Raw genomic sequence first — 144,179 nt, 5'->3', positions numbered from 1 at the left:
CCATAAGTGATATGGCGACAAGACCATGCACACAGCCCCTCCCCAGGGTCATGCGCCAACTGATTCGGGGAGGGGAGTACTAACTGGCAGTCCTTGCCATTCACAGTCAACTCCTCCACATATTGGAGTTGGGTCTCGCTGAGACTGCTAGAAGGGGCCACAAAGGGGGTCTGCTTGGTTTTGTAGCGGGAAGTGCGAACTTCCTTAATCACTTTAGGGGCGAATTCACTGATTTTGAGAGTGGCTGGTTGGGAACCCTTGGTTGTTTCTTTCTCTTTGGCGGCTTTGTAAAGGGTATTCTTGGCTTCCTCTTCCACCCATTTCTCAAACTCTTTGACTATCTCCTCCATGGCTCCATCGGCAGAATTCGTCTCAACATCGTCAGATACTCTCCGTTTAGTAATGACCTCTGCCATATGGGAACTGTCAGAAGAGCTAACCCGACTCTTCTTTTTAGGGCGAGCCATAGCGTTCAACATGGTAGGTAGTTTTGCGGTGGTTATAGCAGTCTCGGCCAAGGGAAACCCCCCTGACAGGCCGATGGGCACCCCTACTGGAATATTGACCTCACCAAAGGGAAGAGTGTATGTCCACTCTCGGGGCAGATAAGATCGTATCCATTTTTCAAGCTCCCAAATATGCCTGTTGTATGCTTCACCACCTATTCTCTCTCGGTAGAGGTGGTCGGGCGTCTCTGACACACTACTAAGCCCCTCGTCCCCAGACGAGTTGTGTGGGGGCGACGCTGGACAATCTTCAAACAAAAGTTGAAGAAGGTCCTCGTCTACTCGGTGTTCACCCCCCAATAATCGCTATAACGCATCTGCAAAAAGGAAAAAGCGAGGAGGTGAATACAGCGAGTAATGCTAGTAAGCTATCCATGATGGACTCACCTACTAGTACAAAAATAAAAGGACACGAGAAGATATGCACAATAAAAATTTACAGCGAGATAATCATCTAAGCAACTAAATGAAAGGACCAATAATGGTCATTACAACACTTAGTATTCTTACTAAGTGTAAAAAGTAAAAATAACGATTGGCTCCAAATCGCAAAATTACACCACGGTCGTCCCAAGGCATCACCCCCTATAAATGGTCTCGGGGTATATTACCCCAACCCCCGCCTATAGCAGGGTGTCATCCCGGCCTTCAAGGGGTAATTAAGGGGTAACACTCCGGCTTCGGGGTGTAAGGGGGGGACCCCCCCCTTCGACTCACAAAGGGGCGTAAGGGAGGGACCCCCCGGCTTCGGGGTGTAAGGGGGGGACCCCCCCCCCCTTCGACTCACAAAGGGACGTAAGGGGGGGACCCCACGGCTTCGGGGTGTAAGGGCCCCCCCCTTCGACTCACAAAGGGGCGTAAGGGGGGGACCCCCCGGCTTCGGGGTGTAAGGGGGGACCCCCCCCCCCCCTTTCAGATCATATTACGAGGAGTTTACTACTACTACACTTAATTTGTATATCAAGGTGTTGAGATTATTTGAAACGCATTTTTTGTTTTATATTAGTGCAAGTGGGAGTTTGTTGGGTTTTATGCCCTAAATAAAACTCATTTCAATATAATCAGATTTACTTATTAATATAGATCAGAAATAACATTTAATGTTGCATGGTTCACATGATTTATTTCATGATTATATGTACATAATGTATAAATTCATCTGAAACCCTTTTCACATACTTGATCCTGTTTATTGTGCCGTCAACACATTGGAAAGTAAACATGACTATGTGAATAAAGTTTCCTAGATTTATCAGACATAGGGTTTTACTGATATGATAATCTACAACAGAGTTTACTTGCATTTGGAGAAGTGCTATGTTCTTTCTAGAGCATTGGTTAAAGTAAAGCTCAGGTTGGATGCATGGAGTATGCATCGGAAGGGACCGATATTGAACTTTGACTTAGATTTAATTAAACTTACCGTAAAATCTATTCAAGTCAATATCGCCTAGTTGATCCTAGATCAAATGATCTTAATCCTGTTATGATTAGGCTCAATCTTGAAAGGCTATTCGTGTTCCTTGAATTGTTAGTTAAGCCTACTTTTAGGTCAGGGTCATACGTACTTTTTGGGAACACGGTAGTGCAATTGAGTGGGAGCGCTATCTTAAACATGGAATCTATAGCTTCTATCTGGCGAATAGTAAGCAAAGGATGATCTCCTTCGAGCTTGACCAAACGAACATAAATGGTGGAGTACTCATTTCACATAAGCTGAAATATCATTTATACGGGGTCAAGTGTTTTAAGGAATAAATACATTGTAGGGTGTAACGGTAATTTAATCCCTTTACAGTGTAGATCATTCATATAGAGGATCATTGATCAAATTAGGATTATAACACTGGATAACTAATGATGTGTCTATATGGTGGAACATATAGAGCATTCTATATACTGAGAGTGCAATTCTAAGTTCTATGCGTGGATTCAACGAAGAATTAATAAGTCAGTGAATTTTAGTGCTAAATTCTTGATCTACTTATTGGAAGCTCGGTTATATAGACCCATGGTCCCCCTACTAGTTGAGATAATATTGCTTGTAAGACTCATGTAATTGGTTTTGATTAATCAATTATAATTCTCAAATTAGACTATGTCTATTTGTGAATTTTTCACTAAGTAAGGGCGAAATTGTAAAGAAAGAGTTTATAGGGGCATATTTGTTAATTATGATACTTTGTATGGTTCAATTAATAAATATGATAAATGACAATATTATTTAATAATTATTTATAATTATTAAATAGTTAGAATTGGCATTTAAATGGTTGAATTAGGAAATTGGCATTTTTGAGAAAATAAGATACAAAAGGTGTTAAAATTGCAAAATTGCAAAACCCAAAGCCCAATCCACTAAGTGTATGGCCGGCCACCTATGTAGCTATTTTAAGTTGATTTTTTCATTATTTTAATGCCATATAATTCAAATCTAACCCTAGTGGAATGCTATAAATAGATAGTGAAGGCTTCAGAAAAATAAGACTTTTCTTCTGACTTCTTCTGATTCAGAAAAACTGAGCCTTCTCTCTCCCTATCTTTAGCTGACCACTCTCTCTCTTCTTCTTCAATATTTCGAAATCCTTAGTGATTAGAGTAGTGCCCACACACATCAAGTGATACCTCAATCATAGTGAGGAAGATCGTGAAGAAAGATCATCAGCAAAGGAGCTTCAGCATCAAAGATTCAGAGAAAGAGATCCAGGTTCAGATATTGATAATGCTCTGCTACAGAAAGGATTCAAGGGCTAGATATCTGAACGGAAGGAGTCATTATATTCCGCTGCACACAATGTAAGGTTTCTTAAACTTTATATGTGTTTAATTTATCGTTTTAGAAAGTTCTTATTTAGGATGTTAATAAACATACTTGTGAGTAGATCTAAGATCCTGGTAAAATAATTTCCAACAACGATTGGCTCCAAATCGCAAAATTACACCACGGTCGTCCCAAGGCATCACCCCCTATAAATGGTCTCGTGGTATATTACCCCAACCCCCGCCTATAGCAGGGTGTCATCCCGGCCTTCAAAGGGTAATTAAGGGGTAACACTCCGGCTTCAGGGTGTAAGGGGGGGACCCCCCCCCTTCGACTCACAAAGGGGCGTAAGGGAGGGACCCCCCGGCTTCGGGGTGTAAGGGGGGGACCCCCCCCCCCTTCGACTCACAAAGGGACGTAAGGGGGGGACCCCCCGGCTTCGGGGTGTAAGGGCCCCCCCCTTCGACTCACAAAGGGGTGTAAGGGGGGGACCCCCCGGCTTCGGGGTGTAAGGGGGGACCCCCCCCCCCCCTTCGACTCACAAAGGGGCGTAAGGGGGGACCCCCCGGCTTCGGGGTGTAAGGGGGGACCCCCCCCCCCCTTCGACTCACAAAGGGGCGTAAGGGGGGGACCCCCCGGCTTCGGGGTGTAAGGGGGGACCCCCCCCCTTTCGACTCACAAAGGGGTGACTCCGGATATATGTGCGTTTTAAAAAAAAATAATAAATAAAAAATGAGAAAGGGGTTTATTAGGGGTACCCCGATCCTCTAGCCGCGGGGTGAACTATAACCTCTACATATTTGAAGCAAACACATCCAAGGAAGCCCCTACCTCGGCAATGGCATCTAGTCTCGGGATGTCACCCCGACATCCAAGGAAGCCAAATCTATTAGACGCCCTACCTTTAAGAAGGGTGGCTCGGGGTACCCCCCAACCCCCCAAAGGGGTATCTTGGGGGGGGCGGCCAAAAAAAAAAAAAAAAAAAAAGGGTCCAAGATTAATGTTCACCACCACAAACACATTTTTATCAATTTGATGAAAATCAAGGATGAAAAAATGGAGGGAAATTGAAACTTTTCATGTTCATAGTGTTCTTCAATATTCAAGAACACCACCAACCTAAAAGTTTCAAATTTCCTTATTTTTTCATCAAATTGAACCAAATCAAAGCCAAAAACACATTGCCCATCACCTATACTACAAAACCCAAGCCTCAAACAATCACATTATATCAAGAAATCCAAGAATCCCAATCAAGCATGTCAAATTCGGCCATAGCAAGAAAACCAAGAAAAAGTTTCAAAAATTCCACCAAAAACATGATTTCAATGTGAAAAATGACTATGGAGGAGTTAGAAACTTACCCATAGTGAAGAAATGTTCCACCAAGTGTCCAAGAATCACTTCAAAACTTCAAAATCTCCTCCAATGGTGAGAAGATGCCCAACCCTAAGAATGAAGAGCAAAAAATGAAAAAGATGGTTTTTTTTTTTTTTGAAATGTGAAGGTTTGTCATCTTTTTTCTCTTACATAGGGAATTTTATTTTTGCAAAAAGAGGGCCTTTTAACCCAAAATTGCTATTATAACCCTCCACTACCATTGAGGGCTAATGAGCAATTTTTATATTTTTGTTAGTCATTTCTTTGTAAATGGTTATATTTCTTTGAAATTTATTTATTCTCTTGTAATTTATTTTTCTTGGGAAATTATTATTGGGCTATATTGTAAAATGTGAAAAGTGGTGAGTGGGAATTATTTATTTGATTTTTTTTCCTAAAAAAAAAAAGGAAAAAAAATATTTTAGTATAGGCATAGTATTTTTGGTGCCGCTGTGCCAAGCCGTCAACAACAGAAGTAAGACCCGAACAACAAAGAAAGTTTCTACCGTATGGTCATACCGCTCGAAACTTGGGGGGGCAAATGTTTACCCAAATTTTGACGACGATGACGTGTCAAGAATAATACCACGTGGCACAAAAATACTGGGACTAAATTAATGAAGAAGGAGCCAAGTCATGACTGTTGAGATGCCCCCTTAATATGGGTGTTTGTTCTTCTCCCCCCCAAAAGAAAACTTGGGTTTAAGGGGGGGACCCCCCCCCCCCAACTTGAGTTTAAGGGGGGGAACCCCCCCCAACATGGGTTTAAGGGGGGGACCCCCCCCCCCAACTTGGGTTTAAGGGGGGGGACCCCCCCTCTCTCTCTCAAGTTGGATCATGGGGGAGTCACCTAACTACGATAGTGGTCATCTCCCCTCAGCGAGAGTCTCGAGGGTGTTACCCCCAAGTATGGGCTTAATCCTCAAAGGTGGTTGACGACCATGTCATACCCATAAGGGACCCTTGTCATCAGTGACTCCTTCAAATGTTCAAATCCCGCGAAAGGCTCAAAGACAGTTGTCAACCCACGAAAATAGCGGGATATTTTCCTAAATATCAGACTCCAACCGCCTCCGAAAATCATGGAGACGGTTGAGATGGCTCCGCGTTGGTCGCGTCTCCTGAAGCGAGAAGCATCGACCCCCCTCCCCTATATAAGGGGTCACCCATGACCTGGGAAGGGGATCCGCAATCTGAAACACTTAGAAAATTAAAGATTTCTCATTCTTTGCAATCAAGAGCCTGTTCTTGACTATTGCAACTCAGATCAATAAAACTCAAGGGGAGTAGGCTATTACCGACATCCGGGGCCGAACCTCTTTAAATTCCGGTGTCTTTTATTTACATTTATTACGAATTTCGGCGTTATTAATTGCATTTATTATTGTGATTTTGGTTAAAATCTCATTTATTACGACTCCGCGTCAGTTGGCTAAAAATCCAGTCAACATCCCCGATGGCCAAGTAAAAAGCTTAAAGACACAAATGTCTCGAAAGTAAAGTTACGGGATTAAAGACTGCCCGGACAGTCATGAATCTCTGAAGAGTACTAGTGGGCATAAAATCTGTAAAAGTAAAAATACATCAATAGGAACCATCAAGTAAGTCATTGAGGGGACAGTCATCTGTTGCCTCAACCCCAAAGTTGAGGTATATATCGGCCTGAATGCAAGCTGTCTGCGCCTTCTCCCTACTTTCTGCCTCCTCACGATTGCGACAATAAGATAGCATACTTTCCATGTTCTTACCCAGATAATTAAAGTCAGCTTTCTTGTTGTTTAGCCAGAATTTGAAGAAAACATCGGTGGAGAGGTCTCCGATCTGTTTCACCTCCGCAGCTAACTTCTCACACTCCTTGGCATTAATGTTGTTTTCCTCGACAACCTTCGCATGAGCCTCCTTCTCACTTTCAAGCTCACCCCTGAAACGCTCCTTCTCAGCAGTAACCCTTTCAACAGAAGTTTCTAGATCGCGAATCTTCTGGGAGTATTCCTGGCGGAGGGCATCAAGTTCAAGTTGGAGTGTGGCTGCTCCTTGCTTGTTGTTCTCCTCTTGTAGGGCGAGAACCCTAGATTGACAATAAGAAGTAATGGTCGCAGCCTGTTACACATCATTACATAAAAGTTAGATAATGGTAAAAGGAAAGAATTTTCACAAGTAGGAGAAACTTACCCTAATCATCTCGCGGCACCCAAGAGCAACGATCTGGAAAGGGGGCAAACAATCAAGCCTAGACATGGTCTTGTCCATGATGTCCATAAGGCCCTCAATATGGCCATGTGCCCCCTTCAAACCCGTAGATAAAGCCTGACAACGACTCTCTAAGGGCAGCGCAGCAAGTGACTCGACCCCTGTGGACGTCGAACCAATGAGGATTGTATCATTGGCGGACCCGGATGCGGAGTCAGGAGGAGGAGGCCGAGATGAGGCAGGCGATCCAGCAGTAGGGGTGTGCATATCAATAGCCAGGCGAGGGTTAGTCTTCCTAACCTTACCAGGAGGAGCCATGGGAGAGGCGGTAGAAGGCGAACCCTCTTTCTCCTGGTAGGTTGTTTGTCGCAACAAGCCTGCCATATCTGCAAAACACACAAAAATGATTAGTAACAGGCAAAATAATGAAAAAATGTAATAAGTAAGACAAATAGCGATCATCACCAAGAGAGTCACACTCCCTAATTCGCCTTTTCTTAGCAGACTTGGGCATAGTGCTTTTCGCTATAGCTGTCTGTGCCACTGGCGGAGGTCCTAAGGGTCGCGGGATTTCCCGCACTCCACTAGAAGGAGTAACGACAAAGTTGAACCCAAAATCATCTAACGCCCGGGGGGATGTTAGAATGTTTAGATCCTTCTTATAGTCAGGCAATTGGGCTAACGCAAGAGCTCTCTCGTACATGGCAATGGTGGGGGAAGGCTTCTCGAATTGGTCCACCATTTGGAATTTGGTGTGTTTAGTCCCAATGTCCTTCACAAAAAAATAGAGAGTTTTGAAATCATGTTCCTTCGACGACTTCTCCATACCATGAAGGAATTTAACATTCCTGTGTGCATGCTGAAATGCGTAATATCCCGACCGATACTCGCTGTTAATCGGTCTCAGATCGAAGAGATAGTGTACCTCATGGCCTGTTGGCCACTTCCATCTCATTAGCTTATATAAAACAAATATGTCAGTCAGGACTCGTATGGCAAAGGGAGAAAACTGCCCCGAACTAAGGCCAAAATAATCCGCCACGTCTTTGAAAAAATTATGAAGGGGGAGTGCCCCCCATAAGTGATATGGCGACGGGACCATGCACACAGCCCCTCCCCAGGGTCATGCGCCAACTGATTCGGGGAGGGGAGTACTAACTGGCAGTCCTTGCCATTCACAGTCAACTCCTCCACATATTGGAGTTGGGTCTCGGTGAGACTGCTAGGAGGGGCCACAAAGGGGGTCTGCTTGGTTTTGCAGCGGGAAGTGCGAACTTCCTTAATCACTTTAGGATTCACCGATTTTGAGAGTGGCTGGTTGGGAACCCTTGGTTGTTTCTTTCTCTTTGGCGGCCTTGTAAAGGGTATTCTTGGCTTCCTCTTCCACCCATTTCTCAAACTCTTTGACTATCTCCTCCATGGCTCCATCGGCAGAATCAGTCTCAACATCGTCAGATACCCTCCGTTTAGTAATGACCTCCGCCATATGGGAACTGTCAGAAGAGCTAACCCGACTCTTCTTTTTAGTGCGAGCCATAGCGTTCAACATGGTAGGTAGTTTTGCGGTGGTTATAGCAGTCTTGGCCAATGGAAACCCCCCTGATAGGTCGATGGCCACCCCTACTAGAATATTGACATCACCAAAGGGAAGAGTGTATGTCCACTCTCGGGGCAAATAAGATCGTATCCCTTTTTCAAGCTCCCAAATATGCCTGTTGTATGCTTCACCACCTATTCTCTCTCGGTAGAGGTGGTCGGGCGTCTCTGACACACTACTAAGCCCCTCGTCCCCCGACGAGTTGTGTGGGGGCGACGCTGGACAATCTTCAAACAAAAGTTGAAGAAGGTCCTCGTCTACTCAGTGTTCACCCCCCCAATAATCGCTATAACGCATCTGCAAAAAGGAAAAAGCGAGGAGGTGAATACAGCGAGTAATGCTAGTAAGCTATCCATGATGGACTCACCTACTAGTACAAAAATAAAAGGAGAAGAGAAGATATGCACAATAAAAATTTACAGCGAGATAATCATCTAAGCAACTAAATGAAAGGAGCAATAATGGTCATTACAACGCTAAGTATTCTTACTAAGTGTAAAAAGTAAAAATAACGATTGGCTCCAAATCGCAAAATTACACCACGGTCGTCCCAAGGCATCACCCCCTATAAATGGTCTCGGGGTATATTACCCCAACCCCCGCCTATAACAGGGTGTCATCCCGGCCTTCAAGGGGTAATTAAGGGGTAACACTCTGGCTTCGGGGTGTAAGGGGGGGACCCCCCCCTTCGACTCACAAAGGGGCGTAAGGGAGGGACCCCCCGGTTTCGGGGTGTAAGGGGGGGACCCCCCCTCCTTCAACTCACAAGGGGACGTAAGGGGGGACCCCCCGGCTTCGGGGTGTAAGGGGGGACCCCCCCCCCCCCTTCGACTCACAAAGGGGCGTAAGGGGGGGACCCCCCGACTTCGGGGTGTAAGGGGGGGACCCCCCCTCCTTCGACTCACAAAGGGGCGTAAGGGGGGGACCCCCCGGCTTCGGGGTGTAAGGGGGGGACCCCCCCCCCCTTCGACTCACAAGGGGACGTAAGGGGGGGACCCCCCCTTCGACTCACAAGGGGACGTAAGGGGGGACCCCCCGGCTTCGGGGTGTAAGGGGGGGACCCCCCCCTTCGACTCACAAAGGGGTGACTCGGGATATATGTGCGTTTTAAAAAAAAATAATAAATAAAAAATGAGAAAGGGGTTTATTAGGGGTACCCCGATCCTCTAGCCGCGGGGTGAACTATAACCTCTACATATTTGAAGCAAACACATCTAAGGAAGCCCCTACCTCGGCAGTGGCATCTAGTCTTGGGATGTCACCCTGACATCCAAGGAAGCCAAATCTATTAGCCGCCCTTACCTCTAAGAAGGGTGGCTCGGGGTACCCCCCAACCCCCCAAAGGGGTATCTTGGGGGGGGGGGGGCGGCCAAGAAAAAAAAAAAAGGTCCAAGATCAATGTTCACCACCACAAACACATTTTTATCAATTTGATGAAAATCAAAGATGAAAAAATGGAGGGAAATTGAAACTTTTCATGTTCATAGTGTTCTTCAATATTCAAGAACACCACCAACCTAAAAGTTTCAAATTTCCTTATTTTTTCATCAAATTGAACCAAATCAAAGCCAAAAACACATTGCCCATCACCTATACTACAAAACCCAAGCCTCAAACAATCACATTATATCAAGAAATCCAAGAATCCCAATCAAGCATGTCAAATTCGGCCATAGCAAGAAAACCAAGAAAAAGTTTCAAAAATTCCACCAAAAACATGATTTCAATGTGAAAAATGACTATGGAGGAGTTAGAAACTTACCCATAGTGAAGAAATGTTCCACCAAGTGTCCAAGAATCACTTCAAAACTTCAAAATCTCCTCCAATGGTGAGAAGATGCCCAACCCCAAGAATGAAGAGCAAAAAATAAAAAAGATGGTTTTTTTTTTGAAATGTGAAGGTTTGTCATCTTTTTTCTCTTACATAGGGAATGTTATTTTTGCAAAAAGAGGGCCTTTTAACCCAAAATTGCTATTATAACCCTCCACTACCATTGAGGGCTAATGAGAAATTTTTATATTTTTGTTAGTCATTTCTTTGTAAATGGTTATATTTCTTTGAAATTTATTTATTCTCTTGTAATTTATTTTTCTTGGGAAATTATTATTGGGCTATATTGTAAAATGTGAAAAGTGGTGAGTGGGAATTATTTATTTGATTTTTTTTCCTAAAAAAAAAAGGAAAAAAAATATTTTAGTATAGGCATAGTATTTTTGGTGCCGCTGTGCCAAGCCGTCAACAACAGAAGTAAGACCCGAACAACAAAGAAAGTTTCTACCGTATGGTCATACTGCTCGAAACTTGGGGGGCAAATGTTTACCCAAATTTTGACGACAATGACGTGTCAAGAATAATACCACGTGGCACAAAAATACTGGGACTAAATTAATGAAGAAGGAGCCAAGTCATGACTGTTGAGATGCCCCCTTAATATGGGTGTTTGTTCTTCTCCCCCCCAAAAGAAAACTTGGGTTTAAGGGGGGGACCCCCCCCAACTTGGGTTTAAGGGGGGGACCCCCCCCCCCCCAACTTGGGTTTAAGGGGGGGACCCCCCCCAACTTGGGTTTAAGGTGGGGGACCCCCCCTCTCTCTCTCAAGTTGGATCATGGGGGAGTCACCTAACTATGATAGTGGTCATCCCCCCTCAGCGAGAGTCTCGAGGGTGTTACCCCCAAGTATGGGCTTAATCCTCAAAGGTGGTTGACGACCATGTCACACCCATAAGGGACCCTTGTCATCAGTGACTCCTTTAAATGTTCAAATCCCGCGAAAGGCTCAAAGACAGTTGTCAACCCCCGAAAATAGCGGGATATTTTCCTAAATATCAGACTCCAACCGCCTCCGAAAATCATGGAGACGGTTGAGATGGCTCCGCGTTGGTCGCGTCTCCTGAAGCGAGAAGCACCGACCCCCCTCCCCTATATAAGGGGTCACCCATGACCTGGGAAGGGGATCCACAATCTGAAACACTTAGAAAATTAAAGATTTCTCATTCTTTGCAATCAAGAGCCTGTTCTTGACTATTGCAACTCAGATCAATAAAACTCAAGGGGAGTAGGCTATTACCGACATCTGGGGCCGAACCTCTTTAAATTCCGGTGTCTTTTATTTACATTTATTACGAATTCCGGCATTATTAATTGCATTTATTATTGTGATTTTGGTTAAAATCTCATTTATTACGACTCCGCGTCGGTTGGCTAAAAATCCAGTCAACACTTATATACATTCAGTTCATTCACGTTCATATATATATATATGTATTATATACATATGTATATTTATTCATGCGTTTATATATATACGTATATGATTGGGTTTTCGATTATATATAGTTTTATATATATTGTTTATATATATATACATATATATTTTCATACATTTGTTTAGATTCATATTCATCATTTTATATTATAGTTTACATAAATGCTAAATACATATATATACATATATATTTCAATTATATATATATTATATACGGTTTAATATAGTATATATATGTATATATGTTTATATATGCATTGTATATGTATTAATACATTCATATATTAATATAGATTGTACTAAGCATGAAAATCCACTTTAAAAAAAATAAAGAAATCTCAAAATTATTTTTCAGAAAATTTTGGTGATTTTTAAAGTCTTTGTTTTATGTATTTTCGATGCATAAAATCTATATGAATGTCTTAATTTTTGCATTTAGATTCATTTGGAATTTATTTGGGCCTTTTTGGTCGTCGGAATTGTCTTTTCCGATCGGGTTTGGGTCGGGTCCAACGTGCAGAAAAACGGGTCAAAATGACCCGGTTGGCAGAAGAAGACAACCCCAAACGACGTGTCGTTTTTCACAGTGTGGAAAAAGACATGTCGTTTTTCATATATTGCATCTGTCGTTTGTTGCAAACGACATGTCGTTTTTCACAGTGTGGAAAACGACATGTCGTTTTTAGTCTTGTGAGGCAGCCCTTTAGGAGAGAAACGACGTGTCGTTTTTGCATACATAATTCAGCCCCTTCGGAATTGATAAAACGACGTGTCGTTTTGCGTTTTGCAAAAAACGACATGTCGTTTATAGGCAGTGCATTTTTCAAAAAAAAAAAAAGAGGGAAAAATTCCGACTTTTTTATAAATTTTTTATTTATTTGGAATATTAATTATTTTCCTATTTTGTGTTAATTTAGTCCATAAATTGCATTTAGTCAATTTTCTATTTTTGTTTAATACATATATCTAGTATAAATTGAAAATAAAAATTTGTTTTAATTTGGTAATTAATTACATGATTTATTTAGGCATGTAATAATTGTGCAATTTGTATAATTGTGCATCTAATTATTTATTACCAAATTTATGTAATTTATTGTTTAAATTAATAAAATTTGAAAAATCTGCCATTAAGTATAGTCTTTAATTTTGCATTTAATTCATTCCATATAATTAATTGTACTAATTTGTATATTTACCTTATTTATACAAAATAATTATTAGTATAAATATTTAAGATATTATATGGTCATAAATGCATAATTAATTATATATTATGGAATTAAGCATTTAATTTATTATCATACAATAATTGTATTAATTTGTATTTATTTGGCAAACTTATTTTTAATACAATTAATTTTGATTTGTATGATTTAAATGCTATACATAAATTCCTTTTATAGTGCTAGATATATTTAGAAATATTCAAACATTAAGATAGGTTGAATATTTTATATAGCACATTAAGTTTCATAAAACTTCATAAAATTATTCATAAAATATTCATAAAACTTCCTAAAATGAATAAAATATGAATAAAATGTAAGTAATTTTGTGGTTTGACATAAGAAAACATGAACTTGGGACAAATGCTCATATCTAGAACGGTTTTTAATGATCTTCGGACGACCACACTAGGAGCACTAATCTCAGTGATTGTCTATTATGTTAATAACGAAATTACTTTTAGGTAGAGCCCAATACCTAATGTCAAAGTGAAAATATAATTTTATATAATTAGGGAGTAGCCACAGCATCCTTATTTGTATAAAATTATATATTAATTAAAATTCACCTTAATGGACATAACTTGTAATTAATTATATAGGTATAATAATTTTACCCCACAGGGATTTTATTATATTTGTATAATTAATTAGGATAATATGTTAAATTAAATTCTCTTAATTTACCCCACAGGGAGTTATGGGGATTTAATTTAATAGTGTTATCACAAATTTAATTAAAGATAGATAATAAACCTTCATTTTCTAAAACTAATTGTTTAATTAAATCTATCATAAAGTTCATCCAATTTTATTAAATTTAAAATTTAGCCCACAGGCAATTTTGGATTTAGTAAAATTTTAATCTTCAGTTTATACTTTGGTGTCTAGTGAACCACATAATTTTAAATAATTAGGGAGTAGCCACAACATCCTTAATTATATAAAATTATATATATTAAGTGGATTAAGATAACATAATGGACATGAATTATGTGAACATAATAATCTTACCCTACAGGAATTTTATTATATTTACATGATTAATATGTTAAATTAAATTTTCTTAATTTATCCCACAGAGAATTATGTAGATTTAATTTAATAATTTTATCAAAAACTATAAAATTTTGAAACATTTATAAATAATTAAGTGTTTCATACCTTTCATTGAGATAGAAATATTAAACTTTAAGTTTTTTCATAAATTGTGTAAATCTATCATAATCTACATCTAAATCTAATCTTATTAAATTAAAAATTTAGCCCACAGGCAATTTTTGTTTAATAAGATTTCATATTTAAGCATGTTTATTCATTGGTAAAAACATGATTTATTTAAACCTCAAAACTATAAATGTAATTTTATTACATCACTATTCATAAATTTCTTCTATACGAGTAGAAATTTCTAAAATTTATTCTGATAACTTCATCTAAAATGTACAATTGTTACTGTATAATTAAGAAAAATAAATCACACTTTATTATCACCAATAAATTTTAATTTATTGTGTATGAATTTATTCTAATATAGTTAATGTGATTATTAACACATAGTGGATTATTTTAGAGTGTTATTCCACATTCATAATTTCTTGCAAGGTTTACAAATAAACTTAAGAAAGTCAGTAACTGTGAGCAAATCTTATCCACATACAAGATAAGTTCTCACATTTAAAAGTTTAAGGAACAAGCAATATAGTAGTGACTTTGTTTTAAAATTGGCAAAGACCTTTATGTTTCAATATTATATTGAAACTTGATTTAGACACATTTAGAGGTTTTTACTACAAAATGATGTCACTCATAAAGATATGCAAGTTCAATCTGACAATAAGAACTGTGTTATCAATAAGAATTCTTCTACATTATAGCACCAAAGATTATGGAACATATCTCCATAAATAGAATAAATAAAGTTAGTAAATGGTGGGGATATTCATTACACTTGATTTTACTAACTTTATTTAGAACTTGTGTGAAATTCATTAAGAATTTGTATTCCAACAAGACAAAATCGGTGCATATTAGAATTCTATCATATTAGAAATCATACAAGTCAATTAATTTTGAAGACATGGACTCAAATTTCGCATCTCATTTTTAACGATTACTCACATAAATTATTTTTCTACAAAAGTATAGATTTATATGTTTCAAAGACATTTAAATCTTAAGTAGAGAAATGGTGCATTTTGCATATTAAGATAGTGAGATCAAATATAAAATGGAGAATACTACATTAAAATTTGTGAGTATGGATAAACTCCTAGTCTATTTGCAAAGTTTCTTTAAAAGTATGGGTTCATTGCCCGATACATATGCTCGGTACACCCAAATTATAGTGTGTGACAGATTTAAGAAACTAAGCATTTTTTAGACATGGGGTGGAGCCTACATAGAAAACTCCAAACCTTCCTAAATCTTTGTCTATTGATACTCTTCAATGGGGTGTACATATCGAATCGTGTTCTAACCAAAGTTGTTCCTCAAATATATTTTGAGTTGTGATAAGGTTGAAAACCGACTGGATGACATGTACACATTTTATAAATACCCATATATAGTTAGAGTACAATTGTCAAAGAAAAGATCTGGGCCCAAAACCATAAATGAGCATATTTCATTTGAAAAGCTATAAGGTTTAAGGGTTACATATTTTATTATCCATCTCACAACACTAGAACTGTGGAATTAAGAATTGACTTGATCAGTGGGAGTGATCTATCTAGGAACCTAGTTTTTGAGAAAGATCATTCATATTTTCTCAAACTTCCACCTCAAGTGTTAGATTAATTATGATTCACAACAACCCTTAAGGTTAATGGTTATTGAGAATTCATAACTAATCATTAATAATCTACAAGTCATTGATAAAATTCTAATAAGTTATGTTATTTAGTACTTGCTTATAATTTCTAAAATAACATGCATATTGAACCATTTGCTCTTTTAAGAGTTTGTTGGTCCATCCTTAAGATGACTTATTAGAACAATAAGATCAATATTTTCTAGTGATTACATTTTGTACAATAAGAGTTCAACTACAATATTAATTTGAGACACAAATTAAATTATAGGATGATAAAGAATTGAAGTTGTAGTACAACATGTCATGAATGAAGAAATGAATATCTTAAAGAGCAATAAAGTTTATCTTTAGTAAAGTTGCCTAATGGGGTGGAGAACATTAATTAAGCATAAGTTTTTTCACCAATAATATTCATTAGGCAACATTGAGAAACATAAAGATATAAAAGAATATTCATTGCTAAGAAGTTCATTTTGAAATAAGAATCAATAACAAAGGAGATTTACATTCTCACTTGTTTTTATAAATGATTCTATTATAGACCTTGGCATTTGTTGCTCGTTTCAATTTATTAATCAATTCCAAACAGTGAACTAGAGGAGAAGGTATACAGACTGCCATAAAAATTTTCCTCTAATAAGTGGTGAACATATGCAAGCTTAAAGTGTCTACCTATAGATTAAAACAAACATCTCACAAATTGGTATTATATCATCTTTTCCTTTAGGTTTGAAAAGAGAATTATGGAAATAATTATATACCAGAAGGTTAGTGGGAGTAATATTTATTTAATACGTAGACAATATGTTACTTGCAAATGATGATAAAAGTTTTCTATATAAGTTAAAATAATTCATATCTCAAATTATTATTTTGAGATAAGGAATATAAATAATTATATATAATTTTAATTAATTAGAGAGTAGCCACAGCATCTCTGATTAAATAAAATTATGTATTATTCATCTAATATAACTTTTATCTTTAAGTGTGATAAATTCAACTCAAACCAACATCTGAAAAAATGATTTGGAATGAGAATAAATTAAGAACATTCATTTGCTTCTATTTTAGAAGCCTAATGTATGCCTAAGAGTTTGAATAAGACTTTGCATTACATTTGTTTCAGGATCGTTAAGTAGTATCAGAATAACTAAAGTTAAGACCACTTTATTCTTCATACAAAGTGATGAGGTGTCTTTAAGATACTAAAAATTATATTCATACATATTTTGTTAAGATGAATTGACTATCTGGAAATATAGTTAACCAATTAGATTCTAACGTACTTCACTGGTTGTATTGGTTCACGTAAATCAATATTTTATTACGTCCTTAAGATTACCAGTAAGTTATATTGTAGAGAATCTTGATTGTTATTTCCACTATAGAAGTCAGATTCATTTATTGTTTTGAGGATACATCTCGTATGATGTATTATAGAGTTTCATAGTAGGCCTAGAGTTCAGAATTACAGTTTCATTAGGCCATTAAGAAAATTTTGTGATAAATTCAGCTACAATATTTAAGACTAAATAACTATAAGAGTATTGGTCGAAGCTAGCATATCGACATTAAGAATTTAGTCATAAAAAGGCGTGATAAGTGGTCATTAATCACGCAAACTGAATTAAGTGATCGCATATATACTCGAGGATCATAAAGTAAATATGGGATTCAGTTAACCCATATGCAGTTATTTATTTGTACAACCAAAAATTGTTCAATGAAACTCTAATTTTGATATTTTCTCATATTTATGTGCACCTTAATTTCGTCTGAGAAAATTATCGTAAGAGGACCAGAATAAACATAAGGCTTAGGGTTTATTCGCTTAAGAATATTGCCACATAAAGTACATTGTTATATAATAAATGTACTGTAATACATGGAAGATAATACTCGACTCATAATGAGGACATGTCGCTATGATTCGTATGTTTATTATATAATGAGGAACGTTGAGTTTGAATGTTTTAGTTTAAATACTGACCAAGTGGGAGAATATAAGAATATTTCTATATTGGGAAATATATTTCTATTTAAGGAAATAAATTTCTATTTAAGGAAATAAATAAATAATTGATTTTGTGATAAATGAATATTTTATATTCATTGAATCTGGACAAAATCAATTATGTAATATTCTATATATGGTCAGATTTCTATATTCATTACCTGATTTGATTTCCTGAATTAATTGTCAAAATATTCTAACAATTAATGTGGCGCAGATACTGATGGAGTATCTCACCTATAAATATAGGGTCTCGGTCCCCGAGCTTCTCACTCATTCTGTTCATAACAGCAAATTCCATCTAAAGAGAGTTGAGAGAGCGAGGAAGCCCGATTACCCACATCAATCGGTTTCTTTTGCAGATCATGCTTATGTGGGACTAAAGCTCAAAGATTCAATGGCTGGAGGTATTTTGATCCTTAAATTATAGTGCATATATGATTTATTAATTCCGCACTTTATTCATAATCATGTATGTTTTAGTCTATACAAATAAATGTCTAACATTACCGCCTTCCGGGTTCTTCCCCAAAGGAAGTTACTCCTGGAGGCCATTGACTCTCGTTGTTTCCAGGTCCGGGAGCCATTCTTTTTCTTGGTTCCTTTGAATAATTCGGGTTGTGACCATACTCTTTCTCCTGATTGTGCCACGTGTTTGATTAATGAAAACTTGGATAATAATATATTTTTCTACTTATTTAAATATTAGAAAAAATATAAATTAGCTACTAAAAATAACTATCTAGAATATATTTCATTAAACTAAGTGTATTTTTTTAAATTAATTTTAAAGTAATCTAATAAAAAATTAATTATGTTGGTAATTATTTTTTAATTAGGTTAAACTAATATAATTAGCCTAATACAATTATTTAAATAAGGTAAATGGACATTTACAATTGGGGTGGTTCATATAAGGGAGGACTGATACGTCGTATCACTACCATGGTCTCCTAACTCTCACAGAAGACTCAAAAGAGAAAAATTTAACCTTTAATTAAATAATTGATATTAATTGAATAAGCACAATACCAATGACAATGAGCCTAAATAAACTATCAAGGTGATATTTTATTGGAGTTTTTACACCACATACTGTTTTTTTTAATTTATTTCTTTTATACTGTCGTATGGCAGAATTTACTTTTTTACTGTATTTTTTATGTATTGTATACTGTGTACATTACCATTATATGTTATTTTGTCGCCATTATTTTATTTTCTTTATTTTTTTTATTATTTTTTTAAAATGTTAATTAAAGTTGATGTAGACCTCTAATACACATTATTATTTATGTTTTTCATTTTTTTAAAAAAAATTTGAGCAATAGCCCATTACATGATCTCCTCCTTCCCAAGAAAATTGTGGCAGTTTTTTTTTAAAAAAAATGATGATTAAAGTTGATGTTGACCTCTCATACACATTTTTATGTGTTTTTTATTTTTATTTTTTAATTTGAGCAACAACGCACCACGTGATGTTTTCCTTCCCAAAATAATATATACGTGTTTATATATATATATTCTTCTTGAGCAAATCACTAAACACACACATTATTTATTTTTCAATGTATTTAAGTTCTTTCTCCCATGTTCATCATCTTTTTCATTTTTCTTTTTTTGCCAAGTCTACAACATTACCCAAATAAAAGCTAACCATCTCCTTTTGTAGTAGGTAACTAAAAAAAAGAATATGTGAAGAAGGAAGAAGAAGAAGAATAGGGAAAGATAAGAGTGTGATTGTGTGTGTAAGAGAGATGGAGAGCTTGCTCTGTGATGAACTTCTTGTAGAAATCTTTCAAAAACTCCCACTAAATTCATGTTCTTCAGTCTCTTTGGTCTCAAAGCATTGGCTGTTGGAATTTATTTTACCAGGATCTTAGATCTACTCACAAGTATGTTTATTAACATCCTAAATATGAACTTTCTAAAACGATGAAATAAACACATATAAAGTTTAAGAAACCTTACATTGGGTGCAGCGGAATATAATGACTCCTTCCGTTCAGATATCTAGCCCTTGATTCCTTTACGTAGTGAGCATTATCAATATACGAACCTGGATCTCTTTCTCACCGAATCTTTGATGCCGAAACTCCTTTGCTGATGATCTTTCTTCACGATCTTCCTCACTATGATTGAGGTATCACTTGATGTGTGGGCACTACGCAATCACTAAGGATTTCGAAATTCTCAAGAGGGAAGAGAAGAAGTGACGGCTAAAGATAGGGAGAGAGAAGGCTCGGAGTTTTTCTGCGAAGGAAAAATAGAAAATTTAAGTGTAAATTTCCTGAAGCCTTCACTATCTATTTATAGCATTCCACTAGGGTTAGGTTTGAATTATTTGGCATTAAAATAATGAAAAAATCAGTTTAAATTTCCTACAAAAGTGGCTGGCCCTACACTTAGTGGATTGGGCCTTGCTTTTTGCAATTTTGCAATTTTAACACCTTTTGTATCTGATTTTCTCAAAAATACCAATTTCCTAATTCAACCATTTAAATGCCAATTCTAACTATTTAATAACTATAAATAATTATTAAATAATATTGTCATTTATCATATTTATTAATTGAACCATACAAAGTATCATAATTAACAAATATGTCCATAAAACTCTTTCTTTACAATTTCACCCTTACTTAGTGAAAATTTCACAAATAGACATAGTCTAATTTTGTGAATTATAATTGATATTAATCAAAACCAATTACATGAGTCTTACAAACAATATTATGTCAACTAGTGCTGGGACCATGGGTCTATATAACCGAGCTTCCAATAAGTAGATCAAGAATTTAGCACTAAAATTCACTAACTTATTAATTCTTCGTTGAATCCACGCATAGAACTCAGAATTGCACTCTCAGTATATAGAATGCTCTATATGTTCCACCATATAGACACATCATTAGTTATCCATTGTTATAATCCTAATGTGATCAATGATCCTCTATATGAATGATCTACACTGTAAAGGGATTAAATTACCGTTACACCCTACAATGTATTTATTCCTTAAAACACTTGACCTAGTATAAATGATATTTCGGCTAATGTGAAATGAGTACTCCACCATTTATGTTCGTTTGGTCAAGCTCGAAGGAGATCATCCTTTGCTTACTATTCGCCAGATAGAAGCTATAGATTCCATGTTTATGCTAGCGCTCCCACTCAATTGCACTACCGTGTTCCCAAAATGTACGTATCACCCTGACCTAAAAGTAGGCTTAACTAACAAATCAAAGAACACGAATAGCCTTTCAAGATTGAGCCTAATCATATCAGGATTAAGATCATTTGATCTAGGATCAACTTAGGCGATATTGACTTGAATAGATATTACGGTAAGTTTAATAAATCTAAGTCAAAGTTCAATATCGGTCCCTTCCGATGCATACTCCATGCATCCAACACAGCTTTACTTTAACCAATGTTCGGAAAGAACATAGTATTTCTCCAAATACAAGTAAACTCTGTTGTAGATTATCATATCAGTAAAACCCTGTGTCTGATAAATCTAGGAAACTTTATTCACATAGTCATGTTTACTTTCCAATGTGTTGACGGCACAATAAACAGGATCAAGTATGTGAAAAGGGTTTCAGATGAATTTATACATTATGTACATATAATCATGAAATAAATCATGTGAACCATGCAACATTAAATGTTATTTCTGATCTATATTAATAAGTAAATCTGATTATATTGAAATGAGTTTTATTTAGGGCATAAAACCCAACAAACTCCCACTTGCACTAATATAAAACAAAAAGTGCGTTTCAAATAATCTCAACACCTTGATATACAAATCAAGTGTAGTAGTAGTAAACTCCTCGTAATAGGATCTGAAAGGTTGAATTAACCACGAACCTTTTCTCCACCATTACTCTTCCTTTAATCCATGAAAATCATTGATAATGTGAAATTCCTCTCTACATATGTTTACTCTCTTGGGATGTTTGGATTCTATACCTTTGGCAACTACTTTTGGTTAATCGGAAATTAACACTAGTAGTTTAAGGCAATTTGGAATGGTGCCAAAGATGTATAGAACTTTCCTTAGAGCGAATAAGTACCTTTCTGCTGACCTTTAACATTCAGTCTCTCTCTGGTAGACCTAGAGACTTCAGATAGGTTTTTAAACTTCTCCAAAATCACTATTCCACCCCCAGAGTAACCACCATCTTATCAGAAAGATTTTCTAGCACTAAGGCAAATTTCGAAATCTGATATGGTGTAGTCTAAGAGTTTTTAAACACACTCTTATAGACTAACATATAGTTCCTCTTCTTTATCTTAAGATTTACTTGATTGTCTTCCAATGTTCTTCTCCTGGATTAATCTGATACCTACTCATTACTCCCACTCAACATGGAGTGTACGGGTCTAAGGCATACAAAAGCATATCTAAGACCTCTCACTTGTTGATGTAAGAAATTCTTTCATGGCTTTATCTTTTACGGAATAGTCAAGACTTTTCCTTAGATAAATAAAATCTATACCTAAGAAGTTGTGAAGCTTCTATAGATTGCCATTAGAAAGAAAATGTGACATCTTACTAAAGTAAGTTGCTTGCATTAGAGTAAGTAATTACCAGTTATACCACAAGCCATAGGTTTAGATAAACTCAAACCTATAATACTAGGAACAAGAAGTTTTGTTAAGTCCATTGAATGGACTTATAAACAAAATTTCCTTTTATGTCCTTGTAATAGAAAACTTTAGGTTACTCCATGTGAATGGATTAAACCATAGTTCTATTGGCTTTCTTCTTAGTTTCTTATCTTGACAATCCATTACTTGTTTAAACTCACAATGGATTTTAATCACTAGTGTCTCCCAAGTCATAAGAAGGTGAGTTCCTAGAAACTCTCCCACTACGACAAGGTACCGTGAATTATGTCTAAGAAAACTAAATGGTATTGATCTCTTCGGTTGTGACAAGACAACAGAGGCAGTGGGATCATCATATGTCATATAAGATGATAGAACACTTTTGGAATCAAGAATTAAATATCTCCTTTATTTGCTACTTGTTTTCAGACTTAGTCATTTTCTTAGAAAAGTAGTATTTGTTTGAACAAACACTTTCTTATCTATTGACAATGGGATGGTCCACCCCTAATCACTTAGAATAGCTAAGAAACCATGGTTAACAGTTCTAGCTTTTCTTAAGATTTTGATTAGGTCATCCATGAATCTAGTAATGATTTACATTAAGTATACAACCATTACATCATTCTGAAATTGTATTACCATAGAAGGATTTAGGCAACGACTAGTAACTAATCATCAACATGCAACTCGAAATTTCTGGGGAGGTAAGTTTGGATATAATTCAAAAATCAATTTAATGATCTTTGAATTTGCATATCTACTAACTATTTCTCCACCCCTATCGATTCGCAAGATCTTTAACCACTTACCTTAATGGTTTTAACTATTGCTAGAAATTAATGAAATTTTTCAAACATTTCAAATTTCTTTGCATAAGGTATAATCTAGAGTTATCGTTTTAAGAATACAACGAAAACTCATATCCACCCCTGAATGTACATCCATCTGCGAATGAGATGAACTACTTTCAGTGGATATAGGCATATTAACTCTTTGCGAGAGATTGATCTTGTCAAATCCATTATGAACAAGATACAAATGCCATAGATTAAAAAAATGTGGTAGTGTGTCTATTGATGATATAGGTTTAGTTACATCGAAAGAGTTCTTAGAATAGTGCAAGTGGATCCCGGTCACGAGAATACCTAACTCATATTCCATACGAGTTTTTAATCCATTAATAGAAGATGGATATTAAACACTTGAGAAAGTGTAAGCTGTATTGTATACGGAATTAGAAATATAAGAAAATTTCTATTTGGAATCTAAAATTAAAGTCAAAGACTTAAATTCAACCAAATATAATGAGTAATTCTTTCTTGGACCACCACTACTAATACAAACTCTAAGTCAGATTTGCCCATACAAGTAGGAGATTTCTAAGATTGAGGATTTATATCAATTGGGAATAGAATTTCGGGATTATAATCATATGCGTCATATAAAATGACATGAAATGATTTATAGACCATTCATCCAATGATATATATGAAAGCTAATTCGAAATGAATAAGCTAAGAGGAATTAGGATAATTTCGTTTAAAATAAGAATCCAACGATGCTTCGATTAGCGAAAGTCAAAGTAATCTTATTTATATAATCTTCTTGTTTCATATCGTAAAAATACTAGTCTAAGGTGTCATCAATTGATGAACAGCTAGATGTCGCATATACAATATTTATCTTTCGAGATCTAACACTATTATGTATGTCTAATGGTGAAAATCCACTAGGGATTTATCTCATTAGATAAACAAGCCAAGTTAGACCAACAATGAAGATTCGAAATTAAACTACAACTTAATAACAGAAAATAACATGGTTCAATATAAATCATACACAATTCAGAAATTATAAACATATAGTAAGTAGGAATGACAAGTGAAAATACTAAAACTTACAATCCTAAATAATTTCCAAGGTTTTCAACAAGCGATATCGGTGTCCGTTTGGCGAGAGTCAAAGCTACCATTCATTGAATAGAGTTGTCGGCTCGTCTAAAATGTTAAACATTCTAGCAACCTTTTATTCGATCAAGGTGGAATTCGGCGTTGTCCGTTTAGGCGAGAGTCAAGGCAATTCTATCTTATGAGCTTCCACCATTGTTTCATAATTTGCAAGTCAAGTATGGTCGCCACCATTAGGGTGATCCATACCATACAAAACACTTACAAACTACTTATCATGCGAGGTTAAACGGTGCGAAATTGCTAATGAACGTTCCTCCATTAGGGAGGATTACTCACTAAAACAAACGCGGTGTAAAACCCACAATGGAGATCGAATGTCTACATAATAAAGCTCATTATTTGAAAAGAGTTGTATTTTCTTTTATTCTCTTTATTTATTCTATTTATTTTAAATATATATTTATTTAATTAAAATTTCCAATTTAGAATGAAAAATTCTAAATATAAATTTTAATTTAATATTTATAAATTTTACTTAGATGGATATGAAAATAATATGAATTATTTCCATCTTAGTAATAATTTCCAATAAATATTTAGAAAAAATATTTAAGTTGTTACAAAATTAATTAATTTACAACTCGAATTTAATTTTACATAAATATATATTGCATTTCGAAAAATTAAAGTATATAAGAATACAATTTTCGAAAAATGCATATTAAAATAAAAAATAAATCCTGGAAAAATTATTCTAATTTAATGTTGGCCCAAAATTAATTAATAAAATTAATTTACAACAAAAAAATATAATTTTCCTATTTAATTAAATATATAAGAAAAATTTCAAATATTTAAGTAGATGATGAAAATCAACTTAAATATTAATTTTCTATTTAATTAAATACACTAGAAAAATACTTCAAGCAAAAATATCATCTATCTAGATTTTCCTTCGACTAATTAATTCAATTTCTAATAATATACTTTAATTCAATTTATTTTAAATTAATCAATAAATGAAAAAATCATTGATTTAAGTTGATCCAAGAATTAATTAAAATAATTAATTTACAACTTAATCTATTTTTCAAGATAAAATTCGAAATTCTAGCATTTAAGAAATGCAATTTCGAAAATTGATTAATAAAATAAAGAAAAATATATTTTGAAAATTATTTAAATTTAGTTGAAAAATTAAATTTCAACTAAAAATAATTTTCTATTTAATTAAATGTCATGAAAAAGAAATATTTAAGTATGATGATAAAATCAACTTAGATATTTAATTTTCAAATTAATTAAATGTATTAAATTCAAGAAATAAATAATTAAGTGTAGAGAAGACTTAATTATTAATCTCTAGTTTAATACTAGGAAAAATATACTTAAAATAAATTGTACCAAAATTAATTATTTAAATAATTAATTTCACAATTTATAATATTTTCCTATTTAATATTAGAAATAATAAGTAGTCTAGAAATAACTATCTAGAAAATATCTTATTTGACTAAGTATCTTTTCCACAAAATTTGAAAAAATATCTAATTTAAGTTGTACTAGAAAAATCTAGAACTTAAATATTTTCAAATTTAAATTTAATTAAATATCAAAAATTAAGTTGTAACCACTTAATTTGAAAATATTCCATTTTAAGTTAATATTTGAAAAGATATTAACTTAAAAAAAAATATCTAAAGAATCTTAATAACCAATGCCTAAAATTCCTCAACTTAATTTTGAAATTTTGAATTCAAAAGATATTGATTTAAGTTGGTTAGTTGAAGATAACTAAATATCAACTTAAATAGGAATATTTAATGAAAAATTTAAATTAAGTTCGAGAAAGAATCTATATGGTTATAATTCTATATTTAATTAAATACAAGAAAATACATATAGTTTAGCTTAGAATATAAAATTCCTTAAACTATATTTTTCTTAAATTAATTTCAAAATAAATGAAATTAATTATGTTGCTGCTAATCAATTTTATTAGGTTAAACTAGTTTAATTAACCTAGTACGATCATTCAAATCGGGCAAATGGGCCTTCACAATTGGTGGGTGGTTTGTGTGAGGGGTGTTGGGTTCGGTATGTCGTACCCATACATGGCTCCCAACTCTCACCTGAGAGCCCAAAAGAGAGGAATTTAACGCTTAATAAGAACAGCTTGTTATTAATTGAATAAGCCCGAAAACTAAATGGGCCTAAATAAAATCTATCAATGACTATGACATTTTATTTAGTAACATTAACCTATATGCATCTATAATAAAATTAAACACATAGGCTCACACGGGCACACTTTGGATGGGTCACATCGTATTCTTCAGGTCATACACGGATGAAAGAAGATTGTAAATATACATTACAAATTATTATCTTGACCAAGGGAGCCATCGGATCATTAGATCCGCAAAAAGTAACCATGGCTATTTGCGATCAAGTAATAATAGGTTTTTAAAAAACTTACACATAAGCTAAAACACATACTCTCATGAGTTAGGCTGGATAGTTGGATGTAGGATTTATTTAATTTTAAATTAAATAATTAATTTCGAAATAATTAATTAAATAATAAAAAAATTTCGAAAAATTAAAAAAAATTTGAAAAAAAAAAAATTCGATTTTTTTTTTTTTTTAAAAAAAATTTAAATTTAAAATTAAACCTACAATTTTTGAAAAAATTAGGTTTCAACCAACCTAAATATCATTTCAAAAATTTGCTAGCTACTTTTAAATTTTAAATGTTATTTTATAAATAAAAATTAAATAAAAAATTAGAAAAGATATAAATATCTTTTTCAAATTTTAAATGTAATTTAAATAAATAAAATAACAAAATTTAAAAAATTAGCAAAATATCTTATATCATTTAAAAATTACATGATTATAAATATCTTATTTTTAAAATTTAAAATAAGATAAGATATAATCAAATTTTAAAATAAGATAGATTTTTTAAGCAAAAAGATAAATACTAATTCTATTCAAATTCAAATTACACTAATATCTTGAATTAAATTAAAAAAAATTTAAATTAATTCAAAATGATAATTAGAATTGAATTAGGAATAGTAATAGTATATATACAAAACCATACAAAAAATTGGAAGTTAATTCCATGAAAAAGTATGAAAAATTGAAGAAAATTGAAAAAATTCGAAACTGTACGGACAGTTCTGCGATCGCGAAAACTATCAAAGACAAATGACCGATTTTGTCAAATCTTCAAAAAATCATAACTAATTCAAATAAAATCCAAATTGAGTTCTGTAAAAGGCTAACTTGCTTAATTTTTTCCATACTATCCAATAAAAATAATGCCAGAACCGAAATAACAATTATTTTCACGAAAATTTCACAATCATCAATCAATCATCAAATAACACTCAATACAACATGATACCATCCAAAGAACATACAAACAATCGTTTTAAAGTCCAAATTACATGTAAGTAAATCAATTACCATGGCTCTGATACCAGTTGTTGGAATTTATTTTACCAGGATCTTAGATCTACTCACAAGATATGTTTATTAACATCCTAAATATGAACTTTCTAAAACGATGAAATAAACACATATAAAGTTTAAGAAACCTTACATTGGGTGCAGCGGAATATAATGACTCCTTCCGTTCAGATATCTAGCCCTTGATTCCTTTACGTAGCGAGCATTATCAATATCTGAACCTGGATCTCTTTCTGCCGAATCTTTGATGCGAAACTCCTTTCTTTGATGATCTTTCTTCACGATCTTCCTCACTATGATTGAGGTATCACTTGATGTGTGTGGGCACTACTTGTAATCACTAAGGATTTCGAAATTCTCAAGAGGAAGAGAAGAAGTGACAGCTAAAGATAGGGAGAGAGAAGGCTCGGGTTTTCTCTCGAAGGAAAAATAGAAAATTTAAGTGTAAATTTCCCGAAGCCTTCACTATCATTTATAGCATTCCACTAGGGTTAGGTTTGAATTATTTGGCATTAAAATAATGAAAAACCAGTTTAAATTTCCTACAAAAGTGGCTGGCCCTACACTTAGTGGATTGGGCCTTGCTTTTTGCAATTTTGCAATTTTAACACCTTTTGTATCTGATTTTCTCAAAAATACCAATTTCCTAATTCAACCATTTAAATGCCAATTCTAACTATTTAATAACTATAAATAATTATTAAATAATATTGTCATTTATCATATTTATTAATTGAACCATACAAAGTATCATAATTAACAAATATGCCCCCATAAACTCTTTCTTTACAATTTCGCCCTTACTTAGTGAAAATTTCACAAATAGACATAGTCTAATTTGTGAATTATAATTGATTAATCAAAACCAATTACATGAGTCTTACAAGCAATATTATCTCAACTAGTGGGGGGACCATGGGTCTATATAAGAGCTTCCAATAAGTAGATCAAGAATTTAGCACTAAAATTCACTAACTTATTAATTCTTCGTTGAATCCACGCATAGAACTCAGAATTGCACTCTCAGTATATAGAATGCTCTATATGTTCCACCATATAGACACATCATTAGTTATCCATTGTTATAATCCTAATGTGATCAATGATCCTCTATATGAATGATCTACACTGTAAAGGGATTAAATTACCGTTACACCCTACAATGTATTTATTCCTTAAAACACTTGACCCCGTATAAATGATATTTCAGCTAATGTGAAATGAGTACTCCACCATTTATGTTCGTTTGGTCAAGCTCGAAGGAGATCATCCTTTGCTTACTATTCGCCAGATAGAAGCTATAGATTCCATGTTTATGCTAGCGCTCCCACTCGGTGCACTACCGTGTTCCCAAAATGTACGTATCACCCTGACCTAAAAGTAGGCTTAACTAACAAATCAAAGAACACGAATAGCCTTTCAAGATTGAGCCTAATCATATCAGGATTAAGATCATTTGATCTAGGATCAACTTAGGCGATATTGACTTGAATAGATATTACGGTAAGTTTAATAAATCTAAGTCAAAGTTCAATATCGGTCCCTTCCGATGCATACTCCATGCATCCAACCTGAGCTTTACTTTAACCAATGTTCTGGAAAGAACATAGTATTTCTCCAAATACAAGTAAACTCTATTGTAGATTATCATATCAGTAAAACCCTGTGTCTGATAAATCTAGGAAACTTTATTCACATAGTCATGTTTACTTTCCAATGTGTTGACGGCACAATAAACAGGATCAAGTATGTGAAAAGGGTTTCAGATGAATTTATACATTATGTACATATAATCATGAAATAAATCATGTGAACCATGCAACATTAAATGTTATTTCTGATCTATATTAATAAGTAAATCTGATTATATTGAAATGAGTTTTATTTAGGGCATAAAACCCAACATTGGCTCCATCTCTACCGTACTTCTAAGTCCACCCTCTTTCTCTAACTTACCCTTTTCTATTACTGATTTATTTTGTTATTATTTTATTATTGTTTTAAGGTTGTTTTACTGTTGTTTTCTTTCATTTTTTTTTATCACAGTTTGTCAATTATAATTGTACTGATTTATTTTTAATAGTAATAGGAAAATAATGAAATTTGTATGTAAGTTATTTTCTTCAGTATCATATGCTTCAATATATGTTCAGTTTTTCTCCATTGTTCCACTGTTATTTTTTAATTGTTCTGCTTCTTTTCATTTTTGATGTCTTCTCCTGGATATTCTCTTGTTATGTTCCAGCTCCCCACATTTACTATATTTGTTATGTTGTTTCTTTTCCCAACCAGCTTACATCCTTTTTTTTTTGTCTTCCAGATTTTACCATTTAATGGGAGGTAAGGCTATTACTGTCTATGATTTTTTCATTCTGATTACCTCAAACAAATATTCAGTGGTTGGTTTAATCTGTGTAATTTGAAACCAATATTTGTTAAATATACAAAACTGTTGGAAATTATTTTACCAGGATCTTAGATCTACTCACAAGTATGTTGATTAACACCCTAAATATGAACTTTCTAAAACGATGAAATAAACACATATAAAGTTAAAGAAACCTTACATTGGGTGCAGCGGAATTAAATGACTCCTTCCGTTCAGATATCTAGCCCTTGATTCCTTTCTGTAGCAGAGCATTATCAATATCTGAATCTGGATCTCTTTATCTGAATCTTTGATGTTGAAACTCCTTTTGCTGAATGTCTTTCTTCACGATCTTCCTCACTATGATTGAGGTATCACTTGCTGTGTGTGGGCACTACTCATACACTAAGAATTTCGAAATTCAAGAGGGAAGAGAAAGAAGAAGTGGCAGCTAAAGATAGGGAGAGAGAAAGGCTCAGGTTTTTCTCTAAAGGAAAAATAGAAAATTTAAGTGTAAATTTCCTGAAGCCTTCACTATCTATTTATAGCATTTCACTAGGGTTAGGTTTGAATTATTTGGCATTAAAATAATGAACAAAATCAGTTTAAATTTCCTACAAAAGTGGCTGGCCCTATACAAGTGGATTTGGGCCTCACTTTTTGCAATTTTGCAGTTTTACCTTTTCTGCATCTGATTTTCTCAAAAACGCCAATTTTCTAATTCAACCATTTAAATGCCAATTCTAACTATTTAATAACTATAAATAATTATTAAATAATATTGTCATTTATCATATTTATTAATTGAACCATACAAAGTATCATAATTAACAAACATGCCCCTGAAACTCTTTCTTTACAATTTCGCCCTTACTTAGTGAAAAATTCACAAATAGACATAGTCTAATTTGAGAATTATAATTGATTAATCAAAACCAATTACATGAGTCTTACAAGCAATATTATCTCAACTAGTGCGGGGACCATGGGTCTATATAACCGAGCTTCCAATAAGTAGATCAAGAATTTAACACTAAAATTCACTAACTTATTAATTCTTCGTTGAATCCACTCATAGAACTTAGAATTGCACTCTCAGTATATAGAATGCTCTATATGTTCCACCATATAGACACATCATTAGTTATCCATTGTTATAATCCTAATTTGATCAATGATCCTCTATATGAATGATACTACCTTTGTAAAGGGATTAAATTACCGTTACACCCTACAATGTATTTATTCCTTAAAACACTTGACCCCGTATAAATGATATTTCAGCTTATGTGAAATGAGTACTCCACCATTTATGTTCGTTTGGTCAAGCTCGAAGGAGATCATCCTTTGCTTACTATTCGCCAGATATAAGCTATAGATTCCATATTTATGATAGCGCTCCCACTCAATTGCACTACCGTGTTCCCAAAATGTACGTGTCACCCTGACCTAAAAGTAGGCTTAACTAACAAATCAAAGAACACGAATAGCCTTTCAAGATTGAGCCTAATCATATCAGGATTAAGATCATTTGATCTAGGATCAACTAGGCGATATTGACTTGAATAGATATTACGGTAAGTTTAATAAATCTAAGTCAAAGTTCAATATCGGTCCCTTCCGATGCATACTCCATGCATCCAACCTGAGCTTTACTTTAACCAATGTTCTGGAAAGAACATAGTATTTCTCCAAATACAAGTAAACTCTGTTGTAGATTATCATATCAGTAAAACCCTGTGTCTGATAAATCTAGGAAACTTTATTCATATAGTCATGTTTACTTTCTAATGTGTTGACGACACAATAAACAGGATCAAGTATGTGAAAAGGATTTCAGATGAATTTATACATTATGTACATATAATCATGAAATAAATCATGTGAACCATGCAACATTAAATGTTATTTCTGATCTATATTAATAAGTAAATCTGATTATATTGAAATGAGTTTTATTTAGGGCATAAAACCCAACAAACTCCCACTTGCACTAATATAAAACAAAAAGTGCGTTTCAAATAATCTCAACACCTTGATATACAAATCAAGTGTAGTAGTAGTAAACTCCTCGTAATAGGATCTGAAAGGTTGAATTAAACACAACCTTTCCTCCACCATTACTCTTCCTTTAATCACAAAATCATTGATAATCTGAAATTCCTCTCTATATGTCTACTCTCTTGGGATACTGGATTCTATATCTTTGGCAACTACTTTTGGTTAATCAGGAAATCAACACTAGTAGTTAAGGCAATTTGGAATGATGCCAAAAATGTATAGAACTTTCCTTAGACTGAATAAGTACCTTTCCTGCAACTTTAACATTCAGTCCCTCTCTGGTAGACCTAGAGACTTCAGATAGGTTTTTACACTTCTCCAAAATCACTATTCCACCCCAGAGTAACCACCATCTTATCAGAAAGATTTACTAGCACAAAGGCAAATTTCGAAATCTGATATGGTGTAGTCTAAGAGTTTTAAACACACCCTTATAGACTAACATATAGTTCCTCTTCTTTATCTTAAGATTTACTTGATTGTCTTCCAATGTTCTTCTCCTGGATTAATCTGATACCTACTCATTACTCCCACTCAACAGCAGGTGTCTGGTCTAAGGCATGCAAAAGCATATCTAAGACCTCTCACTGTTGATATAAGAAATTCTTTCATGGCTTTATCTTTTCTGGAATAGTTGAGACTTTTCCTTAGATAAATAAAATCTATGCCTAAGAAGTTGTGAAGCTTCTACAGATTGCCATTAGAAAGAAAATTTTTCTGCATCTTACTAAAGTAAGCTGATTGCATTAGAGTAAGTAATTACCAGGTATACCATAAGCCATAGGTTTAGATAAACTCAAACCTATAATACTAGGAACAGGAAGTTTTGTTAAGTCTATTGAATGGACTTATAAACGAAAATTTCCTTTTATGTCCTTGTAATAGAAAACTTTAGGTTATTCCATGTGAATGGATTAAACCATAGTTCTTTTGGCTTTCTTCTTAGTTTCTTATCTTGACAATCCATTACTTGTTTAAACTCACAATGGATTTTAATCACTAGTGTCTCCCAAGTCATAAGAAGGTGAGTTCCTAGAAACTCTCCCACTACGACAAGGTACCGTGAATTATGTCTAAGAAAACTAAATGGTATTGATCTCTTCGGTTGTGACAAGACAACAGAGGCAGTGGGATCATCATATATCAAATAAGATGATAGAACACTTTTGGAATCAAGAATTAAATATCTCCTTTATTTGCTACTTGTTTTCAGACTTAGTCATTATCTTAGAAAAGTAGTATTTGTTTGAACAAACACTTTCTTATCTATTGACAATGGGATGGTCCACCCCTAATCACTTAGAATAGCTAACAAACCATGGTTAACAGTTCTAGCTTTTCTTAAGATTTTGATTAGGTCATCCATGAATCTAGTAATGATTTACATTAAGTATACAGCCATTACATCATTCTGAAATTGTATTACCATAGAAGGAATTAGGCAACGACTTGTAACTAATCATCAACATGCAACTCGAAATTTCTGGGGAGGTAAGTTTGGATATAATTCAAAAATCAAATTAATGATCTTTGAACTGCATATCTACTAACTATTTCTCCACCCCTATCAGTTCGCAAGATCTTTAACCACTTACCTTAATACTTTAACCATTGCTAGAAATTAATGAAATTTTTCAAACATTTCAAATTTCTTGCTAAAAGGTATAATCTAGAGTTATCGTTTTAAGAATACAACGAAAAACTCATATCCACCCCTGAATGTACATCCATCTGCGAATTAGATGAACTACTTTCAGTGGATATAGGCATATTAACTCTTTGCAGAGATTGATCTTGTCAAATCCACTATGAACAAGATACAAATGCCATAGATTAAAAAAAATGGTAGTGTCTTTTGATGACATAAGTTTAGTTACATCAACGAGTTCTTAGAATACTGCAAGTGGATCCTGGTCACAGAATACCTAACTCATATTTCATACAGTTTTAATCCATTAATAGAAGATGGATATTAAACACTTGAGAAAGTGTAACTGTATTGTATTCTGGAATTAGAAATATAAGAAAATTTCTATTTGGAATCTAAAATTAAAGTCAAAGACTTAAATTTATACCAAATATAATGAGTAATTCTATCTTGGACCAGCACTACTAATACAAACTCTAAGTCAGATTTGCCCATACAAGTAGGAGATTTCTAAGATTGAGGATTTATATCAATTGGGATTAGAATTTCGGGATTATAATCATATGCGTCATTTAATTTCTTAAGAGAAAATATAATGACATGAAATGATTTATAGACCATTCATCCAATGATATATTATTGAGCTAATTCGAAATGAATAAGCTAAGAGGAATTAGGATAATTTCGTTTATAAATAAGAATCCAACGATGCTTCGATTAGCGAAAGACAAAGTAATCTTATTTATGTAATCTTCTTGTTTCATATTGTAAAAATACTAGTCTAAGGTGTCATCAATTGATGAACAGCTAGATGTTGCATATACAATATTTATCTTTCGAGATCTTACACTATTATGTATGTCTAATGGTGAAAATCCATTAGGGATTTATCTCATTAGAAAAACAAACATGTTAGACCAACAATGAAGATTCGAAATTAAACTACAACTTAATAACAGAAAATAACATGGTTCAATATAAATTCATACACAATTTAGAAATTATAAACATATAGCAAGTAGGAATGACTAGTGAAAATACTAAAACATACAATCCTAAATAATTTCCAAGGTTTTCAACAAACTGATACAGTGTCCCGGTAGGCGAGAGTCAAAGTATCATTTATTGAATAGAGTTGTCAGCTCATCTAAAATAGAAACCATTCTAGCAACCTTTTATTCGATCAAAATAAGAATCCAACGTTGTCCCGGTAGGCGAGAGTCAAGGTTATTCTTATTTTATGAGCTTCCACCATTGTTTCATGTTTTATGAGTTTATCTCTAAGTAGTCACCGTAGGGGAGAGTCTAAATAGAGACGAAAACTCACAAAACACTTATCAAATGAAATCTTACGGTGTTAAATGCGTTCAACGAATAACCATCCATAGGGGGACGAAGTCTAGCGTCTCGAGGTTATATTGAAAACATTTAACTTTTGTAAGACCAACAATGGAGATCGAATATCTTAATAATAATCAAGCTCATTATTTAAAGTGAGTTGTATTTTCTTTGATTCTCTTTATTTAATTTATTTATTTTAATTATATATTTATTTAAAATTTCCAATTTAGAATGAAAAATTCTAAATATAAATTTTAATTTAATATTTATAAATTTTACTTAGATGGATATGAAAATAACATGAATTATTTCCATCTTAGTAATAATTTCCAATAAATATTTAGAAAAATATTCAATTTAAGTTGTTACAAAATTAATTTAAATTAATTTACAACTCAAATTTAATTTTCTATAAATATATATTGCATTTCGAAAAATTAAAGTATTTAAGAATACAATTTTCGAAAAATGCATGTTAAAATAAAAAATAAATCGTGGAAAAATTATTCTAATTTAATGTTGGCGCAAAATTAATTAATAAAATTAATTTACAACAAAAAATATAATTTTCCTATTTAATTAAATATATAAGAAAAATTTTAAATATTTAAGTATGATGATAAAAATCAACTTAAATATTAATTTTCTATTTAATTAAATACACTAGAAAAATACTTCAAGCAAAAATATCACCTATCTAGATTTTCCTTTGACTAATTAATTCAATTTCTAATAATATATTTTAATTCATTTATTTAAAAATTAATCAATTAATGAAAAAATCATTGATTTAAGTTGGTCCAAAATTAAAATAAATAATTTACAACTTTAATCTATTTTTCAAATAAAATTCAAAATTCCAGCATTTAAGAAATGCAATTTCGAAATTTGATTAATAAAATAAAGAGAAAAAAAAATATTTTGAAAATTATTTAAATTTAATTGAAAAATTAAATTTCAACTAAAATAATTTTCTATTTAATTAAGTGTCATGAAAAAAATATTTAAGTATCATGATGAAAATGAACTTAGATATTTAATTTTCAAATTAATTAAATGTATTAAATTCAAGAAATAAATTATTAAGTTTAGAGAAGGCTTAATTATTAATCTCTAGTTTAATACTAGGAAAAAATATACTTAAAATAAATTGTGCCAAAATTAATTATATAAATAATTAATTTCACAATGTATAATATTTTCCTATTTAATATTAGAAATAATAAGTAGTCTTGAAATAACTATCTAGAAAATATCTTATTTGACTAAGTATCTTTTCCACAAAATTTGAAAAAATATCTCATTTAGGTTGTATTAGAAAATATCTAGAACCTAAATATTTTTTCAAATTTAAATTTAATTAAATATCAAAAATTAAGTTTTAACCACTTAATTTGAAAATATTCCATTTTAAGTTAATATTCGAAAAGATATTAACTTAAAAAATATCTAAAATATTCCATTTTAAGTTAATATTCGAAAAGATATAACTTAAAAAATATCTAAAGAATTTTAATAACCAATGCCTAAAATTCCTCAACTTAATTTTGAAATTTTAAATCCAAAAGATATTCAGATTTAAGTTGGTTAGTTGAAGATAACTAAATATCAACTTAAATAGGAATATTTAATGAAAAATTTAAATTAAGCTCCAGAAAGAATCTAGATGATTATAATTCTATATTTAATTAAATACAAGAAAATACATATAGTTTAGCTTAGAATAAAAAATTCTTTAAACTATAATTTTCTTAAATTAATTTCAAAATAAATGAAATTAATTATGTTGCTAATCAATTTTATTAGGTTAAACTAGTTTAATTAACCTAGTACAGTTATTCAAATCAGGCAAATGGGCCTTCACAATTGGGGTAGTTCATGTGAGGGGGTGTTGGGTTCAGTATGTCGTACCCACTACTATGGCTCCCAACTCTCACACAAGGCCCAAAAGAGAGGAATTTAACCTTAATAAGAACAGCTGTTATTAATTGAATAGGCCCAAAAACTAAATGGGCCTAAATAAATTCTATCAAGAACTATGATAATTTATTTTAGCAACAGCAACCTATATGCATCTATAATAAAATTAAACACATAGGCTCACACAGGTACACTTTGGATGGGTCCTATCATGTTGCTAGGTCATACACAGATGAAAGAAGATTGTAAATATACATGTTACAAATTATTAACTTGACCAAGGGAGCCATCAGATCATTAGATCTGGCAAAAAGTAACCATGGCTATTTGCAATCAAGTAATAATAGGTTTTAAAAACTTACAAACAAGCTAAAACACATACTTCTGCAACAAGGTTAGCTGGATAGTTGGATGTAGGATTTATTTAATTTTAAATTAAATAATTAATTTCGAAATAATTAATTAAATAAATAAAATATTTATTTTCGAAAAATTTAAAATAAAATTTGAAATATTCGAAATTTTAAAAAAAAATTAAATTTAAAATTAAACCTACAATTTTGAAAAATTAGGTTTCAACCAACCTAAATATCATTTCAAAATTTGCTAACTACTTTTAAAATTTAAATGTTATTTTATAAATAAAAATTAAATAAAAAATTAGAAAAGATAAATGAATATCTTTTTCAGATTTTAAATGTAATTTAAATAAATAAAATAACAAAATTTAAAAGTTAGCAAAATATCTTATATCTATTTAAAATTACATGATTATAGTTATCTTATTTTAAATTTAAATAAGGTCAAAATATCTAAAAAAGATTTAATTTAAAAATATATATAAAATCTGACCTTAAATTTAAAAATAAGATAAGATATAATCAAATTTAAAAATAAGATAGATTTTTAAGCAAGAAGATAGATACTAATTCTATTCAAATTCAAATTACACTAATATCTTAAATTAAATTTAAAAAATATTAAATTAATTCAAAATGATAATTAGAATTGAATTAGGAATATTAATAGTATATAAACAAAACTATACAAAAAATCGGAAGTTAATTCCATGAAAAAGCATGAAAAATCGAAGAAAAACGAAAAAATTGTGAGCTGTACGGACAGTTTTCGCGATCGCAGGAAAATTTCAGCACAGCTCTCATTTTTTTTCGAATCTTCAAAAAATCATAACTAATTCAAATAAAATCGAAATTGAGTTCTGTAAAAGGCTAACTTGCTTAATTTTTTCCATACTATCCAATAAAAATAATTCCAGAAACAGAATCGCAATTATTTTTCACGAAAATTTACAAACATCAATCAATCATCAAATAACACTCAATACAACATGATACCATCCAAAAAACATACAAACAATCGTTTTAAAGTCCAAATTTCTTGCAAGTAAATCAATTACCATGGCTCTGAGGCCAGTTGTTGGAAATTATTTTACCAGGATCTTAGATCTACTCACAATTATGTTGATTAACACCCTAAATATGAACTTTCTAAAACGATGAAATAAACACATATAAAGTTAAAGAAACCTTACATTGGGTGCAGCGGAATTAAATGACTCCTTCCGTTCAGATATCTAGCCCTTGATTCCTTTCTGTAGCAGAGCATTATCAATATCTGAACCTGGATCTCTTTATCTGAATCTTTGATGCTGAAACTCCTTTTGCTGAATGTCTTTCTTCACGATCTTCCTCACTATGATTGAGGTATCACTTGCTGTGTGTGGGCACTACTCATACACTAAGAATTTCGAAATTCAAGAGGGAAGAGAAAGAAGAAATGGCAGCTAAAGATAGGGAGAGAGAAAGGCTCAGGTTTTTCTCTAAAGGAAAAATAGAAAATTTAAGTGTAAATTTCCTGAAGCTTTCACTATCTATTTATAGCATTCCACTAGGGTTAGGTTTGAATTATTTGGCATTAAAATAATGAAAAAATCAGTTTAAATTTCCTACAAAAGTGGCTGGCCCTATACAAGTGGATTTGGGCCTCACTTTTTGCAATTTTGCAGTTTTACCTTTTCTGCATCTGATTTTCTCAAAAACGCCAATTTTCTAATTCAACCATTTAAATGCCAATTCTAACTATTTAATAACTATAAATAATTATTAAATAATATTGTCATTTATCATATTTATTAATTGAACCATACAAAGTATCATAATTAACAAACATGCCCCTAAAACTCTTTCTTTACAATTTCGCCCTTACTTAGTGAAAAATTCACAAATAGACATAGTCTAATTTGGGAATTATAATTGATTAATCAAAACCAATTACATGAGTCTTACAAGCAATATTATCTCAACTAGTGCGGGGACCATTGGTCTGTATAACCGAGCTTCCAATAAGTAGATCAAGAATTTAACACTAAAATTCACTAACTTATTAATTCTTCGTTGAATCCACTCATAGAACTTAGAATTGCACTCTCAGTATATAGAATGCTCTATATGTTCCACCATATAGACACATCATTAGTTATCCATTGTTATAATCCTAATTTGATCAATGATCCTCTATATGAATGATGTACACTGTAAAGGGATTAAATTACCGTTACACCCTACAATGTATTTATTCCTTAAAACACTTGACCCCGTATAAATGATATTTCAGCTTATGTGAAATGAGTACTCCACCATTTATGTTCGTTTGGTCAAGCTCGAAGGAGATCATCCTTTGCTTACTATTCGCCAGATAGAAGCTATAGATTCCATATTTATGATAGCGCTCCCACTCAATTGCACTACCGTGTTCCCAAAATGTACGTGTCACCCTGACCTAAAAGTAGACTTAACTAACAAATCAAAGAACACGAATAGCCTTTCAAGATTGAGCCTAATCATATCAGGATTAAGATCATTTGATCTAGGATCAACTAGGTGATGTTGACTTGAATAGATATTACGGTAAGTTTAATAAATCTAAGTCAAAGTTCAATATCGGTCCCTTCCGATGCATACTCCATGCATCCAACCTGAGCTTTACTTTAACCAATGTTCTGGAAAGAACATAGTATTTCTCCAAATACAAGTAAACTCTGTTGTAGATTATCATATCAGTAAAACCCTGTGTCTGATAAATCTAGGAAACTTTATTCACATAGTCATGTTTACTTTCCAATGTGTTGACGACACAATAAACAGGATCAAGTATGTGAAAAGGGTTTCATATGAATTTATACATTATGTACATATAATCATGAAATAAATCATGTGAACCATGCAACATTAAATGTTATTTCTGATCTATATTAATAAGTAAATCTGATTATATTGAAATGAGTTTTATTTAGGGCATAAAACCCAACAAAAACAGCTATGGAACAACCCGAAAAACAATATTAGAAAAATCATGACAGCCCAATATTAATGGTTTTAATGTTTCTGCTTGATCTCGCTGGATTTAATGGTTCTTTTCTGGTTGTACCTTCTGGTGTTGCAGTGGTGGTTCTATTCTATCCGTGGGTGTGGAAGATGGAGACTTCGTTTTTTATTTTCGGTGTTTACAATATAAAAGAAAAAAATGCCAAGGTAGTAAAAATCTAATTTTTGTCGTGTGGCAGTATAAATGTAAACATTCGCCTAAAATCTATTATTTTTGTAAAAACTCATATTTTATTTTAGCAACCTAGTCCATTTAAATATTAAAATTATTTAGGCTTCCTATATTCATCTAAGCCTGATTGCAAACATATAGGCTCATACAAGACAAATAATTTAAATGGGCTCTATCATGTTACTAGGTTTATCACATATGAAAAAAATTACAAAATTTACATGTTACAAATTATTTATTTGATTTATTGACAATTGGACTATGATTAAAATTAGATCATTGGATCTATCAACAAGTTAATCATAGTAATTTAAATCAAATAAATAATAGGTTGAATTAAATATTTAAACAAACAAACAAACAAACAAACAATGTAACAATAACTGGAAAGTTAATTAAGATAATTCTATTTTAAAATAAAATATTTAAAAAATATTTTAACTTGAATTCAAATTAGGTTGTTAGAAAATATTTAAAAAAATTATTAAAATCTAACAAACTCCTAAAATATCTTAAAATCAAATTTAAAATTCAAATATCTAACTAATTTTTAAATATCTAGTTTATTTAAATTTAATTTAAATTAATTAAATAACTAATAAGATAATATAACATAATATCTTAATTTAAAAATTGAGATATTTTAAATATTATATTTCAAATCTTATAATTTAACAAAATAAACAAATTTGAAAAATAGGATGTTTTTATGGTTAAGATATTATAAATATTATTTAATAATAAATAAAATAAAATGTCCTAAATTTAAAAAATTTAATGGTTAGAAAACTCTAAAATATCTATTCAAACAAAATTAACCAACTTTTCAAAAATTTCATGTTATTTTAATAAAAATATATAAATTTTAATTAAAACAAATATTTGATAGAATGTCAAAAAACTAACATTTATCTAATCTTATAATTCAAATTAATAAAATATATTTTAAAAGTAACAAATTTTGAAAATCTAATATTTATGGTTAGCAATTTGAAACTTATCTAGATTATTTTTAAGTTTTATTAATATTTTAATGTCAAAATAAGATCATTTCAAATTTTATTAATAAAACATGTAAATATTTGATCTTATAATTAAAATTAATAAACCAAAATAAAATAATCAACTTTCAAAAATAACAAGTTTGTTGATAAATTAATTTTTTAAATTTAAAGCCTACTAATACCTAAAACTAATATAGATTAATAAAAATTAATTTTAATCTGATAATTAAATTTTTTATTTGAAAATTAAGATTCTACACAAAATTCTACCGAAATTTAAATTTTATTTCATGTAAAAACAATTTTTAAAAGCTAAAAAATGGCCAAAATAGTGAAAACTAGGGACACAGCTTTCATGTCCATTTTTTGGGTTTAGGGGTGCTCAAGTATTTCTTAGGTGATGACGTTACTCGGAGTAAACAAGATATTTTTCTATCTTAAAGGAAGTATGTACTTGATTTGTTAACTAAGACAGGAAAATTTAGAGCAAAACCTTGTAATGCTCCAATGAATTCGGTTATGCATCTTACACATGATGGAAAACCATTTGAAGATCTTGAGAAATATCGCAAATTGGTTGGAAAGTTGAATTATTTAACTGTGACTCGTCTAGATATTGCATTCCCAGTTAGTGTCATTAGACAATTTATGTCTTCTCTAACAATTCATCATTGGGCAGCATTAGAACAAATTTTATATTACTTGAAAGGGGCACCAAACGAGGTAGAGTTTACAAGAATCATGGACATGCCCAGATTGAGTGATTCTCTTATGTAGATTAGGCAAGTTCCAAGGTAGATAGACGGTCCACTTCAAGATATTGTGTATTTGTTAGGGGCAATCTGATTTCTTGAAAGAGTAAGAAACAAAATGTTGTGTCTAGGTCCAGTGCTGAATCAATTTATAGAGTTATGGTACCGTCTGTGCGTGAGGTAATATGAATTTATCAGCTTTTGATTAAAATCGGGTTTAAGACTTCTATTTCAGTAAAACTGTGGTGTGATAATCAAGATGCTCTTCATATTGTCTCAAATCTCGTATTCTACGAGCGAACTAAACACATTGAGATTGATTGTTATTTATTCGTGAGAAAACTCAACAAAGTCTGATCTCCACAAAATATGTGAAGATCGGGGAATAATTAGGAGATATTTTTACAATAACTTTGAATAAGGTGTACGTTAATTATCTTTGTAATAAGTTGGACATGATTAACATCTATGCTCTCTTTTAAGAGAAAGTGTTAGAATATTAATTGTAAAAATTAAAATAAATTATATTTAGGGAAAAAACAGAAAAATACAAAAAAAGAAAAAAATTTACAAAAATACTATGGGCCGGCCCATTAAACATTTATACAGTCCACATACAAATATTTACAAAAATACCACATGCACTAAGCCTTCAGCTGTACAGAGCGAACGTTGAAGATGAACATACCTCGATCGTTTCAAAACCGCAAAACAACCAAAATGAAACCAAAACGAGAAAAATACAACCATTAATTCTGGCGAAATTAACTGGAAAAGAAGACCTGCAATGATCTAAACAGAAAATGACGAAAAAAAATTAGAAAAACTGTGAAGAAACTGAAATTACACATTTGTTTTCTGTTTTATTCGATCAAAACAACTCCCCCTAATATCAAAATCCAGATTCATGAAATGTAGATCTGTAACAAACAGATCTGGAGCTCCCACCAAATCCAAAACAATGTATGATGTGAAACATTTTAAAAAAACCTCATGAATAATACATCTACGTTATATACAGTTGCATTTTGATTGATTACTGGTTTCCAATATAAATATATTTTTTAAAAAACACAATAAGAAGAGTAAAATCGAATTAAGGTACAACCAGTTACGTATAAGTCTGTTTATTTTTTGTTTTGGTTGCTTTATAGTTGCATTATCGTTTTATGATAGTTTATATTTTATGCAGGAATTTAATTTGACGGGGACTAAGAAATAGTAGTTATACATAGTAAGTTTTGTGCAAATAGTTGCATATTAGTTTTATAATGAAATAACATATGCAAGTAGCAAAACTATAATAAAACTACAAAACAACTGCATACAAACTAAAATACAGGAAAAACTCTTTGAACATCAACATCCATGATAAATCTCATTGTTACCCATTGATGATATAAAAATGGACAGGAAACAACTAGATAAAAAAACATATTAAAAAAAAATACATACAGAAGGTGTTTACACTATTAAAAAACTATGAAAAAACTATTACAAAATGAGAAATCAATAAACACAAAACCTACAAAAGTTGAATATGAAAAAATTTCAAAAATGGGAGAAAATCAAAAAGAAACCGAAAACAAACCCCGGTTCGAACATCAGCGCCAACATTAGCTTTTTTTTCCCAAAAACGTCTTCAGCCATTTTTTTTTTGCACACCGAGCTTTGTTTCTTCTTAGGATGAGGTCTCCCACGCTTCGTTAATGGAGGAGCAAAATCATAATCTTTGTTAAATAGAGATTGAAAACAAAAGGAAAGAGGGAAAACAGTTATGGGATTGGTTTAGTGGGAGTTGAAAAAATTTTGAAGAACAAAAATGAGAGGGAAAAAATTGTTGAGGAATCGTGAGGTGTTATGGTTCAACAATGGAGGTTATTTGATCTAATTAAAAAAAATGAATAGAAATAAAAAATCAAATGAAAAAAAAAAAAAGAAAGTGATAGAGAGTTGATTGATGGTTGATAGGTGCATAGATTTTACTTGATTTGATTCAAAAAAAAAAATATATAGAAATAAAAAATCAAATGAAAATAAAAGAAAAAAAAAGAAAGGGAAATGATTGAGAGTTGATTGATGTTGATAGGTGCATGGATTTAATGTGCAAGTGGTATATGTGTAATAAAATTAAGAGAAAAAGTAAAAATGTTGATGTGACAGTGTTGTTGTATATATATACAGTAGAACCTCTATTTAAGAATACTCTATTCAAGAATAACCTCTAATTTGTTATAAAAAAATCAAGTCCCAATTTGGGCCAGTTATAAATAAGAATAACCTCTAAATTGTAATTAGTTATATATTTTTTAAGTCCCGTATTACCAAAGTATACCTCTATATAAGAATAATTACATCTTAATAAAATATATATATATGTATTTTGTAAATTTATTTATGTAAAATTAATAATTTTATTTTAAATTATAATACATGTATGAATATTATATTTACTCTAAAATATTTCTATTATGGTATAGTATTAATGATTATTTATTGTTATTATTGTTACGTTGATATTTTTTGGTTTTTTAATTTTTTTTTCTAGTATAACTCTATTTAGTTATAACCTCTCAATTAGAATATAATTTACTTAGTCCCAAGTGTATTCTTGGATAGAGGTTCTACTGTAATAAAATTGGTATTTTGTATTTTTGGTGTAAAAATTTCTTATATTTAAGTAGTTGCTTATTATGCAAAAATCCATAAAAAAAATACTATAACTCCCCTATCATATCCTAAAAGAAAAATCTCCAAAAATAATATCCAAATTTGGTATTGTCTTTGTTAAAGGTAAAAGACAATAAAGGTGCGTTATGGGTATTGATGGCAGAAATGGAAGAGAAGAGAAGAACTTGGTGATTAAGCAAGTAAGGGAAAGAAACGACACGCGTAAGAGACACGCATCACTTAAACTAGGTAGGTCCCACCTCGGATACCCCAAAGCCAAAACATTATAACCCCAATTTCCTATTCAATTCCATTTCTAAACAATAAAACCGAATGAATTTGATTCTCCCATTCACAACAATCACCTTCTTCCTCCTCCTCTCACACCTCTTCCAATCATCAATGGCAACTCTCGGTGGAGTACGCGAATCCCAATCATGTCAGAACAGCAATGACCTCCAAGATCTGGGTCGTTTTGCTGTAGAAGAACACAACAAGAAAGAGGTCTCCAATTTTCTTTTCTTTTTTTTTTAATTATTATTGTTAAATTTATATAAATTTATTTTAAATTTTTGGTTTTTTTATATAGAATGCGATGATCGAGTTCGCGAGGGTGGTGAAATCGGAAGAGCAGGTGGTGGCTGGTACGTTGCACCATCTGACTCTTGAAGCGATTGAGGCTGGTCAGAAGAAGATTTACAAAGCCAAGGTTTGGGTTAAGCCATGGCTTAATTTTAAGGAACTCCAGGAGTTTACTCATGCTGGTGATGCCACTCCTTCTTTTACTTCTTCCGATCTCGGTGTTAAGAAAGGTTTCTTTTTTCTTTTCTAGTTCTCAATTTGGACTATTTTCCATTTCAAGTTATCATTTTGAATGGAAATGAATAATAAATGTGAAAAGGAATCTGTTTTGGTGTGATTAGATGGACATGGAGCAGGGTGGCAAGCAGTGCCAGTGCATGATCCAGCTGTTCAGGATGCTGCAAACCATGCTATCACCACTCTTCAAAAGAGATCCAACTCCTTGTTCCCTTATGAACTTCAGGAGGTTGTTCATGCCAAGGCTGAGGTACATAATATATCTTGATAGATTAGATAGATAGAGAAAGAGACACAAATACCCCTTTTATTCAAACAATTCTAACACATGTTTACACTAGGTGATTGATGATTTTGCTAAATTTGACCTGCTCCTTAAAGTCAAGAGAGGAAGCAAAGAAGAGAATTACAAGGCTGAGGTGCATAAGAACAATGAAGGTACTTTCCATCTTAACCAGATGGAAGCGGACTCCTCTTGATTGATTCCAACACACTAGTGTTTTATATAGCATGGACATCTTGTGCAACAATCCCCCAATCAAACATGGCCTTTTTTGCCGTTTTACTAGAATATTTACATGGTGGTGAAGTCTATTAATTACGATGTGGTTATGGCTTTTCTAAACCTGTATAAAATAATGCTAAAGTGATGTAACATGCTAACAACTGTTGTGGGCTTATAATCCTACTGTTACTTTTCAGTGTAAACCTTATTATGTATGTGTGTTATAGTAGGCGCACTTGAGAATTAATAAGTGAGAGTATAGTTTAAAGCGTAAAAAAGTTATATACATATAGTTGTTTGATTAACAAGCAATGGAAAATGATGCCAAATTCAAAATTTCTTCTTACCGTTTGTTCTTTGGTGGTATAAACTCAAGAATCAGAGATACGATTAAGTTCTAAAATCTTCAGAAAAAACATAATAATTTCATAAATCACAAGGGTATTTCAGAAGGGGCCATCATCACCACCATTACTGATCTTACCATGCTTAGTCTACTCTTCTAAAAGATAATTCTGAGTGCTGAGGCTAAAGACCTCTACAACTGTCAGTAAAAGCTATCATACCAAATTTGTTCTTATGGATTAAAGGTTGAGTAAGAGAGTGAGAAAGAGAGGAAAGATACAAGGCTAGAGGGCACATTTTCCATACAATGATTTCTTTTGTACGCACGCATATGTAATTTTATTGGTGCGTTCTCTTGAGTTTCCTATTAATTTCGATCCCCACAACTACTTCTTAAGCATCTACTAAGTACTTCGTCACACTACCCTTCTTCATCATAATCTTCGTCTTCCTGATCTAACCTTGTGCTAAGATGCGCAAGTTGAATAGGGTCAATTGCCATATGATCCATCTCAGGAAGAGACCAACCAGGGTATTCTTCATGTTTGGTTTCAGAAGTTCCTGCCAATGGGGCTTGGGCAGTTCCTGCTGCTGCTACTGCTGCCGTTGCCCCAGCTGTAACCGCTGTTGCTGTCACCGCTGCAGCTGCGGCAGCTGCAGCTGCCTTCTTTTCATCGTTTGCTGAATCAATTACATCAGCGTTCAGGTCAAAGTTCCGAGAAGTTGGGTCAATCGGGATGGTTTCATCACCAGTACTGGTATTTTCCTTCAACGGGTCCTTGACATCAGTAGCATTGTCCACAGGTGCTCCAAGGATTGTACTTGGTTTGGTACCATACTGAGGAGATGAGCAGGGTTCAGATTCTGGATCAAGGTGAGAAGTCTCCCTTTCTAAGGTGCGACCTCGCCCGCGTCCTCGGCCTCTACCCCTACCTCTTCCTCTGCCACTACTACTGCCATGGGTCATCTCAAGCTACAAATACAAAAGAAAATATATGAAGAAGAATAATGACCAGAAGTTTAAAACAAAAACAGCTTCCTGGATTAAATGCTCTATCGACCTCTGCTTAACCAATAGTCACCCCACATTTTGTTTTCATGTTTTCATCCAGATGACTAGTTATATATACATAATATAATATTAGTGCATTCAACTTCAATGCGATCACTGTTATGTATGAAGACATTATTCTTAAATGTTGCATATTTTAGGCCTGGAAGATTAATATAATTCAGCCATGTAGGTGCAGTTACCGACGGGCTCACTACTAAACACTATATAACTGCACACACATTTCAGACAGGATTAGCAAAAACAGGAAAAGTAGATGATTCGAGATACTATAATCATACCATCTTGCTCCTCTTCAGCTCTTCATCACTGTCATTGCATTCATCACCAGCAGCTTTCCTAACAGAATAAATAGACACTGAGTACATCTGATCACCTTTTTTTTTTCTGTTAAAACAGAACTATAACTGAAAAATAAAGATCAACAGGATAACACTTGTGTACCCATGTTAACCAGCACTCGCAAGTATATCTAGGACCTTACTGTGACCATTCCTATGTGGTCAGTTCTCAAGTCATCTATGTGCTATTATAAACTGGGTGAGCTATCTTGTGAGCATAAAGTAATATAGATCAAAGAAAAAGAACAACAGTCATCTTGCAAACCTTCTCTTTGTGTAGGCTCGATCCTCACCAGCAGCATCAGAATGACCGTGACCATAGTCCGGAACCCTGCTGACGATATCCCTCAAAAAATCAAACACATTGTAGCTCTGTACACAATGTTTTCTGCATTTAAGGGAATTATAAGAATTAGAATCTTATACACAAAAGCATTTATTTAAAGGAGGCAAGAGTACCACATACTAACATATAATAATTTTAATCAAAAGAGACATTTTCTCTTTATTTCTTTAAGATATCAACACAAAACAAGATAATGTGAACTTATAATTTTTCTGATCAGTTGTGATTAACTTCCCAGCAATCCCAAACACACAAGATAGCCCTGGCAGTACCCAAAAGTTACGTAACTGCACAAACCTAAACAAACTAAACCATTGATGATCATATGAACACCTGCCCAGTACTAGGAAAATCAGCAAAATTGACCTACTTTAATTTGATAATTTTTCCTTGGAGCTGCATATATCTTTGCTATGAGAACCAGTGTTTGACAAAAATAGACTATTGTACTTTACACTACGTAGAAATTCTTTCAGCTAAAATGAAGGAAATTGAGCATAAAAGTATAGAAACTTTTGTTAGTTAGAACCTTGACGGCATTAAGTTATTTAATATAGTCGATCTATAGTTGTATAAATCTGAACAACTTTAACGTGATCCTATTTCTTCAATTTGTCGGGGTTGGTTGGAAATTTAATTTTTATATGCTGTTTGTCAGAAACTTCTCCCTTCAAATCTGTTCTTTGATCTCTATCCCATTTAATCCCCCAAAAAAGCACCTTCCTTTTCAATTCGAATAACAATGAACAACATCTAAACTTGTGTTTTTCTTTTCCTTATGCTATTGGTGTTAACTGACATAAAGTGCCAAGATTCTCACTAAAAATGGCAAATCATAGCTGTGGTTTTCTTCATCACAAAACTTGAAAAACAAATCGATTACATTAACGAAAAACTAAATATACTTACAAATGCAACGAATTCATGGTCTTTGCTCCTCTTTGAAGAGTTATCTCATATGTACGATCACAAAGGTCTTGTAGAAATAACTCCAATGCCTTCGCTGCATTAATATTAAGAAAACTGTAAGCAAGAGAGAATAAATAATAAACTGAGATGTACTACAAAAGAAAGTGAGAGCTACGCACAGACTAAAACAGGAACTGCCAATGCAATCTTCCCAACATCCTCATCAGCCTGCATTATCTTTTTGATGCGAGCCTATCAAAATGAATTTTTCATCAGGTTAGATCCAAATACTGAAAAAACAAATAGCGAACTTATTTTTCCAGTCATAGTTTGTCATGCTATCACATAATACCTCAAAATGTAAGAAAATGTTTTTCATAGACCTAGACACAGACAGCGATAAAGGAAAACATGACACTCCCATAGTATTAGATGCAGAAAGCATTATCTGATATTGTGGTGCAAATACTTGTCAAAGAACAACATCCATCTATTGTGAATTGGATATTTATAAGAAATCTGCTGAAACCTTTTCAGACTTCAACCCCCACTCCAGAACACAAGCAACTTAAATAATTACTGACATATGAAATACACAAACACAAGCGACTAAAATAATAACTGACATACGAGGGGTTTCTAACCCCAAACAAATAATTGAGAACTGTAGCTCTGTTGATATGCATCTCTTTATTGATAACAGTAATGACACTCAATAGCAACAGCAAAATGACCTTGACTAACTCAAACACATTCACTCCCATCGAAATAAACCGAATCACTCAAGAAATTTGGTACTGATGAGAAGAAAAAATAATGAATACATCAACAAAAAAAAAAATCCAAATCTAAAGTATGGCAGCCTGGAGGGGCCTACGCCATCTCAATTAACAAAAAGAAAGAAAAAGCTGCAAGAAAGAAGAACTGTAGGCTATGCAACAAACACTGCCACACATATGCTCTATAGCTAATTACCATCATCACATCAGAGCATTAGTTTCCTATCACATTATTGCGTCCAACACAACAATCATGTTCTTCAATACTCTAAAAAATACTACCTTAACGTTAATATCATCCATCATTGTGTATAATCATTACATCTATCATATTGGTATATTTGCTAATTATATCATCAATATACACCAGCTTCTAACCAAGCACAAGAAAAGAAACTAGAGAAGCAGTAATTAGTAAGCATCTGATCTACTGAACACGAGATCAACAAATTTATCTTAAGACCTCCGGATAAAGGGTGAAGAAAACCTGACTATTGGTGTCTGCATTATGTTTTCATAGCTCATTATGAAACGAGTTAACCTATAGAAAACAACTAAAAAAAGAAACTAATTAACCTGGGCATCGACCTTAATCCACATATAGTCAATGATTCAATAAACCAAAATAGTATTCTAAATCCCTGTAAGGAGCCTACAAAGCAGTGTTCAAACAAATTATCAAATTCGAGCAAAATCACAAATTCCCCCCAAAAAAAAGGTGGACTGCCCCGAAAAGCTTACTCCTTAAAATTTCAGTGCTAAAACATATTAAGCATATATTCCCCTCATCAACAAGTCTCATAAAACAAACCCATTTAAGATTTTGATTTTTTAGTACAAGTATACAAATCAATTCAATACCCATGACCCCAAGCATATTTCAAAAAAACCACAGACGATCTCAATCAAACCCCATAAGAATTCAAATCGAAACCCTAAATTAAAGATACTAAATGGGTATGCAAATAAAATCACAATATTTCCTAAGATTTCAGGAGAAAATCTTAATCCAAAAACTCCATTTCTGAAGCCAATTGATACAAGAAGCATCAACTAATTAAGAGAAGAGAAAAGACAGAAATGAAACATAGGAACTTACTGCTGGAAAACGGGTATCGAGCTTCTTCCTCATGGTGTCAGAATTGGACAATAAACTAAGCTTAAAATAACGAAAAATAAAACTTTTTTTTTTTTTAAATAAAGAAAAGAACAAAAAAAAAACAAAAACAAAGATGGAAAAGAAAAATCAAAGCTTGAGAAGAGGAGAATGATTAGTATGATAATTGTAAGGTAAAATCTACGAGACCCATCTCAGATCCGAAACTATCTACTACGCTCTTCCATTTAAGACTAGTTTAGTTCCAACGGAATATCCGTCGAGATTGACGAAGCCTGAAAAAATAAATTAAAAAAAAAAGGCTGAAGATAGCGTTACAGGTCTGTCACATAAATTTCACGAATAATCTAATTGGCGACAATAGAATGCGCCAGCTGGACAATTTCGTGCCCTTTCTCGCCACGTGTCAAATTTTGGTTGGGACCTTCACGTAATTTCATACCAGTGTTATTAGTTTTCTCTTTTTCGTTTTTTCTTTTGCTAACTTTTATTATCTTTTGTTCTTTCTTTTTTTTATTTCTGTTATTAGATGAATTTTTTCATCCAAACATAGCGAGTAGTGCAACAAGTGTATCCCATTTCTCATAAAGAAGGATGGCGTGCCATGGGTACCAAGATCCTATGGACACATCTCATGTAGAAAGTAGAAACAATGAATTTTTTTTACACTTTAAAGTATTTTTTTTTTTTTTGTATTTTTACGAAAATCAACATAGCAATCAACGAAATAACTTAAATTGTAATTAAAATTCATATAACAACCCACATAAAAATCATCAAAACAACTGATAACTCTAAGATTTAGAGTTATTTTCATATCTTTAAGCTTGAATTTAATGTGAATTGTGGAGCAATTAATGTCTATATTGTGTAATTGTGTTTAGTTTGTTGTGTCTTTGTAATAAATGGATGTGTGTGTGTTAGTAAGTGTTAAATAGACTTATGTTATTGTTTTTATGTGTTTTAAGCAGAAAAAATACAAGAATAGGTATTTGAAAATGTTTGGGACAAGGAGAAAAAGGAGCAGAAAAATGATTATTGCTGACTGGCATTGCTGTAGCAATCATCGCGTAGCAATTTGTCAGCCCAGTAAGTTTATTTTGGCAGATAGTCCAGCTGGCTTTAATGAAAAGAAAAACGAGCTGAGGTGGCGGAATTTGGCTAGTGACTCAACAAACATGTGGAAAATGAAGGACAAGTGGGTGATGACTTGGATTTCCAATTAGGGTAAACTTTGGTACCCTAATTGGGGAACAAAAAGGAAAGAGGAGGTCATGATTAGAGGAGAGGTGGCTGCACTTGAATACCAGTACGAAAAAATACAGCAGCAAAGGTTTTCTAAGTACAAAGAAAGAAGAGAGTACAAAGAAGAAGAAGATTGAGAAGAAGGAGAAGAAGGCAACAACCAAAGGAAGGATTTGAGCTCATCACTCATTCCCCTTGCTCTCTACTTCGTTTGTATCATTTCCTTCTCTTCAAGTTCTCTTTAACTCCATGAACAATATATTTTCTAGTTTTGAGTTTTTAATTTCAGCTATGAACTAAACTTTTTGAGATTTGGGTGGTTATGAACCCTTGTATGGACTAGTGATTTGATTTTGCAATGATGAAGTAATCTTGGCTTAGTTCAATTAGTTGTGATGAAATGTTGAATGAATGTTAATTTTTGGCCATTTTTAACATTTAGCAAGCTAGATCTTACTTGGAAAAGTAAGACCTAGTTGAACCCTTCTAATTGATGCATGATTTTTACCTTTACTTTTAGGTATTAATTAGTAGTGAAATAGGAATATTTTGCTACCATGTATAACTAAGGATTTGATGCTCTATTGGGCTATTTGTGATCTAAACTGATGTAGGAATGCATTGTGAGATTATGAATGGTTTATTGCAAGTTTTGGAAAAAGCTTGCTGGTTTTTTTGAAATCTGTTAACTTTCCCAGGATTGCTGAATCATTGCTGGGTCATTGCTGTATCAACTGGGACATACAAGTGGAAATTAATCACCCAAGTCTATTTTCTAAATCTGAAATTACCATCACTCTAATCACTTTTAGCTTCTCATTTTTAGTTTATTTAGCTTAAAAAGTTAGTTCTCAAGTTTAGAATCAAGGCTATAAATTTTTCTCGTGCATTAATGTGTGACTTTATTTTAGTTTTATTTGAAATTCTTGGAATTACTTTTAGTTGATTTAACATTATTTAGTAAAAAGTCCCTGTGGAGACGAACTTTGATTTACTTATCATTGTATTACTTGTTTGTGATTGTGTACACTTGTGCAATTATAAAGCAATAGAATTTTCACAACAAGTTTTTGGCGCCGTTGCCGGGGGCTTTAAGTTCTAAATTTTGTTTTATCAACTAATTGACATTCTAAGAATTTTTGTGCTTTTAATCTTGTTGGTTTGTCTTTGAAATCTCAGGTATCTATAGTGTATGAACCAACAAGAGGACTTTGAACTTGCTCCTATTGATCCCGAGATTGAACGCACATTCCGAAGAAGGAGAAGGGTTCAAAAGTCTAAGGGCCGAGACATCATGGCTGAGAATTTTGATGATGAGGGGATTGCTCAACAAATTGTTAATCCCATCATATTGGCAGATGATCGAGCAAGGGCTATAAGGGAGTATGCAGCCCCCATGTTTAATGAGCTCAATCCAGGCATTGTGAGGCCTGAAATACAAGCACCGCAATTTGAGCTCAAGCCAGTGATGTTTCAAATGCTCCAAACCGTGGGGCAATTCAGCGGGATGCCAACTGAAGATCCTCACCTCCATCTCCGTTCATTCTTGGAGGTGAGTGATTCTTTCAAGATCCAAGGAGTAAGTGAAGAGGTGTTAAGGTTGAAGCTATTCCCATTCTCACTACGGGACCGAGCTAGATCATGGCTCAACACTTTGCCGCCTGATTCTGTGACCAATTGGAATGACCTTGCTGAGAAGTTTTTGAGGAAATACTTTCCTCCTACTAGAAATGCAAAATTCAGAAGTGAGATCATGTCTTTTCAGCAACTTGAAGATGAGTCTACAAGTGATGCATGGGAGAGGTTTAAGGAACTTTTGCGAAAGTGTCCACATCATGGCATTCCACATTGCATTCAGATGGAGACTTTTTATAATGGCTTGAATGCAGCTTCTCGAATGGTGTTAGATGCATCGGCCAATGGTGCTATTTTGTCAAAGTCTTACAATGAAGCATTTGAGATTTTGGAGACCATTGCAAGTAACAACTACCAATGGTCCAACACTAGAGCCCCAACAAGTAGAAAAGTGGCGGGAGTCCTTGAGGTAGATGCAATAACGGCTTTGACAGCTCAAATGGCTTCCATGACGAATGTTTTGAAGAATTTGAGTATTGGGAACGCTAAAAATATTCAACCAGCTGCTGCCATTCAAAGTGATGATGTCTCATGTGTGTTTTGTGGAGAAGGGCATGCGTTTGAGAAGTGTCCATCTAATCCGGAGTCCGTTTGTTACATGGGAAATCAGAATTTTAACAGAAACAACGGGGCATTCTCAAACTCTTACAATCAAGCCTGGAAGAATCATCCTAATTTGTCTTGGGGGGGTCAAGGAGCAAGCTCAAGCACCGCACCAGCCCAAGGAAGACAAGCATATCCACCAGGTTTTTCACAACAACCCCGACATTCACAACATGCTCAAAATTCCCAACCAAGCTCTTTGGAGAGTCTAATGCGGGATTATATGGCCAAAAATGATGCGGTGATACAAAGTCAAGCTGCCTCTCTTCGAAACTTAGAGTTGCAACTTGGACATTTGGCCAATGAATTAAAAGCTAGGTCGCAAGGTTCTTTGCCTAGTGACACGGAAAATCCAAGGAGGGATGGGAAGGAGCAATGCAATGCCATTCAGCTAAGGAGTGGCAAGAATCTGAAAAATTTTGAGGAGGAAATAAAGGGTAGTGGGGAGCCCACTTCAATCCAAATCGACAAAAAATTGAGTAACAAAACTGCCCAGGAATTTGCTGATACCAGTCCAGTTGATACAGCAAAGGGTCAGCAACCTGACAGTCAGCAATCCGCACCAGTATGTTCTAGTCCTAAACCACCCCTTCCATTTCCTCAAAGATTTCGGAAACAGCAGCAAGATGGACAATTTAGGAAGTTTTTGGATGTGTTGAAACAGCTCCATATCAATATTCCCTTGGTAGAAGCGCTAGAGCAAATGCCAAATTATGTCAAGTTTTTAAAAGATATTTTGACAAAGAAAAGGAGGCTTGGCGAGTTTGAAACGGTCACTTTGACCGAGGGCTGTAGCGCTATGTTGAAGAATAAAATTCCACCTAAATTGAAAGATCCGGGCAGCTTTACAATTCCAATTTCTATTGGGGGACGGGATGTTGGAAGAGCTCTTTGTGATTTGGGAGCTAGTATTAATCTCATGCCCATGTCTATTTTCAAGAAGTTGGGAATTGGAGAAGCAAGGCCAACCACCGTCACTTTGCAACTAGCGGATCGTTCCATGGCTCATCCGGATGGAAAAATTGAAGATGTTTTGGTACAAGTAGATAAGTTCATCTTTCCGGCGGACTTCATTATTCTTGACTATGAGGAAGATAGGGAAGTTCCAATCATTTTAGGGAGGCCATTTCTTGCCACGGGAAGGACTTTGATAGATGTTGAAAAAGGAGAGCTCACCATGAGAGCTCAAGATGAGCAAGCCACATTCAAGGTTTTCCATCCCATACGTGGCCCGGATGCAATAGGAGAATGCTTAGCAATTGGAGATATGGATCCTAACATGGTTGAGGAGTCCAAATTCAAAGTTAGTAAGAAGGTGAGAAAGAAGATTCTCCTTAAAGAAATTGCTAAGGATCGTGAGGCACAAGAAAGCAAAGACAAAGCATCATTGGACTCTAAAAAACCCCCCAAAAAGAAGAGAAAGAAAAAGAAGCTTGGTAGAAAATTTCGGTCTCAAATGTTTGAAGTTGGGCAACAAGTAATTTTTTCCAACTCTTTAACGAAGGCTACTCATGGACGACTAGATTCAAGGTGTGATGGATCTTTCTTGGTGGTAAGAGTATATCCCGATGGGGTGGTGGAACTTCGTGATGCACTTTCAAGAAGAAAATTCTTAGTGAAAGGCCAAGGAGTGAAGTTTGGGGGTGGAGAGGTCAACCGAGAAAAGACCTCTATCTCTTTGAAGGATGTTTGAGACTTGTAATTTGGGGGTGCCAAAAGAAAAAGAAAAAAAAAAGAAAGATTGAATTGAAAAAAAAAAATGAAAAATGAAAAGAAAAAAAAAATCAATGAAGGCACCCCTTGAAGAAAAAAAAGAAAGAAAGAAAGAAAAGCAAAAGAAAAAAAAATATAGAAAAAAAAAAAAGAAATTATATATATTATAATTAGCTATAAATAATTGTCATGATGAAATTGAGATTGTGTTCTTTTCTTTGTGCAGAGAATTAAGTGAAAAAGGCTGTGGAAGTGAAGAAATTTTGAATTGGGCAAAAGCATTAAGTTTGGGGTGACAGGATGCTGTTCAGTTGCTATAGCAAAGGCTTAGCAAGAGGAGTTTTGGTTTTGGGCTGATCAAAGGATTGGGGTTTTGAAAAAAAAAAGGAAAAAAAAACAAGTACTCGGTCTGGTCAAGAGGAACAAGTGAAAAATGTGTTAATGATGCAATCATTTATGTCAGTCCAATCATTTGGGCTGATGTACTTGGGTTGACCATCTTTTACCGAAAAAATGCCAATCTGTTATGAACAAAGAAAATAAATACAAGGGAGTTAGTGTTTATGGGGCTTTAATTGGTAGTCAACTGGGCCCCATGATGTTGTTGACTAGCCCATTTCCTCAATGACCAGCCCATTAGATCCTAGCCCTACCACATTCATCATCATCATCAATTTCAATTCCCATTCAACACTCAGCTGTTTCCTCCATTCGTCCAGCACAAGACCCACCCACGATTTCACCTGACCTCGCCACAGCATCTCGACTGAGCTTCAAACTTTCGATCCCACCAAGAACCCAACTCCACCGCCTTCATCATTTCACAGTTCAACCATCACTCATCTCTCCACCAGCCATTCTTCCACCTCCGTTCAACCACGTCGGACCCAGCAGCTTACCACGGAGCCAACCCAACCTTCGAACCACCAACCCAACCAACACTCGCACCATTCCAGCGATAATCACCACCATTCATTCACACCACCATCTTCATCACTGCACCTTCCTCACGATTCAGCAATCAGCAGCACCAATGATTCATCCTCACCATCTCAGTTCGCCCATAACCACGAACATCCATTCAGCAGCCACTTATCACAGTCAAGAGCAGCGATCCAGTCGAGTAAAGCACCATCATCAATGGCTCATTCGAATCTCCCTGAATGGAGTGGTGGTGTTGGACAAGTTTTAAAAAGAGAAAAGAAGAGGGGAATTTCTTTTGTGGCTATGTAGTCTTCAACCAAAGAAAAATGCCTAACATTCAAGGGGGTGACGCCACGATTTGAGCCCAAGTTCCCGCCATTTCCTCAGCAAGCTCTCGACCCGTGGACTGGGCCATCAACATCGAATCCGGAGGAGCCCCACGAGGACTCCGAGTAGAGGGAGTTTCTTAATACCTAAACTATTATATATATATATATTTTGTTTTGTTATGTGTCGTTTTTAGTTTGTATTGTGCTAATTGTGTGTTGTCTTTTGTGCTTGGAACTTTTATTTTATGTCGCTTATGTGTTTGTTAGTTTGGCATTGAGAGTTTTTTTTTTTTAAGTTTTTCTGTGGCCTAGTGTTCTGCTCGATGATGATACTTTCCGCCCATTCCATTATTGTTGCCGCCTAATTTTACTTGTTGCCTTATCATGCTGCATTGTTGGATATTATGGATGTTTCCCTTAGTCTCTCCTCACTAGTTTATACTTTTATTTTTCCACCATGCTTTGCATTTCTCATACGATTATTTCACATGTAATTTTAGCATCTAGAATTGGTTAGTGCATCTCCTTGAAGCGAAATCCTAGTAAGACTTGTCCCTTAGAAATGATTTAGGCCATCCTTGGACGTTTGAGCCTTTCTAACCTTCCCTATAAAATGAATTTTTCCCTAGTCACCCAAGTTTGAGCCGTTTAGCCTATTCTTGTTGTGCAACCCGATCATACATATCCCGTCAATCCTAATTTGCATTTCCACATATGTCCTAACTTAATTGCTCACTTGTCAAGAGCCAAGTTTCACATTAAGTTTGGGGTGAGTGCGGTGAGTGTAATTTGTGGCGAGCTAATTCAAGATTATACTTTTAGCCACATTGGGGACAATGTTGGGTTGTAAGTTTGGGGTGGGGGAATTAGCTCACAAGGTATATTAGTATGCATTTTTAATTAAATTTCTCTTGCTATATATAAGTATATTATAGTACTAAATTCTTTTCTAACATATAAAAAAAAAAAAAAAATCAGCAAAGAAAAAAAATACATATATTTATATACTTGCAACTAAGTTTGGGGTGTTCCACCCATTTTAGTTTAAAAAAAAAAAGAGAATAAACATAGCAAGAGAAGTGAATTTTAATATCAAGTACTTGTGAGTATTGAATAGGGGTGTTCATCCGATCCAATCCGCACTTTTTTTGTCAAACAACATCCAATCCGCACTAAGTGCGGATTTCATATTTTGGATCCAATCCGATCCGCATAATAGTTTAAATCCGATCCAATCCAATCCGCAATAGTGCGGATTGGATCGGTTATTTTGGATCGGTTATTTTTTTAATAATAAATTATTTAATATTTCATAAAAAAAAATTAAAATAAGACTATTGTTTCTTAATCTCCAATAATAATCTATTTCCATCTCCATTTATATATAAATCAAACCCATATACATATATGTCAATATATAATTTACACTAAAATATATATGTATTTATTACTAAAATAAATAAGTTAGTATATATATATATTTAAATTTGTGTGTATGTGTCTATGTGAATAGAATAATTTTTCTAGTGTTTTTTATTATAAAACAAATAAAATACACTAACTCAATATATTCCTAAAAAAGATTAATAAATTAGAAGTATGTGTTTTTTTTTTAATATTACTAGAAAATTAATATATATTATATATTATAATTTTTTAAAAATATATATAATTAAGTGCGGATTGGATTGGATCGGTTACTTTTTGAGGTCAAACAACATCCAATCCGCACAAGTGCGGATTTTAAATTTTTCAATCCAATCCAATCCGCGCAAGTGCGGATATCCGCATTTTGCGGATTGGATTGGATTGGATCGTGCGGATTGGATTGGATCGGATACTTAGTGAACACCCCTAGTATTGAATTAGGGAAGTGAGTCAAGAAAACAATCATTAGGAAGAGGCTCGGTTTTTGACAAGTGAAGTGGTTAGGTGTTGAGCTAGCTTAAATACATTCTTTACCATACCCTAACCCAAGCCTAACATTACAAGCCTAGTAAAGTCCTATTGATCAATGGGATAAGTTTAGACTACATTAGTGGAGAGGAGTGCACTAATCCAACTTATGGAGCTTAAATGAATGAAAAAAAAAAAAGTTTAAGGTAATTGCAGAAAGTTCAAAGTTTAGATGGGATATACTTGTATAAGTTGTTGATTAGGTGACTTTTGGGAAATATTAATGTTATCCAATGACAAAAATGTTAAAGGGGCAGCATATAAAGTTACGGCAAGCAATTTCATATTCCATTTAATTCCATTTAATTTCAATTTCATATTAATGTTATTAGTTTTCTCTTTTTCGTTTTTCTTTTGCTAACTTTTATTATCTTTTGTTCTTTCTTTTTTTTTATTTCTGTTATTAGATGAATTTTTTCATCCAAACATAGCGAGTAGTGCAACAAGTGTATCCCATTTCTCATAAAGAAGGATGGCGTGCCATGGGTACCAAGATCCTATGGACACCTCTCATGTAGAAAGTAGAAACAATGAATTTTTTTTACACTTTAAAGTATTTTTTTTTTTTTTGTATTTTTACGAAAATCAACATAGCAATCAACGAAATAACTTAAATTGCAATTAAAATTCATATAACAACCCACATAAAAATCATCAAAACAACTATCGGAAAAACTCAAACTGTAAATTTAAAAACAAAAGTTAAAAAATAGCATATAAAGTAATTCGACTAAAAACAAACGAGAAGATGCAACTGGGACAGACTCAAGTCGTGTGCTACTATGCATTGCATAATGTGAGCATAAAAGCAGGACGTAGAGAGAAGTGAGCATCAGTTGTGACATATATTGATTATATGCAATGACCCGATATTTCTCCCTCGCACCTAATTGAAAGTCGCACTTTTACTAGAATGGTCTCAAAACTAAATATACGCGGTGACTCGTATGAACTCGCGAGTTCATATGTCACCAAGTACCTCTTGCAACCGAGGTAGTTGTGCCCGTTTGATAATTAAATAAGGAATGGTCAAAATTGTTCCATTATTTATTTTATAAATGTTTTTTCTTTTAATTAAATATAATTAATGTTTTAATTGACGTGTTTGATCAAATCTAAATAAGACTAATCACAATTTATTTTTCAAAAGTAGACTAAGCTCTGACTGAATTACTATAATTCATTTGTCTTTTACATATTTGTTGTTTATATTCTATTAGTCGTTGTTTTATATTGAGTATTCAATAATCTAGGTGAATACTCACAGTTTTGCCTATGAGTGTTCTTGTGTAGTTTGAATACTTGCAGTTTTTGGTGTTGTTTATTTTCCTTCGACAACATTTGGCGCTAGAAGGAGAATGTTTCAACAATATTTTTTTAGATTTTGGAGGAAGATCACAATGAATACGAACCAAAACTAAAATGTCAATAACAACACCAACAACGCACCTGATTAGTGGTTAAAAATACACTTTTATTTATTTTAAATGATAAAATAAATTGAGTTTTAATTAATATTTTCATGAAATTATTGTAATATATTTTATAAATGAAAATATTTGATTTTGATTCAATTTATGTCTTTCTTGTAGGAATTAAAGTGTATTTTTGTTGAAACAAAGAGGAATGAGCAAAGTTGAAAAGAAATGAAGAAAAAAATGGCATTTTTGTTGAAGTCCAAAGCAACCCAACCCAAAAAGGTTAAGCCTAGCCCATGAAGCTCATCATCAATTTTGTCTCTTCCAAAGCATGTGATGCAATGATGATAAGTCTAGGTCATCATCAACCCTATTTTCCTCTTCCACACTCAACCTTCATCCAAATAGTAGAAGTCAAAATCACAATGATAACAAAAATAATATTAATTTTATTTTTGATTTGAAATGTCAAATTTAATCTTAATATTTATTTTATAATCCCAAATTTTTATTTATTTATTTTTAGTCCTTTTATGGCTCTATAAATAGGAGCTCATTTTAGTAATTTTTAGAGTGTAATTTTTAGTGTAGAAAAACTATAGCAAAATTCTCTCAACTTTTCTTCTCATCTTTTCTCTTTAGAAATTTTATGAGAATGATTAGCATAATGGTCTAATCTTCCTTGGAAGGTTAGGGATGATTCCACATGCAAAGTGAGGTTATTTTGTATCTTTGATTCACTTTTTGTTGTAATATTTATTTGAGTAATGCAAGTTCATATTCCACTTTTATTTTTATGTTCTTCTTCCATCTATACTATCTATGCTATTATATACCAAATATATATAGATTTAGTCATGCTCTTTCTATATATTTTTATTTAGTGATTATAGTAATGGTAGTATTGCTCATTTCTATCTTTTATGTTCACTTTTATTTACTTTTTGTTAAATGGTATATAGGTTTAGTCATGCTTTCCCTATGTGTCTAAAAATTAATAAAAGTAATATTAATGTTCATTTCCTTCACTATCACCTCCATCGTCATCTCTATCTCTTTGTCATTATTTTTACTAAAGATATATAAGATTAGTCATGCTCTTTTTATGTGTTATTATTTAGTAAAAATAATATTGATGTTTAGTTTTATATTTAATCTTTTATTGCATTATTGCTTGATGTATAGTGTCATTTCTAGGTTCTACATAAGATTAAATTATTTCTTTTATTTTTAAGAACTTGTATACTCAAAATATAATGAACTGTAATGTTACATCATTTGTGTCAACTTAGTGAATCAAAGGTACAAAATAGCTAAAAAAGCATATGGATGATTCTTGAAGCCTTTCTCTCTTTTATTATTGATTACACATTTATTTGCTTTCCTTTAATATTTATTACCAAAACAAAAATCACAAAATCATTTGTTACTATTATCACTTATTATTAACCTTTTGTTTTTTTTATTTTTCTCCTAACGCTTTTGTCTATAATCACCTCCCTGTGGAATCGACCGTCCGATCTATACTACAACCACCGCTAGTGGAAGTCACATTTTGGGCGTTAAACAAATTTTAGCGCCGTTGCCGAGGAGGTAATTTTTTAAAAAAGCTTAGTGAAATCTACAATCAAGAGGTTAGTAATTTTTTTTTTGTTACATTTTATTTTCATGTGAATATTAGCGTATGATGTGTAAATATTTGTAAAGAAAAGAAAAAAAATTATCAAGTAATTCAAAGTATGCTCTAAGGTTGCGGTTTTATCCGATCTTCCTTATCATAAATGATTTCTTGATTAAAAAAACACACATATATATTTATATAATTTTTTTTTTATTTGCTTTTCCTAAAAAAAAATTATTATTTAATTTTATAATAGCTATTGTTTAGTATTTTTTTTTTTTTACTTTAGTACTTGTTATAGTGTGATAGTTTATATTATTTTTTGCTTTTTTGTTTATTATTATTATTTTTTTTAATTTAAAATTTCTTTTTCTTTATTTTTGATCTAGATTTTAGCAACTCTAAAAAAAATCATAAAATACAAAAAATATATAAAAATCATAAAACGCTTAGTATTTCTTACAACAATGTAATAATATATATGACACAAATCGAGTTTGTTCTGTCTAAGAAAGATTGGTTTTTAAATAAAGTTTGCGTTAGTGTACCCTCCACCTTACCTGGGAACTTCGATTCTGTCTAGGAAAGGTCGGGACGAAGCGGTACCTTGGCAACCTTTCCAATCGGCCTAGGAGCATTCTTGTGTTAGTCTTTGTAATATTGCATTTTTGTACCTTATACTAAAAAAAAAATTTTTTAAAAAAAAAACTATGAATAAAATAAAAGAGAAATGAATGAAGAAGAGAAGCAACATTTTGAGTTTTATTTTCCAACATACTATGCTTCATGTAGAAACTTTGCAAATTATAGTATTACTGATGGTACCAGTAATTTTAATGGTGCATTTCAACTTAGCGAAAGAGAAAAACTTCAAGCTCAAGTAAATTTATTAACTAAAAAATTAGATGTTTTGAAAGCTAAGTATGATGATACATATGAAGTTTATGATGAACCTTATTTTGACTACGAAGTAGTTGATAATAAGAATGATACTCATAACTGGAAAAATCTTATTGACTGTAGTTGGAAGTCTGAGTACAACTACAATGCACCCATTGATTTAGATTTTGTCGAGAAAGCTTATACGTTTTGTCATTCATCTCAATTTACCAATAGCAAATCTCTAAAGGAAAATAGTTCAACATTCTTTTCTAGTCTAGAGAATGAAAGAAAGATGAATGAAAACCAAAGTGCTTTGCTCACTCAATTAGTAGAGAAAAATATGGAATTCAATGAACAAATTTCAAACAATGTTCTTCCTCCACAAATTGAGATAATACCATCGCCCTCTATCCCAATCTCTTGCAAACTCGATGGGGATGATGCTATTATTATTTGGAGTGACAATATTTCTCATCCTGAAATTCTTCCAACCCTTCCAAATGTCATTCCAAATGAAAACAAGTATTATCATACTGATGTGATAGACACAGTTGTGGAGGAAATTTGTAAAATTTTCTCAAGCAACCAAGCATACCATTTCCTCCATGATTTTGAGAACAAATACTTTCTTTATCCTGAAAATGTCACCAATACATCAATTCTTGAGACGAAGGATAACAGAAAGTTTATTTTTGATACTGGATAGTACAAACATATAGTTGGTAGACTTACCTGAGGAGATCACTTCTGTCTACCAATGACTAATCAGGTTTTATCTTTATGTTTTTAGTAAGTTTATTTAAGTTATTTTATCTTTTTTTATTTTCTATGTTTGTTTTGGATTACTGTTATCAGGTTATCTCCACTCTCACTCCGTGCATATTGTCGTCAATCAGGTGTGCACTTTTCCCTATCTTTTTTCATTTCATATTTTTTGTGACATTGAGGACACTGTCTAATTTTGAGTTGGGGGTGGTGAGCTCTGGTGAGCGTTCATTTGAAAAATTATAATTGTCTTGTTGAATTTTTTAAGTCAAATTTTTTTCAAAATTATCCAAGCATGATTGTAAAATTACAGTTTGAGTCAATATTTGCTATATTTTGTTACCAAGTTGTGATTTTCAGAGTTCTTTTGTGCACTTTCCAAACATGTGGTAAAATGGTTGTAAACACATATAGTTAAGAAAAATTTTGAGAGTAAAGTTTTTCATTTTTGGTGAGTTGTGAGAGCTGAGAAAACAACTTTTTGAACTTTCATTGATCATTTGAGTTGGTAAAGTCAAACTTTTGGAATTTCAAACATGACATTTACTAGAGGGATTAATTTTATGTCAAAAGAGCCTTTGTATTTATTTCTTTATAACTTTATTGTATTTCTTTATATCGTTATTTTTATATGTTGTCTCTTGTCAAAAAAAAAAAAAAGGGAAAAGAAGAAAAAAAAAGTAAAAAAAAAAGATCATCAAATCAAAAAAAAAAAAAAAAAAAATCATCAAAAAAATATATATAATGAAAAAAAAAAGAACAAGAGCAACATAATTTTATTTTGAGTTTCAAGTAGTCTCCATCTTTTTTTTTTTTGAGAAAAAAATAAAAAAAAAAAGCAAAAGTAATATCATTTTATTTCTATTTTCCTCCATTCTTTCCATATCTAAAAAAAAAAAAAAGAGAAGCATCACATGTCTCTCTAAAGAAAAAAATTGTTATTATATTTCTTTATTTATTAGTTAGTTAGTTGGCTCTTTATTTTGTGAGTTTTTCATGTAAATCCCAAAGGTTGTTTGTCATTTGAATTCTATTGGTTTGATATGTCTATCTTGTAATCAATATTTGTTCAAATTGCTTGTCCTAAAAAGTTTATCCTCTCTCATTTGTGCGTTAATTGTTACATTTCCAACTCCAAAGAGTGTCACCCTTCCAATATAAACACTTTTAATACCCGTGAAAAAAATTAGAGTTGAGACCTTTACACTTTTGAGACTTTTCGATACTATTTGTGTTAAGACTTGAAATAAAATAAATACAGTTTGGTGCGCACACACACAACTCTATTGTTACAACTGAAATAACACTGATAGCAATCTTTAACTCTCTACTAATATTTTGAAAATGCTTGGATATTTTTGCGTGATTTGACTTGTTTATTCAACTCGATTATTCTTTTTCTCCGCTTGAATTGCTAGGGACTAGCAATAAGCTAGTTGGGGGTTGTGATTAGTGGTTAAAAATACACTTTTATTTATTTTAAATGATAAAATAAATTGAGTTTTAATTAATATTTTCATGAAATTATTGTAATATATTTTATAAATGAAAATATTTGATTTTGATTCAATTTATGTCTTTCTTGTAGGAATTAAAGTGTATTTTTGTTGAAAGAAAGAGGAAGGAGCAAAGTTGAAAAGAAATGAAGAAAAAAATGGCATTTTTGTTGAAGTCCAAAGCAACCCAACCCAAAAAGGTTAAGCCTAGCCTATGAAGCTCATCATCAATTTTGTCTCTTCCAAAGCATGTGATGCAATGATGATAAGTCTAGGTCATCATCAACCCTATTTTCCTCTTCCACACTCAACCTTCATCCAAATAGTAGAATTCAAAATCACAATGATAACAAAAATAATATTAATTTTATTTTTGATTTGAAATGTCAAATTTAATCTTAATATTTATTTTATAATACCAAATTTTTATTTATTTATTTTTAGTCTTTTTATGGCTCTATAAATAGGAGCTCATTTTAGTAATTTTTAGAGTGTAATTTTTAGTGTAGAAAAACTATAGCAAAATTCTCTCAACTTTTCTTCTCATCTTTTCTCTTTAGAAATTTTATGAGAATGATTAGCATAATGGTCTAATCTTTCTTGGAAGGTTAGGGATGATTCCACATCAAAGTGAGGTTATTTTGTATCTTTGATTCACTTTTTGTTGTAATATTTATTTGAGTAATGCAAGTTCATATTCCACTTTTATTTTTATGTTCTTCTTCCATCTATACTATCTATGCTATTATATACCAAATATATATATAGACTTAGTCATGCTCTTTCTATATATTTTTATTTAGTGATTATAGTAATGGTAGTATTGCTCATTTCTATCTTTTATGTTCATTTTTATTTACTTTTTGTTAAATGATATATAGGTTTAGTCATGCTCTCCCTATGTGTCTAAAAATTAATAAAAGTAATATTAATGTTCATTTCCTTCACTATCACCTCCATCTCCATCTCTATCTCTTTGTCATTATTTTTACTAAAGATATATAGGATTAGTCATGCTCTTTCTATGTGTTACTATTTAGTAAAAATAATATTGATGTTTAGTTTTATATTTAATCTTTTATTGCATTATTGCTTGATGTATAATGTCATTTCTAGATTCTACATAAGATTAAATTATTTCTTTTATTTTTAAGAACTTGTATACTCAAAATATAATGAACTGTAATGTTACATCATTTGTGTCAACTTAGTGAATTAAAGGTACAAAATAGCTAAAAAAGCATATGGATGATTCTTGAAGCCTTTCTCTCTTTTATTATTGATTACACCTTTATTTGCTTTCCTTTAATATTTATTACCAAAACAAAAATCACAAAATCATTTGTTACTATTATCACTTATTATTAACCTTTTGTTTTTTTTATTTTTCTCCTAACGCTTTTGTCTATAATCACCTCTCTGCGGAATCGACCGCCCGATCTATACTACAACCACCGCTAGTGGAAGTCACATTTTGGGCGTTAAACAGCACCCACTGTTAACAATGGAACTATTTCTGCTCCACCCAATAATGGCAGCACTGTGAGTCTAAACTCAACCGTTGACGCGACATTTGGGGGATTTGGTTGGACTAACATTGTCCCGCCGAACTTGGTCCCTTAGTTCATAAAATTCATTACAGAAACATCAACTCCCAGAGCAACTACTGGACATTTCCCATTGATAACGCCTACCCATACCGCCGATGGGTTGGTAGAATTATTAGTCGCATAGTATACTGTTCTACAGGAACAAATGCAGGCTCTACAAGTTGAAATTGTCGGCATGCCACCAAATTGTATCGCACCTCCACCACATGCACCTGCAAATAATGAGGTAAGTAATATTAACTGACATCCTTCTGAATGGGTTATTGTCAATTGAGGACACATGTATTACGTCAGGTGTTATCCATGTTTTCGGACAAACGACACGTGTGTGCTCATTGTCCCCAGTTCAATTTGCAGGCCTATTCTTATGTCCTAAATAGATAGCGAACCAGCCCAATAACAGATAGTCTGAGTTCAGTTAAGACCTGACTGAGGGTAAACCGAGACTGATGAACCTAGAGAGCTTACTTGTATGAATTACCAAGCATCCAAAAAAGACACAAGCGGATACCCCAAGGCTATCCCAAAAGGGTAATCTGAAGGGTGTCGCAAAACCCCACTTCATAGGGCTGTCGCCGAAACCAACTTTTTAGGATTTGTATGATGTGGTCCATCTTTGGCATAAAATTCATGAGTTGAGCCTCAATCCATGGGCCCTAGGTCAGTGTATTATATGTATTTACCCATGGTATATCCATACCTAAACCTTAGCCTTTAAATACTACATGATCCCTTCAAGCAAAGGGTTATAAATTGGTTACTCAAATAATATAGCAAAGAGCTAGAGTTCTTAAGCTTGTCAATGGTGGATTTACCTCGGGCGGCAGAGGCTCATTACTGGGATCAACTGGGTTGCCAGTGTCGACCCAACTAGTTGTGTTGGTCAATTTTGTTGTGTCTACTGGGTTGGCAGGGTTGGCCACATCCGTTAGATTCGTGGAGATTCTAGTGGTGGCTGGAACACGAACGTCAAGATCAACAGTCATATGGTATTGAGGAAGACCTAATGAGGCAGAAGCTGTAGCCGAAGTTCTCCTTGTGTTAACCATGGTGATAGATCAGATCAATTAAGAACACTCTCAATGAAAGCACCAAGTTTTTAACCTCAGATTTGGCTAACCAATAGCAGAGTCATATTTATGACTAATATCACCATGTGTACACAATAAGAACAAGAAAATCAAAGAGACACAATATTTTTATAAAAGTTCGACCCCCTTAGCTAGCGGGTAAGGACATACTCCTCTTTTGGTTGTATTGATACTCAAGATATACTCGGATCACAAGTGTTGTGGATTCTGAAGTGGCTCTCTTAAGATTATAATAGTGAGAATCAGTAGGCAAATCTCAAGTAAGAGAGAGAGAGAGAGAGAGAGAGAGAGAGAGAGAGAGAGAGAGAGAGAGAGAGAGAGAGAGAGAGAGAGAGAGAGAGAGAGAGAGAGAGAGAGAGGGTTTTAGACTTAGAGTTTTAGAGGTTCAAGACTTAGAAAGTTCTGAGCTTTTGGTGCTTGAGACTTTAAACTTAAGGCTTAGAGAAATTAGGTTTAGTCTAATGTTCTTTATATAAGAGAGCTTACAAGAGAATAGATTAATATCCCTTTTAAATATGAAATATATCCTATTTGTTACATAATAAAATAATAGACAATTAATATGTTAATTAATCTCCGAAAATAGGTAAATAACTGATCATTATCCCCTATTTTTGTGGTTTGTTAAAACCCAATTCATAGCTTATAGTATTGTCCAGGATGTAAGTTGCACAACAAGTGCCTGCCAGGGTCAAGGCTGTACAATAAGTGCATGTTAGGATGCAGGAGGGCCAACCTATGCCTTGTTGGAGGATGGCTAGCCTGCTGGCCATAAGGTCGGCGAGACCCCTTAAGGTGGTCAGTTTGTTGTCTCTTTGTCCCACTTAAGTATTTAGACTCCTCATCAAGTGATATGTTGTGTACGATGATTTGGCCTTCTTCCTGACAAGTTGTACTCCAAACCTTGCCCACGTGGACATGTCACGTCATGTGTGCAAAAATTAGTATAATAGAGTCAACAATAACTCTGATGCCCATTTTCTAAAAATAGGACCCACAACATATATAATCATAAAATAAAAGTAATTAAAGCTAATTGTCCTTCTAATCCATATTTTAATCATACGGTCATTACATTCTTCTTCTTCTTTCTTCTTCTTCTGTGACTAGAACAGAGAAGAATATCAATAGCAAAAACCTCAGAAACTCTGTTCTAAATCAATTAAGCTAACACATTTATGAACAACCCTATGAGCTTGACAAGCTAAAATCCCTTTGAAATTCAAAAAATAATGAACATAACTTATACAAGCTAGGTCTCTCTCTCTCTTTAATAGTTATAAGATCGTATTGAACGGATTTGATGATTTCTCGATCCTATGTGATTATTGCTCAATTTCATCGAGAGATGATTAGCAGGAGCACTTCCCAAAGAGTTTTGAGACAAAATAAAGCTCGAATAAAAGCTTGTTACAATGAGTTCTTCTTCAATGTCAGTACGAGCCTCGTTTTGCATTTTCAGCCACATATCGATCTTATCATCATCTAGGTCTTCTCCATAATCGACCATCTTGCGAGATTCAGAGGAGGTGGTGGCGACCGTACGGGTCAGACAAATCGTGGCAGCTGATGAGACTATGGTGTCGGAGGAAAAACTTCTCTAGCAAAAAGTTACGAACTTTAAGAGCTTGTTTGACTGTGTTTTCAGTTTTTAAAATTGTGTTTTTAAAAGTGAGAATAGAAAACAGTTTTTTGTTATTTTAAAAATTTAATGGTGTTTGGCACAAATTTTTAAAAAATGTTTTTAGATTTTTTTTTACGAAAAAAAATTATTATTTTAGCACCATACCATGACATTAACCCATCCGGGTCTAGGTTCGGGTATGGTTTCGGGTCTAGGATCCGACTATGTGAGTAAAATATAAAATATAAGATGGTAGACAAAAAAAATTGTTTTTGAATTTACTGCCAATATCTTTTTTTTGGTGGCAAAATCCCATTAAGTTTACTTTTGTAAATTTGATACGTCAATTAAATATCACCGTTAAATACTGATGGACGACTACTGTGTACACCTGTGTATATGTGAAAACAAAACTTCGAAGCCAATTTAACAATAAAATCTAGGGAAATTTTATTTACACCCTAAAATTTTCTAAAGGCACTCTATTTTAATAATTTTAATTTAATATAAAATTTATATCTTTAGTTATACTAAATTTTTTCAACTTTTTTCTTCCAATTCATATACTTAAAAAATATACCTATCAAATAATATTAAATTATATATTAAATATTATGAAAAAAAATTTAAATAAAATTTTTTATTAAATTTTCTTAGTAAAAAATAAAAAAAATATATATACATGAGTTAGAAAAGATTATGAAAATAAAATCAAAATAAGTATTAAAATTAACATAAAATAATGTGAGAAATTTTTTTAAAAAAAATATCAAGAGCAATTTTTAAAAATTATTTAAGTTTATATATTTTTTAATAATAGGGTGTATTTATAATTTAGTAGGATGCAAATAAAAGTCCCAAAATCTAACTGACACTCTAAATTTACAAAAAAAAAAAAATAAACAAAAATGATTTTTTCGTAAAAAAAAAACAAAAAGAAATTAAGTGTATAAAATCAAAAAATCAAACTATTAAGTACAAATAACAGAAAGAAATATTGCAAAACTTTAGGTAAAATGGTGGCAGGTGTAAAAGGATAGCGGTGGAATTTAAGAGAAGATTTGAAAATTTTGTTTTTATTTGTGAACAAAATATTTGAAATAGATTCACTCAGACAATACTGAGAGAGGAACCCGGCCGCCAATTCAAACTTAAATTAAATCTCCACAAAACATTTCTTACTTACCAAACACTCACCTAGAAAATTATCATTAATCGATGATCTTCCCTTTTCCTTCTCACCTGACAAGACCATCTCCGACACTGTCCTTGGCCGTCTGGCTCTTCTAACTCCGGATCTTCTCACTGGTCTTTGTTACTATCGGTCATGAGGTATAACTACTGAGTTTTTAGTTTGAAGTTTGAATCTTTTGTCGGCTTAAGGATTAATGAACACTAATAAACTCTTTTCAGCTACACATGAGAGGTTCTGATCAATTTAGCTTGATATATTATTTTGATGAAATCCGACCCTTGCAATTTTGTGTTCCAAGACTCAGTAATGGGTAGTGATATGTAAATATTTTGGTTCTTTTATTTGTTTTTTCTTCGTTCTATAAATATTTCTTCGTAATATGTGTCTATGTTTCAAGATCAGAAATACCCATATTTTATTTTTGTTTCTTTAGATAAAAAATAATCAAAATCCTCAGTTGTTTAGAACCTGAAAAAAAAAAGAATTATGAGAAATAACCAAGGTGCATTGGTAAAAGATTCTTGGGTCTTTCTCCTTTGAACATAAGGAGAATTCTCTTTTCTTAGCCAATTTGTTGATTTTGTAATTTTCTTTTCTTTATTGAAAAAGGGACATCTCAAATTTTCTGTGCTGTTAAGATATAAGAAAATGCCGTTTTAGCACAAACTTCTGACACTTTTGCATTTGAGAATGTTAGACATTGCATTTGAGTAGGTTAAATAGATTAGTATTGTTTGTTTGAAAATTTGCAGAAGACAAATCATTTATTTATTTGTTTTTGCAACTCAAGGTGGTCAACAATGGGTAGAAATCTATATCCATTACTACAGGAAGAGTTGAAAAATCTTGACAAAGATGCTGATAGTCGCAAAGCTGCAATGAGAGCACTCAAATCTTTTGTGAAAGATTTGGATTTTAAGGAGATCCCTCTCTTCATTGCTGAAGTTTCTCAGAAGATAGAAGCCGGATCTTTGTCTGGCGAATGCACGATTTCACTCTATGAAGTCCTTGCCCGTGTACATGGCGCCAAAATAGTGCCACTGATAGACACCATAATGAAAACCATAATCAACACCTTGGTTTCAAGTGCAGGGTGTTTCCCTCTTCAACAGGCTTGCTCAAAGGTTGTTATGGCTATTGCAAGATATGGTATTGACCCAAGCTTTAATGAAGAGAAGAAGAGACATGTAATTCATTCACTCTGCAATCCTCTTTCAGATTCTCTCTTGGGATCTCAAGAGTGCCTTACTTCAGGTGCTGCCCTTTGCTTGAAAGCTCTTGTGGAAAACGACAGTTGGCGTTTCTCTTCGTATGAAATGGTTAACAAGGTTTGTCAAAATGTTGCTGGGGCTTTGGTGGAGAATTCTACTCAGACCAATGCACATATGGGGCTTGTTTCGGCTTTAGCAAAACGTAATGCTGTAGCTGTTGAACCATATGCAAGGTTGTTGATACAATCTGGACTGAAGATAGTAAATGCTGGCATAGAACAAGGGAATTCTCAGAAGAGGCTGTCAGCTATTCAAATGGTTAATATTTTGATGAAATGTTTAGATTCCTGGAGCATATGCTCAGAGCTTCAATGGATAATTCTAGAGATGGAGAAGTGTCAATCTGATCGGATGGCATTTGTAAAGGGGGCTGCTTCGGAAGCTTTGCAAACAGCAAGGAGAATAGCTGCAGGAAAAGGGTTGAATTTTGATAAAGGACCTGATTTAGTCACTGGACCAAATTTTAGAGTGGGAAACAATGACAAGAAGAAGTTTATGTTGAATGCTGGAGACCAAGCTACTGTATCACCTGGACCACAGATTTTCTATTCCTTTCCTGAATATGACTCCTTGATTGATTCTCCTATTTTATCAACTGAGGATATTCAATACTTGGATAGCGATAGTAGTGGTGCGGATAAAATGCTTTGGAATTACGATAATGGAGGTGTTGATGTGTCTCTGAAGGATGGATTTTTCTCTGGGATTGCTAAAGCAAGTGGGATCTCTAACACAAAATCTGATGAGCAACCTAGTGCAAATAAGTTTGCTGATAACAAAGAAAATTTTGACAAAGAATTTTTAGGATTCTCACAGAGCATTCCCAGTAATAGAATCTCTAGTGGAGCTACAAGCAGTCCTTTGGTAAGTTACACTTACACATGCATTTTTTAGTGTAAATCTTATACTTTGCTACATTTTAATGTTTTGTTTATTTGTTGTAAGAGCTAATACATGTGAAACCTTTTGAATCAGACTCCACACACTCCAATCAATGTTGACAACAACAATATCTTCAAAACTCCAAAGAAGCTTGTTCACTCTTTTCAGGATCCAATTAAAGTGAACTCAGTTTGTTCTGAAAATCAAGCGAGAAGTTCTAGAAATAATTCCCTGGATGATTTTGAATGGAGCTCAGATTGTAGATGTGATCATAATTATATATCACATGATGATTATGATTATAGAGATGATGAGAAGTTGTATGCTGATGTTGACCAATTTTTAGAAGGTTCTGAATCTGTGTCATCTACTGAAGATTTTCCTACTGATGCTGATTTACAAGTATCTCTGAAAGTAGTTGCTGAAAACAAAACTGGTCATCCGAAGTTGGTGCTAAAATTAGTTTGTGGCCTATCTTTTGCAGCAATGGCTATCTTTACTCCACTCATTTGGTTAAATAATCAAGACGAGGTTGGATATCTTGTTCCAACTTAATTTAGTTTTGAATTACTTGTTTCAGGTGTATGCAATCTTTTAATGGTTAGATTACAAATTAAAACTAATGTGTTCTTTTTTGGGTGTTATAGAAAACAGTAAATTTGTATTTTGTTTGTAAGAAGCTTTGTATAGTGTAGTAGTATATCTTAGAACTTTTACAATATGAGATGGGGTCGAACTATAGTATTGTGTGAGGTTTTAATTGTAAGGAAGGATAATTTTTATTTCATTCTTGATTGTTTGGCTGGTTTGCTCAACCAAATATTACATCTACATTACATTGATACATGTATGTATGTAAAATGATGTTGGAGGCATGGCTTAGAGATTTGGATTATGCAAATCCTGTCCAAGCCTTAACACTGTTTCAGCTTCCACAACTATTGGCTTAAGCATGGCTGATTGGCCTACACATATATAAGAATACTTGCCATACAATTCATGAGTAGAGCCTGGACTTAACATGTATAGTTCTTCAAATCCTTTTCTTCCAACTACCACTGAATTTCTTCTACCCTGTTAAATTGGAATGAGAATTAAACAACAATTAAGCAGATTGTTATGAGAATATGGAGTTAATATAAGTACCCGATCGATAATTGTCATGTTCCGTGGTGCACTAGTGTAGATTTGACTCATCTCTTCTCTTAAATGTTTGTAATTATCAGTTTCTTCACCCTCCAATTCTTGTCCCGAATCACCTCGGTCGCTCTTTGTTTGATCACCATTGCTGTTATTTGGATTATTTGGACGCCAAAAGGCCATTTGACTCAACATTTGGCCAAAACCAAATCCCATCTTTTGGCCAAAGTCTGGAGGAACAATACCAAAGTTTGATGAAAATGGAGGCCTGGAGAAGAAATCCGATCCTTCTAATCCGATTGCATAAGTTGCATCAGGAGAGCTCACCCTCAGATGGCTCAGAACACACCCAGTCAATTGAACTGGAGCAGAGCTAGAGTTTGATATCACAACTTCTGAACTTAATTCATCCTTTTTAAGTGTCACTATGTGTTTAACTTCAACCATGGCTCCTGACTCACTGCTGATTAGTTCCACCTGCACTTCTCAAAAGAACTAAGCTTTTGTGTTAGTAACTTGGCTTCTAGTTCTACCATTGTACATAGCAATAATTTAATCCTAGTACCATTAACCAAGAAGAAAACTTTACTTAAAATGTCATTAGAGTTGAATCTCCAAAAAAAAAGGACCTGAATGGAGTGCTGAGAATTCCCACTAATATTCTTCAGTGCCCAGTTAGTTGGAGACCAAGAATGGGCATACTCAGTGGTGAAATCCAAGACCAAAGAAACACCTCCCTGAATAGAAGCAGAGCCTTTTTCCTCCTCGAATACAGAAGAGTGCAGCATCTCGTCCGTGCCTCCATGCCACATGGCAGCCTTGTAAGAAGTGATTAAGCCACTTGGCAACATCAGAATGGCTGTGCTTCCATTCTCCAGAGTCATCTGAGCAACACAGTTGTCCCCAATCCCTTGGAATGTGACTCCATGACCACTGAACTCTTCCTCCAAGTAATCCACGTTGATAGGATTGTATGGGATTGAAGCCACTCTTGGAACTATCAATTGTCTCTTGTCATTACTTGATTTGAAGTGAATGTAATCTGGTGATGAAGAAGAGAAAAGGGTTTGATTGGTAACAAGTTTCTTGGTGGAAAAATGAATAGGATTTGGTAAGAAAAGTGAAGTGAAAGTAGCCATGGAATGGTACTCATTCAGTAGTCAGCCACTTTGGTTTTCTACTCTCTTTTTTATCTTATGTTTTAGGATAATGGGTATATTTGTAATTTTAAGAAATCCAAAGGAACATCACAAACAAAAATCAGTACATATCTTATCCATACCATACTCATCATGTTTACACATTATTAAATATCTCACCTTTCACCGTTTGATCTCTGTTTTTGAGATATTTTGGAGTTAAAATGTAATAGATTTTGTCAGACGAAGTTGGTGTTAGGATAATGGAGATTGGTAGCCTCAAGGGAAAAGCTCTTCCACCGCCATGTCTGTTACCCCAAAACACAGCTCCACCGCTTCGGCCTCGCATTAACTTTTCCCAGCTTTCTCACGCCGACCACACCTTGACGCGAATTCAGACCTCTGGTATCATTGCTTGCCTTCGCGCCAATACGTATGACCTATCGATACTTTGTTACTTGATATTGTTTCAATTAGGAACATGTTGTATTCTATGTTTCAATTAGCATTCTTATCTATGTTAGTAGATGAAACCGGACCACTAATTCATCCAATCACTTGGCTGCCAACTACTGTCAATTGGTCATGGTGTGGAACACATCGTACTGTTTAGTTACTTTCCTTTCTTGTAGTGCAGAGTTGGCAATGGAAGCTGCCCGTGCTGCACTTAGTGGTGGAATAACAGTGGTGAGTTTATTTATTATTGTTAAATGAGACAATGAATTTAATTTCTTTATTGTATAGGCAATATTTGATCTTTGGGTGTAATGAAATGTGACATGACGAATTCCAATTGCTGCTTCAACAGTTTCATTATAATTTATTTTAACAAATCATTAATAAATAGCAAAATATACTAATCTAAAATCCAAGTAGTTGCAAATATTGATCGAAGCACATAAGGCAAATAACAAAATTCAAAGCCCAGTTTCCTTTTGTTGTAAATATTTGTGTTGGATTAGTTAGAAACTTGTATTTGTTTTTCTTTGAATGATTATCGCCAAATGATGAGTTAATATTCCATTTTCTATCTTTTGTTTCTGTAGCTGGAGATTGTACGGTCAACTCCAGGTGTGTTTGAGGTTGTTAAAATTACATCTTCCCATGCTCTCTGTTTAGCTAACTTTTCTCTTTCTTAAAATTTAGCTTGATAATCATTTCTTACTTTTTAAACTCAGGTTCTTAAGCAGCTGGTGAATGACTATCCCACAACCGTCTTAGGAGTAATCATTTTACCTCACCTTCTGCATTTCTTTACATTATTGTAATTTCTTGCAGGAATAGCCTGTTTCTTGTTATTTAACTCAAGCTTGTGTCAAACATGCATGATCTTTCTTTTTCCAAAAAAAAAAAAGAAACAAGTGTATGAATAACATAGATTCCTCTGTTTTAGAACTTATAATCTGCTTTCCCATCTAAAGAGAGACTAGGTTCATGAGACTTTTTCTGTTTAGAACTTTTAAGTAATCTTAAAAATTACTATAATGAATGTGAAAGTGCATTCTCACATTTAGCAAAATGCTGACTTTCTGCGAAAAAGCCTCTTTGTGTCTAAGAAAATGTTTCTTAGAATTGTTTCATGAGTTTTAAGTGGATGAGTTCTTCAGGTTGGTACTGTTCTTAATATCGAGGATGCCAGAAAGGCAGTTGGTGCTGGAGCCAAATTCCTCATGAGCCCTGCAATTGTGAAGGTAAGTTTATAAATGCCTTCCTAATTTATATTTACCACTTTTACTATAGACTTTCCATGTTAGAAGTTAAAGGAAGCACCAATTGGATTGCTTATTTGTGTTTATTTTATGTTTTCATCGTTGCTTCAGGATGTTATCGATATGGATGGTTTCCAGAACGGTGAAGTTTTATACATACCTGGTGCAATGACCCCTACAGAGGTATGAATTGATATGAAAGAACACCCATTTCTAAGAATTCTACATGATTTCAGTTGAGTATGACTAATATTATAATTTATGTCTTCTTACTCTACTCCTATCTTTTTACTTAATTTTTATTGATGAATGATGTAGATCTAAATAGAAGAGAAGAGAGAAATAGAATTACTTCATCAAAATATTTTTTTTAACAAGAATTGTACATATTTTGGTAATTTTGTTAAGCCAGAAAAGTGATGAATACAACTATTATAGATAACAAAGCATAGACTAAGTATCAAACTTAAAAGAAAGAACATTAAAAAATAAAAACTATTTCAACTAGGTAACTAATTCTAATAATGCATAACAAACTAAATTCTCTAGTTATTCAGTTAAATGAAACTAAATATGTATAAATATCTTATCCAGCTTTTATATTTGTCTTTCATAAATATCATGTGATCTTCTTCAATGAATCTCCGAGCATTTTATGCATCCTTGCATTCTGTTTAAGATTGTAACTGTAACTTTATCCTTCAAGGAGTACTTAAGCATGTATATATGGTTTACAGATATTGTCTGCTCATGATTCGGGTGCCAAAATTGTGAAGGTGAGTCTTGGTAATTTGCCCTGCTAAATTCGACAACATGCCAAATTGTTTCAGATATCATCAGTCATTTATCATTTTCCCATCATGTTCAAGAAAATGTGAACCCCTTTGCTTTGCAACATAGGGTTTGTTAAAGTTTTTAACTGTCTTTTTTTCCTTTTGTTTAATTAATCTAATGGTCAATACACCTTGATAAAACATAGATTAATTAAAGGTAGTTACTTCTGAAATTGTGTTTTATCAAGGTGTATTGAACATAGATTAATTAAATTGTGACTATTTCATCTTAGTTAAATTTATAGGGATTGAAGTTTATAATCTACATCTTATATGGAGACAGGTATATCCGGTTTCAGTATTAGGTGGTGTACAGTACATATCAGCACTTAAGAAGCCTTTTCCTGATATCTCAATGGTTGCTTCCCAAGGAATTACTATAGGTGCGAATCTATTACTGTAGAAGTTAAAATTAATGCACATAAAGAAGATAACAACAATATTTGAGTTGGGAAACAATATTTGTTTGCGCATGTTTTTTTTAGTGCTGCTGCATCAAATTCAAAGCCCTCCATCCAGATTTCTCGTATTATTACTTGCAAATTTTTGCATTGATTCTGAATTTGGTTGATTTTGTTTTTTTTTTTCCCAATTTCTTGCAGATTCAGTGGGAGAGTATATTGCTAATGGAGCTTCATCAGTTGTTTTATCAGATGCCATATTTGATAAAGAGGCAATGGCCCAAAATAATTTCATTGTCATTCGTCAACTTGCACATTTTGCCACTTTGCAGGCCAGCCAAGTACTAGAAATGTTAGACTTTATATTTAATTATTACTTTTACGATTATTTTCACATATTTTGATTGGTTTCTTTAGAAATTTAAGTGAATAAAATTTTCTGAAAAAAGAAAATAAAAGAGTCAAGTGGGAAGAAAACAAATGGTCAAAAGGTTCTCTGCTTGTTTAGCAAATCTTACAGTATTTTTGGATAATGAAACTATTATAGATTTTATTTTGTTAGAATCTAATTCGCATTTGGACAATTTCTTAGGTGGAGCCATTGTCCTTATCTTCCGAAAGAGGGATTTTGACTAGGTTCTTGTCTTTTCTTGTCACTCAAACTCTCCTTTGTTTTAACTGCAGCATTATCATGTCGCTCCTCTGATAAACCTCCAATCCGTTTTACATATCCCGGGCATAAGGCCACCTAGCTAGAGTTGATTATTATTTCTTTTTCTTTTTTACTGCTTTTGTTTTTGGCTAGGATATTTGGGGTTTGTTTCCTTTTTGTTGAGGCCTTGGGATTGGAAAGGATGTTGTGCTCTTTATGATGGCGAGAGTAGTTGGGAGAAAGACACTTTGTTTTGTAAAGTTGAGCTGTGCTCTAGGAGAGTTCTCTAGCCTCTCAAATTTTAGACTTGCATTTTCCAGTTTTCTAAAATCTCAGTCATATTTACATCATCATATCATCTCATTTGAATCCTTAGTTCTGGACAATTTTTTGGTTTTGCTGCAGAGTTCAGTTTTCTTGAATTCATTCTCTTTTTATCTGTTGCTTCTTATCAAATTCCTTTCATGCACATTGTTTTCTTAAAATAGTTTTTAAATGATTAATGTTCCTTAATTTTATAGGTAGTCATGACATCTGATTAAGTTTAATTCATGCAGGAAGAGAAGCTTTGGGTAAAACTTATTGTACCAGAGTAGACAATTTTCTTTTGCAGCATTCTATTGTAGTACATTCATATCTGGTTTTATGAAAAGTTATGGCCTCATCCTCAAGGACTTCAAATAGACTTATAAATCAGGTACAAGTTTGACCTCAATCCTCATGGGCTTAATATAAGATCAAATACAGCACATTACAAACTCCCAATCTTTTCACTTTTACTTCTTGATGAATTAGTTATGGGTTGATGAGATGACCATGCTTAATGAACATTTGCTTTTGTGAAATGTATGATATATTTTTCACTCAGTTGCCAGCTAACTATATATACCTCAGCAAACTTGTACAATACTCAAGTCAAGGCTCCGCGTCAAGCCTCCATCCTCCTCGTTTCCTAGAGCCTTGACTTGATATTCTATTAGTAAAGTGTGTCATATATATTGAGGGAAGGGGAAAAAGGGGGGAATGACATGAAAAGTCTTTCTTAAAACTTAGCATTAAGGGCGTTACAATGATCATATTTATCACTTCGCATTCGCTTAAAACCTAGAGAAGTGTATAGACATTTACTGTTAAATATGAGTTTCTTCCTCTGTAAAGAGAGAAGAAAGAGTGTAAGAATTGGTAATCTAGTCCATTCATCGATATCTATATAAGACTAATACTGCTAAATGTGAGTTTTTCAGTTATACAACTAGTTTCAGCTGCAATCAACTACTTTAAGTTCGAGCTTGTTGTTTTTGTTTCTTTGCAGGTTGTAAGCTAGTGCACATGGCAGCAAAAGATTTACAGAGGAGTGTAAAGAATCAGAAGAGTTATGAAACTGAATTGGAGTTAGTTTAATAATGCACCAACTCAGTCATAGAAAGATAAAGATTCAATCCTACTGGATAGGCTAGCTAGTCATAGGGGTTCTGAATTCTAGTTCTGGTTTCTTGTCACTTTCAGCCTTCAAGGAGGAATGTTATGTCATCTAATAGTGTAGGAACTTGTGTCATATTCTGATAACTAAAAGTTGTGTACATGAGACTTAGACTAGACTTTCTAAATGGTGAGATAGTTGTCACTGGTTTTATAGATATAATGCAATTTAGTTCTGCAATTGCACCCACTAGGGTCATATATTTGTCATTTTCGATTGGATTACAAATAGTGACTTGTCTCCCCAAGAGATAGATGTGATCCTGTTATATTAAGAATTGTACCACATCACATGTAAAGCAAATATATTTATTATTCTTCATTTATAAATTATCGATGAAGAAACTAAAAGATTAACAATTATGTAGCTAAATTGTAAAATAATTATCAAAATAATGTTGGATAAAATTCAATATTTTTTTCTGGTTTAAAAACGTGTGAGCTAGTATACTCTGATACAAATAGGTTTTTTATACTACATATTGAAATTTTTAACGTAGATATTTTAAAGTTTCACGGTTATTTTATAAAAAGACAGTATTTTTTTAAAAAATTCGTGTGACAGTAAAATTGTAAATTTTTACTTAAAAATATAATATTTTTATATAAATCCATATATAAATTAACCTCTCTTTTCGTTTGTGACGCCAGTTAACTTTTTCTTTTAACGCTAAACATAATATTTTTTTGTTATAAAATAATATAGAATATAAATTTTAATAGGAGAAGAGAGAATGAAATTTTTCTCAGTAGTTTATTCTAATGAGGTAAATTTCTGTTTATACAAAAATATGACTAGAATAATGAAGAATTAAATCAGTGAAATAAAGGAAAATATAATCAAGTATTTATAGTGTTTATTAATGCATTGATTTAGACATCTATAATAATATTTTATAACACTCCCCTTGAATGTCCATAAAAACTTTCTCATTAAAAATTTGGTTGAAAATTCAGTCAATAGAAAAAGAGTGCAGTATGAATTAACTCCCTCTCATTTAGGCATTCGTGGAGATCTTCTTATTGAGGATTTCCGATCTTATATGTCATCTTCCCAAATGTTGATGTTGGTAATAATTTTTTGAATAAGTCTGCAAGATTGACACTTGATTGAATACGTTGGACGCCAATATAATTATTTTCTTGAAGATCATGTAGTAAGAAGAACTTGGTGAAAATGTTTTTGGCTCTATCTTCTTCATTATAGCTTTAGTTGAGCAATACATTTCGCGTTATCTTCATGGAGAATTGCTAATGTTGATACTGCATTATTGAGTGTAATTGTTAGGTTATATTTAGCCTATGTTTCGGGTCTTTAAAGTTAGCATTTTCTCGTCTATTGGTGTCTTTTGGAGCAGTTTTACGCTTGATTTTCATTGTTTCAGGTTCCCGGGGTGTTAGCGACTTCGAGAGTTGGCGAAGACTCAGTTTATCGAGTTTTGCCTATAGTCGCGACCAGCTTAAATGCTAGTCGCGACTAGGTACGGAAATCGCAGATTTGACTTAATTTTGATTTTTCTCTAAATTGGAGGCACACCTCTCATCCCTATATAAGGAATACGACTCTGAAGGTCAACCTAAACAGAAATAGACCTAAAAAGTGGATGAAGGTGGAGAGGAAGCTATCTTGAAGACCCGGAGCGATATCACCTTCTAGTTTCTTTCTTTTACCCTTAATTTCTTTTATGTTTAGTTTTGTTTCTGAATTAATCATGGATGTTTTTAAAGTTATGATGAACTAAATTTCCCATTAAGGGAGGATGATGAATGTTGTTTAAGTTTATGCCTAGTTAATAAATAATTGCCATTCCTTCATCTTGTTTGTGAATATTATCTATATTTGTGTTTAATTCCATGTGCAAGCTTGATCACCTTTTACATGTTTAATGATCTCAATTCGAAATCTGAAAAGTGAGAATTGAGAATGCTAAAATTGGATAGTCTAGGTTTCGATGTGAAACGAAAGTATTTACATAGCCTTAGTGACAAATAGATTATTGCTTAATGCTGATTTTGTGTTGATTTAATTAAGAAGTTAATTAGAGAACATAAGATTTAGAACCTAAAAGATCTGAAAAGAGTTAGGTTAATTTATAATCTGTCATTCACATTAAGATAAGGATAGCAATTAGGTATTAACATTGGTAACTTATCAACAGGATTCACCTCCCTAATCTCTCATCTTGATTAATCGTCGTTTATTTTCTTTTTAATTTTCTGAGTTATTTATTTTCAAATTGCAAAATTATTATTTTACCAAATAGAATCATAAGTATAGTTTAGTAGTACTTGATCCAATTCCTTGTGGTTCGACCTCACTTGCGTGAGATACTACTTGATTGCGTATACTTGCGTAGTAAACATAAAAATTCGTAACAAGTTTTTGGCGCCGTTGCCAGGGAATTGTTTAAAGATTAATATTATACAAAATTATACTAACTTCTACTTTGGTATATTTTCTCTTGGTGATTTTCTAACCTTTCTCTTGCAAAACTGTTCTTATCTATTTCAGGTATTTTGAGTGCATGCGCCGCCAAGGGCAAGCAATTATACTACCCATTGACCCTGAAATTGAGAAAACTTGTAGGAGAAACCGAAAGAACAAGAGGCAAGAAGGAGTTTCAGCAACTGCTGAAACAACAGAAATCATGGCTGCTAATGTGGATGCGAATCCTGTAAATAACGGTAATAATGGTGGTGCCGTGAAAGATCAAGCTAATGGCCGTAGCTTGAGAGATTACATTCTCCCTACTCTGACGGGAGTGCAGTCATGTATCAGGCCACCGGCAGTGGATGCGAATAACTTTGAGATCAAACCTGCCATACTTCAAATGGTGCAGTCTTCAGTTCAGTTTGGTGGCCTCCCTTCTGAAGATCCTAATCTGCATCTCTCTAACTTCATGGAACTTTGTGAAACTTTTAAAGTTAATGGAGTTAGTGATGATGCCATTCGACTGAGACTGTTCCCATTCTCGCTCAGAGAACGAGCCACGAGTTGGTTAAACTCCTTGCCACCCAACTCTATTGCCACCTGGAATGATCTGGCAACGAAATTCTTGTCAAAGTTCTTTCCTCCAGCAAAGTCTGCAAAGCTGCGAGGAGAAATCAACAACTTCTGCCAGTAAGATAATGAATCTCTCCATGAGTCTTGGGAGAGGTTTAAAGATCTGATCAGAAAGTGCCCTCATCATGGTATAGAGAAGTGGATGCTGGTCCACAATTTCTACAATGGGTTGGTTGGTAACACTAGAACTCTAATAGATGCAGCAGCTGGTGGAGCCTTTATGAGAAAGAGTGCTAATGAGGCTTACGATCTATTGGAGGAGATGGCTCTAAACAATCAGCAGTGGCCAACTGAAAGGAGTCAAACTAAGAAGGTAGCTGGTGTGTTAGAGGTTGATGCCATCACAAAGTTGACAGCTCAGGTTGAGGCATTGACAAAGCTAATTGCAGGGCAAGCTAAACAAGCCCAAGTTGTTTGTGAGATATGTGGAGGAAATCATCACTTTTCAGAGTGTCAAGCAGATGTGGATGATTTGCCAATGGATGAAGCAAAAGCCATTGGAAATTTTTCGCAGAATAACAACAACAATTATGGGTTCAACTAGGGTGGTAACCGAAGAAACAGTGGGTTCTATCAGCAACGAAAATAGGATAAAATCAAGTATTGCTTACCTCTTTTCTTATTTCTTTTAAAATTTTGATTATTTTATCTTATTTTTGAATAAAAGGTCAGAAATTATTTTTTTTATTAAAATTTCTTTCGGTAAATTGACCTTATTTAGAATAAGATTACTATATAATCATGGTATTTTAAAAGAGGAAATAAGATATTTTTGTTAACTTTTTTAAATTTTGTTATTTTACCTAAATTAGATTGTAAAATGAGAAAAGGGTATGTATTTACCATTTTCTATTTTATTGAATATTTAATTTATTAAATAACATGAAATTTAAAAGGGAAAGTTAGCAAATTTATTTTGAAATGATATTTAGGTTACCCAAAACCTAATTTTTTCAAAAATTATAGGTTTAATTTTAATTTATTCTTTAAAACCGAATTTTTTTTAATTAAATTTCGAAATAAAGATTTATATCTTAAAATTAAATAAATCCTACTTCCAACTATCCAAATCTAACCTTGTTGCAGGAGTATGTGTTTTAGATTGTTTGTAAGTTTTCTAAAACCTATTATTGCTTGATCTAAATTGCCAGGGTTAACTTGTTGACAGATCAAATGATCTGATTTTAACCCATGGTTCAATTGATGATAGATCAAGTAAATAATTTGTAACAGGTAATTTTTACAAACTTCTTTCATCTGTGTATGACCTAGTAACATGATAGGATCCATCCAAATCTGTGTGCCTGTGTGAGCCTAAATGTTTAATTTCTGTTATAGACACATATAGGTTGTTGTTGCTAAATAAAATGTCATAACCTGATAGATTTTATTTAGGCTCATTTAGTTAATGGGCCTATTCAATTAATAACAATTGTTCATTTTAAGGTTAAATTCCTCTCTTTTGGGCCTTGTGTGAGAGTTGGGAGCCTTAGAAGTGGGTGCGACATACTGGACCCAGCCCCCCTCACATGAACAACCCCAATTGTGAAGGCCCATTTGCCTAATTTGGATAACTGTGTTAGGTTAATTATACTAGTTTGACCTAATAAAATTAAATAGCAACATAATTAATTTCTTCGAAATTAATTTAAGAAAAACATAGTTTAATGAATTTCATTTCTAGATAAACTATTTGTATTTTTCTTGTATTTAATTAAATAAAGAATTTTAACTAACTAGATTCTTTCTGAAACTTACTTTTATTATTTCATTAAATATTCCTATTTAAGTTATGAATTAGTTATTACTAATTTTCTCCTTTAATTTAAATTTGAATATAGTTTTATTATAATATTAAGCTGAGGAATTCTAGGAATTAGTTATTGAAGGGCTCGTTTGGAACGCCGTATTAGGTCGTATTGTATTGTATTGTATTGTATTATATTGAATTGGATTATATATCATATTTTTATATAATACTATGTTAAACTTTAATTTATACTAAAATATTATATATTTAGGTGTCCATAAAAGTTAATACCACATATAGTTTTACATAAAAATATTACATAAAATACAATTCAATATAATACAATACAATACAATACGACCTAATACAGCGTTCCAAACGAGCCCGAAGATTCTTAAAAGATATTATTTTAAGTTGTTTTTTTAAACTTAAAAAAAGGGAATATCTTTAAATTAGGTAGTTACCACCTAATTTTGATATTTAATTAAATTTTGTTTGGAAAATTTTAAGTTTGTAAATTATAGATTCTTTCTATAATAACTTAAATCAGATATTTTTCAAATCTTGAAAAGATACTTAGTAGAATTGAGATATTTTCTAGATAGTTATTTCTATACTAATTATTATTTCTAATATAGGAAAATATCATTGATTGTGAAATTAATTGTTTAATAGTTAATTTTGGTACAATTCAATTAAGGATATTTTTCCTTCTATTAAATTAGAAATTAATGATTAAGCCTTCTCAATACTTAATTATTTATTTCCTGAATTTAATACATTTAATTAAATTGAAAATTAAATATCTAAGTTGATTTTCATAATGATACTTAGGTATTGTTATTTTCATGACATTTAATTAAATAAGAAAATTATTTTAAGTTGGGTATTTCCATAACAACTTAAATTTGAATAATTTTCAAAATATATTTTATTTATTTTATTAATCATTTTTTTTTTCAAAATTGCATTTAATTATGCAAGATGATTTTGAATTTATCTTGAAAGATAGATTGAAGTTGTAAATTAATTAATTTAATTAATTTTGAATCAACTTAAATCAATGATCTTTTCATTTAATGATTAATTTAAAATAAAGGAACTGAAATATATTATTAGAAATTGGATTAATTAGTCAAGAAAATCTAGATAGATAATATTTTTGCTTGAAGTATTTTTTCTACGTAAAGTTTGATTTATTTTAATGTATTTCGAAAATTGTATATTTTCGGAAATACAATATATATATTTGTAGAAAATTTTAATTTGAGTTGCAAATTAATTTAAATTAATACAACTTAAATTAAGTAATTTTCTTAATATTTGTTGGGAAATTAATACTAAGATGGAAATAATTCATTTTATTTTCTTAACCATCTAAGTTTAATTTTACAGATATTAAATTAAATTTTATTTAGATTCTATTCTAAATTTAAAATTTAATAAATATATATAGATTTAAAATAAATAAATAATAGAAGAAAATATAATTTTAAATAATGAGCTTTATTATTTTAAGATATTCGATCTCCATTGTTGGTTTTACATAGCTATTGTTTTAGTGAGTAATCCTCCCTAATGGAGGAACGTTCATTAGCAAGTTAGCGCCGTTTAATCTCGAAAGATAAGTATGTTTGTAAGTGTTTTATATTGGTATTGATCACCCTAATGGTGGCTACTGTATAAGACTTACAAACGTATGAAACAATGGTAGAAGCTCATGAAATAGGAATGACCTTGACTCTCGCCTAAACGGGACAACGTCGGATTCTCTTTTCGATCGAATAAAAGGTTGCTAGAATGTTTGTCATTTTAGATGAGCTGACAACTCTATTCAATAGATGATAGCTTTGACTCTCGCCTAAACTGGACACTGATATCAGTTTGTTGAAAACCTTGGAAATTATTTAGGATTGATTTAGTGTTTTCTCTAGTCATTCCTACTTGCTATGTGCTAATAATTTCTGAATAAGATTTTGTGTTAAACCATAATTGATATCTATGTGTTATCTTGTAGTATCCTGAATTGCAATGTCGAATCCCATGTTGTCACTCTTATCTGAAAATAAGCTAAATGGGTCTAACTTCCCAAAGTGGAGAGAGAACATTAACATTGCTCTCATAGGTGAAAGTGCCTCGTTTGTGTTGACTGAGCCGTCCCCTGAGCAGCCAGGTGACAATGCAACCAAAACTGTGAAAGAGAAGTTCGAGTGTTGGCAGAATGCTAACAATAAAGCTCGTTACTTCATGCTTTCCAGCATGGTTGACACCTTGAAAACAAGGTTTGCAAACACTGTCACGGCTGCAGAAATCATGACGCAGTTAACTGAGCTATTCGGTATGGCATCTATCCAGTCTCATTTTGACGTGACTAAGAAATTCATCAACGCACGGATGGAACCCCATCAGAATGTGCGTGATCACCTTCTCCAGATGGCTAGTTATTTCCAGGAAGCCCAGAATCATGGTGCTGAAATGGATCAGACTACTCAAGTGAGTCTCATCTTGAATAGTCTGACTCCAGATTTTCTGCCTTACACATCAAATTATGTCATGAATAAGAAGGAACAAGACTTTCATACTTTAGTCAATGACCTTCAGACATATGAAAATTTGATTGGAGGTCCCAAGAAAAGAGGGAATAAACCTCAGAATTCTAGAAATGGTAATAAGACGAGTAATCCTGAGGCACACGTTGCTTCTACTTCCAAATCCAATCATAAGAAGAAGTGGAAAAATGCCAAGAAGCGAGCTCAAGCTGCGAAAGCAGCTAAGAACAAAAAGGCTGGAGCTTCTGGTGATACACTAAAAGGAAAGTGTTTCTACTGCAATGAGAAAGGCCATTGGAAATCCCAATGTCCTAAGTATCTCGCAAAGAAACAAGGTATTTTCTTTATAAACTGATGTGTTTTTAGTGAATTATTATCCTTTTGGATTATTAATTCTGGACTACTAACCTTGTTTATTATTCTTCTTATAGCTCAAGTTTCTTAAACTCGGATGCTGTCTTAGCGAGTTGGATTAGAAAGCTGGATGGTGGATGGAGATCGTCTACGATAAAGAAGAAGCTCAATTTTTTGAATTAATTGTTTAGTTTTTCAAACAATTTGGATTTCAAGTTTTGGGATCTTATTCCCTGTTTGGTTCTCATAATATTGCAAACAATTTTTGGTTTATAATAATTTTTTTTTAAATTGCAATTTATGAGTTGAGCTTCAGTACTTTATCTTATCTATTACCAATTGTTATATTTATTATGTTTGTATGTGTAAGTGTTTTTATTATTGATACAAATTCTAAAGGTATTTAAACTCCTTACAGAGTTATTACTACATAAACACTAGAAATTATTTCTATGTTTATGAATAATTGTTAGTTCCAAAACAATTATTTGAGAATTTGTTTAATAAAAAGATCTTTTGATCTGATAGGGGTGGAGAAAAGTTAAGAATAATATGCAGTTCAAACGATCTTTTATATCTAATGAACTCTGTATTATATTCAACTCCACAGACTCTCTATCACACTTAGAGATTTACAACCTTTAGGGGTGGATCATAATCTCTATAAACTTAGGGGTGGACTTTATTCTACAGTACCCTTTGTGACACATAATTTTAAACATGGAAATAATATAATAAATTAGCTATTATCAGAATAAATCCTTGATCTTGATTATATGTTCCAGTTTAGATTTACTGTTGTAATAGTTATTGATACCATTAAAGTTCTTTGATAATGTATCACATTACCTTAGTTGAGTGGGAGAATATTAAAATTCTTTACCCATCTTCGTTTGGTTGATAATTGTGATAGGAACTTAAGAACACCTCTGATAAAAACAAGTCTAACCATTCACATGGATAGAAATAACTTATCAGAATTATGAGAGTAAGATAGAAGAATTCTTGCATAGTCTATTCGAAAGACTTGATTCAAGATGTCTATTCCTCATAACATTTTATGGTATCTTGATTTGATTGCTTAAATCTCTAGCAAGTATTTTACACTTCAAATACTAGACTGCTATTTTGTTGACTTAGTCTTAGAGAAACTTATAGTTTTAGATTAAGATAATAAGTCACAATAAGATGTTCCCAGAAACAATAGTAGAAGGTTAAAAGTTTCTAACCAGACATCTGCTATTGAGTGGGAGCCATCTGAGATGTAATCAAATGGGGAACATTAGGGGACAATCAAGAAAGATTTATAAAAGTGACCTATATGTTATTAAGGAACTATGCATTAGTGATCCAAATATCCACACCGACTCATTAAGAATTGTGAGATGGTGGTTACTCTGGGGGTGGAGGAATCATTATAGAAGAGTGTAAAAACCCATCTATAATAATTCAAGCTTCATCAGAAAAGATATAACTTTGTAAATTTGAAATGACCAGAAAGTTATTTTACTAAAGAAAATTCTACACTGCATTATCTCAATTCCAAATTTTAAAATTTGAGAGATATGTCTTTTGTTTGTTCAGATGTACTTAATGGGTAGTAAGGATTTCAGTATCCCTTGATGAGTAAAGCATATAGTTAAGGAGGTTTCATAAGTTTTATGAACCTAGTTCCAGATATATGGGTGGATTCAAATATACTACACTTGATCAGAGGATCGAGGCAAAAGATTGATTGTAATGCACAACTTGTTTTATGTTAGTGCAAGTGGGAGTTTGTTGGGTTTTATGCCCTAAATAAAACCCATTACAATCTGATTAGTTATCAATTTAGAATTTTGAAGTGAATTATGATTACATGTATGTTACATGTTTATGGTTCAATATATATACTTGATATATGCACAAAATCAGTTAAATCCAGAACATATAGTTATTCACAATTACAGTATTGTCAATACAGTGGAATGTGATTGTGATTACATGATTCAAAAGATTTGGTCCCTGTTCATCAGTGTTTTGGATTTACACTGATGTGATAATCTGCGATGAAGTATACTTACACTTGGAGTAAGTGTTATGTTCTTTCCAGAACATTGGCAAAGTATACTGGTTTCGAATGTATGGAGTATGCATTGGACTGGACCGATATTGAACTTGGTCAAAGATATTGTAAACTTACCGTTGTATCTTTCCAAGTCAATGTCAGAAGTTGATCTTAGATTAAGAGAATATCAAATCCTGATATGCTTAGGCTCAATCTCAGGAGTGCTATTCTTGTTCTTTGATTTATTAGTTAAGCCTACCTTTGGGTCAGGATAATACATATATTTTGGGAACATGATAGCATAACTGAGTGGGAGTGCTGAACATAAATATGGAAATCTATAGCTTCTACTGGTGTATAGAAGTAAAGTGATGATTCCTTTTGAGCTTAGTTAAATAGAAGTAAATGGATGAGCTCTTGTTTCAGTGACTGTATATCAGATCACTAAAACATCATTTACAGGTAACTAAGTGTTCAAAGGGGCAAAATACATTGAGGGGTGTAAACGGTAAATTGGTCCCATCTCGATGTAAATCATCTATATAGAGGATCTCTAAATCACATTAAGATTATAACAATGGTTAAATGAGATAGCATATTGATATCGTGAAACATATGATATGCTCTATATAAGTCTGAGACTGCAATTCCAAGTTCTAAGAGTGGATTCAACAAGGAATTAATAAGTTAGGGATTTACTTGGTAAATCGGTTCAACTTATTGGAAGCTCAGCATATAGATCCATGATCCCCATTCTAGTTGAGACTATACTGTTTGTAAGACTCTGTAATTGATTTATGATTAATCAATTATAATTCTAAAAGTTAGACTATGTCTAATTTGTGAATTCTCACAGTTTAAGGATGAAATTGTAAATAGGAGGGTTTCTAGGTTTAATTATTAATTAAGAGACTTTGCATGTCTAATTAATAATTATTTTAAATGGAAATATTATTTAATAATCTATTTTAGTTATTAAATAATTAGTTTTGGCATTTAAAAGATTAGAATTAGAAAAATGGCATTTTTGGAGAAATAGAAATAAAATTGAGGAAACTGCAAAATTCCAGTGAGGCCCATACACACCATGGCCGGCCACTCTTTGCATGTTTCCCAATTATTATTTTCAATTTAAATTGCCATATAATTGCTAATCAAAGCCTAGTCTAAATAGGAAAGTGGTGGATCACACTAAATAAGGCAGTTATTCAATTACACAGTAAAAGAGGAAACTGTTTATTTGGAAAGTTGTGCTCTTCCCTTTTCCTATTTATAGCCGCCCCCTCTCTCTACTCCTTGTGTGCTTTGACAAGCTTTTGCATGCATATTGTATCACACGAAATCAAGAGAGAAAAACAAGAGAGAATTTCGAAATTCCTAGTGAGAGAGAAGTGCCCACACACATCACTCAGTACCTCATCATAGTTTGGAAGACTGTGAAGGATCACATCAAACTGAAGGACTTTCGGGCTCAGATCTTGATTATACTCTGCTACAGACAGGATTCAAGCGTTAGAGATCTGAGTGGAAGGAGACATTTAATTCCGCTGCCATCACTGTAAGTTATTCTTAACTTTTATGTGTTTAGTTCATCGTTTTAGAAGTTCAATATTAGGTTGTTAAATCAACATACTTGTGAGTAGATCTAAGATCCTGGTAAAATATATATCCAACAATTCCCACAAGAACAGTCACTGGTTGGAGGATTTGCATCGACTATAGGAAACTCAATAAAGCAACCCGAAAAGATCACTTTCCTTTGCCCTTCATTGATCAAATGCTAGACAGATTGGCGGGGCAAGAATATTACTGTTTTCTTGATGGCTACTCTGGATACCACCAAATAGCTATAACACCTCAAGATCAGGAAAAGACTACTTTCACATGTCCCTATGGTACCTTTGCTTTCAGAAGAATGCCATTCGGTTTGTGTAACGCCCCTGCTACTTTTCAAAGGTGTATGATGGCTATCTTTTTAGACTTGATTGAATCTTGTATTGAAATATTTATGGATGATTTCTCGGTCTTTGGTTCCTCCTTCGATCATTGTTTAAAAAATTTAGAAAAGGTGCTAACTAGGTGCGAGAAGTCTAACTTGGTGCTAAACTGGCAGAAGTGCCACTTTATGGTAACAGAAGGAATTGTTCTTGGGCACAAAATTTCAAAAGCAGGAATTGAGGTGGATAAGGCTAAAGTTTCAACAATAGAGAATTTGCCACCTCCAGTTTCTGTAAAAGGAGTGAGGAGTTTCTTAGGACATGCTGGCTTCTACCGAAGATTTATCAAGGACTTCTCAAAGATCTCAAAACCTTTGTCCAGTTTACTTGTCAATGGTGTTCCATTTGAGTTTGGAGAAGATTGCTTAAAGGCGTTCAAAGTTCTAAAGGAAAAATTTATTTCAGCACCGATAGTCCCTTCACCAAATTGGGAGTTGCCTTTTGAGTTAATGTGCGACGCAAGTGATTATGCAATTGGAGCGGTCTTGGGTCAAAGAGTTGACAGGGTGTTTCACACAATCTACTATGCTAGTAGAACCCTGAATGATGCTCAATTAAATTATGCCACTACAGAAAAAGAAATGCTGGCAATTGTGTTTGCTTGTGATAAGTTCCGACCCTACCTGATTGGGAATAAGGTTATTGTCTACACAGATCATTCAGCGATCAAATATCTTATGACCAAGAAAGATGCAAAGCCGAGACTGATTCGGTGGGTACTTCTACTTCAAGAGTTTGACTTAGAGATAAAAGATAAGAAGGGCACTGAAAATCTGGTAGCAGACCACTTGTCAAGACTAGAGCTGGAAGAAAGTCAGAATACGAAAGAGGTACAAATAAATGAGCAATTTCCTGATGAACAACTCTTTAGTGTGAGGGAAAACCTGATGGTACCATGGTATGCTGATTATGTCAATTTCTTTGCTGCAAAAATAACCCCTCCTGAGCTTTCGCGTCAACAATTGAAGAAGTTCTTTTCTGAGGTGAAACATTATTATTGGGAAGAGCCAATCCTCTACAAGCACTGCGCTAATCAGATAATTAGAAGATGTGTGCCTGAAGAGGAGATGTATTCTATCCTAAATCATTGCCATGCTTTACCATGTGGAGGACATTTCAGTGGGACCAGTACTGCTGCTAAGGTGTTGCAGAGTGGATTCTTTTGGCCAATGCTATTCAAGGATGCTACTACCTTTGTGAAGGCATGTGATCGTTGTCAACGGACAGGTAATATCTCAAGAAGAAACGAGATGCCTTTAACTGGAATTTTAGAAGTGGAATTGTTTGATGTGTGGGGGATAGACTTCATGGGTCCTTTTCCTTCATCTTTTAGCAATCAATACATCCTATTGTATGTCGACTATGTGTCTAAATGGGTTGAAGCTGCAGCTACACCACAGAATGATGGTAAGACAGTTCTCCGCTTTCTGCAAAAGAACATCTTTACTCGGTTTGGTACTCCTTGAGCAATCGTAAGCGATGAAGGGAGTCACTTCTGCAATAAACAGTTTGAAGCACTCCTTTCAAGATATGGTGTCCGACATCGAACTGCTTTACCATATCATCCCCAAAGTAATGGCCAAGCTGAAATTTCTAATCGGGAGATCAAGATGATTCTAGAGAAAATAGTGCAAAGATCAAGGAAAGATTGGTCAAGAAAATTAGATGATGCATTGTGGGCATATAGAACTGCTTTCAAAACACCGATTGGCATGTCTCCATATTGGTTGGTGTTTGGAAAGGCTTGTCATCTACCGGTGGAGTTAGAGCATAAAGCTTTTTGGGCCATGAAGACTCTTAACATGGAATTAAAAGTTGCAGGGGAGAAAAGGCTGCTACAGTTGAATGAGCTAGAGGAGTTTCGAAATGAAGCCTATGAAAACACAAAAATCTACAAGGAGAGAACTAAGAAGTGGCATGACCAAGGTCTAGTAAGGAAGGAGTTTCAACATGGGCAGAAAGTGTTACTATTCAATTCAAGGTTGAAGCTGTTTCCTGGAAAGTTAAAGTCAAGGTGGTCAGGACCATTCACAGTAGTCAAGGTGTTTCCTTATGGAGTGGTGGAATTAAAAGGTGAAGGTCCAGCAACTTTCAAAGTTAATGGACAGCGTTTAAAGCTCTACTTGGGAGGTCAATTTGACCAAGCCAAGTCCGCCATGATTCTGGCGCCACTATGAAGAACACAGCTCAGCGTCCGGCTTTATGACGATAAAGACAGCGCTCTTGGGAGGCAACCCAAGTGTTTTCTTTAATTTTTCAGACTTTTTGATAATGTTTTTAGTCTATGCTTTAGTATTTTTAGTATTTTCAATTTTTAGCTTAGTACCAGACATTATTTTTTTCAGTTGAATCGTGAAAAACGTGAAAAAAAATAAAAAAAAAATAATCTTTTTTTTAATTTTTCGGACTGGGTGCCCAGTGGTCGCGACCACCATGCTCTTGGGTCGAGACCACCATGCTCTTGGGTCGCGACCCTTTTTGGTAGTCGCGACCCTGGTCGCGACCTGGGACTTTACAGAAACAGGCAAAATTTTCACTCCCAGAAGTCGCGACTAGGGTCAACCCAAGTCGCGACCCTAGTCGCGACTTCCCCTTTTTCCAGAAACCCTATGAAATCCGAACTTAAGCAAGTCGCGACCAGCCTTTGGCCAAGTCGCGACTAGCTCACGGATTTCTATAAATACCTCAATTTTCCCCCCCATTTAACCCTACGCCCAAATTCAAACATACCAGCCGTCCTCAACCTTTTCCCTTCAAAAGTTTCAAAATTTTCTTCCCCAAATCTTCAATTCTTTCATCTTCAAACCAATTTCTCAAACCCAATCCATTCAAAAACCCAATTTCACTCATCAATCTACACCTACCATCAAAAACCATACCAAAAATCACCCATAATACCCCAAATCCGAAAATTACCATTGTCCTCATCTTCAACCTCAAGTTTTCAAGAACATTCAACAATGGAGGTGGAGTAAAGCTTCTTTGGGTTTGTAAGTATCACTTCCTTCAATCTTTAAGGATTTTGATGCACTTGTTATAGATTTTGGGTGGTGATAATTGTGTGTTTTGGAAAAATATTGTTGATATTGGGATTGTTAATATTGTATTGTGGTTTGGAAATAGTAGGGATTGATTTTGAACTTTTGGGAAGTAGAAAAATTAAGGGGAGGTGCTGCCCAATTTTTTAGCATTATTTAGAAAAAAAAATCTGAAAAAGAAATAAAAAGAAAATCCGAAAAAAAAAAGAAAAAAAGAGAAAAGAAAAAAATAACATTCTATTTTTGCTAGAAAAAAATGGCACCTAAGAGAACTAGGAATGTGGAGGAGGGTTCGTCTTCAAACCCACCAACTACGGGTTTTGATAGAACCCGGTTTGGTAACATAGAGGCCCAAAATCGCTTCATGAGAATTAAAAATAGGGCTTATATTGAAGACCGGGGTATTGAATTCCCTGAAAATCTTTTGAGACGTCAACCACGGTTTGAGACAATTCGAGCTCAAATTGAGAGGATGAAGTGGGGGAGCTTTGTGGATGCTCGGGGTCGGGCTAATGTGACTATGGCTTGTGAATTTCTTACAAATTGGCCTGACCGCCGGAATGGGGAAGTAAAGGTGTGTGGAAAGAGGTTCCTGCTACTGCTGATGCTTTTAATGTGATGTTCTTTGTCCAAGATTACACTATGGAAGAGCAACGCCTCCGAATTATTGAGGAGGAAGAGCAGTTTGATATGGTGGATGTGGCTGAGACGGTGGGATTTCCTAGGTTGAGGTTCCACGACAACGATGGCACAGAGGGGTCGCCAAACATCTTATACCGGTGTAAATTAAACCCGGTGGCAAAAACATGGCTGTACTTTGTAAGGGCTCGGTTAGTGCCAAATAAGCACTTCTCCAATGTCCAAATGGATCGCCTGAAATATGTGTACGCCATTATGAAGGGGTACAACATAAACATTGGACAAGTCATCAGGCATAGTATTGATCAGATTGTACAAGGAGCCACGGGAGGTGGTTTTGGTTTGGCGGGAGTTATAATAGAACTCTGCGGGGCATATGAAGTTCCCCAATTGGAGTATGATAACACGGTGTTGCCACTTCGCAAGATGGACATCGCCTTTGTCAACAGGCTGAAAGAGCAACATCCCTATGGCCAGCCTCCACCTGATGCACCGCAAGGACGTAGGCAGCAACGAGAGCCTAGTGTTGAAGAAGAAGAAGAGCAGCCCCTACAATTGCCTGGGCCTATCGATCCCACGATGCAATACACTCATGCACAGCTGAGTTATATAATTCACCAGAACAACCACATGCAACACTACATGGTGCAGAGGAGTATTTATGATGAGGGACAAGTTCAGCAACTTAACTCTCTCATCAACAGAATGAACATCGGGATTGATGACCCGAATTATTTGGCGCAACCTCCTCGGTTCTACCCATATGACCAGCCGCCACCACCCAACCCTTTCTGAGAGGGTCTCAGGTAAGTCTCTTCTCTCTGCATGTTATTGTATACATTAGGGACAATGTCATATTTATTTTGGGGGAAGAGACTTAAAAATTTTAAATTCTGCACTTTAATTTCTGCATTTTAATTTTCTGTTTTAGTTTTTATTTTAGTTAAGGAATGACAATAAGCTTGACGATAGTTGTATACTGCTGATTAATGTGATGTGATCTGAAATTGTAAAATAACTTTGTGCTTGATTCTGTTAACTCTTTGGATTAGGTTGGATGCTTACAAACCTGTGTATGTCTGCAATTACTCAATCTGTGAAAATTGTTGTAATTGTTTTACTTTGGTTTGTGGTAAGATTGACAAGATAGCTTAGAACTTGCATGTTTCATCTTTTGAGACGAAATCCTTGATAGTGTTCAATTGGAATATGACTTAGGCATTTGTTGGATAGTTTGAGCCTTTCAAGCCTACCGTAATAATGTGTATCCCTAGTTAACCTTTTTGAGCCTAAACCTGTTATGTTTTTCACCCATTGACTCGAAAAATTGTAACCACACTATTAATTTTTCTTCACCATGTTATCCATGATATCATAAGCTACATAATTAGTTTGGGGGAGGAGAAACATTTAGTGTGAGGAAATAGTGAGAGGGAGAAGAACTTGTAAGATTGAGAAGAGAAAAAATGTGTAATTCAATATCACTGAAAAAGAAAAAAAAATATACAATAAAAAGTAAAAAGATGTTTGGAAAAAAATTCAGTGATGTTGGAAAAAAAATAATAGAGATATCTTCTATCAATCTTGGTAAATTCGGGAACGTTATGGGGTTTTAGAAAAAGGAAAGTAAGAAGCTTGTGGGTTTTGTTTGTGTGCTGATGATATCTTGAGCAAAAATTGTCTTTTGCCTATCCCTGAATATCTGAGCCATATTACCTAAGCCTTGAAAAGACCTAATGATTCCAAAGAATACTGTCAACATTAGTGGAGAAAGGTAAGCATGCAAGCTTATGAGTTATCGGGCTGTGGAACTGTTAGAAAGAGTAAAACTTTTATAACAATGTTTCACATTTGAATAAATTTTTGCAGTTGTACATAGTGTTATGAATTGAGCATCTGAGTTAATTGTTAGAGTTAGTAGGATCGAAATTCTAGTTTATGCAAGGAAGAAAACAGAGCATGAGTCAGCAGCGTAGTGATTATCTGATAGCGTAGTTAGTTTTTTTTACCTTACTCGGGGGCGAGTAAGAATCTAGTTTGGGGGAATTTTGTTAGGTTATATTTAGCCTATGTTTCGGGTCTTTAAAGTTAGCACTTTCTCATCTATTGGTCTCTTTTGGAGCAGTTTTACGCTTGATTTTCATTGTTTCAGGTTCCCGGGGTGTTAAAGTTCAAATTCAGTCAAATGGTGAAAAGATGGGACAAACTGGAAAAAAATTGGAAAATTCGGCTCCAGACGCGTCAGTAGTCGCGACCTCCAGAGAGCCAGGTCGCGACCCTTTTTCATGGTCGCGACTCTGGTCGCGACTTCGAGAGTTGGCAGAAACTCGGTTTTTCAAGTTTTGCCTATAGTCGCGACCAGCTTAAATGCTAGTCGCGACTAGGTACGGAAATCGCAGATTTGACCTAATTTTGATTTTTCTCTAAATTGGAGGCACACCTCTCATCCCTATATAAGGAATACGACTCTGAAGGTCAACCTAAGCAGAAATAGACCTAAAAAGTGGATGAAGGTGGAGAGAAAGCTATCTTGAAGACCCGGAGCGATATCACCTTCTAGTTTCTTTCTTTTACCCTTAATTTCTTCTTTTATGTTTAGTTTTGTTTCTGAATTAATCATGGATGTTTTTAAAGTTATGATGAACTAAATTTCCCATTAAGGGAGGATGATGGATGTTATTTAAGTTTATGCCTAGTTAATAAATAATTGTCATTCCTTCATCTTGTTTGTGAATATTATCTATATTTGTGTTTAATTCCATGTGCAAGCTTGATCACCTTTTACATGTTTAATGATCTCAATTCGAAATCTGAAAAGTGAGAATTGAGAATGCTAAAATTGGATAGTCTAGGTTTCGATGTGAAACGAAAGTATTTACATAGCCTTAGTGACAAATAGATTATTGCTTAATGCTGATTTTGTGTTGATTTAATTAAGAAGTGAATTAGAGAACATAAGATTTAGAACCTAAAAGATCTGAAAAGAGTTAGGTTAATTTATAATCTGTCATTCACATTAAGATAAGGATTGCAATTAGGTATTAACATTGGTAACTTATCAACAGGATTCACCTCCCTAATCTCTCATCTTGATTAATCGTCGTTTATTTTCTTTTTAATTTTCTGAGTTATTTACTTTTAAATTGCAAAATTATTATTTTACCAAATAGAATCATAAGTATAGTTTAGTAGTACTTGATCCAATTCCCTCTGGTTCGACCTCACTTGCGTGAGATACTACTTGATTGCGTATACTTGCGTAGTAAACATAAAAATTCGTAACAGTAATCCATATGTTTCTCGAATATGTTATGTCAATGATCTCACTCCCACACATTCTCTACTTGCTTCATAAAGTACGAGTATGTTAGCATGATTTAAAGTTTCCTCGTTAAAAAACCTTGTAAGGAAAACCTAGTGAGAAACCTGAGCTAAGGGGAAAAGAGTGCAATATATATTTCATATTCATAATTATTTGCAAGTTGTCTCGTTAAAAGTCTTGCCAAAAAAACCCAGTAGAACAAAACCTTAGCTAAGGGAAAAGGAGTGTGTTGACGGTGAGAACTTGTCAACGAAATATTAAGAACCAAAAGTAATGTTCAAAGATATTACATTTCTCAATTATAAAGGTCTCTCTTAAAATGTCATTAGAGTTGAATAAAATACTTAAAATGTTATTAGAGTTGAATCTCCAAAAAAAAGGACCTGAATGGAGTGCTGAGAATCCCCACTAATATTCTTCAGTGCCCAGTTAGTTGGAGACCAAGAATGGGCATACTCAGTGATGAAATCCAAGAAACACCTCCCTGAATAGAAGCAGAGCCTTTTTCCTCCTGAATACAGAAGAGTGCAACATCTCGTCTGTGCCTCCATGCCACATGGCAGCCTTGGAAGAAGTGATTAAGCCACTTGGCAACATCACAATGGCTGTGCTTCCATTCTCCAGAAAATTGTCCCCAATCCCTTGGAAGGTGACTCCATGACCACTGAACTCTTCCTCCAAGTAATCCACGTTGATAGGATTGTATGGGATTGAAGCCACTCTTGGAACTATCAATTGTCTCTTGTCATTAGTTGATTTGAAGTGAATGTAATGTGGTGTTGGAACAATTCAGAAAATATTGGTGTGAGTCCAATTACATTATCCTCATCATTTGGATTAAGGGATACAACATACGAGAAGTTTCGAGGATACCCTGATAGTTTTCAAGAAGTATATATATATTCTAAACTTTGCCAATGCCCTGGAAAGGACATAACACTTATCCAAGGTGTAAGTATACCTATCGCTAATTATCATGCCAGTCTAAATCTAGTGAACTGACAAATCAGGGAATTAAACTTTTGAACATATAATCATGATTATATTCCACTGTGCTGACGACACTATAATCATGAACAAATACATATGTTCTGGACTTAATAGAGTTTATACATTAAATATAATCATGAAATAAATCATGTGAACCATGCAACATAAAATGCAGTTTCTGATCTTTATTAATTAGTAAATCTAATTATATTGAAATGAGTTTTATTTAGGGCACAAAACCCAACAGTTTTCCATAATCATCAATAAAAGAGGCAATTATGTTCTCTTCCTATCTCTTCTTCAGACAAGCATGAAAGTAGGTTGAGTTTTCATGTCCAAATTTCAACCAAGAAATATTTGATTTCTGCTTTAAGAAACTTGCATAATTCCTGGCATGAACCTGAAGGATTTCTTTTGCAATCTTTTCTTCTTGTAAAAGCTGAAGAGAAGAAGGATTAAGTTGTAAATCAAGTTCAATTTGATGAATTTTGGAAAGGGCAATTTCATGTTGTTGTGTCACATCTCCCACTTGATCATTATTAAACTTCTTTAGAACTTTCTTTAATCTGTTAAGTTTGAAAACAACTTGAGAAAGCTCATGTTAGAAATTATTTTACCAAGATCTTAGATCTACTCACAAGTATGTTGATTAACACCCTAAATGTGAACTTTCTAAAACGATGAAATAAACACATATAAAGTATTAGAAACCTTACATTGGGTGCAGCGGAATAATATGACTCCTTCCGTTCAGATATCTAGCCCTTGAATCCTTTCTGTAGCAGAGCATTATCAATATCTGAACCTGGATCTCTTTCTTTGATTCTTTAGTGCTGAAACTCCTTCTTACTGAAAGTCTTTCTTCACGATCTTCCTCACTATGATTGAGGTATCACTTGCTGTGTGTGGGCACTACTCTCACACTAAGAATTTCGAAATTGAAGAGGGAAGGAAGAGAGCAAGGTGGCGGCTAAAGATAGGGAGAGAGAGAGGCTCAGGTTTTTCTCTGAAGGAAAAATAGAAAATTTAAGTGTAAATTTCCTGAAGCCTTCACTATCTATTTATAGCATTCCAGTAGGGTTAGGTTTGAATTATTTGGCATTAAAATAATGAAAATATTAGTTTAAATTCCCTACAAAAGTGGCCGGCCATACAAAGTGGATTTGGGCCTCACTTTTTGCAATTTTGCAGTTTTGTCTTTTCTGCATCTGATTTTCTCAAAAATGCCAATTTTCTAATTCAACCATTTAAATGCCAATTCTAACTATTTAATAAATATAAATAATTATTAAATAATATTGTCATTTATCATATTTATTAATTGAACCATACAAAGTATCATAATTAATAAATATGCCCCTAAAACTCTTTCTTTACAATTTCGCCCTTACTTAGTGAAAAATTCACAAATAGACATAGTCTAATTTGAGAATTATAATTGATTAATCAAAACTAATTATATGAGTCTTACAAGCAATATTATCTCAACTAGTGCAGGGACCATGGGTCTATATAACCGAGCTTCCAATAAGTAGATCAAGAATTTATTACTAAAATTCACTAACTTATTAATTCTTCGTTGAACCCACGCATAGAACTTAGAATTGCACTCTTAGTATATAGAATGCTCTATATGTTCCACCATATAGACACATCATTAGTTATCCATTGTTATAATCCTAATTTGATCAATGATCCTCTATATGAATGATCTACACTGTAAAGGGATTAGATTACCGTTACACCCTACAATGTATTTAATCCTTAAAACACTTAACCCCGTATAAATGATATTTCAGCTTATGTGAAATGAGATCTTCACCATTTATTTTCGTTTGGTCAAGCTCGAAGGAGATCATCCTTTACTTACTATTCGCCAGATAGAAGCTATAGATTCCATGTTTATGTTAGCGCTCCCACTCAATTGCACTACCGTGTTCCCAAAATGTACGTATCACCCTGACCTAAAAGTAGGCTTAACTAACAAATCAAAGAACACGAATAGCCTCTCGAGATCGAGCCTAATCATAACAGGATTAAGATCATTTGATCTAGGATCAACTAGGCGATATTGACTTGAATAGATATTACGGTAAGTTTAATAAATCTATGTCAAAGTTCAATATCGGTCCCTTCTGATGCATACTCCATGCATCTAACCTGAGCTTTACTTTAACCAATGCTCTGGAAAGAACATAGTATTTCTCCAAATGCAAGTAAACTCTGTTGTAGATTATCATATCAGTAAAACCTTGTGTCTGATAAATCTAGGAAACTTTATTCACATAGTCATGTTTCCTTTCCAATGTGTTGACGACACAATAAACAGGATCAAGTATGTGAAAAGGGTTACAGATGAATTTATACATTATGTACATATAATCATGAAATAAATCATGTGAACCATGCAACATTAAATGTTATTTCTGAACTATATTAATAAGTAAATTTGATTATATTGAAATGAGTTTTATTTAGGGCATAAAACCCAACAGCTCATTACCTTGAGTTGGTCTGTTCTAATCTAGTAAAACCACATGTTTAATAAACTCACTATGATTACACCAGAAATTGTAAAATTTGAAAGGTTGTCATGTTGGCGACGAGGAGTCCAGTTTGGTGGTTTACCATGAATTTCCCAACAAGTGGATCGAGTATGTCTGTGACGCTGGCAATGATCACACCAAGGTCGATCACCCTTATGATTAGGCCGCGGATTAGGATTCGATTTGCCAGATGGTAGTGGTCCAGACTTTGAGACAAGAGCAGAACTTTCAATGGGTGACACGTCAGGAGTTGTGAGCATAACACGACGACGTGCTTCTTCACGTCTAACCTCAGAGAATGCTTCTTCAGTGTCGGGAAATGGAGAACGACCAACCAAACGACCTCTTACTTCATCAAGATTTTTGTTTAACCTAGTAAGAAACTCAAAGACCTGCTCTTTTTCCAATTGTTGTTGCTGAATGGTGGTACATTTCGCACACAGTGGTGTAGTATCCAGATACAAATCCAGCTCCTGCCACAGATCTTGTATGTCCAAAAAATATTGAGTAATAGTTTGATTACCTTGATTAATCTCTTTAAGCTTGGTGCGAATTTCGAAAATCTAAGAAGCATTACCAAGATCATAGTACATTTTTCGGGCAGCATCCCAAACCTCCTTGGCAGTCTTAAAGAATAAATATTTGCGGCTAATTTTTGGTTCCATCGAATTAATTAGCCATGCAAGAACAATAGAATTTTCAGCTTGCCATACCTTGTGTGTGGTGTCTGTTGGAGATGGTGCAGGGAGATCACCAGTGATGTACCCAAGTTTCCCACGTCCACAAATGACAAGTTTGACTGATTGTGCCCATTGCAGATAATTTTTTCCATCAAGTTTATGGGCTGTGATATGAAGAGAGTTGCTATCATAGTTTATGGACTGAGTTGTAGTTTCTGTGGTGGTCTGAGAATTAATTTCCTCACTGATTGACATTTCTAGAGAAAAGGAGGGCAGAGATAGATCTGAGCTTTGACTAGTTGTCTGTTTTTTTCCTTTTTTTTGGAGAGAGGGAAACTAGAGAAAAAAAAACTGAATGGATAGAGTTCAAAGCAAAAAAACTGAGAAAGGAAAAAATACAATCAGAAGAGAGAAAAGATTGAGGTTGAGGGTGGCTGAACTGGACAGAGGTGGCTGGAGCTGTGCTGGACAGAGATGGCTGCTGGACAGAGGTGGCTAGAGTGGGCTGCCTGAATGGACAAAGTTGGCTGGACTGAATAGAGGAAAAGGAAACCTGCTCTGATACCATAAAGAATGAAGAGAAATAATATTTTTATTATATTTCTTTTCTGTATCTTTTGTACAACCTAGAGCTCATCTCATATAGAGTATTTACAAATCAAATAAAGACAATATATTTAATGCAAAATAAGGAAAAATCCCTTAAAATATGAAACAACACAAAATTAGGAAACTAATTAATGTGATTTTATTTCCCATCTGTCAACACTTTCCATGTTAGAAGTTAAAGGAAGCACCAGTTGCATTGCTTATTTGTGTTTATTTAATGTTTTCATCGTTGCTTCAGGATGTTATCGATATGGATGGTTTCCAGAATGGTGAAGTTTTATACATACCTGGTGCAATGACCCCTACAGAGGTATGAATTGATATGAAAGAACACCCATTTCTAAGAATTCTACATGATTTCAGTTGAGTATGACTTATATTATAATTTATGTCTTCTTACTCTACTCCTATCTTTTTACTTAATTTTTATTGATGAATGATGTAGATCTAAATAGAAGAGAAGAGAGAAATAGAATTACTTCATCAAAATATTTTTTTTAACAAGAATTGTACATATTTTGGTAATTTTGTTAAGCCAGAAAAGTGATGAATACAACTATTATAGATAACAAAGCTTAGACCAAGTATCAAACTTAAAAGAAAGAACATTAAAAAAAAACTATTTCAACTAGGTAACTAATTCTAATAATGCATGACAAACTAAATTCTCTAGTTATTCAGTTAAATGAAACTAAATATGTATAAATATCTTATCCAGTCTTTATATTTGTCTTTCATAAGTATGTAAAATTACTCATGTGATCTTCTTCAATGAATCTCTGAGCATTTTATGTATCCTTGCATTCTGTTTGAGATTGTAACTTTAACTTTATCCTTCAAGGAGTACTTAAGCATGTATATATGGTTTACAGATATTGTCTGCTCATGATTCGGGTGCCAAAATTGTGAAGGTGAGTCTTGGTAATTTCCCCTGCTAAATTCGACAACATGCCAAATTGTTTCAGATATCATCACTCATTTATCATTTTCCCATCATGTTCAAGAAAATGTGAACCCCTTTGCTTTGCAACATAGGGTTTGTAAAAGTTTTTAACTCTCTTTTTTTCCTTTTGTTTAATTCTCTTTTAACAAGGGTAGCATATCTTAAAGGTAGTTACTTCTGAAATTGTGTTTTATCAAAGTGTATTGAACATAGATTACTTAAATTGTTACTATTTCATCTTAGTTAAATTTATAGGGATTGAAGTTTATAATCTACATCTTATATGGAGACAGGTATATCCGGTTTCAGTATTAGGTGGTGTACAGTACATATCAGCACTTAAGAAGCCTTTTCCTGATATCTCAATGGTTGCTTCCCAAGGAATTACTATAGGTGCGAATCTATTACTGTGGAAGTTAAAATTAATGCATATAAAGAAAATAACAACAATATTTGAGTTGGGAAACAATATTTTTTTGCGCATGTTTTTTTAGTGTTGCTGCATCAACTTCAAAGCCCTCCATCCAGATTTCTCGTATTATTACTTGCAAACTTTTGCATTGATTCTGAATTTGGTTGATTTTGATTTTCTTTTCCAACTTCTTGCAGATTCAGTGGGAGAGTATATTGCTAATGGAGCTTCATCAGTTGTTTTATCAGATGCCATATTTGATAAAGAGGCAATGGCCCAAAATAATTTTAATGTCATTCGTCAACTTGCACATTTTGCCACTTTGCAGGCCAGCCAAGTACTAGAATGGTTAGGCTTCATGTATAATTATTACTTTTTATGATTATTTTCACATATTCTGATTGGTTTCTTTAGAAATTTAAGTGAATTTTTTTTTTCTGAAAACAGAAAAGAAAAAGAGTCAAGTGGGAAGAAAACAAATGGTCAAAAGGTTCTCTGCTTGTTTAGCAAATCTCACAGTATCTTGGGATAATGAAACTATTTTGTTAGAAACTAACTCACATTTGGACAATTTCTTTACTAAGGTAGAGCCATTGTCCTTATCTTCCGAAAGAGGGATTTTGACTAGGTTCTTGTATTTTCTTGTCACTCAAACTCTCCTTTGTTTTAACTGCAGCATTATTATGTCGCTCCTCTGATAAACCTCCAATTCATTTTACATATCCCGGGCATAAGGCCACCTAGCTAGAGTTGATTATTATTTCTTTTTCTTTTTTACTGCTTTTGTTTTTGGCTGGGATATTTGGGGTTTGTTTCCTTTTTGTTGAGGCCTTGGGATTGGAAAGGATGTTGTGCTCTTTTCAATGGCGAGAGTAGTTGGGAGAAAGACACTTTGTTTTGTAAAGTTGAGCTGTGCTCTAGGAGAGTTCTTTAGCCTCTCAAATGTTAGACTTGCATTTTCCAGTTTTCTAAAATCTCAGTCATATTTACATCATCATATCATCTCATTTGAATCCTTAGTTCTGGACAATTTTTTGGTTTTGCTACAGAGTTCAGTTTTCTTGAATTCATTCTCCTTTTATCTGTTGCTTCTTATCAAATTCCTTTCATGCACATTGTTTTCTTAAAATAGTTTTTAAATGATTAATGTTCTTTAATTTTATAGGTAGTCATGACATCTGATTAAGTTTATTTCATGCAGGAAGAGAAGCTTTGGGTAAAACTTATTGTACCAGAGTAGACAATTTTTTTTGTAGCATTCTATTGTAGTACATTCATATCTGGTTTTATGAAAAGTTCTGGCCTCATCCTCAAGGACTTCAAATAGGCTTATAAATCAGGTACAATTTTGACCTCAATCCTCATGTAATATAGATCAAATACAGCACATTACAAACTCCCAATCTTTTCACTTTTTCTTCTTGATGAATTAATTATGGGTTGATGAGAAGACCATGTTTAATGAACATTTGATTTTGTGAAATGTATGGTATGTTTTTCACTTTCAGTTGTCAGCTGACTATATATACCTCAGTGAACTTGTACAATACTCAAGTCAAGGCTCCGGGTCAAGCCTCCATCCTCCTCATTCCCTAGAGTCTTGACTTGATATTCTATTAGTAAAGTGTGTCATATATATTGAGGGAAGGGGAAAAAGGGCGGAATAACATGAAAGGTCTTTTTCAAAACTTAGCGTTAAGGGCGTTACAATGATCATATTTATCACTTCTCTTTTGCTTAAAACTTAGAGAAGTGTATAGACATTTACTGTTAAATATGAGTTTCTTCCTCTGTAAAGAGAGAAGAAAGAGTGTAAAAATTGGTAATCTAGTCCATTCATCGATATCTATATAAGACTATTACTGCTACATGTGAGTTTCTCAGTTATACAACCTAGTTTTAGCTGCAATTAGCTACTTTAAGTTCGAGCTTGTTGTTTTTGTTTCTTTGCAAGTTGTAAGCTAGTGCACATGGCAGCAAAAGATTCACAGAGGAGTGTAAAGAATCGGAAGAGTTATGAAACTGAATTGATTGTGTTTCTGATTATGTTGGCAAAAAGTCACAGTTAAGGAGTTGGCACCAACTCAGTCACAGGAAAGATAAAGATTCAATCCTAGTGGATAGGCTAGCTAGTCATAGGGGTTCTGAATTCTAGTTCTGGTTTCTTATCACTTTCAGCCTTCTAAGGAGGAATGTTATGTCATCTAGTAGTGTAGGAACTTGTGTCATTGTCTCATTTAACAATAATAAATAAACTCACCACTGTTATTCCACCACTAAGTGCAGCACGGGCAGCTTCCAATGCCAGTTCTGCACTACAAGAAAAAAAGTAACTAGACATTGTCTACAAGTTAACTTGAGAATTTAACATATTAATTTATACAAAATGCGATGCACCAACAGTAATTTGGCCATCACCAATTGACTAGTCACCAACAGTAATATGACCATGACCAATTGACAGTAGTTGGGAGTCAAGTGATTGAATGGATTAGTGGTCCGGTTTCATGTACTAACGTAGATAAGTCAAGCAACATGTTCCTAATTGAAACAATATCTAGTAACAAAGTATCGATAGGTCATATGTATTGGCGCAAAGGCAAGCAATGATAGTAGAGGTCTGAATTCGCGTCAAGGTGTGGTCGGCGTCAGAAAGACGAGAAACGTTAATGCGAGACAGAAGTGGTGGAGCTGTGTTTTGGGGTAACATACATGGCGGTGGAAGAGCTTTTCCCTTGAGGCTCCCAATCTCCATTACCTAACACCAACTTCGTTTGACAAAATGTATTACATTTTAACTCCAAAATATCTCAAAAATAGAGATCAAACGGTGAAAGCTGAGATATACTTTGTTATGGTATGGATAAGATATACTGATTTTTGTTTGTGTTGTTCCTTTGGATTTCTTAAAATTACAAATACACCCATTATCCTAAAACATAAGATTAAAAAAGAGAGTAGAAAACCAAAGTGGCTGAGTGAGTACCATTCCATGGCTACTTTCACTTCACTTTTCTTACCAAATTCTATTCATTTTTCCACTAAGAATAAGAAACTTGTTACCAATCAAACTTTTTTCTCTTCTTCATCACCAGATTACATTCACTTCAAATCAAGTAATGACAAGAGACAATTGATAGTTCCAAGAGTGGCTTCAATCCCATACAATCCTATCAACGTGGATTACTTGGAGGAAGAGTTCAGTGTGTTAGAATTATTATTGTGGACTAATATAATCATGACTTAATACCATAAACACAATCATTAACTATGTGCCTAATATTTATTCACTACCATAATGGGATGGTTAATAATTAATAAATGTATTAGAGACACATGAGAGCACCCTAAAACTATAATTGGCCCATTAAATTATAGTCCACCACTAATTATACTCATTAACCCAATAAGGCTAATAAAACCCCTTAGGGTTAGGTGTTGGATATATATAAAGGGTTAATATGTGTTAGTATGATGATGAGAGAGTTTGTGTGGTGATAAGAAAAAGGGCTTGCTTTCATAAGCTCCTCTTCTACTTCCTCTTCTACCATCTTGGAGACACATTCACATTGAAGATTTTGGTGTCATAGCAACAATGGAGAATACCAATATGGGAGGTATGTGTTTTACATTTGTGATGCTCTAAATAAAGTATTGATTTTGGTTTTAATGATTATAAACAATGATGTTTAATGTATGTTTGAATAGTTCATAATCTATGTGAATTTTTAACAATTGGTATCAAGAGCTAGAATACTTGATTTTAAAGCTCCAAAATATTTGAGATAACCCATTAATTTATTTTTTTTTCAAATATGAATTTTTTGTATTATTTTCGGATAAAATGAGTTTAAATATTTTAGAATGGGTTTATCTTGTTCTTTGGATGATTATTGCATGGTTTATTGTAAGATTGCAAGTTTATTCATTGAGTTTATCAATGGGTGAAACCCATTTTCGGATTTGTATTTTATGGGTAGTGTTTTATATTTTTTTGTGAAAAATAGATGATAGAAATTGATAGAGGGTTGAAAATGGAACAAAACCCCTCAAACGCCGTCGGTTTTGGTGGCCGGGAATGCTCCAACTGATCGGGTCACGAAACGGGTCGCGCCGATCCGAGTTGCAGACCCGCGGACCCATGGGGAAGTTTGTTGGGTGACAGGGGTGACGAAAAACGACTTGTCTTTTTGCCTCTATCGGGCAAACGACATGTCGTTTATCTGGGGTGAAAATTGTCGTTTTTTGAGCAGAAAAACGACTTGTCGTTTAAGCTCTGTCAGCCAAACGACATGTCGTTTTGCATTACCTGGAAGGCTTTTTTTGAGCAGCAAAACGACTGGTCGTTTTTGACCCTGCGACACGTCGTCCTCCACAAACGACATGTTGTTTTTGGAAAACGACATGTCGTTCCAGCAATTAAAAAAAAAGGGAAGGCGCGTGGGGGCGCATGCAAGGTCAAATTTTGGGCCATTTTTCACCAATTTATTCCATTTTTAGCATTCTATCATTTCCACATCTTAATTTTATGCATAATATTAATTCATGAATTTATTCATAATCTTAGTTATTAATATTATTTTGTTATGGCATAAATTAATGTTTATTTTGAACAATTAGTGCTTATTTTCTTACCTATCGTAAGATTAAGCATGAAAAATTATTTGGTAATGAGGAACATTTAAATATTAATTTATTTAAATATTAATTTATTTAAATATTGTATCTTCCTCCAATATAAGATTAAGATCCTTATAAGTAATTATTTATCCTATCGATAATAATTGCTTGCTAAGGATGCTTAATATGGTGAAGAAAATTTATTAAATATTATGAATCACAATTTATCTATCCTTTCGATAGTAAATTAATGTATTTGATTATAATATTTAATAGATTGTTCTTACCTGTGTATGAGTTCTACTTTATTTATTTGTCTAAGAACTCTAGCATACATGATGATCATTTGTTATTTTGCGATCATTTATTCATGAGAAAAGAGCACAAATGACATGATTTTGTTATAACATGCATTTAATGGTTATTGCTCTTGTTTCTCATTCAGCTTTAAGCATTCCAAGAACCTCTGCCATGTTGACACTGAATGGAACCAACCACAAACAGTGGGTAGAATCTCTCATGTTGAATTTGACTCTTATGAGAGTGGATTTGGCCTTGAGAATGGATGCACCTCCTAAACCTGCTGATGATGCCACTGAAAAGGATAAGAAATCCTATGAGGATTGGGAGCATTCCAATCGTTGTTGTTTGATACTTATGAGGTATCACATGGATGAGTCCATTCGTGATAGTATTCCTCAGATTGAAAATGCAAAGGATTTTCTTGCTGCCATTAAGGAAAAGTACAAAAAGTTCTCAAAGAATGAGAAAAATGAGTGCTTGACTTTGTTCCATCGCACTAATTATGCTGATACGGGTGATATTAGAGCCCACATTGACAAGCTCATGGGTTGTTACCAAAAGCTCAAGGGCATGGGATTGGATCTTGGTGAGGATTACATGGTGCGGTTTGTGATGGAAACCATTCCTTCTCAATTTGATTCGATCAGATCAAGCTACAATGCTCAAAAGGAGCAGTGGACCATTGAGGAGATGACTGCTATTCTTGCCAAAGAAGAAGAGGACATGAAAAAGGGGAGAGCAAGAAGTATCTCCATGGTGACCAATCCAAACAATTCCCACAAGAGAAAGTTCACTCCTAACAACTCTAGTGACCAAAGGTTTTATAAGAAGAAAGCCACCAATCCTAAGGGAAATGGACAAGCAAGCTCTTCTTCAACTGGTCATAAGAATGAGTTTTTCAAAGGGAAGTGCAACTTTTGTCAATGCTTCAGGCATAAGAAAGCCGATTGCCGAAAGCTTAAAGCTCACTTAGAGAAGAAAGGTAATTCTCTTGTGATGGTTTGTTTGGAATCCAATATTATTGATGTGCTCTCAAACACTTGGTGGTTAGATACTGGTGCTACAATTCATGTTACGAATTCTTTGTAGGCAGTGACAAGTCGAAGAAGGCCGAGTAGGTTGGAGGAGTATGTGTACATGGGAGACGATACTAAAGTCAGAGTTAAATTTTTTGGGACTTTTAATCTGCAGCTGAATACTGGACATTTTTTGGAGTTGCATGATGTTGCTTATTTACCCTCTATTAGGAGGAATTTGATATCTGTATCTATTTTGGATAGACTAGGTTATAGTCTTCATTTTGGATCTGGAAAACTGACTTTGTATCGTGACTCTATGTTGATTGGAAATGGAACTTTGTGTGGAAACTTATATAAGCTTGATTTACTTGATGTTGTTCCTGTTACTTCTCCCTCTTGTCCTTCTTCTTCTTCTCTTAATGTTGTTGTTGGTTCTAAACGTGCAAGATTAGATTTGAAATCTTCCATGCTTTGGAACAAATGTTTAGGCCATATTTCTAGAGATAGAATGGAGAGATTGGTGAAAGATGGTGTGCTTCAGGATCTTGATTTCTCTGATTTTACTGCCTGTGTTGATTGTATAAAAGGAAAGTTGACTGCCAAGGTTAGAAAGAGTAAGTCAGACGGATCTGCAGATGTATTAGAGCTTATTCATACTGATATTTGTGGGCCTTTTATTCCACCTGCTATGGGTGGTTATAAATACTTTATCACCTTCATTGATGATTTTTCTCGATATGGTCATGTTGAGCTCATTCGTGAAAAATCTGAATCTTTTGATGCTTTCAAGATTTTCAAGACGAATGTTGAGCTTCAAAAGGGAAAGAAGATTAAAGCTGTCAATTCTGATAGAGGTGGAGAGTATTATGGGCGTTATGATGAAACTGGAAGGAACCCCGGGCCTTTTGCCAAATACTTGCAAGAATGTGGTATTGATGCAAGATATACAATGCTAGGGACACCCCAACAAAATGGAATTGCTGAAAGAAGGAATCGCACACTTCTTGACATGGTACATTCTATGTTGATTCATTCTAGCTTGCCAGAATTTTTATGGGGTGAGGCATTAAGGACTGCTGCTTATATCTTGAATCAAGTGCCTAGCAAGTCTGTCCCAAAGAAACATTCTCACCTTTCTCTACTAAAGATTCTTTGCGAATCATCATGGCTATGGTTGCTCATTTTGATTTGGAACTTGAACAAATGGATGTGAAAACTGCCTTTCTAAATGGAGATTTGTATGAAGATATCTACATGACTCAGCCTGTTGGTTTTGAGGAGCCTAGCAAGGAGCATATGGTTTGCAAGCTCAATAAGTCTATTTATGGACTTAAACAAGCATCAAGACAGTGGTATCTCAAGTTTGATGCAGTTGTCACTACAAATGGTTTTATTGGAAACAAAGTTGATCAATGTATATATATGAAGGTCAGTGGGAGCAGCTTCATCTTCCTGGTACTGTATGTTGATGATATTTTGCTTGCTTCTAATGATAAAAATTTGTTGTCTGAGACAAAACAATTGCTATCTGATCATTTTGATATGAAAGACCTTGGTGAGGCTTCATATGTACTTGGGATACAGATCCTTCGGGATAGATCTAAAGGTATTCTTCGGTTGTCTCAAAGAACTTATATTGATCAAATTTTGAAAAGATTCAACATGCATACTTGTTCACCTGGAAAGGCACCAATAGTGAAAGGTGACAAATTCTCAAAGGGCCAATGTCCACAAAATGACAAAGAGAGAGATGAAATGAAAGTGGTTCCTTATGCGTCAGTTGTGGGTAGCCTGATGTACGCTTAAGTATGCACACGCCCTGATATTTCTTTTGTTGTTGGCGTGTTGGGTAGATACTTGAGTGATCCTGGACTTAGCCATTGGAAAGCGGCTAAGAAGGTCATGCGGTATCTTCAGGGTACCAAGGATCATATGTTGACTTATCGGCGAGCTGACACTCTTGATATAGTTAGGTTTAGTGACGTCGATTATGCAGGATGCGTGGATGATAAGAAATCCACATCAGGCTACATTTTCATGATGGCTGGAGGAGCTGTATCGTGGAAAAGTGTCAAACAGACACTCACAGCATCCTCAACAATGGAGGCAGAGTATATGGCGTGTTATGAGGCTACTTGTCAGGCAATATGGCTGCGGAACTTCATTTCGGCATTGGGTGTTATGGACTCTATCTCGAGGCCGCTGAAATTATATTGTGATAATTCCGCAGCAGTAGCTTTCTCTAGAAATGTTAGAAGTACTTCCCGTTCTAAACACGCCTAGCACTGGCATGTTAGCAGACCCACTAACGAAAGGCTTACCCATATGTGTATTTTTGGAGCATGTTGCTCGAATGGGATTGTTAGAAGCCTAGCTGTTGAGCTCAGTGGGAGTTTTTCTATTATGTATTGAACATGCTAGTATCTTGTATAGAATGCTCATGACTTGTATTTTGAACATGCATAATGATATTGTAGTCACTTCTAGTTATTGTTGTCATATGTATGCAAGCATGTGTTGTTTACTGAAGTGACAGGTACAAAAGGAGATGAATGCGCATAGTCTCAATTTTGTTGTACCTCATGCATGTTTGGTTTGATTGTTAATGATTGTTATTGAATTAAAATGTCTTCAAGGTCAATTCATACATAGTATATGTATCCCGTCGATATGATATTATGTACGTCTTAATAGGTTACCTTATGTGTGATAGACAATGTTATGGTGGTTGATTATATTGTCCAAGTGGGAGAATGTTAGAATTATTATTGTGGACTAATATAATCATGAGCTTAATACCATAAACACAATCATTAACTATGTGCCTAATATTTATTCACTACCATAATGGGATGGTTAATAATTAATAAATGTATTAGAGGCATATGAGAGTACCCTAAAACTATAATTGGCCCATTAAATTATAGTCCACCACTAATTATACTCATTAATCCAATAAGCCTAACAAACCCCTTAGGGTTAGGTGTTGGATATATATAAAGGGTTAATATGTGTTAGTATGATGATGAGAGAGTTTGTGTGGTGATAAGAAAAAGGGCTTGCTTTCATAAGCTCCTCTTCTACTTCCTCTTCTACCATCTTGGAGACACATTCACATTGAAGATTTTGGTGTCATAGCAACAATGGAGAATACCAATATGGGAGGTATGTGTTTTACATTTGTGATGCTCTAAATAAAGTATTGATTTTGGTTTTAATGATTATGAACAATGATGTTTAATGTATGTATGGATAGTTCATAATCTATGTGAATGTTTAACACAGTGGTCATGGAGTCACCTTTCAAGGGATTGGGGACAACTGTGTTGCTCAGATGACTTTGGAGAATGGAAGCACAGCCATTCTGATGTTGCCAAGTGGCTTAATCACTTCTTACAAGGCTGCCATGTGGCATGGAGGCACGGACGAGATGCTGCACTCTTCTGTATTCGAGGAGGAAAAAGGCTCTGCTTCTATTCAGGGAGGTGTTTCTTTGGTCTTGGATTTCACCACTGAGTATGCCCATTCTTGGTCTCCAACTAACTGGGCACTGAAGAATATTAGTGGAAATTCTCAGCACTCCATTCAGGTCCTTTTTTTTTTTTGGAGATTCAACTCTAATGACATTTTTATTATATGTGTTTATGGGTTGTTAGTGAATAGAATTTTGAGAAGTACAGGTAGAACTAATCAGCAGTGACTCAAGAGCCATGGTTGAAGTAAAACACATTGTGACACTTAAAAAGGATGAATTAAGTTCAGAAGTTGTGATATCAAACTCTAGTTCTGGTCTAGTTCAATTGACTAGGTGTGTTCTGAGCCATTTGAGGGTGAGCTCTCCTGATGCAACTTATGCAATCGGATTAGAAGGATTGGATTTTTTTTCTAGGCCTCCATTTTCATCAAACTTTGGTATTGTTCCTCCAGACTTTGGCCAAAAGATGGGATTTGGTTTTGGCCAAATGTTGAGTCAAATGGCCTTTTGGCGTCCAAATAATCCAAATAACAGCAATGGTCATCAAACAAAGAGCGACCGAGGTGATTCGGGACAAGAATTGGAGGGTGAAGAAACTGATAATTACAAACATTTAAGAGAAGAGATGAGTCAAATCTACACTAGTGCACCACAGAACATGACAATTATCGACCGGGTACTTATATTAACTCCATATTCTCATAACAATCTGCTTAATTGTTGTTTAATTCTCATTCCAATTTAACAGGGTAGAAGAAATTCAGTGGTAGTTTGAAGAAAAGGATTTGAAGAACTATACATGTTAAGTCCAGGTTCTACTCATGAATTGTATGGCAAGTGTTCTTATATATGTGTAGGCCAATCAGCCATGCTTAAGCCAATAGTTGTGGAAGCTGAAACAGTGTTAAGGCTTGGACAGGATTTGCATAATCCAAATCTCTAAGCCATGCCTCCAACATCATTTTACATACATACATGTATCAATGTAATGTAGATGTAATATTTGGTTGAGCAAACCAGCCAAACAAACAAGAATGAAATAAAAGTTATCCTTCGTTCCAATTAAAACCTCACACAATACTATAGTTCGACCCCATCTCATATTGTAAAAGTTCTAAGATATACTACTACACTATACAAAGCTTCTTACAAACAAAATACAAATTTATTGTTTTCTATAACACCCAAAAAAGAACACATTAGTTTTAATTTGTAATCTAACCATTAAAAGGTTGCATAACAAGTAATTCAGAACTAAATTAAGTTGGACTACTCTCTATGTTTGGATGAAAAAATTCATCTAATAACAGAAATAAAAAAAAAACAAAAGATAATCAAATTTAGCAAAAGAAAAACGAAAAAGAGAAAGCTAAATTTGACACGTGACAAGAAATGCCACGAAATTGTCCAGCTGGCGCATTCTGCTGTCGCCAATTAGATTATTCCCGAAATCTATGTGACAGTGCTGTAACGCTATCTTCAGCTTTTTTATTTATTTTTTAATTTTTGATTTAGGCTTCGTCAATCTCGACGGATATTTCGTTGGAACTAAACTAGTCTTAAATGGAAGAGCGTAGTAGATAGTTTCAGATCTGATATGGGTCTCGTAGATTTTACCTTACTGTAATCTATCCAAGAATAATCAACTAAATTATATTCTAATTGAGATTATAATTAAATCGAGTTACATTAAAAAAAATTAAAAAATCAAAAAATATCAATTTAATAATAATAACAATAAATAATCATTAATATTATATCATAATATAAATATAATTTTGTATTATAATTTAAAATAAAATTATTAATTTTACATAAATAAATTTACAAAATAAATATATATATTTTATTAAGATGTAATTATTCTGAGTTATATTTTGTTAATACGAGATTTAGAAAATGTTTAATTAATTATAATTTAAGATTATTATTATTTATAATTGACTTAAATTAGTTCTTGATTTTTTTTTATAATAAATTAGAGGTTATTATTAAATAGAGTATTTTAAGGGAGGGTAGATTCTATCGTACTAATCATTTTGACACCACGAGAAGAAGCTCATACCCGTTTTCCAGCCGTAAGTTCCTATGGTTTATTCATATCATTTCAATTTAACTAAATGAGAAGAGAGAATTGGTAGTTCATTCAATTCTAGTTCTACATGGCTGCTTTAAGCTTCCCAGTTATCACTTTTCCACATAACCCAAAACCAAACTCAACTCTCAACAATGAACATTCTTCTTCAAACTTCCAACTCCTTCCACTCATAGACCAATGCACCCATATAAAGCAACTCAAGCAAATCCACGCTCAAATGCTCCGTACAGGCCTCTTCTATGACCCCTACTCCGCCAGCAGACTAATCACGGCCTCTGCTCTCTCCTCCTTCTCAAGTCTCCACTATGCCCACCAAGTGTTCGACCAAATTCCTCAACCCAATATCTATACTTGGAATACTCTCATTCGTGCCTACGCGTCTAGCTCTGACCCTCGACGAAGTCTTCTAGTATTTTTGCAAATGCTTGAGCAGTGTAGTGAATCACCCAATAAATTTACTTACCCATTTGTGGTGAAGGCTGCTTCGGAGATGAAGGATTATTTGGTTGGAAGAGGTTTCCATGGAATGGCAATCAAGTCCTCTCTGGGTTCGGATGTGTTTATTCTTAATTCACTTGTACACTTTTATGGGTCGTGTGGTGATTTGGATATGGCTAATCAGGTTTTCCGCAACATTCCCAGGAAGGATGTTGTTTCGTGGAATTCTATGATTGCAGCCTTTGCACAGGGGAATTTTCCGGAGGAGGCATTTTCTTTGTTTAAAGAAATGGAAATGGAGAACGTAAAGCCGAATGATGTAACAATGGTTAGCATTTTGTCTGCCTGTGGAAATAAATTGGATATTGAGTTTGGGAGGTGGCTCTGTTCTTATATTGAAAGAAATGGGATCACATCGAACTTGACTCTTAACAATGCAATGCTTGATATGTATGTGAAATGTGGGAGTGTTCAAGATGCTAAATTGTTGTTTGATAAGATGCTAGAGAAGGATGTTGTGTCATGGACAACTATGCTTGATGGATACGCTCGTTCGGGGAAATACGACAAGGCTCAACATGTCTTCAACGAGATGCCTAAGCAAGACATTGCTGCCTGGAATGCCCTCATTTCGTCTTATGAGCAAAATGGTAAACCCAAAGAAGCTTTGGCTGTTTTCCATCAATTGCAACTTAGCAAGAGTGTAAAACCTGATCAAATCACTTTGGTCAGTACACTATCAGCTTGTTCCCAGTTAGGAGCTATTGATCCTGGCAGGTGGATTCATGTCTACATTGGAAGGCAGGGTTTTAAGTTAAACTGTCATCTCACGACCTCGCTCATTGACATGTATGCTAAGTGTGGTGAGCTAGAGAAGGCAATAGAGGTGTTTAATTCAGTGGAGAAGAAAGATGTATTTGTTTGGAGTGCCATGATTGCAGGTTTAGCAATGCATGGACGTGGAAAAGATGCAATAGATTTGTTCTCACAAATGCTACAAGCTAAGGTGAAGCCGAATTCTGTTACTTTTACCAACATATTATGTGCCTGCAGCCATACGGGACTCGTGGAAGAGGGAAAAGATTTGTTCTGCAAAATGGAGCCAGTTTATGGAGTTGTACCTGGTGTGAAACACTATTCTTGCATGGTTGATATGCTTGGTCGTTCAGGCAATCTGAAAGAGGCTGTCGAGTTCATAAAGAAAATGCCAATAGCTCCTACTGCTTCAATATGGGGGGCTCTGCTTGGAGGTTGTAAACTTCATGGAAATGTTGAATATGCTGAATATGCTTGTAGCCAGTTACTTGAGTTGGATCCCAGAAACCATGGAGCCTATGTTCTTTTATCTAACATATATGCCAAAAGGAATAAATGGGATCAAGTTTCAAGGTTAAGAAAGCTAATGAGAGATTCTGGAATAAAGAAAGAACCAGGTTGTAGCTCAATTGAGGTCAATGGCATCGTACACGAGTTTTTAGTTGGTGATAATTCTCACCCTCAATGTAGAAATATCTACACAAAGTTAGATGAGATTGTAGCAAGGTTGAAATGTAGTGGTTACGTGCCGAACAAGTCCCAGCTACTACAGTTTGTTGAAGAAGATGATATGAAGGAGCAAGCTCTCAACCTTCACAGTGAGAAGTTGGCAATCGCCTTTGGACTTATCAGTACTGCGCCATCTCAAACCATTCGTGTGGTGAAAAACCTTCGTGTTTGCAGGGACTGCCACTCGGTAGCTAAGCTTATATCTGAGATTTATGGCAGAGAAATACTGCTGAGAGATAGGTATAGATTTCATCATTTTAAAGGAGGACAGTGCTCTTGTATGGATTATTGGTGAAATAGATGGCAGTGGTTCTGATAATAGGCTTAAATAGGGTTGTTCATCAAACCGTCTTCAAACTACCCGCACCACACCGTACTGCAAAAAAATGCGGTTTGAAATTCTTTGTGTTGTGGTCGCAGTTTGAATTTTTCCTAAACCGCGCGGTGCGATTTGCGGTTTTGAAGTGTTAATATGCGGTTTAAACTGCACCGCACATTATAAAAATACAAATTTTTATATTTATTTAGGTCCAATATGTGAATGTTGAACTCAAAGCCCACTAATTATTATATTGTTAAAACTTGAATTTTTTTTTCATATTTATTTTCAAGCCTTATGGTATTTTTGATAAGTGTTACTTAAACTTTGCTTTATTTGTGATAGTTTAATTATTTGGTGATAGTCCAAACTGCAGAAATCGCACTGTACCGTACTATTTTTTGCAGTGCGATTTCTATGATTTTTTAGTTTCGCGGTGCGAGTGCGGTTTGGAAAATTTTAAAAATCACATGTGTGGGTTGGTTTGAAAAAATAGTCAAAAATCGTACCACTCGCAGAGTAAACACCTTTAGGCTTAAATGTAAACTTTTTGTCAAGTACATGATAATTTTACATGCCAGGTAATTGCATGAAGATGAATAGTACGTATAGCAAAAATAAGAGAAGCTGATTTCATTATCATCAACGGTGTCTCACTCCATAAATATGTCATTGTGAGTAATTATCGTGGCAGGACTCGATTCTTTGGTCATATATATTGGTATATATTCATTATGCTTTGGTTATGTTTTTTGGTATTTATTTTAAGCTCCATTGTTGCCTTACATTTATTTTTATTATTGTCATTTTTTTACTTTCTGTTTCAATCGTTGTGTGCATTATTGATAACTGATAAGGCACGTGTATGGTTCTTCATTTGGAGAAATTTTTTATTTTTATGCTATGTTTGAAAGTTAGATTTTAGTTAGAAAAAAAAAGTAAGTAAAATATAGAAATAAGTGTGTTTGGGCGAGATTAATACTAAGATGGGTGACCTGACCTCTTAAGAAGTTCTTGTGTTGCACTCTTAAAACTTGTTAAGTGTGTTTGGGCGCGAGTAGTATCCTAAGAAGTCTTCTTGTTGTATCCATAAAACTTTCTTTCAAAAAAAAAAAAATATATAGAAGAAGAAAAAATCAATTTCTTAAATTTAGTATAAAAATTGATATGTTCATATTATTTTTTGAAATAACCTTCAATATTTTAATACCACCCAAATTGATTTGTACTGTTCAAATATTCGGTACTTATAATATGTTATAATCACAATCCTCAATCATTTTTCCTTTAATATGCTCGGTGTTGGCTTGGTAAATTAATTTGTAATCTCATGATTACAATTCTCAATCTCTTCCTTATTAATTTGCTTTCATTGTTTGTTTGTTTGTTTTTTTTAAATGAAAGGTAAAAAAAAAATATTTTCACTTCTCTTTCTTAGTTTTAGCCAATATTCTTCTCTTTATTTATTTGCCGTATGTTTTAAGCTCTTTTTTTTTTTTTTTTTTTGCATAACAGGCTTGTCGAAATTTCTCTTTATTTTTTTTTTTCAAATAGTTTTAAAAATCTTTTCTAGCTACAACAAAAATTATTTGGTCTTTTGCACTATTGTGACTTACTATTCAATAAGATCATCTTAATAGTAAGAAGTATATGTTTCTTTACCGTCATGAGAAAAATAACTGAAATCAAAAATAACTTTTTAGTTTTTTTATTTAATTTGAGCTGCTCTGGACGACTGGAGTTGGACTGCGTCTCGATCGCCTAGGGCAGTCCCGACTTACTTCCCCAGACACCGCAATTGGAACCAAGCCATCAGCACTTGTAGCTTGAGCATGATGGGAAGGTACAGGAGAACTTGATGCCCCTAAGCGGGCTGGGCAAGCAGATTACCTAGCAGGGGTGAGGGACGCAGAAGGGGTAGGACTGGTAGGTGCAGCCCCACAGCCAGTTGAGGCACTCAGCTTTGACAAGGGAGGAGGAGCACCAAAGGGCATGGCGCGCCAAGGACCAGAGCTAGCGCCCTTTTCCCATCGGGAAAGGATCTTCAAAGAAGGATCGGCTGAATATTGGCCTCGATGTTCTTCTTGAAGAAACTGTCAGTTTTAGCTAGCAAGCCATTAGACGAAGACTCTGGGCGAGAAGCTTCCCTGGAGGAATCTGCGGGAGCAGCTCGCCTCTCACTTATGGAGCGACCTTTTGGTGACGCACCCGAAGAGCGGGCCATTTGAGGGCTAGCAGAAACATCACCCCCTGCACCAACAGTTCAATCCTCTTCTCCCATGCTGTCATCACCAATTTCTTTTGGAGGAGCCTGGTTAAGACCATTATCACCATCAGCTGCTAACTCAGCCTTCGGGGCTACCTTCCTTTCTGCTGGGAGAAGCAGTATGACGTACAATTTCTTAGGCTTTAACCCAGCATTCTCTGAGACCAACCCACATTCAATCAGGTTAGGCAAAGTTAGAAGATAGTGGCAGAGCTTGCTTTCATATTTAGCTTTAATTAGTTTTGGCATTTAAAAGGTTAGAATTGGAAAATTGGCGTTTTTGAGAAAATAGAAATAAAATTTGATAAAACTGCAAAATCAAGTGGGGCCCACTAACACACCATGGCCGCCCACTATTTGTGGAAATTCAAATTGATTTTTTCATTATTTTAATGCCAAATAATTCTTAACCTAAACCTAGTAGTTGCCTATAAATAGAAAGTGATGGCTCAGTCAAAACATAAGTTTTTCGTAACATCTTCTGACAGAAATTTCGCTCTTCAGAAAACTGAGCCTTTCCTAGTTTCTATACCTGGCCGAAACCTCTCTTCTCTTTTCTTCTTCATAAATTTCGAACCCTAGTGAAAGAGTAAGTGCCCACACACAACAAGCAGTAACTCAATCATAGATTGGAAGACCGTGAAGGATCAAACTTAGAGAAGAAGGACATTCGGGCTCAGATCTTGATTATACTTTGCTACAGAAAGGATACAAGGGTTAGAGATCTGAGCGGAAGGAGACATTAATTCCGCTGCATCAATGTAAGGTTTTCTTAACTTTATATGTGTTTAATTTATCGTTTTAGAAAGTTCATATTTAAGGTGTTTAAACAACATACTTGTGAGTAGATCTAAGATCCTGGTAAAATAAATTCTAACAACTGGTATCAGAGCCATGGTAATTTATTTACTTACATGAAATTTGGACTTTAAAACGATTGTTTGTTATTTGGATGGTTTCATGTTGTATTGAGTGTTATATGATGATTGATTGATGTTTGTGAATTTTCGTGAAAAATAATTGAAATTTTGTTTCTGAAATTATTTTTATTGGATAGCATGGAAAAAATTAAGCAAGTTACTTTTTTACAGAACTCAATTTCGATTTAATTTGAATTAGTTATGAATTTTTGAAGTTTCGAAAAATATCGGAATCGTGCATCAGGGGAAGCGCGCGCACGAGGCTTGTTCCTCGGACAGCACGCGCGCAAGACAACTCGTTTTGTCTGAAACAGGGCAGCGCGCGCGGATCACTTCTCTGATCCCCCCTTACGCGCGCGCATAGGCTGCAACCTCCCCTGTTCCGCCGAGGTTTCTCGGCCAGCCTTCCTGGGTGCGCGCGCGGACGGTATGCAAACAGCTCCCAAATTTTTCGTTTTTCTTCGTTTTTTCATGCTTTTTCATGGATTTAAATTCCGATTTTTTGTGTAGTTTTGTATTTTGATTTTTACTTTTCAATTTTCAATTCTAATATCAGGAATAAATTAATTTAAATTTTTTAAATTAATTTTAGATATTAGTGTAGTTTGAATTTGAAATTCAAGTAAAAATCTATTTTTTGCTTAATTATCTATCTTATTTTTAAATTTGATTATTCTTATTATTTTTTTTTTAAAATTTAAGGTCAGATATTAAATTTTTTAAATTAAATATTTTTTTTAAAATTATTTGACCTTATTTAAATTTAAAATAAGATAACTATAATCATGTAATTTTAAATAGATGTAAGATATTTTGCTAACTTTTAAAAGTTGTTATTTTATTTATTTAAATTACATTTAAAATCTGAAAAAGATATTCATTTATCTTTTTTTAATTTTTTATTTAATTTTTATTTATAAAATAACATTTGATTTTTAAAAGTAGTTAGCAAATTTTGAAATGATATTTAGGTTGGTTGAAACCTAATTTTTCAAAATTGTAGGTTTAATTTTAAATTTAATTTTTTTTTTCAAAATTTCGAATTTTTCAAATTTTTTTTAAATTTTCGAAAATATTTTTTTTATTTAATTAATTATTTTGAAATTAATTATTTTAATTTAAAATTAAATAAATCATACTTCCAACTATCCAGCTAACCTTGTTGCAGGAGTATATGGTTTTAACTTGTGTGTAAGTTTTCAAAACCTATTATTACTTGATTGCAAATAGCCATGGTTAACTTGTTGACAGATCCAATGATCTGATTTTAACTCATGGCTCCCTTGGTCAAGTTAATAATTTGTAACAGGTAAAATTTTCACAATCTTCTTTCATCTGTGTATGACCTAGCAACATGATAGGATCCATCCAAATTTGTGCCTGTGTGAGTCTATATGTTTATTTTATTATATAGATACATATAGGTTGTTGCTAAATAAAATGTCACACCATGATAGATTTTATTTAGGTCAATTTAGTTTTTGGACCTATTCAATTAATAACAGTTATTTATTTTAAGGTTAAATTCCTCTCTTTTGGGCCTTGTGTGAGAGTTGGGAGCCATAGAAGTGGGTACGACATACTGAACCCAGCACCCCCTCACATGAACTACCCCAATTGTGAATGCCCATTTGCCTGATTTGAATAACTGTGCTAGGTTAATTATATTAGTTTGACCTAATAAAATTGAATTAGCAATTTAATTAACTTTTAAAATATATGAAAATTTATTTTCATTTTAATATTTTAAAGTTAATTTTAAGAAAAATACTTTTAGTTTAGATATTATTTCTAGACAAACTATTTATATTTTTCTTGTATTTAATTAAATAAAGAATTTTAACTAACTAGATTCCATCTGGAGCTTATTTAATTAAATATTCATATTTAAGTTATAAATTAGTTTAACAACTGATTTTTCTTATCTAACTTAAATTTGAATATTTTATTTAAATTTTAAATTAAGTTGAGGAATCCTAGGCATTAGTTATTAAAGATTCTTAAGATATTTTTTAAGTTAATATCTTTTCGAATATTAACTTAAAATGGAATATTTTAGATATTTTTTTAGATTAATATCTTTTCGAATATTAACTTAAAAAGATATCTTCAAATTAAGTGGTTATAACTTAATTTTTTTATATTTAATTAAATCTAAATTTGAAATTATTTAAGTTTTAGAATTTTTCTATATAACTTAAATTAGATATTTTTCAAATTTTTGTTGAAAAGATACTTAGTCAAATAAGATATTTTCTAGATAGTAATTTCTAGACTACTTATTATTTCTAATATTTAAATAGGAAAATTTTATACATTGTGAAATTAATTATTTAAATAATTAATTTTGGTACAATTTTATTTTTCCTAGTATTAAACTAGAAATTAATAATTAAGCCTTCTCTACACTTAATTATTTATTTCTTGAATTTAATACATTTAATTAACTTGAAAATTTTAAATATCTAAGTTGATTCTCATCATGATACTTAAATATTTGTTTATTTTTCATGACACTTAATTAAATAGAAAATTATTTTTAAGTTGAAATTTAATTTTTCAACTAAAATTTAAATAATTTTCAAAATATTTTTTTCTTTATTTTATTAATCAATTTCGAAAATTGCATTTTAATTATGCAATATTATTGAATTTAATCTTGAAAAATAGATTGAGTTGTAGATTAATTATTTATTTTAATTAATTCTTGGGTCAACTTCAATCAATGATTTTTTCATTTAATTGATTAATTTAAAATAAATGAATTTAATATGTGTCGGATAAGGTCTGGCCGCCTACCACTTGGCCCACAAGTAGAACCTGTGACCAGGGATTGGACGGCTGACCATGATGTGTTTGGGTGCCATGCCCAACATGAATTTCTTTTGTGCCGCCCAGTGGGATACTGGACGTAGCAGCTGGTTGCTGATTAGCAACTTGGTAGGCTTTCTGTATCAGTACGGTGGCTTGTCTTGTTCGGTCATCGATGGCTGCCTGCTAAGCCTTTAATGTTTCCATCTCCCTATCCCTCCATTCAATGAATGACATCTCTGCTCTTCGAACGCAAGGTTCATTACAGCACAAAGCTCTTCCTGTCATGATGCAAAGTATTAGTGTGACCATGCATGAGCCCAAGAGCATTGTGGAGGTTTTGAATCTCAGTAGCATCTCTTATTGTCGTTTGAGCATTGGTTGTGGACGAGATTCTAGTGCTGAGAATGCTCATATCGGCTGCCGAACTAGTGTTCCCAGTCTCTTGCACACCGGGTGTGATCCCAGCCAGAGGGGACGTCACACCTTGGCCCACAATAGGTGGCTGCGTGTTTGGTTGTTCAGGATTGGTTCGTGGTGGGACCTTGTATTTGTTGGAAATTATTTTACCAGGATCTAGATTTACTAACAAGTATGTTGGATTAACAACCTAATATGAATTCTAAAACAATGAAAATAAACACATATAAAGTTAGAAAACCTTACAGTGGGTGCAGCGGAATAATATGACTCCTTCCGTTCAGATCTCTAGCCCTTGATTCCTTTACGTAGCAGCGAGCATCACCAAGATCTGAACCTGGATCTTCTTTTCTCCTTCTTTGATGCAGAAATTCCATAGTCTTCCATACTATGATTGAGATACCACTTGATGTGTGTGGGCACTACTCATCTCACAAGGATTTCGAAAATTCTCTCTCTTTTCTCTCTTAATTTCGTGGCTGATCATATATGCAAGAGAAGAGAGCAAGGTTCCTTTATATAGGGAAAAGGGAGAGCACAACTTTCCAAATAAAACAGTTTCCTCTTTTACTGTGTAATTGATTAACTGCCTTATTTAGTGTGATCCACCACTTTCCTATTATAGCTAGGCTTTGATTAGCAATTATATGACAATTAAAATTGAAAATAATAATTGGGAAAACAAGCAAAGAGGTGCCGGCCATAGAGGGAATATGGGCCTCACTTGGATTTTGCAGTTTCCTCAATTTTATTTCAATTTCTCCAAAAATGTCATTTTTCCAATTCTAATCATTTAAATGCCAAAACTAATTATTTAATAACTAAAATAGATTATTAAATAATATTGTCATTTAAAATAATTATTAATTAGACATACAAAGTCTCTTAATTAATAATTAAACCTAAAAACCCTTTTATTTACGATTTCATCCTTAAACTGTGAGAATTCATAAAGTAGACATAGTCTAACTTTTAGAATTATAATTGATTGATTAAAATCAATTAACTGAGTCTTACAAGAAGTATGGCCTCAACTAGTATGGGTACCATGGGTCTATATAACCGAGCTTCCAATAAGTCGAACCGAATTTACCAAGTAAATTCCCTAACTTATTAATTCCTCATTGAATCCACACTTAGAACTTGGAATTGCACTCTCAGTCATATAGAAACGCTCTATATGTTCCACGATATAGACACGTCATTAGTTATCCATTGTTATAACCCTAATGTGATCAATGATCCTCTATATAGATGATTTACACTGTACAGGATTAAATTACCGTAACACCCTACAATGTATTTTATCCTTAAAACACTTAACCCTGTATAAATGATATTTCACCTAAGTGAAATGAGATCTCCACCATTTATCTTCGTTTGGTTAAGCTCGAAGGAAATCATCATTTACTTCTATTTGCCAAATAGAAGCTATAGATTCCATATTTATGTTAGCACTCCCCCACTCAATTGTATTACCGTGTTCCAAAAATGTACGTATTACCCAGATACAAAACTAGGCTTAACTAACAAATCAAAGAACACGAATAACACTCTTGAGATTGAGCCTAACCATATCAGGATTTCGATCATGTGATCTAGGATCAACTTATGATATTGAATTGAATAGATATTTACGGTAAGTTTCAAAATCTAATTCAAAGTTCAATATCGGTCCATTCCAATGTATACTCCATACATCCGATACTGGTAAACTTTGCCAATGTCCTGGAAAGGACATAACACTTTTCCAAGGTGTAAGAATACCTATCGCTGATTATACCATGTCAGTCTAAATCCAGTGTTCTGACAAATCAGGGAATCTACTTTTGAACATATAATAAAGATTATATTCCACTGTGCTGACAACACTATAATCTTTAAACCAACCCATATGTTCTGGACTTAAAAAAAATTCATACATTATATACACATATAATCATGAAATAAATCATGTGAACCATGCAACATAAAATGTTATTTCTGATCTTTATTAATAAGTAAATCTGATTATATGAAATGAGTTTTATTTAGGGCATAAAACCCAACAAACTCCCACTTGCACTAATATAAAACAAAAAATGCATTTCAAATAATCATTAACACCTTGATATACCAATCAAGTGTAATAGTAGTAAACTCCTCGTAATGGGATCTGACAGGTTGAATTAAACACAACCTCTTCTCCACCATTACTCTTCCTTAATCACAAAATCCTTGATAATGTGAAATTCCTCTCTATATGTCTACTCTTTTGGGATACTGGATTCTATACTTTTGGGCAACTACTCTTTTGTTATACAAGAAGTAACCCTAGTAGTTAAGGCAAGTTGGAACACTGCCACAAATGTATAGAACTTTCCTTAGACTGAAAAAGTATCTTTCCTGCAACTTTTAACATTCAGTCTCTTTCTGGTAGACCAAGTGATTTCAGATAGGTTTTTACACTTCTCCAAAATCGCTACTCCACCCCCAAAGTAATCACCATCTCATCAGCAGACTTTCTAGCACAAAGGCAAGTCTTGAAATATGATGTGGTGTAGTCTAAGAGTTTCAAACAAACACCCTTATTGACTAACATATAGTTCCTCTTCTTAATCTTAAGATTTACTTGATTGTCTTCAAATGTTCCTCTCCTGGATTAATTTGATACTTACTCATTACTCCCACTCAACAGCAGGTGTCTGGTCTAAGGCATACTAAAGCATATCTGAGACCTCTCACTGTTGATTTAAGAAATTCTTTCATGGCTTTATCTTCTCTGGAATAGTTGAGACTTTTCCTTAGATAAATAAAATCTATATATAAGAAGTTGTGAAGCTTCTATAGATTTCCATTGGAAAGAAAATGCATCAGCATCTCATGCTTGCATTAGAGTAAGTAATTACCAGGTATACCACAAGCCATAGGTTTAGATAAACTCATACCTATAATACTAGGAATAGGAAGTTTTGTTAAGTCCATTGAATAGACTTATTAACGAAAATTTCCTTTCATGTCCTTGTAATAGAAAACTTTAGGTTACTCCATGTGAAATGGATCAAACCATAGTTCTATTGGCTTTCTGCTTAGTTTCTTATCTTGACAATCCATTACTAGTTTAAACTCACAATAGATTTTAATCACTAGTATCTTCCAAGTTATAAGAAGGTGAGTTCCTAGAAACTCTCCCACTACAACAAGGTACCGTGAACTATGTCAAAGAAAACTAAATAGTATAGACCTCTTCAGTTGTGTTAAGACAACAGAGGCAGTGGGATCATCATATGTAGAATAAGATGATGGAACACTTTTGGAATCAAGAAAAAAAAATATCTCCTTTATTTGCTACTTTATTTTCAGACTTAGTCATTTTCTTAGAAAATCAGTATTTGTTTAAACAAACACTTTCTTATCTAATGACTATGGGATGCTCCACCCCTAATCACTTAGAATAGCTAACAAACATGCAAACCAGGGTTAGCAGTTCTAGCTTTTCTTAAGATTTCGATTAGGTCATCCATGAATCTAGTAATGATTTACATTAAGTATACAACCATTACATCATTCTGAAATTTCCATATAAGGATTTAGGCAACGACTAGTAACTAATCATCAATATGCAACTCGAATTTCTGGGGAGGTAAGTTTGGATATAATTCAAAATCAAATTAATGATCTTTGAACTGCATATCTACTAACTTTTTCTCCACCCCTATCAGTTCGCAAGATCTTTAACCACTTACCATTGCTAGAAATTCCTGAAATTTTTCAAACATTTCAAATTTCTTTTGCGTAAGGTAAAATGTAGAGTGATCGTTTTAAGAATACAACGAAAACTCATATCCACCCCTGAATGTACATCCATCTACGAATGAGATGAACTTACTTTCAGTGGATATAGGCATATTAACTCTTTGCAGAGAATGATCTTGTCAAAATCATTATGAACAAGATACAAATGCCTTAGATTTATAAAATATGTGGTTGTATTTTTGATGACTTAAGTTTAATTACATCAAAGAGTTCTTAGAATAGTGCAAGTGGATTCTGGTCACAGAATACTAAACTCATACAGTTTAAATCCATTGATATAAAATGGTTATAAAAACACTTATGAAAGTGTAACTGTATAATTAGTAACTCTTTCTTGGACTACCACTACTAATCTAACTCTATGATTTGCCTATACAAGTAGGAGATATCTAAGATTGAGGATTTATATCATTTAGGGATAGAATTCCGGGAATATAATCATATGCGTCATCTAATTTCTTAAGAGAAAATATGACTTTATATGATTTATAGACCATTCATCCAATGATATGTCATTAAGCTAATTCGAAATGAATAAGCTAAGAGGAATTAGGATAATTTTGTTTTAAATAAGAATCCAACGATGCTTCGATTAGCGAGAGTCAAAGTAATCTTATTTATACAATCTTCTTGTTTCATATTGTAAAACACTAGTCTAAAGCGTCATCAATTGATGAACAACTAGATGTTGCATTTACAATATTTATCTTTCGAGATCTAACACTATTATGTTAGTCTAATGGTGAAAATCCATTAGGGATTTATCTCATTAGAAAAACAAATCAAGTTAGACCAACAATGAAGATTCAAAATTAAACTACAATTTAATAACAGAAAATAACATGGTTCAATACAAATTCATACATAATTCAGAAATTATGAAGCACATAGCAAGTAGGAATGACAAGTGAAAATACTAAAACATACAATCCTAAATAATTTCCAAGGTTTTCAACAAACTGATATCAGTGTCCCGTTTAGGCGAGAGTCAAAGCTATCATTCATTGAATAGAGTTGTCAGCTCATCTAAAATGTCAAACATTCTAGCAACCTTTTATTCGATCAAGATGTGAATCCGCGTTGTCCCGTTTAGGCGAGAGTCAAGGCTATTCTATCTTATGAGCTTCCACCATTGTTTCATATTCTTGCAAGTCTTATATAGTCGCCACCATTAGGGTGATCATAAACTACATAAAAAAACTTACAAGATTACTTATCTTTCGAGATTAAACGGTGCTAACTTGCTAATGAACGTTCCTCCATTAGGGAGGATTACTCACTAAAACAATAGCTATGTAAAACCAACAATGGAGATCGAATATCCTTATAATAAAGCTCATTATTTAATGAAGGGTTGTATTTTCTTCTAACATTTATTTTAATCCATTTATTTTAAATATATATATTTATTTAATTAAAATTTCCAATTTAGAATAAAATATTCTAAATATAAATTTTAATGTAATATTTATAAATTATACTTAGATGGATATGAAAATAATATGAATTATTTCCATCTTAGTAATAATTTCCATAAATATTTAGAAAATTATTCAATTTAAGTTGTTTCAAAATTAATTTAAATTAATTTACAAGTCAAATTTAACTTTCTATAAATATATATTGCATTTTCGAAAATGCTTTAAAATAAAATAAAATAAATCCTGGAAAATTACCTTAATTTTATGTTGGCCCAAAATTAATAAAAATTAATTTTCAACAAAAATATAATTTCCCTATTTAATTAAATATCTAAGAAAAATTTCAAATATTTAAGTATCATGATTAAAAAATCAACTTAAATATTAATTTTCTATTTAATTAAATACACTAGAAAAATACTTCAAGCAAAACAGATAATATCTATCTAGACTTTCATAGACTAATTAATCCAATTTCTAATTATAATATATTTTAGTTCATTTATTTTAATTAACCATCAAATGAAAAAGTCACTGATTTAAGTTGGTCCAAAATTAAATAAATAATTTTCAACTTTAATCTATTTTTTCAAATAAAATTCGAAATTTCTGCATTAAAGAAATGCAATTTCGAAATTTTGAGAAATGATTAATAAAATAAAATAAAATATATTCTGAAAATTATTCAAACTTAAGTTATTCTGAAATAAGATTCCAAACTTAAAATAATTTTCAACTTTAATTAAATAACATGAAAATAACAATATTAAAGTATCATGATGAAAATCAACTTAGATATTGAAATTTTCAATTTAATTAAATGTATTAAATTCAAGAAACAAATAATTAAGTAAAGAGGAAACTTAATTATTAATTCTAGTTTAATACTAGGAAAATATACTAAACTTAGATTGTACTAAAATTAATTATGAGACAATTAATTTCACAATCAATGATATTTTCCTATTTAATATTAGAAATAATAACTAGTACTAGAAATAACTATCTAGAATATATCATTGACTAAGTGTTTTTCTAAAATTAACTTTAAAATATTACATTGAAAAATAAATTTCATATATTTTAAAAGTTAATTATGTTGCTAATTCAATTTTAATTAGGTTAGACTAATATAATTAACCTAATACAATTATTTAAATAAGGCAAATGGGCCTTTACAATTGGGGTAGTTCATGTGAGGGGGAGCTGGGTTCAGTATGCCGTACCCACTTCTATGGCCCCCAACTCTCACACAAGGCCCAAAAGAGAGGAATTTAACCTTAAAATAAACAATTGTTATTCATTGAATAAGCCCAAATCTAATTGGGTCTAAATAAATTTCCTTATGTCAAAATTTATTTTAGCAACCTAGTCCATTTACTTAGTAAAAACTTAAATGGGTTCCCTATATGCATCTAAGCCCAAAAGCAAACATATAGGCTCACACAGGTCAAATGATTTGGATGGACCCTATCATGTTACTAGGTTTACACAGATGAAAGAAGTACAAAATTTACCTGTTACAAATTATTTATAAGATCTATCGTCAATTGGACTATGATTAAAATCAGATCATTGGATCATGATCTGTCAACAAGTTAATCATAGCAATTTAGATCAGATAAATAATAGGTTTGTTAAAAAAGTTTTGAATAAACAATATAAATAAACAAACATTGTCCATGTAACAGATGTGAATCAAGATATTAATATAATTAAATTATTATTCTTAAACTAACCAAATAAAGGAAACTAATTTTAAAATATCTAGGTTTATTTGAATCAAATAAAATTAAATATCTAATAAGATCAATGATTTAAAAGGAAAGAATCTCCAATATCACTTTCAGATCTTATAATTTAATAAAATAAACCAATTTTAAAATAGATTTGGTTAAATAATAATTACCATAATTATATGTCAAAATATCTCAAATTAAGCAATATTCAAATCTCTACAAAAATATCTATGTTATTTAAATATTTAAGATATGATTTATAAATTTCTAATAAGGAAAAAATGATATATATATATATAGAAAAAATATCATTTTTAAACTTATAATTTATAAATAATTAAATATTTAACAAAATAACAAATTTTTGAATTTGAAAAACATTATGGCAAGTATATCTATAAAAATATCTATGTTAATTTCAAATTTATTAATTATTTAATTTGCCATATAAGATAATTTTAATATAATATTTTAAATAAAAAGACAAAGTTATCTTTTAATTTAAAATATCTTAAATATCAAAATATCTAATCTTATAATTAAATAATAAATAAATATTAAAGAACTTAACAAATTTTTAAATCTGACCATAATAGGAAATATTTAAAAATTGGAAACAATCCAAAATAGAAATATTTAAAATTGGAAAAAATTCCAAATTGAAAATATTTAAAATTGGAAACATTTCAATTTAGAAATATTTAAAATTGGAAAAATGAATTTTGGGAAACAATCCCTTAGAAAAATTGGATTTTTGGGAAACCTAAAGTTTACAAGGTAGGATCTGCCTGTAGTGAGTCACCCTGGTCAACCACACCTTTGCGAGTTTGTACCACCATTCTATGTGTCTGCTAAAACTTAAAGCAAAGAGCAAACTTAAATTTTGCTCTCAATGAAACTACCAAAATGTTGACCTCGCTTTTAGCCAACGACAGTGAGTCAATTAATAAGCGATAAAGAATATAATTAAGATAGAGAAAAAATCAGTAAGCAATAAAGAACACAAGATTTTAAAGGGGTTCGACCCCTATAGTTTGGTAATAGCTTACTCCCGTTAGATTGTATTAACTCGAAACAAAGAATATAGTGTTTCTTCTCTCAAAGCTCTCACAATGAAATTTCTGAGTATTTTCTCTTAAATCTCTCTAAAGCAATTCTTTCGACCCTTTTTACAGTGAGGATGGATCACTATTTATAGGGCTAAATGCATGAGGGAAGGTTTCCCTTTTGCTTACAATATCTATAATTGGTAAGAACATACATTACATATTTAGAATACATAAAATGAGAGATTCGGAAAACTTCCCATATCCCTTTGATACGATCCCATGATTGTAGGGATTGCTTGTGTGCTTGAGCTTCACGATATCAAAACTGAAGTAGTTAAGTCTTGATACACTGCTCGGAAAAATGACTTCGTTTGTTGTCAGGATCATCTGCCCTTGCTCTGTTCGATTAGGCAAAGTTTGCATGTACAGATGTATGGCTGATGTCTGTTCAGAATATCTCTCCAGTCAAATGTAGAGAATAGCAGACACGTGCCACCAGTATGCGTTGCCACGTCATAGTGCGAAAAAATGGAATGACATATAATATATTACATAAATTACATTTATTAGTTAAACTATTTTGTATTTAAAGTTTAGACATTTTAAAATTTTACTTAAAACTTATTATACTTTATAGTTAATAATTTTTATTGTATTTAGATATTGAAGTTGAATCTATACCATATTATTATTTTTTGTTATTTTATTCAATTTTTTATGTTTACTCAATTATATTTATCTTATATTAATGTTATTAAAATTAATTTAAATTATAATATTTTTTAACTTGAAATATAAATAATATATTTTTATTCTTTTAAATTTAATTATTCGAATACTAGAAATTACTAATAATAATTTTTTTTTAAAAAAAAAAAAACAAAAGAAAAGAACGGGTTTAGACGGGTTAACCCGACTAAACGGATGAAATCATCAGACGGGTCACGGGTTTAACTTTTTCTAATTTTAATTAAAGCGGATTACAATTAAATATTTACAACTCAATATTTATATTAAATTAGTAAAAATATGCTATAAGATGACCAACCCACGTACACCCCTAAACCCACCATAAAATTGGCTTTAATCGGAATGAGGAGTTTCCTTAGTTACATAAATTATCTTAAATCCGATTGAGATGGAATATTCAATTTAATGATTTAATTTAAAGAAATAAAGAAGAACGCGCACACGCCAAGTCTCCACGCGCACATCCTCTTCTCTGATCTGACCTCTCTTTTCTTCTTTTTCCATCAATACAACGATCTCATCAAACCCCTCATTCCTTTTTTCTTCTTTATCACTTTCTCACCCTTGATTTTCTCCACTGCCAAACACCCAACTCCTCCCGATGGTGCCACCGGCGACTCACGGCGGTCCCTCCCCGCCAAACCCTCAGTTAACCCAGCAGTTCTTGAGCAACGTACTCTCCCAGAGGGGCCCTTCCGCCCTCCCTTACTCGGAAGATACAAAATGGTTGATTCGCCAGCATCTTGTGTCTCTCACCTCTTCTTACCCTTCTCTAGAGCCCAAGACCGCTACCTTCACTCACAACGATGGACGCTCCGTTAATCTCCTTCAGGCCGACGGTACTGTCCCGATGTCGTTTCAGGGTGTTACATACAACATCCCTGTTGTCATTTGGCTTATGGAGACCTACCCTCGCCATCCTCCATGTGTTTACGTGAATCCCACTCGCGACATGATCATCAAGCGCCCTCACCCTCATGTCAATCCTTCAGGTCTGGTTTCGATCCCTTATTTGCAAAATTGGGTTTACCCTAGTTCCAATCTTGTTGATTTGTCTAGGAATTTGAGTCTTATGTTTGGAAGAGACCCTCCTCTTTACTCTCAGCGTCGCCCTAATCCCAATTCCAGTCCCAATCCAAATCCCAACCCTAACCCTAGCCCGAGTCCGAGTCACGGGTCTAGTTTCGGACCGAGTTCGAGTGGAAATTCGTTGAATTTGGGGCCGGCAGTGTCGTCCGGGTATACACGGCCAGCAATTCCGCCGAGGGCTTATCCGCCATCTCCTTACGGTAGTGGAAGTGGGTCGTATTCTCGGCCTCAGAGCGATGATCCGACGGAGGTGTACAAGCGGAATGCGATCAATAAGCTGGTGGAGATGGTACACGGTGACGTTACAGGGATGAGAAAGGCGAGGGAGGCGGAGATGGAAGGGATGTTTAATGCTCAGGGGGTTCTGAGGCAGAGAGAGGAACAGTTGAATACCGGGGTGAAGGGGATGCAATCTGAGATGGAAGGGTTGGAGCAGCAATTGCAGATGGTTTTGATGAATGCTGATATTTTGGAGGCATGGTTGAGGGAGAATGAAGGGAAGACTAGGAGTTTGGAGAATGTTGATGTCGATGATGCTTTCGAATGCGTCGACTCACTCTCTAAACAAATGCTTGATTGTACGGCAGGAGATTTGGCTGTGGAAGATGCCATATATGCTTTGGATAAAGCTGTTCAGGATGGAGCTATTCCCTTTGATCAGTACTTGAGAAGTATTAGATTGTTGTCTAGGGAGCAATTCTTTCACAGAGCTATGGGAGCGAAAGTGAGAGCTACCCAAATGCAGGCTCAGGTTGCTAACATGGCTTCAAGGATTTCACAGTATGTTTCTTGAAATTTCCACTGTGTGTGTGAATTTTGCTGTTATGGAGGTCACTTGTAATCACTCGCAAGCCCCACTTACGCTGCTGAATCAAAACGGTTGATATTATGAAAACCATTATAATAGTTTTGAGGTTAGATTCTTGTGAAAATTGGTCTATGTATTTTTGATTATATTATAAAATTGTATGAATAGGAAAAATAGATATCTTTTGCTGTAAGAAATATGTCATTCTGAATAATCATGAGGCAGGGCGCGATTTTTTTGGTCTTATATCTGCACATCATATATTGTATACATTCATTATGCCATAGATGTGGTATTTAGGTATTTATTACAAGGTCTATTGTTTCCTTACATAGTGCAAAAAAAATTTATTTCACTGTTTTGCCTATATAATGGTTATAGTTGGTATTTGCATGTGAATCTCTTGACCAGACCTGCCCAAGTAATAGTCTAATAAAATCCACTTTCAGAAAATTTTCTAGCTGAATTCGATATTGATGAGGCATGTGTTTGGTTCATCTGGAGGAAACATTTTTAGGCTCTGCTGATTATTTTAGAAAATAATTGCAGCTATCCAGTTCACTATCAACTTATGTGTGTCATTTTTCATGTGTACATGGTTGTAGTTTGTGTTAATTTTTATATATATTTTTTATTATTCTCATGTTATACGCATGCTTATTTTTCAACTTGGTGTGTACTGTTAAATTTGATCATTTCAAGTCCTAGATTTTTTAGTTTAATAAATATACAATGGAAAATCACGTAGTGCTTGTTATTGTGATGTTAGGCACCAGTCCTTTATAACAGAACTTTTTCTTTTGTATGGTCTAGCTTATAAGCTACAGCTATAGACTGCCATGTTGGGTGTTTCTGTTTTTAGGAATCTGTTAATGACTGTTTAAGTCAAATGTGTTTACGTTAAAGCTTTCATTATCAAGAACAAAGTTTTTTTCGTTGAAGTTTTTCTCAACGGATAAATTAACTATTCTTAGTTAACGTAGTTTTGAACTCTGATCATCTCTTGTAGGAATGAGAGTACTCTGATCATCTCATCGTTATCATAATGTTATTCAAACAGGTAGTCCTGAAATGAAGTCAAAGCCTAACAAGCTTATATGTAATTGGTCTGGATGTGGATGATACATGTTTGATCGGAAATTGACTACAGTTTTCACTTTTCAATCCTTATGTTTTGGCAGAAATAGTCCATTTTGTTAATATTTTGATGCATTGTAGTATTTTCGCCCTTAACCCTTAAAATGATAATTCAGCTTGTTAGTTGAGAGAAAATGGAAAAACAGTGAAGCAGAGAGAAGAAAATATATTGATTTAAGAGGAATTGTGTGCAGATTACAATATATATACAAGTTCAATAAGAGCAATGAGCTAAACAAACTATATACTAACTACTCTAACTGATATTGTAGTACTCTTTGTGCTGTTGTCATATGGCTGGTTTTAGGAGTAACAAGAAACTGGCTTAGTTAGTTTTCTGCATAGGACAAATCTGGTCGAGTGATAGTTAGATATTGGAGTTTGCTAATGATTTTCTTATACAGTTTTGGATTTGCTAGAGAATCTTTCTTGCTGTCCTGGCTCAATTTCAGATTAGTCTCCATAAGTGTAGTAACAGGTTTGGATCCAAGATATCCAATGTCTTCAAGCAATTGAAGAGCATAATGCCTTTGCGACACAAATATTCCTTGACAGATCTTGCTATTTCCAGTCTAAGAATATACTTTAAGTCACAAAGATCCTTTAACTTGAACCTATTATTCAACCTGTTTTTCAAATTTCTAACTGATGTAAATCATTTGATGCTAGAATAACATAAATAAGTAGAAAGATGAAGTTGTTACCAAAAAACTTCATAAAGAGAGAGTGGTCAGTAGCAGAATGGTGAAAACCTTTTTAATTAAAGCATTGGAAAAATTTTCAAACTATTGCTTAAAGGCTTGTTTCAAGCCATATAAAGACTTGTTCAACTTGCAAATTGCATTAGGTGAAATCTCCCCCTTAGAACTATATCCAAGAGCTAGAGTCATAAAAACATTCTCATGTAAATCACCATGTAAAAAAGTATTGTTTACATAAAATTGATGTAATATCCAACCATTAATAGCTGCTAAGGCTAAAACCAACTTAACTACAATAAGCTTAGTAACTGGTGCAAAGGTCTCAAAATAATCAATATTTTCTTGCTGATTATATCCCTTAGTAACTAATTGAGCTTTAAATCTATCCACACTACCATATGCATTAAACTTGATTTTATAGACCCACTTACATTCTATTGCATGTTGATGAGGAGGAAGAGAAACCACTGTCCAAGTGTCATATTTTCTTATTGATTATATCCCTTAGTAACTAATTGAGCTTTAAATCTATCCACACTACCATATGCATTAAACTTGATTTTTTATAGACCCACTTACATCTATTGCATGTTGATGAGGAGGAAGAGAAACCACTGTCCAAGTGTCATTAGCTTCAAGTGCTACAATTTCATGGTCCATGGCATTATCCCATTCTGGTATGCCATGAGCTTGAGTAAAGGACTCAGTTAAGTATAGCTTGAAATAGATAATATCAGGGCTCAAAATTGTGGGGAAAGCCCTTAAAGCTCTTAAAGCTCTCATCCTCCCACTCTTCATTAAAAAATACATTTTAAAGCTCCAACAAAATCTCTCTTCAAGGGTAACTCCTTTGATCTCTCTAATTCCATTCCTTTTGAGGAAATGTCTCTTCTTACTGTCAATTTAGATCAAACTTTGGCTACTATTGTTAACGAGTTTCTTACTACTACTGATAATAATGCTAGTCCTTCAGTAGGACGCTCTCTTTCTACTCCTAAAACTAGAGTTATTGATGATAGCTCTAGAGGCTTTGTGTAATTTCTTGGTTCTACTATCAGTATGAATTAAACCTTAGGTATACACTCTATTTCTCAAAACATGGTTTTTCATTCTGTTAATACTACTAAGCCTGCTTCTGGTGGTGAGGTGCATTTAGGGGTCACTTGTAATATCTTAGTTGTCTCTCCTCCTACTATGGCAGTCGTTATACATTCGACCAGTGTTGCCAATCCTACTAAGGGCCTGTTTGGCACAACTTTTAGAAAAGCTAAAAGGTGCTTTTTGAAAAAGCTGTGATAAAAATGTGTTTGGCAAACAGTCAAAAAATAGCTTTTTGAAAAATTTTTGGAGAAGCTACAGCTAAAAGCTGAAGCTGCTCAAACCTAACTTTTAGAAAAAGTATTTTGATTAAAAGACTATAATAATTTTTTTGTACTACAATCATATTTATTTATTTATTACATATTAAGAAAAAGAAAAAGAAATTAAACTAATTATAATAAAATAAATAATTATTAAATCTCTTATTTTTTTTTTTAAAAAAATAATTTATATTTTATTTTAATATTAACAAACAACATCAACCTAGAATTTTTCTTATATACTTGAGTTTCTAATTTTTTTTTTTTACATTTGATAAAACATAATAAACAAATACTATAAATTATTTTTATCAAAGGGAAATTTTATATTATATGCTTAAAATTAATTTATCCACTAAAAATATGCTAGCACATTTTGCATCATGCAAAATATACTCACACTATTTTTCTATCCAATTTTACCCTTAAACAAATAAAAATCAAACATCCATGTCTCTCTCTCTTTCTCCGGCGTTAACCCCGACCTAGAACCCCTACCGTCGAACACACAGACCCAGAACTTCAGTCGCAAGGCCTCGACGTCATCTTCTCTCACGGCCTCTCTCGTTTTCTACATTTTTTTTTTCTGGTTTACCAGTTTTTTGCGATATCTTGCGATATTTAGCGATATTTAGCGATGTATTTGCAATGATAAAACAAATCTGAGGTCAGGGATGAAGTTTAGTGATGATTTGCGATATTTAGCGATATTTCGCGATGTTTCGCGATGTTTAGCGATGTTATTCGCGATGTGTTTCGTGATATAGTGAATTGAAGACATTTAGAGATGTTTTCACTATTTCGCGATGTTTCGCGACGTTTCGCGACATCTAGCGATGTTTCGCGACATCGTCAAAAATCAAAAAAAAAATGTAGAAAACAAGCGATGTTGTGAATTAAAGAAATTTAGAGATGTTTCATGATTTCGCGATGTTTCGCGACATTTAGCGATGTTTCGCGACATCGTCGAAAACCAGAAAAAAAAAATGCAGAAAACAAGCAAATGGGTTTCGCCGGATATGGTGCGGTGGTCTCGTGGGTGGTCCGGTGGGGTTTTGTTGGGAATGGGTTTGGAGAGTTAGAGAAAGAGAGAGAAACGAGAGAGTTAGAGGGAGAGTGGGGGTTTGAAATGAGGAGGGTATTGTTGGGATTAAAGATGTTTGGAGTGTATTATTTTTACATTTTTTTAAGAAGCATGTAAAAACAATTTATACTTTTTTTAAGTATATAATGTCAAATTTCCCTTATCAAATGCATATAAATTTATATTTTAAAAAAAATTAAAAATATAGAAAAAAATAAAATATTATATAAAATAAGTTTTTACATATTTGTGATTATAATAAACTAGATTATAACATTATCATTATCATTATAATAGATCTTAACAACTCACAGTACTTTAAAATTTATAATTTACTAAACACTCAGCTCAGCTTTTTTCTATAGTTTTGCTACAGCTGCTTTTTCTCACAGCACAACTACATCTGCTTTTTTTCACAGCACAGCTGTGTCAAACTGGCCCTAAGAAGGCTCAAGCTGCTAAGGCCTTTTCTAAGTCCAAGGATAAGGCAGTCTCAGGAGCTAAGAGGACTGCTTTCACTTTTCACTCTATTTTAATTGGTGATTCAATTAGGAATATCCTGAAAAGAGTCGTGCTAGTTCTAATGTTGTTGGTTCTTCATCTACTGATAACAACTCTTTTGTACAGGCGGGTGTGGTTGAGCAACTCTGCCCAGAAAAATGAATCTTTTAAGTTGGAATGCTTGTGAGTTAGGGAGTCCCCGAGCATTCCATAACCTTTCCCTTGTTGTAAATAGAAATAATCCGAAGTTTCTTTTTATTATGGAATCTAAGCTCTTGTCTGGTAGTTGTGATAGTCTTAGAGCTAGATTTTCTTTTGATCAAGGTTTTGAAGTTCATAGGAAGGGTCTTGAGGGAGGTCTCTGACTGTTTTGGAAACAAGTGGTTAATGTTAATATTTTAAATTTATCCTCCAATCATATTGTCTGTTTTGTAACTTTCAATGATAATATTGATGGTGATCATGTTTTATGTTTTTATGGTTCCCATTCAAATGACAAAGTTCATACTTGGAAATTATTAGATAGACTTTATGATAAGCATCTCTTTTACCTTGGCTAATTATTAGTGGTTTTAATGATTATCTTTCTATTAATGATAGGCATAGTAAATTTAGTCTGCCTCTGTAAAGACTCGGTTTGACCGAGTCAAATATTTTATATATATAAAATAATAAATAAATAATACATATGTAAAAAAAAAAAATTATTATATGTAATAAAAAAAACTAAACCCTTCGTCCCCCTCTCTCTCTATCTATATTTCTCTCTTTCTCTCTCTTTAAAATACAAAAATAAAACCCATAAACCTCCATAACCACCTCACTCTGGCGACCTATCTCTGGCCACCGCCCGACCTCACGCGCCGGACTACTCAGACCTCCTAGTGCCGGCGACCTCACCCCCCAAGCGGCGCCGCTTCTCTCGCCGCCGTTAGCTTAGGATCGCAAGTCAAAGTTTGGGGTTTCAAACTTTGAACGGGTTTTTCGGTCACCTCCGGCGTCCGTTTGATGAGAGGTTTTCACCACTACACTCAGCTCGTCGAGGAGAACAACCTACACTAAAACATTTTTCCCGGTTCACTACTTTTTCCGGTGACATTTTTGTAGCTCCGCCCCTTTCTGGCGACTTTCCGGTGACATCGTGCACGGATTTGACAAACGGTTGGCATGAGTGTGATCTACTCGTCGAGGTGGTCGTTTTGATATATACTACTCCTATTTTCGGCGACATTTCCGGTACACCAATTTTTACCGCCACCGATTGTTAATGTGCACCGCTTAGGTGAGGCTTCGGAATCCCAACTTTTAAATATAGTCATATTATATGTCGTTGGACTCGGTTTTGAATGTAGAATGCGATAATGATAATTATTTAACCATTTGGTGGTATAGGTGAGAGTAATATGTAAGTTTGGACTAAACAATTGGAGCTCGGGACTTGAGAGCTTAAGATCGTCTTTTGGAAAAAAGTTTAACGACTCGGGAGAGGTAGGGACTCAACTTGATTATTGGACTTGATTTTTATATGCATTGTATAACATTAGACATATTCCAATTTTTATGATTTACAAATTGTTTGAAAAATTAAAAACTTAATCTACATATTTTCTGGACCGTTCTGGGGCGCTGAGTGCCAAATATATTTTTGTGTGCAAATATTTATGCAGGTTATGATTTTTGGGTTTATTCAAAATACAGGTGTTATGCTGCCGAATTTTCTAGAAAATAAAAAACGAATATGTTCTTTTGTTATGCTTATTATTTGCCTGCTTTGGTTATATTGATGAGAGCCATGTTGATCATGTCCGATGCATATTGTTGTTTCACGACCTAGTCTCTGTGTCATCATAGGTAGATCAGGTGTGCACTCACCTGTAGGTGAAAGACCTAGAATCTGTACAGGGAGTGAATCTGAGCCCCGATATTTATGGTGGATATCAGATGCGACTACCCGGTTTTGGATGTCGTTTTCTATGATTTGGTATTGAGAGCTAGGGGTCTAGTGGACGGTGTGATATGCATTTGATGTTTGATTTGTGATTATTTGTGGTCTCTCTATTTTATCTGTACATATTGATACTGTTGATGAGACATTTTATTTTTATAAAGCTAACCATGCAGGAATTTTATTAAACCAAGGGTCCTTTGATATTAATTGTTTTCCTACTGGGCTTTATAAGCTCACCCCCTATTTTCTCCCATTCCAGGAACTCAGTTTGATGCTAGTGGATGAGGATGGTACCGTTGGGAAAGGAATGTCGTTATTAGTTTAGTCATATTTTACTCTTTCACCTTCTAATGAGACTGATTTTGTATTTAAGAACCAATGGATGGTCTGGATGACTTAAATTAGCTATGTACTAGTTAGAAATGAGAACAGATGGATGCTAGATATTATTTTGGTATTTTATTGACTTATTAAATTTATCTATTTGGTGATTACATAATTGTGGGGATATTACTTGTAACGCCCTAACTCTCAGGAACGCCACGTGTGTGCTTTTACAATCTTATTATCAATAACCTACTAGCTTAGGAAAAGTGTGGTTTAAATAAAGTTTGATAATTTAAAATATACATATAATTTTTTTTTCTTTAAAAATACTACTAA

The 144,179-nt window shown here is 33.4% G+C and overlaps 8 protein-coding genes, 1 long non-coding RNA gene and 2 other non-coding genes across 24 annotated transcripts; 7 read left to right on the top strand and 4 right to left on the bottom strand.

The window, feature by feature from the left end:
- The first annotated feature begins 45,264 nt into the window (after window positions 1–45,264).
- LOC115705147 (cysteine proteinase inhibitor 12) lies at window positions 45,265–47,774 on the top strand. Its single transcript, XM_030632388.2, has 4 exons — window positions 45,265–45,617; window positions 45,703–45,925; window positions 46,037–46,182; window positions 46,274–47,774. Exons 1-4 carry the CDS (start codon window positions 45,447–45,449, stop codon window positions 46,409–46,411), a joined length of 678 nt encoding a protein of 225 aa, XP_030488248.2. The 5' UTR covers window positions 45,265–45,446; the 3' UTR covers window positions 46,412–47,774.
- LOC115707349 (uncharacterized) lies at window positions 46,843–51,665 on the bottom strand. Its single transcript, XM_030635279.2, has 6 exons — window positions 51,329–51,665; window positions 49,630–49,702; window positions 49,451–49,544; window positions 48,461–48,583; window positions 48,136–48,193; window positions 46,843–47,755 (listed from the first exon to the last, which is right to left on the bottom strand). Exons 1-6 carry the CDS (start codon window positions 51,359–51,361, stop codon window positions 47,204–47,206), a joined length of 933 nt encoding a protein of 310 aa, XP_030491139.2. The 5' UTR covers window positions 51,362–51,665; the 3' UTR covers window positions 46,843–47,203.
- A 2,661-nt stretch (window positions 51,666–54,326) lies between these two features.
- On the bottom strand, window positions 54,327–54,433 carry LOC115721621 (small nucleolar RNA R71). The gene has a single exon (XR_004012629.2). It is a non-coding gene; the product is annotated as a small nucleolar RNA R71 (small nucleolar RNA).
- Window positions 54,434–71,220: 16,787 nt separating this feature from the next.
- On the top strand, window positions 71,221–74,426 carry LOC115705219 (protein SINE1). The gene is made up of 3 exons (XM_030632486.2): window positions 71,221–71,590; window positions 72,244–73,588; window positions 73,700–74,426. Exons 1-3 carry the CDS (start codon window positions 71,586–71,588, stop codon window positions 74,159–74,161), a joined length of 1,812 nt encoding a protein of 603 aa, XP_030488346.2. The 5' UTR covers window positions 71,221–71,585; the 3' UTR covers window positions 74,162–74,426.
- Window positions 74,367–75,942, bottom strand: LOC115705220 (protein NDH-DEPENDENT CYCLIC ELECTRON FLOW 5). The gene is made up of 3 exons (XM_030632487.2): window positions 75,376–75,942; window positions 74,753–75,223; window positions 74,367–74,680 (listed from the first exon to the last, which is right to left on the bottom strand). The coding sequence occupies exons 1-3, from the start codon at window positions 75,883–75,885 to the stop codon at window positions 74,486–74,488; spliced, it is 1,176 nt and encodes a 391-aa protein (XP_030488347.2). The 5' UTR covers window positions 75,886–75,942; the 3' UTR covers window positions 74,367–74,485.
- Window positions 75,943–76,033: 91 nt separating this feature from the next.
- On the top strand, window positions 76,034–107,508 carry LOC115705221 (uncharacterized). Of its 14 annotated transcripts, XR_004009422.2 has the most exons (12): window positions 76,034–76,318; window positions 76,518–76,572; window positions 76,932–76,967; window positions 77,064–77,108; window positions 77,493–77,576; window positions 77,706–77,777; window positions 78,332–78,370; window positions 78,711–78,810; window positions 79,030–79,180; window positions 80,002–80,026; window positions 80,065–80,177; window positions 80,793–81,140. XR_004009422.2 is itself a non-coding variant. In XM_061108485.1 (10 exons), exons 1-10 carry the CDS (start codon window positions 76,149–76,151, stop codon window positions 107,117–107,119), a joined length of 771 nt encoding a protein of 256 aa, XP_060964468.1. In that variant the 5' UTR covers window positions 76,034–76,148; the 3' UTR covers window positions 107,120–107,508. The 14 variants fall into 14 exon arrangements, 5 of the variants coding, with proteins under 5 accessions (XP_060964468.1, XP_030488349.2, XP_060964467.1 ...); XR_009685728.1 differs by lacking the exon at window positions 80,002–80,026 and having other exon boundaries at window positions 80,038–80,177; XR_009685727.1 differs by having other exon boundaries at window positions 79,030–80,177.
- LOC115715416 (small nucleolar RNA R71) lies at window positions 84,049–84,155 on the bottom strand. The gene has a single exon (XR_004011287.2). It is a non-coding gene; the product is annotated as a small nucleolar RNA R71 (small nucleolar RNA).
- Window positions 107,509–115,515: 8,007 nt separating the features above from the next.
- LOC115703911 (protein NDH-DEPENDENT CYCLIC ELECTRON FLOW 5-like) lies at window positions 115,516–116,432 on the top strand. Its single transcript, XM_061108488.1, has one exon. It carries the CDS (start codon window positions 115,552–115,554, stop codon window positions 116,059–116,061), a length of 510 nt encoding a protein of 169 aa, XP_060964471.1. The 5' UTR covers window positions 115,516–115,551; the 3' UTR covers window positions 116,062–116,432.
- A 911-nt stretch (window positions 116,433–117,343) lies between these two features.
- LOC115708204 (pentatricopeptide repeat-containing protein At2g29760, chloroplastic) lies at window positions 117,344–119,995 on the top strand. Its single transcript, XM_030636415.2, has one exon. The coding sequence runs from the start codon at window positions 117,479–117,481 to the stop codon at window positions 119,690–119,692; it is 2,214 nt and encodes a 737-aa protein (XP_030492275.2). The 5' UTR covers window positions 117,344–117,478; the 3' UTR covers window positions 119,693–119,995.
- A 15,215-nt stretch (window positions 119,996–135,210) lies between these two features.
- On the top strand, window positions 135,211–137,030 carry LOC115705228 (protein ELC-like). The gene has a single exon (XM_030632496.2). The coding sequence runs from the start codon at window positions 135,489–135,491 to the stop codon at window positions 136,767–136,769; it is 1,281 nt and encodes a 426-aa protein (XP_030488356.2). The 5' UTR covers window positions 135,211–135,488; the 3' UTR covers window positions 136,770–137,030.
- Window positions 137,031–140,606: 3,576 nt separating this feature from the next.
- LOC133033582 (uncharacterized) lies at window positions 140,607–143,939 on the top strand. The gene is made up of 3 exons (XR_009685726.1): window positions 140,607–142,850; window positions 142,961–143,056; window positions 143,776–143,939. It is a non-coding gene; the product is annotated as an uncharacterized LOC133033582 (long non-coding RNA).
- Window positions 143,940–144,179: the final 240 nt, after the last annotated feature.

This window comes from Cannabis sativa, chromosome 1 (assembly GCF_029168945.1).
Source record: "Cannabis sativa cultivar Pink pepper isolate KNU-18-1 chromosome 1, ASM2916894v1, whole genome shotgun sequence".
Taxonomy (NCBI): domain Eukaryota; kingdom Viridiplantae; phylum Streptophyta; class Magnoliopsida; order Rosales; family Cannabaceae; genus Cannabis; species Cannabis sativa.
The sequence above is the reverse complement of the archived record's forward strand: the minus strand, read 5'-3'. Positions and strand labels throughout refer to the sequence as shown.

What these genes read in the sequence shown, in the direction of transcription:
- LOC115705220 (XM_030632487.2), bottom strand. Translation starts at nt 75,885, where the DNA reads ATGGCTACTTTCACTTCACTTTTCTTACCAAATCCTATTCATTTTTCC. An exon ending in ATTCTCAGCACTCCATTCAG is followed by an intron (nt 75,224 to 75,375) that starts GTCCTTTTTTTT and finishes TGAGAAGTGCAG; the next exon opens with GTGGAACTAATCAGCAGTGA. An exon ending in ACATGACAATTATCGATCGG is followed by an intron (nt 74,681 to 74,752) that starts GTACTTATATTA and finishes CCAATTTAACAG; the next exon opens with GGTAGAAGAAATTCAGTGGT.
- LOC115705219 (XM_030632486.2), top strand. An exon ending in GAGCTACAAGCAGTCCTTTG is followed by an intron (nt 73,589 to 73,699) that starts GTAAGTTACACT and finishes CTTTTGAATCAG; the next exon opens with ACTCCACACACTCCAATCAA.
- LOC115705221 (XM_061108484.1), top strand. Translation starts at nt 76,149, where the DNA reads ATGGAGATTGGTAGCCTCAAGGGAAAAGCTCTTCCACCGCCATGTCTG. An exon ending in GTGCAATGACCCCTACAGAG is followed by an intron (nt 104,855 to 105,416) that starts GTATGAATTGAT and finishes TATGGTTTACAG; the next exon opens with ATATTGTCTGCTCATGATTC. An exon ending in TTCCCAAGGAATTACTATAG is followed by an intron (nt 105,881 to 106,096) that starts GTGCGAATCTAT and finishes AACTTCTTGCAG; the next exon opens with ATTCAGTGGGAGAGTATATT.
- LOC115707349 (XM_030635279.2), bottom strand. Translation starts at nt 51,361, where the DNA reads ATGAGGAAGAAGCTCGATACCCGTTTTCCAGCA. An exon ending in TCGATACCCGTTTTCCAGCA is followed by an intron (nt 49,703 to 51,328) that starts GTAAGTTCCTAT and finishes TCATTTTGATAG; the next exon opens with GCTCGCATCAAAAAGATAAT. An exon ending in AGCTGAAGAGGAGCAAGATG is followed by an intron (nt 47,756 to 48,135) that starts GTATGATTATAG and finishes TTGTATTTGTAG; the next exon opens with CTTGAGATGACCCATGGCAG.
- LOC115703911 (XM_061108488.1), top strand. Translation starts at nt 115,552, where the DNA reads ATGGTTGAAGTAAAACACATTGTGACACTTAAAAAGGATGAATTAAGT.
- LOC115705147 (XM_030632388.2), top strand. Translation starts at nt 45,447, where the DNA reads ATGAATTTGATTCTCCCATTCACAACAATCACCTTCTTCCTCCTCCTC. An exon ending in AAGAACACAACAAGAAAGAG is followed by an intron (nt 45,618 to 45,702) that starts GTCTCCAATTTT and finishes TTTTTTATATAG; the next exon opens with AATGCGATGATCGAGTTCGC. An exon ending in CGATCTCGGTGTTAAGAAAG is followed by an intron (nt 45,926 to 46,036) that starts GTTTCTTTTTTC and finishes TGGTGTGATTAG; the next exon opens with ATGGACATGGAGCAGGGTGG.
- LOC115705228 (XM_030632496.2), top strand. Translation starts at nt 135,489, where the DNA reads ATGGTGCCACCGGCGACTCACGGCGGTCCCTCCCCGCCAAACCCTCAG.
- LOC115708204 (XM_030636415.2), top strand. Translation starts at nt 117,479, where the DNA reads ATGGCTGCTTTAAGCTTCCCAGTTATCACTTTTCCACATAACCCAAAA.